A 111,328-nucleotide genomic window follows, 5' to 3' on the forward strand; every position below is an offset into this window, starting at 1 on the left:
ATGTCGGTGGCCTGTCCACCCTTGCCAGTTCATCCTGCAAGGCCTCAGACAATCCATCTTGGAACATGTCCGTCAGAGCTGGTTCATTCCATGTTGAATCCTGGCTATGCAGCCTGAATTCACTAACATAGTCTTGCAATGAACCATTCCCCTGCTGCAGTGACTTCAGATGTCTTGTTGATATTTCCCCCTTAATAGAATCTTCAAACATCTGTTTAAAGTATTGACAAAAACCCTGGAAGTCATCCAACAAAGGGCTCAGCTGAGTTAACAAGGGGGTAGCCCAACGGGCAGCTGTGCCTGAGAGCAAACTGATAATAAATCCCACCTTTGTCCGATCAGTGGGAAAGTTCGCCACTCTCAAACAGCTGGCATTGTCCCAGAAATGTGGCAAACATGGCCTGACTCCCATCATATTTATCTGGCATGGCTACTGGACACTTCCTCCTTGGCTGGGTTTTTTTTGCAGCTCTCTGCAGCTGAGCAATTTGGTCCGCCAATATCGCTATCTGTTGGGCCAGTTGCCTATTTTCAGCCTGTAATTGCTCCATAAGGAAAATAAATGTAGGTTTGTTGTGGCAGAAGTCAATCTGTTCTGACCCCCCTCTTCACTCGTTCACAAATGACAGTGAGACAGAACTTCAAAGGAAATATCTTTATCAGTCCTGGCTCAAGCTGGCTGCGAGCCCAAAAATAAACGTAGATAAAATCTCTGGCAAAAAGTTACACAGCAAAAGCAAAAACAAAAAGCTCTTATAGCAAACCAGGTTTACAGAAAGCAAATCACTTATCCAAATGCCTCTTTGAATCAGGTTTACAGAAAGCAAATCACTTATCCAAGTGCCTCTTTGAATCTCGAAACGATGAACCACACACGACGAACCATGAACGTTGACTTCTGCAACTAAGGCATGGCACCATCAGTCTTTTATCTGCAGAAGACGACCCTAACGAGCAACAGCTGCTCATTATTCCTGCATCCCGAGGCAACTCGCAGCAAGCTTCTGCTGATTCACAACAACTTCTATACAAGCTAGCATCTCTATCTAAAGAGAGCTTTGGAAGTCAACTTGTTGTCTACATCTCATCATCTAGAAGATATATGCAATGGACTGACAGATAATTATAATGTAGTACCAGAACAATTCTGAATGGTCACATATCTTTTCACATGAAAATCTACTCTTGGGAGATATTGACAATGGCTAATAACTTGTCCTCTTTGTGACTGAAAGAATATTTTGAGGATTCTAATGGGCAAGTAATATGTCTCTTTTCTAAATTGCTTAGCAACTCTGCCAGAAATCTAAATATGACTGATCAAGGCTGGGTTGGTCACATGAACATATCAAAAGGTGGGAGGACAAACTTCAGTTTAAATATTTTGGTTCTTGAGGAATTAAGTAGGAAAAACTTGAAGTATTTTTTAATATGTTGATGAACAGGCAAAACAGCATCATTTGACCAAGGAGTTACTAGGTATTCTAGTGTCAATATAAAGACTAAATGAATAAAGGGCTCAAAATTACATGCTCCATCTTTCTTAGTTTTAAACTGATAATGTGATATTGTGTGTTTTTTAAAGAGTTCCTTTCCTCTTCTTTCTCCAATGTGATTTTGCTTTGTTTCATAACTATTACCCCTGTGGAATAGATGCTATTAGTTTCATCTCATGTGGAGTTAATAACTTCAGGAAAGGGACATTTTACAGTATATTGAGAAAAGGATAAAATCCTCTCTCAAAAACGTATAACATAAGCTTGGAAGAATCCTAGAGATTGGTTTCCTAACCAGGTATCTCTTGGCATGAAAGGACAACTTCCAATATTCCCAGCAAGGATGGTTTTCTATTGACTATAGATGGCTGTTAATTCTTATAGAATGGCATTTGAATTTCCATTGAAGGGAAAAGCTTCTAATTTTCAGTGAAAGGAAAACCTCGCAAGGCAATTTGTTCTACTGAACTGATGAAAACAGCTCTTTATGCTAAGAGAGTTTTTCTCCTAATGCTCACTTCATTGATTCTGCCTTCTGGCTCAACAAAGATAAGTCTTATGGTGTTTTCCAGATAATATATACAAATTATAAATCTCCTTCCATCTAAAAACACCTAGTTATTTCCCATCTTCATAGATTGGAATTTGGCCACAAGTATAGTTATCTCATTCCAAATATTGCAAGTATTTCAATACTTAGAACTGGATGCAATTCTAAGATGCAATGTACAAATGATGTAATGTGGACCAGAACAATTTGTTTTGATTCTATCTATGCTTTAGCTTATTGTTTTAGCTTATATTTTATAAGTTGTCTATTGCTTTAGCTAACATTTTTAAAAAGTGGCCTAGTATATTAGGTTGTCCTCTCATCCCTATGTCATACTTATAGCTTTTCATTTTTTGAACTGAAATGGTGAAATTTTACATCTGTTGAATTTCATCCTACTGGCTTAGATGCAGTATTCCATTTTGATCTTTATTCTGTATTTTTTTACTATCTGTTGGAAATAATGCGACAATGTAATAATAGTAGGAACCCACTGCACTTCAGTAGTGGGTTCCTACCGGTTCGGACCAGTTTGGCTGAACCGGTAGTGGTTTGGCGGTCTGGGTCACTGGAACCAACAGCGACCCAGGGCTGCCACACCCCCAAACTGGTTCCCCAGTAGGTGCCATTTGTGCCGCCATCTTGTTTTTCAGTTCTGCGCATGCACACAACAATTTTAATTGTATTGTACATGCATGCGCAGCACGTATCAAGCACACACACATGCAAACCGGAAGTAGTGCCGGGCAGAACTCACCCCTGATCCACATCCAGCATGTCAGATTTGGGTTTAACTGCCTAAAAGAAACAATCTATGGCTGAAGAACAAAGGTTTCTGGGTCCAGACTCAACACTGGCTTAGACATCAGTAGCATCTACTCATCTCACAAACAAATATGGACACAAGATAAATGAACAATGTAGTTATTTTTAGTTCTCATCAGGCTGTTGCAAATTGGGCATAGAAAGGTGGTACACAGATAGCTAAACAAAGAAATAAGGCTGCCATGTTAGAAAAAATGGCAGCCTGGGAGTTGATGGTCTGTGCATGCACAAATGCCTTGATTTCATGAATATGTAATGTTATGCCTTGATTAAATCTTATTTCAAGCTATTTCTATACTTTTTTCAAAGTTCAGTCAATCCTGTTTCTATAAACTTGTTCCACATCTCAGCAAACGATAAATGTATAACGCTGGAAATCACAGATTGGAAATCCCTCCATGTTAATTTTTACTCAGGAATTCATCACAAATTTCCTATTAATTTAATTAAGTTTGACATTGCCATTCAAATGTAGCCTGTATCTGAAACAGTTTTAACATATCTGTTTAGCATTGAGGTAACTTGAAAAAAGATGTGGAAAAAAGTGCAATTAACTACAAAGTGAAAGATTGTTATTGTTATAACAAGAAAATTGATGGACTATATATCCTCAGAATATTAAGTGATTTAAAATAATAAATTACTGAGTTTATTTCCATTTATGTAAATTTAAATTGTATTTGTGCTGGATCGACTTAATTGTCTTGACAGGGATACTAAACATAATGTTTCTGAGAAAGGGAATGAGAATATTTTATTATTCCATGGCAATAGTTTGAGATAGTAATTCATAAGATCATAGAAAATATATTGAGCAACACACATAAAAATAATGGTCCCATTAGTTTGAAAGCACATTTTGCATTATCTCTCTATTATACTGCTCATAAAAGCATTGATTTGTTTGGGAACATAATATAAAGAGTGCAGATTTTATAGGTAATTATTATTGAGGTGGGAAAAGTCAAAAATATTGAAATCAAAGAAAAACATTATAATTGCTCCCCAGCATTTCCTGTGTGTGTGTGTGTGTGTGTGTGTGTGTGTGTGTGTGTGTGTGTGTGTGTGTAACCTTAATAACAGAACATATGGAGATTAATTTTCACGTGGGAGCCAGTGTATATATCTCTTAACAACTCTATAAAATCACCAAAGTTTCTGTCTTACTTATACAGATCACTTAGCTTAACAGCTTTTCTATGTTATGGATGAAAATATTATAGAGCAGAAAAAGTATCTATTAACAACTATGTCTTTAAATTGTTTTCAGATTTGTTCCTCTTTGGCTGCATTGAATTGGTCAATTACCAAGCAATTGGGATCAAGTATGAAACAGTCCTGTTATATGACTGCCTATACATTTTCTTTTTTCCTGGCAACATCCTGCATTTATAACAGCTGCCTGATATGTAGAATTTCAGTAGTGAAGTTCACAAAAATGAAATCCTGCTGAGAGAACTCTGCCAATCAGTAATGAGCTCTGCAGCTATCTGTGAAAATGCAGCTTGTCAAATATAGTAAATGTTGCTAATATCAACTATTCATTGCACCGCTTCAGACAACTCTGTTCTATTGAATTCCAGTCGTTTTATTCACAGGTTTATTTGATGAGTTCTATAACTAGCAGGTCTCTGCTGAGTTCAACTGACATTCAAATGAACACTATTCTAAATCAGCCGTAGATTTTCTTTTTTGGGTCACATAAAGATTCTTCAGTTCACTTTCTTCTGACAAAAGATACTTCAAGCCCATTACTTCATTCCAAGATCTACTGGTATATAGATAAACCAATGCAACAGCATAGGAAGTATTTTTGCATGTACATCAGTGTTGGATATAGAAAGACTAGCATTCCCTCTCCATGATCATAAGTCCTTTGAAAAATTCTTTCTCTTATGGTGTTTGAAATAAAGACCATTTTAAAAATTCATTGCCATGTGCATATATAAGACAAAAAATCTTTAAAAAGAAAGCATATCTATAAATAAAACTGCGTAGAATATCTGATTTTGTTCTAAAACAGTTAACTGAAATCCATAGTTTTCATACTTTATTTTTATTTTATTTCAGGATCTTTTACAAGAAAGATATTTAAATGTAATGTTTTTTTAACTACTAAGACTTTCTAATGTCTTATCAAATCTTCAATTCTGTTTAGTGTTAATTTCCATTCCCATGCCCCATTCCTTAATACAGGGCGGGGCATAACCTTTTCCTAGGGGGTCACAGCAAGATCGACAGCAGTTTACAACTTCTGCGACACCTCATTTTAAAGCCCATAAAAAACTGAATTGAATGAGCTATTAAATGTTAAATTTGCTTTAAGAATGGCTGGAAAATTCGATTCGGAAGAACAAAGGATCATTGACAGAATAAAATGCATTGCCTTTCGAGAGGCTCGCGATGCTGGAGCAACGTTTATCAATCGAAAATGGATTGCAAACAAATTGAAACGTCATCCGGATTGGGTTACTGATAATTGGAACAAAACAGCCCAAGAATGTTTCACAAAATTTGGAGAAGGGCGTCCTCTGCAACTGTCCCAAGAAAGCAAAGCCATCATTGCAACTGGCAGTCGCAAACAACGAAAAGGAAACCGAAAAGTGGCCCAAGAAATCCTTCAAATTCGTGGAAAACGAGTTGATCAAAGGACAATCGGTCGATATCGAGAACGAGAAGGTTTGAAGCCATTCCACGTCATTTGCAAACCATTGAAAACTCAAACACACGTTCAAGATCGGCTTTGGTTGTGCGATTGGTTGTCTGAATGGACCGAGGAAGATTTTCTTCATTTGGCGCCATCTGACGAATTCTTCGTTTATGCCATTCGAAAACCGAATTTCCAGAACGATCGAATTTGGGCTAAAGACGTCGACGACATCGCCAAACATGAACGATATCGACAAATCGTTCGCAATCCGACTTGCATCGGGATTTTCGTCATTTTCACAGCCAAGAAACTGCATTGGGTTTTGAAGGATAAAGGGGAATCCTGGGATGGCAGTTATTTCCGTGAGAAAATTTTATTGGAGAATGTCATTCCATTTCTCAGTGATCCAGACAATGTCTTGGTGGTTGGTGAGGCTGTCTTTCTTCATGACAAAGCTCCTTGCATGCGTGCAAATGCGACTCAGCAATTGTTAAAGGAAAACAATGTCGAATTTTGGGGCAATGACGTCTGGCCGGGAAATTCGCCAGATCTCAATCCGGCAGAGAACATTGGGGCCATAATTAAGGATGAAGTGGAAGCTCTGATGATTCAGGAGCAAGGTCAAAATCGATATTCGGTTGAAACTTTGAGAATGAATTTGGAAACTGTGTTGAAAAATCTGGAAAATCGAACGGAACTGTTTGAAGATTTGTTGTGTTCTTATCCACCTCGTTTGAATGCTGTTCGAAGGGCTAATGGTGGTCATACTGACTATTAAATCGTTTCAATAAACTCAGTTTTTGATGGGCTTTCGAATGGTGTATGAATTATTTGTGTTGTTATTACAAGTGTTGCTGTGACCCCCTAGGAAAAGGTTATGCCCCGCCCTGTATTTGTCTATGCCTAGAATCAGGCTATTAGTTAAGAATACAGTGTTCAATATGGGAGCTAAACCTAAATAATAGAATCACTTAGGTAATAATGAAAATAGCAGTCCTGTGGTAACATACCATAGATTAGTGGAACGTGCTCTACATGGCGCTGTCCACTTCAGCTTGTGCAAAATGCAACTCCACAGGTAATTAATGATGCTGGTTACACAGCATATCTAACACCACTACTCTGTAAGCTGCACTGGTTATGGTGTGTTTTCAGGTACAATTCAAAGTGCTGATTCAGTTTTAAAACTATATGATCTGGGACTGGGTTACCTTAAGGACCATCTTTTTCCAAGAGTTCTACCTGATCCAACAAATTGGGCATGCTGCAGATCCCATCAGCCAGAGGGTCAAATGGTGAAAACTAGAAGACTTTTTCTGATGTAGCCCCTGCATTATGGAATATTCTCCCCTTGGAGATTAGAATGGTCCCAACCCTGTTGGCTTTTTGCAAAGCTTTTAAAACTTGGCTGAGGCACGGAATATGTAAAGGGCCCATTACTTGGTTTTACTATTAATTGATTAATCATCATGGCTGTTGTTTCAATAATAGAATAACAGAGTTGTTAATAACATGAAGGTCTTCTAGTCCATCCACTGCTCAAGCATTACAGACAAATGACTGCTAAATCTCTTCTTTAAAATCTCAATTGATGGAACACCCACAACTTCTGGAGGCAAGCCTGATTATATTGATGCAAATTAGGACTGCATTGGTTTTTCTGGCAGCTGCAGCACACTGCTGGCTCATACTCAAGTGATTGTCTACTAGAATTCCTAGACCTCTGTCATAGTTATTTCTGTTGAGCCAGGTACCACCTATTATATATCTGTGCATTTGTTTGTCTTGCGCAAGTGTGAAATCTTACTTTTCTCACCACTGGCCCAGTGTTTAGCTTATCTTCTAAAGGGTTGGCTATTCTCACCAGCTTGGTGTTGTTTGCAAATTTGATGAGTTTACCTTCTATCCCTTCATCTAAATAATTAATGAAGATGTTGAAGATAACTTGATCTAAGACAGAGCCTTGAGGTGCCCTACTGCATGCTTCCTTCCATTGAGGACTACACAATGAATGTGGTTGGTCAGTCAGTTATGAATCCATCTGCTAGTGATGCTGTCTATTCCACATTTTTCTATCTTACCAAGAAGTAGGCTGTGTTTTACTTTGTGAAGTGCCTTACTGAAGTCCAAGTATACTATGTCCATAGCATTTCACTGGTCCACTAATTTAGTCACTTTGTCAAATAATACAATAGGTTTTGTCTGGCATGATTTGTTTTTGACTAATCCATGTTGGCTTTAGTAACTGCTTTGCTTGTTTTTAGTTGTTATCCGTTTCTTCTTTTCTCAGGTTTTCCCAGGTATTGATGCCAGGCTGATTGGTCTGTCCTTTCCTGGGTCCATTTCCCCCCCATTTTTGAAGAGTGGAATCACATCAGCTCTTTTCCAGTCCTCTGATAGTTCCCCAGGGCTCCAGCAGTTTTGAAAGATATGATTCAGTGGTTCCAAGATCACATCTGCCAGATCCTTCAGAATCCTGAGATGTAATCTACTTGCGACTGATGTTTTAAACCTAACAAGAGTGAATAGTGTGGTCTTACCATTTCCTTGCCTATTTTGATTTGTATTCCTAATCCGTCTTTTACAATATTGCTTTTGTTAGGTTGAAATTTTTGTGTGTGCATGTAAAGATATATGCAAAGAATTAATTAAGCAGTTCTGCTTTCTCTCTGCAGAAATCTTGCCATCTCTGCAGAAGATATCCTTGACATCTTCCCCCATTAGTGCATCAATCATTTCCTTGACTTTTTCTTGTTTTTTACATGTTAAAAAAAACTATATTATTAAATTATTTTTAACATTTATTGCACAGGTTTATTGATTGTCAGCCTTAGCTTTCATGATTTTATCTTTGTAGATTCAGGCTATTTGCTGATATTCTCCTTTAGTTATATGTCCCCCTTTCTACTTTTTATATTTGTCCTTTTTTGCTTTCAGCTTATTAGACAGTTCCTATATGCAACTATGCTGATTACTGATAAGGAATTGAGCAATACATACTCTCTAATCCAGTGCTAGGATTCTGTGGGTGTGGCTTGGTGGGCGCGGCATGGCTTGGTGGGCGTAGCTTGGTGAGTGTGGCAGGGGAAGGATACTGTAAAATCTCCATTCCTCCCCACTCCAGGGAAGGATTCTGTAAAATCTCCATTCCCAGCCCTTTCCAGAGGAAGGTTACTGCAAAATCCCCATTCCCTCCTGACCAGCTGGGACTTGGGAAGTAGAGAATAGATGGGGGCAGGGGCAGTCAGAGGTGGTGTTTACCAGTTCTCCAAACTACTCAAAATTTCTGCTACTGGTTCCCCAGAACTGGTCAAAACCTGCTGAATACCACCTCTGCTCTAATCCCAGCACTGCCTCTGCCTGCTTCATTAAAACCCCACTTTTTAAAATATAAATTTTGTATGCACGTACAAAGACATACTATCATGTACTCTGACTTTCTTAAAAAGAAAGCAGTGCATTATATTCTTTTTTTACATACAATCTATAAAGAATTAAAGGCTGAGGTAATTATACCTTGATTATAAACTTTCCAGGTTTTTAATATTAAAAAAAAATCTTAGCAAATCAGCCAACTATTTAAAATGTTAGATTATTTTTTAAAAATGTAAATGATTTGCACCATGTTTGGGTGTCTCTGATTACTCATTGTAAAAATGCATCTTTCACAGACTACCTTAACTGTAGAGAAACATAAGGGGTTTTTTCTATTTTTTTTTCTATTTATAATGCCCTATTATTATAAACAAGTAAGTTTGAGAATGGTTATGAATATCCTGTATAGAAGAGCAGTGTGAGGCTTTTATATTATATTGGTCTGCTATGTAACCTAAAATGACCCTACAGAACCTGCATGAATGATATAGAACAGCGATGGCGAACCTTTTTTGGCTCACGTGCCATAAGGGGGGGAGCACAGGGGGGCGTGCGGGGCATGCTGCACCCATAATGCCATGTGTGACCCCCCAGTGCGCATGCGCACGAGAGGTACAACCCAATTTTTGCATGCTTTTTTTACACTCACCAGGCTCCAGAGGCTTTATAGGAGCATGGGGAGGGCGAAAACAGCATCCTCTGCCCCCCTAAAGGCCCTCCAGAGGCTTCAGGGCCCTTCAGGAGGCTTCCCTGAAGCCTTCTGAAGGGCAGAAAATGACCTTACGAGCAAACCGAAAGTCACTTTCGCTGTGCTCGTAGGGTCGGTTTAAGCCCTCTGGAGGCTTCAGGGAAGGGAAGCTTCCTGAAGGGCCCTGAAGCCTCCGGAGGGCTTAAACCGACCCTACGGGCAAACCGGATGTCCGGTCCCGAACTTCCTGTTTGCCCATAGGGCCACTTTTTTGCGCTCTGGAGGCTTCAGGGAAGCTCCTGAAGCCTCCGGAGGGCCTCCGGGGTAGGCAGGGGAGACTCTTTTCGCCCTCCCCAGGCTCCTCCAAAGCCCCTGGAGCCTGGGGAGGGTGAAAAATGGCTTTAAAAAAGGCTGAACTGGCCAGAGCGCAGATGCGCACTGGCCAGCTGACAGGGCAATGCCTCGCACGCCCTGATAAATGGCTCCACGTGCCACCTGTGGCATGTGTGCCATAGGTTTGGATATAGAACAACACAGAAATAAAAACTGCATTGACTCTACAGGTCAAAATTGTTTCTTTCATATACATGTGATCTATTTTCTTTACCCTTTCTATAAGATAAATCAAATATGTTTATTTCAACTGGAGCAGTAAAAATGAAACATAAAATGTATTATTTATAACAAATCTAGATAATTTGATCCAGTAGTTTAAGAACACATTTAATTCACTTTTGATAGGTTCTGTTTAGGAGTTATAACAATAAATGATTGGAATTCTGCAGCCTTCAGACAACTGTGTTCACAAAGGAAGTTCCAAAAGTCTGGAGAAGTCTGCTTAAGCTACAATGATCAGGATACATGGGGATTCTGGGCTGCAGATAGAATGAGATAGAATTCTATATAATCTGTGATGTACTTTTATATTCTCTTACCATGAAGACATGAAAGAGAATCACATAAATAAATCTGCAGGATGTGCTGTTTCATTATTTAATCTAAATATATATCTCATAAGATAAAACCTAGCTGTAATTCAGAAAGGAAACAAATACTGTAGTGGTTTCTTCATTCTTTAAAGCACTTTTCAAAAGTAGCAAACTTGGGTCAAAAAATAATAATAGAGAATGTGATGGAGTCAAAAATGAAATAAAATAATTGTAATAATGGTTGTGAAAGAATTCTTTATACCTATTTATACTTTGTTCTATAATATACCTTATCTTATGTCTGCTTCCCATGCATGGAGTTATGCATCTCAGTTCTCGTTATTGCTTGACTTATGCAAAAATCTGCATTTGTTTTACAGGCATATTAGAATTCACAAGTTAAAATTAATTCCATGTTCAATAGATAGTCCCTTGTATTAATATAGTGACATAATTAAATAATGGCATGTATACTATCAGCATATGTAAATACATATTCAAAACTTTTTAAATTTGACTTCCCCAGTAGGCAAAGACTCCAGGGAGGGTAGGATGTAGAGCATGAGGAATGAAATCTGAGAATGGAAATGACATGTTTATATATCACTGGGTATATTAATAGTAATAATGAATCTTGGGTCTAAGTTCTTTGGAACATCTGCAAATGATAACTTCTTGTTTTCTAATATGATCTATTCCAATTACAGTCCATAATATACTTAAACATGAAATATACATATAGAAATAATTCATAAGTTTATCATACAATTTAAAAAAACAAAACAAAATCAGAATGATCAAAGAGTCAAGTCTGATGGTCTTATAATTTATTTATTTCTATTGATTTATATAGTTATCCATATAATCATGATTCTTGGTAGTAAACAAAAATAATGATTATCATTGTAAATATTGACGCAATATTGTAATAACACAACATTGATTTAGGGCAATCAACTGAAGCACATAATCACATAATGCTAAAAACACACAATGATGAGTCTACCCAACTCACAGGCTCCATATCTGGGAAAGCATCTGGGTCTTCAAGAATTACAAAATGCAAGAGATTAAAGGCCAAACAAATCTCAGTAATGTATTCTAAAATGATTATCACAGAGCAAGTCCATACTTCTTGGATCCTGCCAGTTAGCATTGCTTAATAGATGGGAACTTAAAGCAGGTCTTCTGTGCTGGATCTTGTAGGCTGGACAAAAAAACCCAGAAAGGCTGTCCTGCAAATAACTTGGCCTATGGTGTATTTCTACAAACTACTGCACAAAATTTAGCTACTCTTATAAATACATTAGCTCAGTCAGATAAGTAAAAAGGAAATGGTAGATTTAGGTCAGAGTCATCTAAATAAGAGATGTACAGAAATTAGATACTGGTGATTATCTTGATATCTTAAGAGCACATGGTCTACTGATTCTGCTACAAAGGCTTGCTTTCATATTTTTTCCATTTTACTCTGCAAAGGGAAAGAAGTGCACCCTTCTATTTGTAAAACGTTTTTAGCAATTAATATATCTACTTGGCTTGAGCAAGCCATTTATTCTACTCAAAGTATAATAGCTTGAAACCCAAGTCACATTTATCTGGTATTCTGTAGTAAAAATGCTTGCTTTCATGTTCACTTTGATATGCAATTCTTAAAGACAAGAGTATCTTGGTAAAAAGACTTATGAACAGTTTAGCCTCTACTTGATGGCACCATGAAAACTAATAAAAGGAGCAAACTGAGAAGGGCAAACCAAAAATTAATTGTGCCAGCCAAATCTTCACCTCAATCTTCAGTAATCTGGCCTTTAATCTTAAAATAGTATTTTATATGCATTTGAGGAGACTGTGCCTTTAGATTTTTAAATACCAGCAAATTTATTTATTCATTACACTGGGCAACAAATTTTCTGAAATGTTTTGCTTCCTGAAAAACTGCTAGCGAATATGATAGACCCCTTCAAACCGAACACAAATATAATTTCAGAATGACTGTATCATGTAGGAATCTTGAGAAATGTGAAGTTAACTTTTAATGACTATAATGTATTTAATTGCATGTTACCAACATGCTGTATGAGTTCATCATACCTAAATATATTTTGCTGATGATTTTTATTTGCATTCAATGTCTGATGCACTTTTCTGTAATGTCCAACAATAGTCAGTCAGCATTAATGAATTCGTTGCCCTGATACCGCTTTTCAGTTGTGGCAATATCTCAGTGAAAATTTTCATGTTGCCGAGAAACAAGTCCAGGTTGGAATGCAAAAAATGAATCTTCAATGACATGCTGCACTTCATGGTCTTGTATGTTTTTCCAACCAGCTGAATGTAGTTTGGTGCTCTGTAGTTGCCAAGAAAATTTGCAACAAGCTTGCCATTGTGTAAAACATTTTTTTAATAAAATGGTACATAATAGGTTAAATTACAGGTTACTTTAATGATTAGTAGCCAAACATACACTCAAGATATACCCAAGTGTTCAGGAAGCAAAATTGTTATTGTCCATTGTTATAATAAGTTACATGCCACATTTTGACTGATTTACAGTGTTAATTGATTTCATTTTTAATGAAATCAATGCAATTACCAGGAAGATACCTTAAGTAATTTTTGATAGATGCCCATTAAATATCTAGTGAATTTGTTATTTGGAGCAGTTTTGACTCTCCTATGCTATCTGCAAGATGGGAAAAAAATCATGGTTTTTCTTGTTTAGGAAAACTTATGTTCTCTCATCTTTCACTTTTACCAAGCACCACAATCTACTCATTCCATCTCTTTAATTAAAAAAAATGTATTTCGAAATAATGTATTTATTTACTTCACCTTGTGACTTTCAACTGTGGAATTCATAGATCAAATTTAATACTAGTAGTTGAAATCCAACATATATTGTTGATGTGGAGAAAATAGGAAGGAATATTAGGTATGTTTGCTGCAATTTATTTATAAAAGTAATAAAGGCAGGATATAAATAAATAAACTCTGCTTATGCACAAAGACAAATTCCTTGTGTGTCCAATCACACTTTGCCAATAATTTTATTCTTTCTATTCTAACCCCAGGGAGGTAAATCAGCAGCCCTAATCTTAAATCAGCAGCCTTAAATCAGAAAGTCAAATCAGCAGCCCTGGGGAGGTACTAACAGAAGATGTGCCAAGACATGTAATTTTTAATGTTAGCATTAGTTCCATGTTATATGTAAATAAGGGCTCCATAGTGAACCATGAATCCTATCTACTGTGGCGTCAGATCGAGATAAAGTGTCTAAAAATGGTTTTCAGTAGCATTTACATAAAACCGAAAGCTTAAAGAATAGGAACTTTAATAGGCTTTTCTTCTTTTTGCTTCATCTGTCATGTGGAAGCAGTCCATACAAGTGACCAGACAACATGGAAGCAACCGATGCTTCTATCCGCGGACCACGCTGCATTTCAAATGATTGCCCTGGTTTAGGACCAGCGTCCGACTTTCCAGTCACGCTGATGGGAAATAAAACTGATTGAAATATTAGGGACCCCGCTGCTTTCTTAATGGCAGCCTCGCTGTTTTCTTATGCCTCTCCCGCTTTCGTTCTTTTTTCTCTCTCTCTCGCGTACAAACACAATCGCAAACCTCCTCGGATATTAACTATTTGGGCAAGAGGAGAGGAAGTGACTAAACATGAAACAGTCAAACGTCGTCATCTGGGTTCTGACAGGGATGACATAACAAGCAGCCCCCGAACATTAAATCCGTCCTCCTCCTCCTCCATCACCCCACCAAGAGCCTGTGAACGAAAGCGGTCCGCAGCTTTCCCTCCTACGTTCCGAGTTAAATGCCGGCCCCGCTGGGTGGCCTGAGACAACGTAGCTTCACCTCAGCCCCACCTCCTCTCATATCTACTGCCCTTCGTTCACAGGCGTTGGAAAGTTGCTTCCTTTGCGTTGTCGGTGCTACCGGAGCAGTCGCTCCTACTCGCTCCGGCGTTCTTTGCACCAAGAGCTTAAGCACCACAGTCCACTAGCCGCCGCCACCTCAGCCTCTAGTAGGTGGGTGATCTGACTCACCACCCCCACCCTCTTTCAGGCGCTTACCATCCATTCTCCCCCCGCCCCGACGTTTTTTGCGGGCTGAAATAAAGCAACAGCATAATTGCCGGCGCGGGCGCTGAGCGCCCCGGCGGGTACCTTTTCGGAGGAGGATTAATGCTGGAAAAGAGGCGGGACGAGGGAGCGGGGAGGAAGGGCAAAACAGCTACGACCCACCACCCCGCTTCGCCTCACAAACCCCCCCCCTCCCCAAGGGAAACGCTCGTGGCAAAGTCAACGACCCGGAGCCCGCCGGGCCTCATCAAACGCCACGGCCCGACCCACATACGTCATGGAAACAAGCACGTCAACCCATCCAATCCAATAGGAAGGCGACAGGAAGGCGGGGGAAAAAAAGGTACTCACCGCCTTTTCGGGCACACTTCCCAGTCCCCGCCCCATCTCTTATGCTCCCCCCCTCCCTTTCTCCCCCATACCCATGAAGGCGCCGCGTCTTCGAACCCCCCTCCTCTTCCTCTAAACTGAGCGAGACCCTGTCACGTGACGGGGACCGGGCCGGTTCGGAGCCTGGCAGCTCCTGGCGTGCTCGAGGCTGGGGAGGTCGGCTGGCCACGGCGCGAGCGAGTAAGTGGGCAGCCCTTGGGCGGAGGGCGAAGGGTGGACGGGAGAGCGGCGTTGTGTCTTTCAGGGGTCTTGGGGCGGGACCCGACCTAGCCGCCGGCTCCTTTCCCTGCCAGGGTGGCCTGAAGAGGAGGGCAAGCGCAGCTGCTGGGCTTGCACGCGTGCTCGCCTACCGCCGACTAACGAGGGCGAGGTGCTGCCAGGGTGTTAGTGCCGAAGGCGGGGCGGGGAACCCAGCTCCCTCCTCTTCCACTGCTGCTGCTGCTACTGCTGCTGCCTCCGCCGCTGCCGCCTCCTTCCCCCTCCCCTCCCTGCTCGCGGGCTGGCTCGGCGGCGGCGGCGGCAGCTTAAGCGTTCCGGGCTAGATTGTGGGGACCTTGCGCGGCAGGCGAGCAGCAGGCGCTGGTGCCGATGGCGGCAGCCGCTGTTCTTCTAACGGGTGAACCTGGGCGGCGGTAAAGGAGCTTTGAGGTAAGAGGCGGACAACGCGAGGGGGAGACACGGGTGCCGCGACCGAGGGAACCTCCAGCTGGAGAGAGGCAGGTGTCGGGGTTCCGCTGAGCAGGCCGGCAGGCGAGAGAGGATCGGCGAGCCGGAAGGTGGAGGGGGCGATGAGACCTGGGTCGGGGCGGTGGGCCCACTTGTGCCCTCGCCTCCGCCTTCCTCCCCTCGGTGGGCGATGGGGGGGACGACCACGCCGGCCGCCTCGGAGCGGAGTGCCGTGTGACCTTGAGGGCACCCCCGTGGAAGGCGGGCGGCCAGTGGCGGCTGCCCGGCCCCGAATCTCCGCGCCACCTGGTTAGACCGAGAGCGAACTGCTGCTGCTCTTCTCCCCACCTTAAAAGACATCCGAGAGCGCGCAGCTCGCTCAGCCGCTGCCTTGCGCTCTTGGAATGACCCCCCGGACCCTTCAGCAGGGTGTCCGCGCCGCCGGCTCAAGAAGCCCGATGCCTCCCTTGCCCGTCTCCGATAGCTTCGGTCCGTGTGATCCCCTTTTGGCGGGCAGTCAGCTGTTTAGACTTGTCTCGCAGAGGATCGTTGTGCTAGTTGTGAACTTGAGGCTGGCTTTCCCTGCTTTCCTACCTGTAAGATCGTTGACTTTTGACAGTGAGCGTATATTGCTGAGAATGAAACGATTGATTGTATTCCTCTTTCTCCCGGAGGACACCCCGACTATCAACGTTACTTATTAATGGCAAAGGATATTTTTTTAAAAATAAAATAAAATTGAAGCACATAGAAACATTTCAGAAGCATCTCTCTGAATTGTACCTTGAGCCAGCGAACCTGGTCAAAACAGCCTTGGATACTGTAGATCTTTTGTGGGTTTTATGGCATGCTTGCAAGACCCTTTCTGGGGATTGCAGCCAGCACTGAGCTTATAAATTCACCCTCACTTGAGGAGGGGGGGGGGAGTGGAAAGGGGAAATAGCTTCCAAGCAATTATAGCAATCCAAGCAGTAAAGGCACTTGGAAGATTGGTGGCTGAGACTACTACCTCATGTATTCATCAACTGATACCTACTTTTAAGCCATTGGTATAAAATAAGCCATTGGTATAAAAAAACCCAAATAGAGGAGAAACTTAAGATACTGAAGAGCATCGCATATGAAAGCTAACCGATAAAAGTTGGCTTATGTGATATATTGCTGCTATATATTGTAACCACATCTATTGTAGAAAAATTTCAGTAAAGTAGTATAGGGCTTACCTTAAATGCCTATTCTTTTGGCCTATGTATTTACCGTAGGTGCAATTCTAATGCTGTGATAGCCACTTTAGTTTTGCTGGTCTCCGTGTCCCACCCCCCACCCCAGTAGATAGTGAAGCTACTGTGTTTGTTCTATAAATTTAAATGTATGAAAATCATGAAGGTGTTTGGTGATACACAGACTATTAAATTGCACTGATTTCAATGCAAATAGATACTGTAAACAATTCAAGCTTGAGATATTCATGTAGAAAAGGTACCAAATAACAAGAATTGGAAGCTTGAAATTTCACCTTTTCCATGAGCTTGCTTCATAGTCTTAGGAAACTATGTTTAGTCTCAGCCTACGCTCATCACCTTCAGCCTTGAATATAGGAAAAATAATTATTCGTAAATATTTTTCTGTAAGATAAATATAAGTATTGCTGTCAATAGAAAAGTATGTATCTATTAAAGGATAGAGTTTGATGTCAAACAACCAGAATCAGACTCATGATAGTGAATTCCCAGTTCACGTATACTATTTGTATATTTAAACATGCAAATCATACAAGCAAAGGAATATGTCTTGGGACTTCTATAATCAAAATGATAATTGTGTCTTTCTGCTTTAGAAGAGCAATTATTTTTTTAAAAGATTGAAAATAGTTTCTTTAATAAAGTTTCTAATAAATCATGCATAATAATGACAGGAAAATAACAATATATATATATATATATATATATATATATATATATATATATATATGTATGTATGTATGTATGTATGTATGTATGTATGTATGTAACTTACCGTTGATATATATTGTGACTTATGTGCATATATTTTTGATTCCAGAAGCTTGTATTGCTATCAAATCAATGATTGTTGCAGAGAATAGAAAAAAAATAATGTTCACTAATTTGATTTATAGTGTAGCAAATGAAAGGTGTATAAATGTGTCTTAATTAGGAATTTATCTGAAACTGCTGTCTTAATGCAGTGGTAAAATGTTTTAAATACTATAAGATTGGAAACCTATTTTACAGTATTTGTCATCCCTTTCCTGATTATACAAGAGACTTCTAAAAGCAGGATGGATGGAGAATAGTACTATGAAACAGATGAAAGGGATCTCAATTGGTATAAGGTGATTGAAATATTTCATGAATCCTGATGATATTCTCTGATTAGCGTGGAACAATATTGAAATATCAACACTTAAAATTCAGTTTGCAGATATGGCCTTATGTTTATACACCTCCATCCATAAGGCTGATTCATATTTTTACTTATTAAAATGTATCTGTATATAATGCTATATATTAAAATGTGCTAAGCATATATTTTCTGGGTTGTCGTCTTGCTTTTGGTAATGATACAGAGTAATTGCATATTTATGTAGTGCTTTGTTTGCTGGGACCCATAATTCTATAGGATTTCTATAAGTTATTATATATTTAAGATATAAAACTTTCAGGTGTTCACATGCGAATATTACAGTTTTTCTGAAAGACTTCAGTTCGGATCCTAAAGATAGTCCTGTTTTGTTGTTGTTGTTGTCTGTAGGTGGTAAAATAGTCAAATTGGTAAAATATTGGTTTAACTGGTTGCAAATGGATTTACAGGTTCAACTCAAATGCTGTATTAAGTTTTTAAAACCTTCAAATAGTTTTGATCAAGAATATTTGAAGAATTGCCAACAAATGTATGAAATCATTATTTTGAAGGATTGCTTGTTGGTCTGCCATTAAAGGTTAAAAAGGTTCTTGGGGACCCGATATAGAATCGTTTACATGGAAGACCCTTCCTATTCCAAAATATCAGTGTTTCACTTTATCTGGGGCTTAAGAAGCTGTTTCCACTATGTCCATTATGTCTATCATGTTTATAGCAACACATACATTAAATCTTGACAGTTTATCTGATTTACTTTAAAAAAATAATAATATATGCATGGACTTTATTTTCTGTAGGGTTCCATGTTTTATGTTAAAACTAATTGGAATTTTTTTTAAAGTGCCTAAACGGTACATTAAATAACCAAAATATGAAGTTAGAATAGCATAAATCATTGGATAATTAATTCACAGATGACTCCAGCAGTTTGATCTACACATTTTTGTGTTTGAGCATGACCATTTTGAACTATTGAATTATACTGTATTGATGCAAAAAAAAGAACAATATAAATTAACTGAATTTTATTAAAAAATTTATTATTTTAAATCATGCATATCTATTGTCTGAAATATATATTTCCCTTCACAAGTTTTCACTTGATAAATTTTGGTGCGATAATGGAACTTGATATATGCAATATTTCATTTGAAGATTGTGTGAAGGACTATACCTGGAGACTTCCATATCTTAGGAAACAAAATCAGGATGATGGAAATTGCAAAATGAATCTTGAAATATTGTATTAATTAAGGTATATATCATAGGCCCATTGCGTATATTATGATATGGGGGGTATATTTTCATTTTATTTTTCACTACTACTTACAATTTTTTGCTTTAAATAAAATTTATCTGTCTCTGCTATGTGAATATAAAACAAATTATCCTGTATTGTGTTGTGTAGGTTGTGGACCAGATCCTTTTCAAAAATATTTATTTGGTATTCATTTGGTGAACTGTTATATATTTTGTGCTTTAGGATTAATCAAATTATATAGTTGATGTTAAAAAAAATACTGTTGAGTTTTTCTGCAGGGCTAACAACTGCCTTAGTTCTTATTTGTCATGTGATAATGTTGGAATTTTGGGAGCAAATATTGGGTGAACAATGGCTTCTAAAGGGAGGCATTTTTCACAAAGTAATTGTCTTAGGGGTTGAGTCACAAAACAAAAACTGAAACTGAATGAGTTGGTTGGGAGTCAAAGGAAGTTTCTTCAGGAATATTGGTGTCCACAGGAGCCCTTGCCTTTGTTCAGTGACAAAGACCTTTGCTGTATAGTTGTGCACAAAATGAGGAAATAATTGTTTCAGATCCAGAGAAAGATATCACTTGGAGATTCTGCTGAAGTGTTTTGTTTCAGGAACTGAAACCCAGAATTTCTTTTGTTCCTTGTTTTCTACCAAAAAAAGGGGGGGCGGGGGGGAGGCTTGGATAAAGAGGCTAAGGTTAGTGATTATTCTTCTGTCCCTTAGTAATTCTCAGGACAGAATATCCCACTGGCCTGAACACCCTCTGCCACCCACTGATAATGTTTCAAAACAGCATAACCCATTGATGCTTTCCTCCAGTATTCCCAGTTTGTCCCCTAAGCTGCCATTATCATGGGTCATTTTTCCACACCTTGCTTGGAGCCATATCTTCCTAGAACAAAATAATTTTGTTCCATTCTGTGCTTGGATTGAAATCCTAAAGCATGAGTGTTTAAGCTTGGGCACAGTCCTATCCCAAACCAGCTGTTCCCTGCAGCTGACATTTCATCTATAGTTATTTATATGACTTATGATTTATATGGCATGTTAGAGAAATTTCATTTTTTGTGTGTTAATTGCACACAGATAGTTGTGGTTTCCTGGGAACCATGAGCTTACAAGTTTTTTTATTCAAGATTTCATTGTCAGACATCTGATTGTTATCTTTTGTATTGCTCTCTGGCCTAGTCTTCCATGATGCTATGCAATATAATATGTAGTGCATCAGAGAAACATGAACACTGAGAAGAAATACAGAAGGTTAGAGTTGTGACAGTCATGTACATATGTGGGTAATATTTTCCCACTTTTTCCTGCACTTGCCTGTTACCTTTAGCCTTAACTCTTTTTCCTTTCTTTGGGAATCCTCCCTTCTTTTTGTTGTTGTTCATGCTATAGTTGTAGTTTTGATTATGCACACGTTAATGGCACTTCTTTTTAAATTCAAGAGTACACAGAATATTTTTATAATGAAATCAATTGTCATTCAGCACTTCCTGCTTAAGTTTTTTTAATAAGTAGGTAAATGGCAAATTATAGGGCTATAGTAGTTGATTAGATGTCAGGTTAGGGGTTAATTTGTATTGAATTGTTTCTGTCTTAGTTATTTAAGGAAGTAAAGTAGTCACAGTAGCAAAATACCCCTTCTTGGGAAGCATATGTATTCTTATTCTCCACTTTTTAAAAATTATTTCTTGTTTTTTGTTGTTTTTGTGTCATATGATTATGTGAGGACTGACGTGCTTGTTATTGTCATTGTTAAAATAGTTTTGATGGGTTTAAAATATTACTTTTAATTTTTATTTATATAGCCTTTAAGCCACAAAACCTTTTTGATTGAATAATACAGAATTATAATAAATAAACAATGTCATATGTCTCTAGTTATAAAATACTTGGTGCATCAGTCAGTTAGAGAAATGACATCATTAAACCAATAATTTTAGTTTTAACCGTTAATATGAATCCATTCTAATAAACTTTCTTACACATATAACATTTCTTCCTTTGTTGAATGCCTATCAAGTGTACACCTCATTTACCTTTTTTGTATTTCCTGTTTATATTTAAATTTCATACCAAACCTTAATTTCTTTAAACATGTTAAATTAAATTGACTGCAACAGGTTGAATTCACAGAATGTACTAAATCTAAATCAAAAGAGGACCCTGCAACTTTGAGTAGAAGAAGACTAAGTCTAAATCAGAGAAGACATTCTTTACTATAGTGTGTGAATGCAACTATTGCATTAGGGATTTTATTTAATTGCCCAGTAAAGGTTCCCATTTCCATGGGGATTTCTGTCTACCATCTATTCTTACTTTTCTTTGTATTCTGTATTACATTGTTTTTGCTTCTGAATAAGATTGCCTATGCCATTTTCCCCTCTGGTTCTTTTTCATAGGTGGTTCTTTGTGCTTGCATCCGTTAATCTGCTGTTTCTTTCAACTCAGTATGTATTCTCATTTCAGAATCCCAAATGATCCCTCTTACTGACATATGTCTTAATCTTTGTATATTTCTGAGAGCCAAGGTGGTGCAGTGGTTAAATGCAGCACTGCAGGCTACTGCTAGATCAGCAGTTCAGCGGTTCAAATCCCACCGGCTCAGGGTTGACTCAGCCTTCCATCCTTCCGAGGTGGGTAAAATGAGGACCCAGATTGTTGGGGGCAATATGCTGACTCTCTGTAAACCGCTTAGAGAGGGCTGAAAGCCCTATGAAGCGGTATATAAGTCCACTGCTATTGCTATTGCTATTGCTCTTTCATTCTGTTCTTATTTCTGAGGTTCATTTATGAACATACAGATGCACATTGCCATGTACAGTACTGGTATTTATATCTTAAGTCACAGTTGATAGGTTACAAGATAGGAACTCCCAGTTTATTTTCATATACTGCTTAGCTTATTGTTTTGTAGGAATGATGTCTTTTTCATTATCGCTCAACTTCCAGAGCTCGTAAGAAATCTTTTTCTATTCCAGTGGTTTAGTCAATGAGGGAATTCCCAACAGGGCTATCTCTGGGAAATGGAGACTTAGAATAAAGTAAATGGGTCTAGGCTACTTGAGGAACCCTCTCATCCTACTGGGATTAGCCTGCCCCTCCCATGCCAGCAGAGGAGGTATGCTGCAGATCCTGTCTGAAATAATAATCCCGATTATTCCAACTGGTGGAATGCAGGAGCAGGGCCTTCTCTTCCATTGCGTCTGGCCTGTGGAACATTTTGCTCCTCTCCAGTGTGAAGTCAGCTCCGACCCTTCTGACCTTATGGAAGAGCCTAAGGACCTGGCTCTGTCCATTAGTTTGGTGTCCCAATGAGGAGTATCACAGTGAAGGTGGTTGTTTGAATAACAATGGATCCCCCCCCGGGCAATCTTTTAACTGGGCTGTGGTGTTCTGGATTTTATATTACTTTATATTTCTAGTTTGTACAATTTTTATGTTTTATGATTGTAACTCACCCAAAATTACCTTGAGGAATTTTGGGTGGGCAATAAAGTTTATAAATAAAAAGAGATTGGTAGTAGTAGTAGTACCTAACACAACTGGATTGTTTTAAAAGGGCTGTGCAGTCTGGTTTACAGATAAAAGTAAAAACAATAGTCTTGGAATCACCTGGGGTCAAAATTTGCTTTAACACCTATTTTTGTGTGTGCCTTCAATTTAGTCTCAATTTCTGATGACTACTTACATAAGCCCTTGTAGTTTTTTTGACATGATTTTTGGAGGACTTTCACCACTATTTTTTTTACTAGGACTGAGAGAAAGTGGTGAGTCCAAAGTTAGCTACCTGGCTTTGTGGTTAGAATTTAATCTCCCCATTTCTAGTCCATTGCTTTTACCTTTATACCAAGCTGATTGGCTCAGATATCTTATTGATTATTAATTTAAAATATTTATATCCTGGTTTTGAATATGAAATATAAAGATCCCTGGAATAATGAAAGTAGGCTTATCAAATAATAAAAATAAGACAATGCTTTCATTTAAGATTACACAGGATGCAAAAGTGAAAGGAGAAGGAAAGAAAAATCATTAGCTCTTAAAGTTTCATGGTTCTTGCAATTGTCAATTGTGATGCAGATTGGCTGCTTAGAATGTCCCTAACCATACTGGCTGGCAATTTCAGTGCACATGGCCCTTTGGTTTCTCTTCCTAGTACAATTATTTCCAGTTTCCCCAGTGAGTTGAAGCTTAGGTAATAACAGCACCAAATTGCCTAGTGCCTGAACATGCCTATATAGACATGCATGCATGTTTTGTTTTGAAATACCAGTTATATGTGAAAAACAAGAATGAGTGGAATGGTAGACTTCATTGTTTCTTATGTGCCACATTTTATATGAGACCATTTAAATATGATACTTGCTTACTTAAAATAAAATGAACTTTATTACAAGCTTACCTGATGTTAAATGTTTTCATTTAGAATTAAATAATTTTTGATATTTATATGTAATTGAGACATAGAGGTTGAACTGTTTTTCTAAGATAGTTGAAGCATGACATACACGAGAGTGCATGACTTGCAAAGTGAGTTCAAAAACTGGTGTTGACTCAAAATACAGGAATAAAGATTAATGTAAGTGCATTCTATAAGTATATAGAATATACTTGTAAGAATTATTATGACTATATTTGCATTTACAATCACAATTGGGCCCAAAATGTTGGTTGTTAAGCAAAGTGGATATTTACAACTACAATACTGACTCTCCCAGTTGTGATCATTAAGTGGAATGTCAGGCAAAGGACACAGGCCTCCCAGTCATGGTGGGAGGCCTAGACCCTCTCCCCTTCCATCTGAGAGAATGATTATGAGAGCAGTTGATAGCATTCACTATTTTTTTTGCCAAATTTGAGGTCCAAATCCCTGCAGGATTGTCCCTCCTTCAGGGAGGGGAAGGGAAATCCCTCAGTACATTGGGAGAACAGGTCTCAAATCCAACATGTTCTTTGCTTGCAACCTTCCCTGTCAGCTTCTCCATGGACTTTCTAGGAAAGCTGCAAGAGAAGATTGCAAATGGCAATCAGTCATAAATCACTTGATTGTGAGATTTGCAGCATATATATTTAATAAATAAATACATTTTTTTTAAATATGAACAAATTACCAAACACCTGAAATGTAGTTATGCAACCTGGGGAGGTTGGCTTAACATTTTACAATTGCTGGAAGTGCCTTATGGCCCTTGGAGCATTCTTTCCTTGGCCATTAGTGCTGCGAATGATCATTAAATGACCTATTATAACTTGAGGACTACCTATATGTCCTCTTTTTTTAAAATTCTCCTTTCCAAGGACTCAGCTGATTGAGATTTCTACTTTAATGCAGCCTAGTAATTCAGCCAAATATTTTTTAAACAAGGATTTCTAACCAGATAGGCTGTGGCAGTCGTTGGGAAATTCATGGCTTTAAAAAGTAGAACTGATTTATGAGAGTCCTAGATCTAAGATAATAGGAAGAACTTTAAGCATTAAGAGAAACATTTTTGTGACCTTGGCAGATAAGTTGATCTTTCTCCCTGTTCTGATAGCTTTTCAAATAAACAATGAAGCTAGAAAACTGACAGTATCTGCACTCTACCCATTGTTCGACTCAGTAGGTTTTTGAGTCTAAGGGAACAAGCTGATTCATTTGAATCTAAGACTGATATCCTGAAGAAGCAAAGAGACTGGAAAGTAAGGTCTTCAAAAATAGATGACAATGGGAAAAATAAAATAATTTCTTAGAATGAATTCCTTATTTTGGAACTGTTAATATCTTGTGTCAATAATATAGGCAGAACAGTAGCTTCAGTCTTTAGGCAATATGTTGAATTTTGGATTGGGCATATGGACCACTTGATTAATTGCCTGTTCAGTATGAACATTGCAAATGTCAAATATCACTTACAAAATTTGGTAGATAGTGTTATAATGATGCACATTAACAGTGATGTGGGGAAATGAATTCATTCAAATCAAATTCAGGTTTGTCAAAAGTGAGGTCAGCTTTTTAAAAAACAATTCTACTATTTGTGCACAAGCAGCTAGATCAGGGCTGTAAAACTCGTGGCCCGCAGGGGGAAATGTCACATGCTGGCCACACCCACACCCGGTTTAGTGAATGGGGAAAAGTCGCAATACGTCACGTGACGCCATCGTCACGACACGAGTTTGACATCCCTTAGCTAGATGAATAAAACCTAAGGCTTCATTGTATGATTGTTACAATTATACAGGAAGGAATTAAATATTGTAGGTGTTAGAACATTATTTTAGAACAAACTGGGCTTGTGCAAAGGACCATCTGTCATAAATAAAAATAAAACCATGCAACTACTTTTTCTTAAGAACAGGAAAGTAATTGGGCATTTTTTCAATTACATTCTGAAGGATAGAGATGATTTTGATTTGGGTTGAATCATCTCTGCATGGGAGTAAAAGTGTTTTCATCCTCATCTAAAAATCTTCTAAATAGGGACAAAGTCAAAGGTGGGTTCCTACCAGTTTGGACTGGTTCGGCTGAGTAGGTAGTAACTCTTCTGCCACGCCCCCGAACTAGTTCTCTCATAAATTGCATGCCACTTAATGGATTTGCTTTGATAGTATGTGAGTTGAATTGCTTTCACTTAGGGTTAGGGGAATTGTGTAGAATTTGAAATACTCTCTTTACTCCATGAGAAGTATAAGTAAATTGTTATGATGACTTTGTATTTGAGAATGAAATTATATCATCCAGAGGAAAAAGGGACATTATTTCTAGCTATTCTAAATTCATGGTTCCCTGCTTTCAAATCCCAACAAACTATTTGTATCTCATGCTTATTGATCTTATTTTACTGAGACAAATATATGAAGTTTTTCCTTTGCTTAGAAGAATTCTGTTATTTATCAGTTAAGGCAAGATAACAATCAAAATGCTGTTATTTAAAATAAATTCTATTGCTATGATTTTAAAACATAATTTCATTAGTAGTTGAAAGAAAATGCCAAAAAGTAAAGCTGAGAAGTTGTTGACTGATACATAATACAATTGTTTTTTTATTTCCTGCTTTGCAAGAAATAGATAAAGAGGAGAAGCAGTTAGAGAAACTGAGGAGGAAAGCTTTCCTTGTTTTTTTCAGTTGCTGGCAAAGAGCAAAGGAGTGAAAAGATAAATGGGACCTCCGCTGTTGTAGTCAGAAAAGAATTGAGTGCAGAGACAAGCTACTGCTTGTCTGGGTCACCCATTGCCTCTTTATTTAGTACTACTGTGCATCAAGAAGCAAGTAAAATCAGATAAGAAACTATGCAGGAAAAGCTTTCTTTGCATCTTGCAGCTGCTTGCAAAATAGTTTTTGAAGCAACTCAAACAAAAGGGTACACAGAAGCAATGGCAACTCTGACATCTCAGTAGGGGATAGTTTTAAGTTTGTGCCATATTGCTGACTACATGTGTATACCGTTACTGGCTGGCTAAAAAACTGGAAGACTTTGCTTTAGAATTGTGCCCATAATGCTAACTACAAGAGCAGTGTACCTGAAGACCTGATTCTCAGTCCTGCCTTGGATTTACTGCCAAATATAAGTGCTTTCGAATAGGTGGGAGTGGTGTTCACATTGCTATGGAATATTAAATATCTTCCAAATGCTGCAGAAATAAGCTTCTCAATATTGTTCATGGTTCTTTCTGTTTAGTAAAAGAAGCTGAAAGGAATGATTATATATGCTTCATGTTTGGAAAGAATATCACCAATGCCAAAGATTAGCAGCCTTTGGGCATCACTGCACTATTTTTCAGTATACTTCAGCAAAGTATATTGAAGTAGATTATTGTTCTCTGCATTTTTTGTACACTTATTATTTTCATATTCTTCATCTTATTTGTTAGTTTATATTTCATATTTATTACATCTGCAGCGGTGCATGAATTGGTATATGAACATGATGGTTTGCAAGGATACAAAAGGTAGATATAATGAATAGTATTCTGATGAACGATTTTGAGTTCATTTTTTTCCCCTTATTTCCTATCCTTATTTCCTCTCTCCTGCATAAATTATTATTTTTGTCACTATTTTTTTAATGTACATTGCAAAATGCTATTGTGGCTAAAATCATGTTCATACCCCCCCCCCCAAAAAAAAACCATAACATAATTGGTATGTGTGTATATTTGTCGTACAGATTGTTCTTAACCTATAACCATTTGGTCAGTGAGCATTCCAAATTACGACGTTGAATGTATGGTGGTTATAACCAATCCTGGGAGTACTGGTTGTGCCACTACCCCCCCTGGTCACGTGATTTGATCTGGGTGCTTGATAACCAATTTGCACTTACACCCAGTTGCCAAGCATGCCACAGCTATGTGCTTGTCATTTGCAAACTTCCCTGCTGTCTTCCCCAGAAAGTTACTGTGGAAGCTGACAGGGAAGTTCTCAATCACCTGTGATCCTTCCTCAGCACTTTTGCTTATGTCACATCCACCACTTGTTCATCTCCATGCATAGTCTCTGACCACACTGCACTTCTGTGCACCCTCTGTCATCTCCCTGTGGTGCCTCTCACACACCTTTCCCAATCCTTACTGCGGTTCTTGTGTATCCTTCCCTTGACCCACACCCCTTTGATCCACAATGTGCCTTTGATGCAGCTTCCTCAATCCTCATCACACGTTCCCTTTCACTTTTGCCTTCCAAACCTGTACTGTGTCTTTTGCACATCCTGACCATCCCCACATCCTCTTGCTCCCTCCCTACATGGGGTACTTAACCTTCATGTACACCTGGAAACTTCCTGCTAGTTTCCTCACTAACTTTATGGTTGTGGTAAGCCGGCAGAAAGTTGCTTTGCCTAATGACTAGGATTTGGTTAACAATGTCAACCAGGACCACAGGGATTGCCATCACTAAGCAGTGTGGCCATGCTTTACAACCGCATCATTTAATGATGGAAATTGTGTTCTCAATTGTTGTGGTAAATTGAAGGATACCTGTATTATTTTAAAAAAAACCTTGTGGTTTCATATTTTCCATTTCTCACGACTTGAGATGATGATGTTATCTATTCAGTCATGTCCGACTCTTGGTAATTCTATGGGTCAGGTCTCTCCACATCTTCCAGTCTTGCACTGTTTCTTTAAGTTGTTCTGTCCTCTGGCTGATGTCAGCTTTGAGGTGTCCAGTCACCATGTTCTTTAATGGCCTGGTTTCTGACTTGTATATTATAAGACCCAGATTTTGCTTTAAGCAAAGGATAATAAAAGATGTTTAAAGTTATTTCAGGTAGTAAGCACTGCATTCACATTAGCTTCCATCAGCATTGGTTTTTCTAATGTGGCAAACCTTTGCCTTGATGTATTTGATAATGAATTTTCTTTTTCCCTAAGATAATACACATACAATAATGTAGAAATGGCCTAATGTCAAATAAGTTGGTTTTGAAAATCTCAAATGTGTGATTAAAAACATCTTACTCAACTGCATTTTTTTCAGATTAAATCTGCATAAATTTGGATGTGAAGAAAAATAAGTTTATTTTTAGATGACATGTGTGAATGTTGCAGTTATCCTATTAAGAAATGTTTTCTAATTTGTCTTGCAAATGAACAAATGACTGCTGCTTTTTTATTTGTAATTTTTATAAATGATAATTTTGCAATGATTATGCTTGAATAAACAATGCATATTTAATCCATTTTATTAATTGGAATATGCTATCTCTAACTGGACAAATAAATTATTATGTTGGTTATAATATACATATCTTCTTAGATTTAATATTTGCTTCAGACATTAGGGACAGTAGGACAATTGGTAAAATTTACCAAAATATTTCATTTGAAATTCAGTATTGACCTTTCATTAATTACCTCCCCTGTGATCAGCCTCAAAGCACCATTTTAAACCTTGCTTCATTGGTTGCTCATAATACTTGTTAATCAGATCATAAAGTAGTATTCGGGTCATGTTTAGTCCTGTTAATTGTTGATGTTTATTTTTGATCTTCCAAGGTGTATCTAAAGTTGTGGCCTTTCCCACCAATATTTGTTCATATAAATAAATTTTGCCATGAGTGGCCAAAACAGGTAATCTTTATCCAGATTTATACTCCCATTACAAAATTGGCATCAATTTGATAGCCTTCTTCCAGAATATTTCCTGTGGCCTTATATATGATATCATTATGTGCTGAGTCCCCCACCTTCATCCATATATATAACTTTGCTTCCTAGACATGGTAATCTTTGGAAAGACTTCCATTCTTTGGTCAGTTTCTGATAATTATACAGAATTCATTTCCATTTAAAAAGTTATTTATCCATATGTGTGACTCACAGAAAGGAGAAAAAATCACACATTGATCTTTAAGCAGCTTTGGTATAGAGAACCCATCACCGCAGAAAAAAACGTCATAAAAGAAGATAAAAAGAATATGCCAAAGCCTTGTGTAGTGTTCTGACTTGGTAAAGATATTTTGAAACCTTAGATGTAAATGAAGAGTTAACACCCATAAAAATAATGGCCAGATTGAGGGTCATTTATCTATATGACTCTGAAATTTGGAAATAGTTGGTGAGTGTAAAGTGTCTTGTATCAACAGATCATAGAAAGGAAATCATAGGAAGACATGGGCAGGAGTTTCTATCTCCCTAAAGCCACAATTCTTTGAAGGGTAAGGAATATCATGAAATCTACATACCAACAGTGCAGAAGGAATAAAATGAGCTCTACAGAAGCCCTGCTAGGTGCTTACTCAGGATTAGTCTGTATAAATATGCAGGAGAGAGCTTGTGGCAATCTAACATTTGGAAATAAAATTCAGAAACACTGACAAAATCATTCTGCTGTTCAATGTGCCTAATTTGTCCCTTAGATGCCTAATTGCCCTATATATTCAGGAGAAATCTTGAGACTACATAATTCCTCTATACAATGAGATTGGTAGCTGTGAACAGCAGGTGATTTGAGCCAGTTACTCTCCACTCAGCTTGCCGACAGAATTATTGTTTTGAGGGGAAATTGGAGAAAGTGGTACTAGATAATCTGACTTGACCTCCTGGAGGAAAGGAAATTATTATTTTTAATAAGTTAGCCTATAGGCAAACATTTTACCCAGTATCTTAAAAAATTGAAACATTTTATGCTAGTATTATGCTAAACAGTTGATAACAGCCTCTGAGCAAAAATATGATTAATGAACATTTGGTAGAATATTTTTTCCCTATTTTTAGTGATCAAAATAACATGAAAGTGTACTAGAAATTAAAGATACTATTAGAAATTGTTTATTCAGTTTGTGTACTTTTCTCATAAACAGGGACTCCACATTGTTAATCAGAATTATATACATAATATAATTAAAGCAATGCACAAAAAACTAAAAAAATAGATTATATTCTAATCTCCAACATTCTCCAAAAGAGCTCTGCTTTTAAAGAAAACTATTAGTGAGGACGTTTAAATTAACTTATGTTGATATCTGCCTTGGAAATACCTAAACTATGAAACAAGCAACTTTTCAGTTTTTAAGTTTTATTTGGACATAACTAAAACACAAGAGTCTGTGCATGTTGGTTACCTTTTAAGTGCCATTTAAAAAATGGAAAATGCAAATCTTCCACTCACTTTTCCTAAGATGGGGAACATATGCTGTTATAATTTTCTGCTTAAAAGTCGTATGGAAACATCTAGGCAGCAATGTCTTGTTCTTCATATCTTCCTAGTGTTTTACCACAGACTAAGTCCACTTTTCTGATCAATAAATACCATTTTATGCAATCAAATGTAGCAATTGAGTCCAAATGGATTATTTTTATGGCTGTGTTGATTATGCCCTGCCATCTTTGCTTTAGTCTTATGCATGAGCATTTGCCATCAATGTTAAAGTGGTAGGTGGTGCAGGCAATGGTGTAAGGCAGAGGTTGTATTCAGCAGATTTTGACCAGTTCTGGAGAACCGGTAGTGAAAATTTTGAGTAGTTCAGAGAACCAGTAAATACCACCTCTGACTGGCCCCCGCCCCCATCTGTTATTTGCCTCCTGAGTCCCAGCTGATCGGGAGGGAATGGGGATTTTGCAGTAACCTTCCCCTGGAGTGGAATGGGAATGAAGATTTTGCAGTATCCTTCCCTGGAGTGAGGTTAGGGTATGGAGATTTTACCTTCCCCTGCCACGTCCACCAAGCCATGCCACACCACCAAGCCAAGCCCATAGAATCGGTAGTAATTTTTTTAAATCCCACCACTGGTGTATGCCGCTGCTCATAGAATGTGTTCGTAATACTATAGGTGTTTTTCCTGCAGTTTCTTTCTCTACAATAGAACAGAACAGAACATTTTATTTGGCCAAGTGTGATTAGACATATAAGGAATTTTATTGCTGTAATGCACATCTACTGCCAGAGTGTATTGTTGATATTGTCAAGAAGGGAAATGCTTAATGAAGCATGCAAATCTTCATGGTTGTAAAAAATGCACAGGATTTTGGGTAGTTTGTCAGCACTTAGTGCCATACAGGTGCTTCTGGATAAACTATTATACACTTTTGATTTTAAGTGAATTCGCATATGCCTGTCACAGAGCAGTCAGTGATCTCCTTCCACCACAGTGTTGTTACAGTTGCATGTACAATGGTATTCTAAGTAATGGAAATAGCTTTTTCGCTAGATCTTTACCCTTCACCTGGATGTGGAGGAGCCCAAACTAAGTAGATACTTAGTCTTCTTGATATTGAGGCACAAACCAAATAAACACAAACTTGTTGCACCTTTGCTTCCCTGTTGGTAGCTGCAAGCAGGACATTGTCAGTGTACAGCAAAGCCCAGAGGGCACTATGATGCAAATCTCACATTATAGTATCCTTGATGAGAATCAACAGCAATGGTAATAGTACATGCCAACTTTCACAGGAAAGCTGTCAGAAAGACCTGTGATACATAATCCTTGGTGCTGACATTAACATAAAGCATCTGGATTGCTTTTATGAGTAGCTCAGGTACACTATGGTCACGTAGAGTGTATCATATCAACTAAGGTTGCTCACAATCAAAAGCTTTTTCTAGGTGAGGAAAACCATATGTAATGACTTCTTTTCTTCATGCTATTTCATGAGCATGCAAGTTTCACAAAACTGTACTGGTTGATACTGATTTCAAAAATGTCATAGAAATGCTGATTGAGGAACTACTCAAAATTTTGTGCAGTGGGATGATTTGTTGGTTGTGGGAATGGTGTGTTGGGAAATTATGGTTCTTGTGTCCCATTTAGGAGGCACATGGCCAGAGAGTTGAAGAGTTTTACTGTGCCACAAAGTTCTCCAAACTTGTGGATGTCTGCTGGTAAATTGTCCAGTTACTTTTGAAGTTTTTTTTGCTTCTGATAGCTTTGATAATCTCTTGTAATGTGCAGGACTGGAACAGATTTTAGCTGAACCATAAAGACTTGGCAAGAATGGAAATTTGACATTAAAGATTTTGGTGAAGTGCTGTTGCCAGTGTTTCAGGATTTCCTGAAGTTGCTGTCCATTTTTTCCTTAGCACATATGTAGTGTTCAATGCCTTTACTGCCTTAGTGTACATTTTCACTAGTTGATATATGTTTTTCTCGTGTTCATTTAGGTCCTAGTAGTGATTGGCTTTGATCTTTGCAACAGCTTTCTTTGCCACTTTTCTTGCAGTGACGTTCACAGATGCCAATTTTTGTTTGTATCCTGCAAATATCAATTCTTCGTAAACCACTTTTTTCCTGTATTTTCTGCTGCATGATAGTGGGGAAGTCACATTAGACAGGACAGAACTAATCTGGCTATTGTAGTTGCCACTGTCATAGATAGCCAGGTGGCTGATGTACTTTTTGAAAAACATATTGGTGATGATGAGGTAATTTACTTTGGAAAGGTCCAGGATTTGCTGTCCATTAAGCAGTAAGTCTTGTTGCTATACATATAGCTATAAAATCTTGTAGCCTCATTTAAAACTGTTCTTTCTCTTCTTCATCACATCCAATTTGAGATATGAAGGCCAAGAAAACGTGTAATTGAAGGGCCAAAATTCCATTTAAATTGGGATGAAAACTGTTCACCCAACATATGTAATATTACCTATATATGTAATATAAATTGATGTATTGACCTCAGTTTAAGCATATTAATTTGGGAAGCTTCAGAGAATACTCATAGGATCATGAAGCAGAGAAAAATTTGGTAGTTTGAGCCGTATAAAAATCTGAGTGAGATTTATAGTGTATTAAGTATAATTCACGCACAAACGTTCTTTGATATCTGCAAATGAAAAATCATCTTCTAAATGCTTGTCATCACTCTAATTTTAATGATGAGATAAGTGTGTAAGAAAAATCATTCTGTTGATGACAGGCACATGTAAGAATATAGTGGAAAAAGGGTCCCATTAACACATGTCAGTCAGTGTTTCTTTGTAGAAGTAGCTGTTCTTTAAGCATAAAGAGAAATGGGACTTCATTCTGTTCTACCATCTATATATTTTAGATTCCTGGTCAAATAGTATAGCATATCTGTGACATTCTTACGAAATCAAACTTGTTATACATGACTATCTTCATCTAGAAGTCTGTAGTTAAAATAACATTACAAAAGTTTAGTATATTTTGTCTGGTAAATTATTTTATGAGCATTTTACGGACTCGGTGCTTGCTGCTTTGTCCTGAGCAATAACCTGAAGTTACAAGCTGGTTCATAGGAAAGCATGAAAATTAAGTTGACTAAAATTGTATATGGTATTCCAACATAATTGTGCCATAAACAAGGATTTTGTCAGTGTTTTATTTGTTTTATTTTTTACTTTCAGACCCTTTCCTAATGATTCCTAGCATAGGATATACTTTTTTCACAGCTGCTCCATATTGAGGTGGAGGTTAATTGAACATCCACTATGACTCCCACATCTCTTTCCTGGTTAATTGCAGGTAGCCCAACCCCCATCAGTGTTCATACCAAGGTAAAAATTGCTTCTTCTTTTTCTGCTAGTAAGCATTCTCTAAACATATTTGCATTGTATGCTGTCAGAGTGATCATCAATTTTAGACAAATTGTCCTGGAGCTTTTCACAATCATTTTATTTTTATGATCCTGAAAAGTTCAGTATCCACAAATTTGGCCAGCTTACTGCTCCCCCTTCATGTTAAGATCATACATAAGTAGACTAATAGATTTTTGAGGGATTCCACCTCCTTCTCAACTCTAATTTTCTGTGTTTTTTTTTAATAAATTAGCAATTCAGGCTTCTTATCCCATGACTACTAAGCTAACTTAATATGTGGTAAGGAACTTTATCAAAGTTTTTTTTTAAAAAATAATAATATAAGTTTCAACAGAATTACCTCCATATATGTGCTTATTGATAACTCTAAAAACTAGAAAGGTTAATAAGGCAAGATATATGATTTCCCTTCAGCAAGTCTTGTTCTTCTATGTACTCATATTTTCATTCATTCATTCATTCATTCATTCATTCATTCATTCATTCATTCATTCATTCATTCATTCATTCACTGTTTCTACCAATCAGATGTTAGACTGACTAGCCTATAATTTCTTATATGTACTCAAGTCATTTTTAGAAGTGTCATATTGACTATCTTCTAGTATCTTTGTGACTTGAATGAAAGTTACTTTAAATTCTAGATAGTATTTTATGTTGCAAGAAAATATATTATCGCTCTTTTCCAGTAGAACCGAGGGAGGGGTTACGTGTGGGTTATTGTCACAGCCTGATTGGTCCATAGACTGAGGGAAATTTCTTTAATATTCCTCCTTTCCCATTGGCTCCCAGTTTCCTTTCAGTCTTTTGGTCCAAGCACTGTTATTTTGGCTCTTAGGTATGAAAAATTTATAAATTCATTATAATTGATTATTTGATTCGATGGATTGGTTTCTCTAAATTCCAAATTATATCAGCTGTGGCCCCAGGGGCAGTCTTTTCTGCTTTGTACGGCTTGGGAGAGCCCTTCGGGGCATTGCCCTCCCACTCTGCAGGCCAGGAGCCTTGCTTGATCTCCGGGCCAGCGGGAGTGACGGGCTTCGAAGCGCAGCTCCTGGGAGCTTGCTGCGAGCTGCAAAATTTAAAAAGAGACTCCACGACTTTTTTCCCAGTGTTGAGAGCTTCGTGAGAGCACACGGAGATTCCCCAGCACGCTGTTCTTCTTAACTCAATTGCTGTCTTCTGCCGCACTGCCCCAGATCAGCAGGGGGCCACGGTGATTAAAGAATGAGCTACGGATCTTAAAAGGCAAGCTATGGTCATTCCAAGACTTCCCGGAAATGCTTTTGGAGGCTCCGGCGGCCATTTAAGCTGCGCCACGTGTGGAAGGCCGCCCGAGGAACCGCATCACCGGCCCCAAGTTCCTGCATTGCGGCCACTAATTGGGGCCGGCAGGACATTGTCCTAAATACAGATTTGCAGCTCCCACAGGCCCAGGCACCGGTAGAACCTACAGTGGCCTTTGAATCTGAACATGTGAGTGTTGCAATGGCAGAAAGATCTAAGCCCCTGCAGCCCAAATTAGAGGCCTCCAATGAAGGCAGAGAAGACCAAACAGATAGGCCCAGAACCAGGACTGCGGCCTCCAAACCTATGGCGGCTCAGCGCCCTTCCAGAGCAGCAAGGGATGAACTTAGGAGACAGAGAGCTTTGGAGAAGACCATAGCCAGAGCAGAAAAGCAGGCCCAGACCACCAGGCCCTATTCGGCCAGCAGATCCAGGTCCCCCATCAGGCCTTCATCCACCCATTTGGGCTCTCCCCCTAGAAAGTTTAGTCCTTCTTCCCCTTCAGTTTCCCCATCTAGATCCAGGCAAGGAGTTTCCCCTTCTCCTTCTATCTCTCCCAGAGCTGTTGGGGATAGGGCCCTCCTAGGTCACCTCTGCAGGGTTGGCCCCCCCAGGATCCATCTTTACCAGGCCTGTCGCAGGAGGATCTCGAAGACCTAGATCTCCTGCCTGAAAGTATTAAACGACTCATTTCATCTCAGGAGGCATCGCCAGCATGTCCCAGAGAGACAGGGCCCCGTGGGTTCATAGGCAGCAGCATCTCAGGCCCCCATTCCCCTCCATGGTCAGCGAAGGTTCCATTTTGAGGGAGGACAATCACTACGACATGGGCTTCTCAGAGGATGAGAATTCATTTCCTCCAGATCCCACCGCCTTTCCGTGTCTCTTTCCACCAGCCATGTTCAAAACTCTGTTATGCTAGGCCAGGAAAACCACTAAGATTGGAACTGGGGGTCCGACGGTCCCTCAGCCTAGGGACTCCAATCTGTCTATGTTTTCTAACACCGCCACAAGCAAGGAGGAGATTCCTTCCCCCCCCCCCCCCCCCGTTCCTTGAGGTAGTAAAGAACCAGTGGGCCCATCCTTCCACCTTTTCCAATCCGGGCAGCAACAGTCGCCGTTTATACAATGTGAAGCAGGCTTTTGCCCAGGCCCTGCAATTGCCAGCAATCGATACACCAGTAGCAGCTCTGTTTGCCTCCTCTCCTATACTCTCTGGGGATGTGTCTGATAAGATGAAGCCGGAGGACAAGCGTGCAGAACTTACCTTGTGTAAGAACTTTAACACTTCTGCCTGGGCAATCAAATCGGCAGTGGCAGCCTCTTACTTTAACCCCACGACCGTTATGTGGCTCCGTCAACTCCAGGGCCATATTCCGATCCAGGATGAGCAGTTGCATCAGGACATAACTAAAATTATATCCACCTCTCAATTCTCAGCTGAGGCAACCCTGGACACTGTTAAATTTGCTTCCAGGGCTCTAGCCACATCAGTAACCTCCCGACGCTTGTTGTGGTTGCGCAGTTGGCAGATGGATAACAAGGCCAAATGGAATTTGGCGGCGGCTCCCTACACAGGCGCTAATCTTTTTGGGGAATCTCTAGATCCTATCTTAATAGAAAATAAGGATAAGTAGAAGGTCCTGTCTAATGCCAAAAAGGCAGACTCTTGTCCTGCCCCCTATCAGTGACCCTCTTATAGAGCACCCGAGCACGATCACCAACAAAGTTACAACTCCTTTAGATCAGACAGACAGTTCCAACGCCAGTCTTACCATGACCGTAGTAGGTACCAAGGTCAGTCCAGGCAACCATTTCACGGGTGGCAGGACATCCCTTCCGTAGGTGAAATGACTCCAACCCGAATCTTCCCATAGGTGGCTGCCTGGCTCACTTTGTGGACCAGTGGGACTGGATCGCCACGGACGCCTGGGTCAGATCCGGCCTGCGGCTGGAGTTCCTCTCCACCACCACCATCCTGCAGCTCTTCACAACGTTCCCTCTTTCCCGGGACCCAGAATGCCACCGCCTAATGGATCTGGCTATAAAGGATCTTCTCGACATTCAGGGGGTGGAATTGGTTCCACCTGCGGAACATGGGTTGGGCCGTTACTCCAGCCTGTTTGTAGTTCTGAAGAGCTCGGGGGGCTGGAGAGCAATTCTGGATCTCAAGTGCCTGAACCAATATCTAGTTTACAGGCACTTCAAAATGTCATCCCTCAGATCCATCCTCCATGGAATCCGTCAGGGGGATTACTTGGCCTCGATAGACCTAACAGAGGCCTACCTTCACATTCCAATTTTGCCAGCCCACCGCAGGTATCTGAAGTTCTCACACGGGGACCTCCACTATCAATACCGTGCCCTTCCCTTCGGACTGGCCTCGGCTCCTCGTACTTTCACAAACTCGCAACACTGGCAGCTCACCTCTGCTCCATCCTGGTGAGACTTCAATGTTATCTGGATGATGTGTTAGTTCAGGCAAGGTCACACTCTCAGGCACTCAGTGACCTTCACCTTACCATCCAGTGTCTCCAGTCCCTGGGGTTCTCCGTCGACTTCTCCAAAAGCCACCTCTCTCCATCCATACGGATATTACAGCTAGGGACAGTGATAGATTCAGTGACAGGGATAGTCCAGCTCTCTCCGGACCGTCTAGTCAGTCTCCGCCAGCTGGCAATCAAGGTTCGCAGAAGTTGGTCAGTTTCCATCCTGACCTTGTCTCAGTTAATTGGCAAGATGGTCTCATGCATAGGGATAGTTCCCTGGGCCCGCCTGCACTTACATGCCCTCCAGTGGACTCTAATCCCATTCCAGAAAAGGAAGATGAGCAACTCCCTCCGAATTATCCATCTCCCAGCAGACGTCCGGCTGTCCCACCAGTGGTGGCTATCCCCAGCCCTTCAGCGGGGTTGCAACTTCTGGGAGTCGGACAGAGTTATAGTGACAACAGAAGCGAGTTTGTTCGGTTGAGGGGCCTTGATGGACTCCAGGCTGGCGCAGGTGGCAGCTTTGTCCTCCATTCTTGGGGGTGAGGGCCCCTCTGCCCTATCTCACCTCCCTCTGATTAAATGGTTCCTGAGGGGGGCAGTGAACCTCAGATCTCCCGGTATACATAGATTCCCAACCTGAGACCTGCCCATTGTCCTCCAGGCTCTGACGGGAGCCCCATTTGAACCCCTTTGAACGGTCCACCTTTGATTACTTTCCCTCAAGTATATTTCCCTCGAGTATAAATACCCTGACAGTTGCAGGGACATTTTGAATCGCTTGTCACAGTCACATCAGCCAGACATATTTTGGAACTGGGCGCCCTGTCCTCCAAGGGTGATCTCTGCCAATTCCATCAAGATAGGGTGGTCCTTCATCTGGACTCCACCTTCCTCCTGAAAGTGAACACTCCATTCCACAGGGCACAGGAGATCATTTTGCCTAACTTTTGTCCGGCCCCTTCCCACGAAAGGGAGCGTCTCTGGCACTGACTGGATGTCCACCACGCTTTGCAACATGCTTTGTAACCCACCCTACCTATACTAGCTAGGGTGGGTTACGACCCACCCTAGCTAGTATAGAGAGAGGCCAGGGGGAGGGCCGGGAGGAAACTGGTAGCCAATAGGAAAGGAGGAATATTAAAGAAATTTCCCTCAGTCTATGGACCAATCAGGATGTGACAATAACCCACGCGTAATCCCTCCCTCTATTCTACTGAAAAGACACGTTCAGGTAAGACCAACGTTCTTTCTATTTAAAAACAAGCAAAAATGCTTAATGTTAGATCCAGTTGTTTACTGATAGAACTGATGTGAAGCAACAATTCTTGCTTCCTTATGTTTGCCATGAATAAAACCTCGTTTAAAGGGCTGGAAGATTGTCTAAGGTGCATTTTAATAATGTAAGTGGACACCATAAAAACTGATAAATATTTAATTGATATATAACAAAAATCTATCAGGATACATTGCAATTTAATTAATTGTTCCTAAAATTGACACAACTTTGCTGTTAAGAGCGTTTATTTAAAAAACTAAAGTGTCAAGCTCTAGTGATAAGATGAATTATTAAATTGCTTTCTTTTACCAAGTGTAGTATGAGAGGAGATTTATGCTTTGTATTAACATATGTGAAATTCAATGTCTTAAAATTGTATTGAGGTATATTTGTCAACTTGCCAATAAAAATTAGCTGGTATAGTGTAGAGGAATACAGAGATGATTTCGAAGAACATAGGTAACCCTGCTTGAACTCTTTGGTCTAGGAGGGAAGGGAAAATGCTGTAATGCTTTCTAGATTCCACATTATAGCTTATATAAATCATATAGAATTCTAGTATGTATGCATGTACATATGAATTTAATATTTATAGCCACCTATGTCAATCAGTAACTCGCAGCAGCTTACAATTAAATATCTGAGGTTGCCTGTTTTGGATTGGCAACTATGTAGGCCATATCAGTTCAGTGGTCTCCTCTGGGCTTATTTCCCTGTAACTTTGATCCTATCTTTCAGGATTACACAAAGCCTCATTTGGCAACTATTTAGAGTGAATAGCATCTGACACTATCCTGTGTTCTTTCACTCAGTTTAAAATATTTATTTTAAGGTGTTTCTCCATGATGTTGCTCAGTCTTCTATATAATTCTGTAAATAGCTATGTTAAGCATTGAGACCAGATGAATAGGATATATTGATTAAACCAGTTAATATACAGTAACAACTTCCATCAATTATTCACTGAAGAAGAAACTGGGAGGTGATCTGAGTTACAGGTTTGAGAGCCAGAATAATTCTGGGATAGCAGGGACTTTCTCGGGCTCCCATTCCCACCATTTCTGAATTTTTTCTTGGGGATATGACCTTGCCTGTCATGCTATTTGATCTTTGAGGCACCACTGAGTAAGAGCAGTTCTGCTTCCTTTTTCTCCTGCCACTATCTTGGTGTCATCACTGCTCAGCTGTTATTTGAAGTGTGAATTGGAAATTAAATGGGTTTGGAGGGGAACAAAGATCATTCTAGCCAATCATCTTTAACTAGGTCAGTATAAATTATTTATCTGTCACTTGCATCTTGCAAATACCCATCTCCTGGTGAACTATGTCATTAATGTAGTGACTAAGGTCAAAACGTTGTCACTAATTATGTAACTAATATTTTTTTCTGGCTCCTAAGATCTGAGGACTTAATATTCTTTAATGGTATTTTCCTGTCTTACTTGATATTTACATTGGTTCCATACACTGTAATTCCAAATACTGTACTAGTTCAGAAATCATATTTCAATAAATGAATGAGATGACTAGAATTATAGACGTAATAGATCTGCCACTTTGCACTAGTAAGCCTTAAGCTTAGTAAAAATATGTATTATAAAATGGTATATATACTTAATCATTTCTGTTTTATAAATTTTCATATTTCCCAGGATGTCATTTTCTGATCTGTTTAAAGGATAACGTTTTCTTGATACTGTGAAAAGTATGTTTTTATATGTTCATTACTCTGAACGTAGCATACATTATGTGATATCATCATCATTTTAACCATTATCTGCCCAATAATGACAGTTGGAATTTATCCTTTCTTAAGTGTTTAAAATTTTATTTCATATCTTAACATGGCTATTTTAATTTTAAAATAAGATACAATTCATGTTTGTCACATAGATACCCAGAATGAACATTGGTAAAGTGCTACATTTGCCAATGCCATACTTACGGAGATATAGTCATTTGCTTGACCCTATACCACAGCCTTCTACAGTATGACTCTGAGGTTCCAGCAACTTTGAGACATAATATCTCTAACAATATTTTGTTGAGAGAAACAAAACTTGGCCATCTTGTACAACTTTTTGTGATCTATTAAACAAAATAAACACATTTTCATGAGTGTTCTCCATCTAGATAATTTGGAGCAAACTGTCTGAAAAATATTGTGGCTCAAAAAAAAGTTAAAGTTTGGCTTTTCATATCTCTGGAAGGAAAGGTATGATAAACGTGAAACTTTGTGTGTAATAACATAGCAACACAAGGTTTTTGAATATAAAATTTCATTCTTCTACTGCTTTCCAATAGTTTACAAATTGAGTGTAAAGTTGACATTTTTTGTAAAAATGCAAAAATAGAGTATTTTCAGCCCACTTTTACAAAAAAAACCCTCTGGAAACTCTGTTAAATCATTCACATTAGAAAGAGCATGTTTCAAACGCCCTAAAAAAGTAGGGTTGGTTTTTCATTGCTGACATATAAAGCCTTAAAAATAGGGACAGAGTTGAAGATGTTGCTGTAGCAACGTCACATGCATTGTATTATTTTTCATCTTCTTTGTTTCATATAGGCATGATTACTACTGTTATATTGCATTGGTCCATGGTGACATTGTCACTACCAGTTCAGGCATTTGAACCAGCAATCCCATCGCCATATTTATTTCCAGCATTTTGCGGTCAGTATGAACCCATTGTTTGAATTCTATTGATTCTTCCGAATCTCTTCACCAGGGCAGTTTTGACATCGCTGCAACATACAATCTTTGGTGTTCAGATTGCAAACTGCCTTTCTCAAGAGCAGCTTGTAGTCCTCTTTAATGTTGGCATCTTGTAGCATAAGCTTAACATTTTGATGAACGGTGAAGAGGCAGACGGAATGTATGCCTGAGGCACAGACAGTGACACACCACTTTGATCTGAGTTCACAGAATTTGGAGAAACCAATTTCAGCACCATATTTGTTTCCATATGCCACATACATTTCTTTCAGATTGCACAGCAGTAACCACTTTTGTTTGTGAACCTTGTCGCCATCAAGTCGAATGGAAACACAATCCTTTCTGCCAGGGCACATCCTGCTAAATTCGTCATCCTCATAGAAATTTCGAACATGGTTGGCGATTTCCTTTGGCAGCAGTTTGCCAACTTTTACATCTGGTAGTGCACAAATGTTTCTCTCTTTCGTTATTTTTATCACTGTTTTAACCATACGTTCTGAAACGACAAATGTTTTTGCTGTCACTGGTATCGACCAACTCTTTGGGGCCAAAGTCAATAATTGAACTTTTGTCGATCTATCGGATATTTTAATTTCCATTTTCATGTCTTCAATTAGGTCAGCGTAATCCTGGCATGACTGGCATTTTTTATCAGCAGACTCACTAGTTTGCCTAATATCTTCAGCTGCTACTCCAGCGGCTAACATTATTTTGTCTGCTACCACTTTCTGCACGCATTCAGTTTCTCATTTCACATAGCCAGCTTTATCCCTACTGCTCAACTTCTCAATTTCTAATGGAGAAGTCCCTAAATCAGCCAGGCTTCGAGTAACAGTGTCTGAAATGTCCATATTGTAATTAACTGATGACTCTGCCATGCTTTGGACCATGGAAACGTATTTGGCTTTACAGTTGGAACAAATCTTTTGACCCGCCTTCACATTTGTTTTCACCACTTTTGTTAAATCATTGGACATGGCTAGATCGACTTTCAGCAGCCCATGTTTAGCTACATGGTTTTGTTTGCCAAATGGGTTGCAGCATGACTTTTGCTTTATGTAGGGTAGAAACAATGGGTGGAAACTAATCAAGGAGAGAAGCAACTTAGAACTGAGGAGAAATTTCCTGACAATTAGAACAATTAATCAGTGGAACAACTTGCCTCCAGAAGTTGTGAATGACCCAACAATGGAAGACTTTAAGAAGATGTTGGATAACCATTTGTCTAGAACGGTATAGGGTTTCCTGACTAGGCAGGGGGTTGGACTAAAAGACCTCCAACATCCCTTCCAACTCTGCTATTGTATTGTATGTCATACTTTTTCAGATACATTGCTTTGTGATGCAAGCATATTTGGTCATCATCTGTGGGTTCAACCTCTGATCACCGAGTAATGAGTATCTTTTCTTCAGCGGACAAACTCTGCATATAATGCGGCCCAATTTTGTTAGCATAAAATGAACCATGGTGGCAAGTTGACGGCAATTTTTATCCAACAACGCATTTGGGCAAAGTAGGATTGCCAGTTGACTCGTCAACATCCATTTTGCATATTATCAAAATTCACAATAATATAAAGTGTATTACTGCAAAATCTGAAACCCAAAATAAGGTTATAATGTTATGACAAAAATATGACAACTATACCTGTACAGTTCAGAATCCTATAGCAGCAACATATTAATGTTTGGCGTTACTAAAGTACTTACAGCACATTTAACCACTGTCATTAGTGTAGAAGCACCACTAGTAGACTAACAGATTCGTATGGCATGCACGAAATGAATTACACACTTGAAACTCCAGGATAAATGAAATGACAATGGCACAATATAAAAGAATGCATGTTGACATACAATCTCAACTTTGTCCCTATTTTAGGGCTTTATACGTCAGCGATGAAAACCCTACTTTTTTAGGGTGTTTGAAACATGCTCTTTCTAATGGGAATGATTTAACAGAGTTTGCAGAAGGTTTTTTTTTTTTTTGTAAAAATGAGCTGAAAACACCCTATTTTTGCCATTTTTCAGAAGGAAAATGAAATTTTATATTCAAAAACTTGTGTTGCTAAGTTATTGCGCACAAGGTTTCACGTTTATCATACCTTTCCTTCCAGAGATATAAAAAGCCAAACTTTAACCTTTTTTCAAGCCACAATATTTTCGGCCAACTTATGCTCCAAATTATCTAGATGGATATCGCTCATGAGAATGTGTTTATTATTTTGTTTAGTAGAGCACAAAAAATTGTACAAGATGGCCAAGTTTTGTTTCTCTCAACAAAATATTCGTAGTGTTGATTAGGAAGCCTTTGGGTTTTTTTTTCTTTTTTTCGCAGCAGTGCAAAAATTTCCTTCCTCAGCTTCCCTGATGCACGGAACAGGCTGCTTGGAGTAAGGCTGCCTTCCATGATCGTGCGGTTGAGGCACCACCGGGAGACTCGTTCAGCGGCCGCTGACAAGCTCGGGGCAGGTAGGAAGATCAGGGGCCCCCTAAAACTGTTGCAGGACTGTTTCTTAGCCCTGGAGGCTCTACTGAGCTCTTCGGACTGTTGACAGTTCCCTAGTGCTTCTCCGAAACTTGCGGTGGCCATTTTGGAAGTAAATTGGTAACACAGGCAGGAGCCAGGTCCTTGCTGCTACAGCCAGCAGCCCCACCGGAGGCACAGAGGAGCCCTCAACCAGGTCAGAATCTCCCCCTGAGGCATCTTACAAGGGTGGGGGGGGCAAGGCAAAGAGCAAGAAGAAACACATCTCCTCTAAGGTGGCCAAAGAGGCGAGCTCTGGCTCCAAGCCTCCCAAACCTCTCTCTAAATACGAGCGACAATGGTACCAGGCTTTAGAGCGCATCTGCCACAGGGCCAACAACAAGAAGGCTTCCACTGGCCTGGGGCCTGATGAGAGGTACCCCAGCAGGACTACAGTGGAGGATCCCTCCCTACAAGTAGAGAGCCGAGGTGGCGCAGTGGTTAGAGTGCAGTACTGCAGGCCACTTCAGCTGACTGTTATCGGCAGTTCAGCGGTTCAAATCTCACCAGCTCAAGGTTGACTCAGCCTTCCATCCTTCCGAGGTGGGTGAAATGAGGACCCAGACTGTGGGGGCAATATGCTGACTCTGTAAACTGCTTAGAGAGGACTGAAAACCCTATGAAGCGGTATATAAGTCTAACTGCTATTGCTGTTGCTAAGTAAGGATTCCCATTGACACCTCAGGCATCTGGGGCTCTACCCAGGGATGGCACTCACCCCCGTATGCTGCAACATCTGGGCCATGGGGCCCATCATGGGGCCTCAACCACAAGCCTTCGCTGCTACCCCTGCAGATATTGGGGCCGGTCAATTACCCCACTCAGGGGCCAAATTTTCAGGAATGATGATGCGGGCCTTTCAACAGTGCATGGCAGCTGCCTTTCAACAGCCCCAGATGCAGCCCCAAGTGGCACCTCTGCCTATGGCCCCTGAGGGGCTGGAGGCACAGGGGGGAGACCTCCCAGGTTCCCCCGTCTCGTCCCAGGAGGACAGCGAGTCTGAATTCGAAGAAGGCGAAATCAGAGATGAAAGACTTTCTGAGGATGAGGGCATGCCTCTATCTAAGCCTACCTTTTACAGGTTGTTCCAGCCTTCCTTGTATAAACCCTTACTTTTCAAGGCTAAGACATCTGCCAAGATTGGCAACAAATCGTCAGAAACTCCGGTGCACCCTCAAGGCTTCTCGGCTGAGACCATCTTTGAGGAGCAGGCCATTGAGGGCGACACGGTGCCCACACCCAAGTCCTTCCTTGACCTGGTCAAATGACAATGGGCATCTCCCACTTCAGGGCCCATGCCTACGTCTACAGACAAAACATTCTGTAATGTGGACAAGGTCATGGCTCAGGTGCTGCTGCAACCCACTATTGATGCACCTATCACGGCCCTGCCTCCTTCTTTAACCGGTCTTCACTACTATGGCTACAAGATCTCCAACAGCGAATCACGATAGCAGGTCACACCGGGACATCAACAAGTTGGTGACAGCCCCTCAATTTTCTTTGGATGCCACCTTAGCCACAGCCAGACCCCTTCTTAATAGAGAACAAAGACAAGTGGAAGGTGCTTCCCACCATTCCGAGAAGACCAGCTTCAGAGCGGCACCTTACCCCAGACACTCCAACTTTCATGGTCAAGACTACGGGTCCTCCTTCCGGGGTCAGGATTCTTTCAGGGGGTCTGGATTCATTTCGGGTATTCAGGATTCAGGCAGTACCAGGGAGGATACCCCTCCAGGCAAAGATACCAACCAGAGAGACAGCAAAGGGGCAGGCAGCAGAAGCGGCCCTTTTGAGGGGGTGGAGAAAGTGGAGGCAGGCGCTCCTTCTGCAAGAACTAACCCTAGGCCTAGCTGACCTCCCAGCCGTGAACGCTTGGCATATTTTGGCAACCGTTGGGACGTATCTTCCTCTGATGGGTGGGTTCAGACCACCATCCGATCTGGCCTTTCAATCGAGTTTCTCTCCAGCACTCCAAGCTTCTTCCGGATCTGTCCTGTTTCAAATAACACAACCCAGAGGCAGCTTATGCAGGAAGCCATTCAACATCTATTGGACATCAGGACTATCCAACCGGTGCCTCTAGAGCAACAGGGTCAGGTTACTATTCCATTCTCTTTGTGATCCCCAAGGCCTCAGGCAGCTCGAGAGTGATTCTTGACCTGAAACAGTTAAATATGTAGGCCTACCTACATATACCCATAGCCCCTGAACACTGTCAGTATCTCAGGTTCTGTTTCCTAGGGCACCATTTCCAGTATCGAACCTTACCCTTCGGGTTGTCTTCTGCGCCCCGAGTTTTCACGAAGGTAATGGCGGCATTCGCAGCGTACCTGAGGCTAGTGCCTATATGAATCCAATGCTATTTAGATGACCTGCTTTTGCAGTCATCCTCCCTTTAAGGTGCCCTACAGGACTTAGACATTACCATGTCGGCATTGAGAGATCACAGATTCTCGGTTAATCTGGCCAAAAGCCATCTACACCTCATTATATGGTTTACTCCAGGTACCCAGCTCAGAAAGCGGAGAGGGGGCTCTTTTATGCCTTTCCACCCTTGCCATTGATTCCCAGAGTCATCCAAAAGGTCTTGTGGGAAGGGGTGGAGGTGGTGTTGATTGCCCCACATTGGCCCCGGCAGCCTTGGTTTGCCGACCTCAGATCCCTCTCGGTGGACAGGCCCTGGAGGATCCCCCAGGAAAGGATCTCCCTCAGGCAGGGGTCGCTGGTGCACCCGGACCCTCAGTGGCTCCAGTTGACAGCTTGGCGCTTGAGCGGACAATTTCTCATCCAGGATCATACAGACTATTCAGGCGGCTCGCAGGCCTTCCACGGAGCACATCTACAGTGTTACATGGCGTGCCTTTTGCACGTGGTGTGCCACCAGGAACCATGACCCAGTTCGGGCCACAGTTTCACAGGTTCTTGACTTCCTTCAGGCGGGCCTGGACAAAGGGTTGACTACGAATACTATTAGAAGACAGGTCTCTGCAATTTCCTCGGTACTCCTGTGCAGTAGACACTGACTCACTACCCCATGGTCAGGCGGTTTCTCAAAGGCCCCTCTAATCTTAAACCGCCCATGGTACACAGGTACCCTTTGGGCGTGAGGAGGGCTCTGAGGAACTACCTCAAAAGAACTCTGCCGACCAGAAGATCAGAAGTCCTGTTCATCTCTTTCCAGCTGGGGTCCCTCAGAAACAAGGTGACATCTACCACTATAGGCAGGTGGATATGAACCTGTATTGCTACTGCTTACCAAGCACGGGGGCGGCAAACACCGAGGTCTATTACAGCACATTTTACACAAAGCGCGGCCACTTCAGCTGGGCCATGCAGGCCTCCTTGATGGAGATCTGTAGGGAAGCTATGTGGTCTTCCCCCTCACCATTTGTGAGGAACTACAAATTGGACTCCTTTGCTTTTGCGAAAGCGTCATTCAGACATAGGGTGTTGTACGCTGTTCACAGGGTGATGAACACATCTTACCAGGCATAAGATTGTGCATATATATATCCTGCCCCTGCCTGAGTTTGTAATGTTATTGGGACCGTTCTGAAGGTTATAAACCTGTTCTGTTAAAGAAATCAATAAAGTTTTTGGAACTACAACAAGGTCTAGAGTGGATGAGACATCGAGTCTGATAGAGTTCTTCATCGAAACTGGGCATTACCTGGTGACTAGGGTGTGGCCTAAAGCTTTTTGGACTCAGTCCAATCAATGAGAGGACGAAGTTAACCCATTCTGGATACTCCTCCCCCACTGTGAGAATAGGCATCTCAGGTAAGTACCAACGCCCTTTCCCATCAAAGGTGGTTCCTATTTTTCTACTTGCATTTTTATATGCTTTCGAACTGTTAGGTTGGCAGAAGCTGGGACAAGTAACGGGAGCTCACTGTTATACGGTGCTAGGGATTCAAACTGCTGAACTTACAACCTTCTGATTGACAAGCTCAGCATTCTTAGCCACTGATCCACCACGTCCCTCCTTTCTAATACTTTTGCCTAAATTATTTTTAAAAAAATATTTTAATTTCTTTTAACAAATGTCCATACTGTGTTTGGTCTTCATCTAAGTGTTAGATTTTCTTTTATAAACCAAACTCAAAGAATTTTGGTAATTTCTGTACTTTAGAAATTTTAGTATCAAAGTTCGTTGAAGTCCAAATCTTATCTATTTTTGAAAAGTATATATGTCTTTTAGAAAAGTAAGCATAGTCTCTTGAATTTCTACTTTTTTCTCTTCATATATTAACCATCCTTAAATAACCATCAACTCAAAGATGGTTATTTCTTATAAATTCACACAGTAGTAAGTTGGGCAAACAAGTTCCCCACTTTTCTTTTTCTTAAATTCCCGACCCATGGGCTATTATTCTATCATATAAATAACAGTAATCACCTTTACAGTTTATACCACCTCATAGCACCTTATAGCTCTCTCTCTCACTTTATATGCCCAAAAACCTTTGGTCTCCCTCCTCTAACACCTGGTTCACCCTATGAGACTATTGGAGCCAGAAAGGAGGCATATGGTCAGTAAGAAATCAATACTTATGTGTGGGCTTAAATGTGTGATTCTCATTTAGATGGACCCTATGTCTTCCCCCCCCCCCCCTTTGCTTGGGAATGGCGCCACACAGCCATTTATGTGTCCTTTTTTTCATTGGGGGGAAATATTTTTTTACCAAGTCAGCTGGGCAATTTAGAATATTTTAAATGACCTCTCTCCTCTATGATTTTTGATGGTTAAAATTGATGTCATGGGCTACATCTATTCTTGCTACATGTTCCCAAGCTAATTCTGTGATTAGCACATAATGCAGCTTCCTTGGACTTTATAACTAACTTGCTGATGGGATTATGGTGGCATGTAATCTATTATAGTTTATTTCAAGCCTTGCTGAGGTCTTTCCTCTGGTCCTAGGAAGTCTCATATATTCTGTCAACATGCTTTCTGGAATTATACTTTGCTTAATCGCTTGATTTTTTACAGACAAACAATTCATGATATATTCCTTGAAAAAATTTTCAGTGGATGTAAGACTTCAGCTGTTTTCTGCCCATCAAGGAAACAGAGTAGGAAACAGTACAAGACTGAAGCAAGAGGCACAGGTCATAATAGAAAAAAAATAAATCTGCCATCATTAGGAAAAGCCAATGTGCTTGATGAGATTCTCAGAGGAACTATCTAAAGGAGATCTGAGGACTCTGAACTTATTGCTCCATTGTATGCACTTATGTTGAGGCTGGATGAACTCACTGTATGAATTCATAAACTATGATTTACAGAGACCAGAGTGATTAGATTCATGGCTAAACTACAGTTAAGCAATCACCTGAAGGCTTAACCTTATAATTGAAACTAGCAATAACTAACAAGCAGAGGAATAAGTTAATAATTCTTAATAATTATTATGTTAATTATCTTAATAAGAATTATTAAGTGAAAATTGTAAAAATAAGAAAATTAGCTAAAAATAAAATTAAAGATAAGGAAACAAATTGGGAAAGAAGGGACATTTCATGAAATGCAATAGAAATATCAGTATTCTTATTCCAATTATTATGTATCTAATCATATTTTATACTTTTATTCCACTTTCTGGGTAATTATTGTGATTCATGTGAATTTGAGGGAGATGGACCAGTCTATCAACCATTTATATTAAAAGGACAAGATATATTAGGAACGTAAGTGGAAGAAAAGAGAGATTAGTTCTTTAAAGTTCAAATAAAAGAGTAAGCCACAAACTAAACTTGAAATTTTACCTATTTGAGTGTTTTTAAGAATGATGTTATATAAATAAACTCTGTTGCTATAAATTAACATGAGTTAATTATTAGATAAGGAAGCATGCTTAGGCAGTAAGTATCAATGGGAAACTTAATTTATGCAGCTATCTTACAGCTTATTTAAATACCTGATGTAAGTTACCTTGATCTAAATTGCCACTTGGAGTTTGCAGCCCTTGTTGAATTTCCCTCCCTCTGCCACAAAAAATGTTTTCTTTTCTAGCATAATCATTAACTAGGAAATGGGTTTGTAAGCTGGTAATTTTCACAGGTGCAGATATGCTTGCACATTTGGAAAATTTCTCAAACATGAGCAGCTCTTCTCCACTTTATTTTGTTGCACATTTGTATAATTGAAGCAATTTATAATAAATTGTTATCTCTGTGTCTGTGTCAGAATGTGTCATGGATAAGTATAATGAAGTTTAATATTAGAAATGTATTTGTAGGAATATTTAACAAGAATTATGTTTGATTCTGACTTGCTTATCATAAAATTACAAATCTGCATTTAGTTTAAAACTTTATTAGATCCTTTTAAATTATTTTTTAAAAAAATATTGGTTATGTTCATCAAAAGCTAACAAGTCAATCAAAAACATACTTAGGAAGGTAGCTTGGAATAAATCATCATAATAATAAATTGACAAAATGTCCCATGTATCAGTTGCAAAAGGCCATATTGCTTGGATATGTACAGCTATACAATATGGCATTATAGATTCTTGGGAAGAATATGGTCCATATGAAGGCCCACACCAACTAAAAAACTGGCTGCTGAGATTTCATATTGTTGTGAACAGAGAATGATAATGTGTAAAATTTCTAAGATATTTGTAAAATCAGGTGCTTCTTGGCCAGACTGTAGTTCACAACTTACAACCACAGTTGAAACCTTAATCTTCGTCATTGTGTGAATCTTTAGGTAAGCCAGACGTCATAGCTTTACCCAACGCCCGCACACCCAGCTGAGATCGTTAAATGATCTTTTGGGTCATTAAGCAGAGTCACCGAAATCCTAGCAGAATTTTCAGCCCAAGAGAGACTAGTTTGCAGCACCTCCCACCTTTTATATGGCCTTTGCTGTCTGCTTGGATTTCAGCAGGGAGAATTTTCATCCCCTGCTTTGCTCTGGAGCTGAAAATCCTGCTTGGATTCTGCGATGCACCTTTTTTAGCCAGTCCCTGAAGACTAGACAGAATCCTCCGGATACTCTGCAGTGCTTGCAGTCTTCCCTGCGTCTTCCCTGTTGTCTTTCTGGGAAAACTGACAAGTAAAATTGCAAATGGTGCTGACATGATTGCAGGGAAGATTGCAAATCATAATTGTATGATCACAAAGCATTTGGCACCTGGCTAAGTGTGACTGGGTTGTTAATTACCCAGATAACAATCCTATGACTGGAGTGGGTGCAAACTTTGGGAACTTTGGGAACAGTTGTAAGTACCTGCAGCATCTGTCATGACTTTGAATGATCACTAAACAAATGGTTCTGATTTTGAATTGTTAAGGTCAGTCATTTTTGTAAGGAAATCTTTCATGAAATGCAAAAATTTGGCTGAAGGGAATTATATTATTAACGAAGCTCACTAAAGTCACTTTAAACTGAAAGGTGAAAGGGCAATTAGACAGCAATGAATTAAAGTAAGTTTAACAATATTGTACTATGGGGATACTATAGAATGGGTTCAATGCTGTAGAGGAGGTATTAGAAGCAAATGTTGGAAGAAGGGAGAGATCAAGGAAGATACAAGGACAGATTAAGGCAAGGACCACAATGTAGTTGATTCATTGTGAGAAAGGATAGAGGAGAGGAATAGCTGATATAAAGGGGACAGGAAAAAATGAGACTAGGTAGTGTGATATTAACATTATATAAAATATGAAGACTTAGGCACAGAGGAATGTGGGAAAGACAAGGACAAGCATATTTGCCTAACATCTATAATGGCAAAGAAGCATTGTGACTCACAAGCATAACAATACAGTTTACTGTTAGCAGTGAATGGACTGATTATGTGAAAATATTGCAACTTATTTCTGTGAACTCTCTTTTTTATTTGCAGATAGCATTAACCTTTCACTAGAAGTGGAATGAAGGAACAGACAATGGGAACACACTCAAGATTACACTCCTGGACAAGGTGTCTTATGGCTATTTCGAGTTGATTTATATCGGCATATTTGATGGTTTTTACATACAAAGGATTTATTTTTCTTTTGGATATACTCAAAATACAAAATTGTTTCTTGTTGGAAACTTTTTACTTTTGAAAACTATACACCATGGGAGACATGGCCAACAACTCAGTGGCATATGGTGGTGTAAAATACACTATAAAAGATTCTAGTCATGGAGATTTTGGTATTACACTTGAAGAGCTTCGTACACTTATGGAACTACGAGCTACTGATGCTTTGCATAAAATACAAGAATGCTATGGAGATGTATATGGAATCTGTACAAGATTGAAAACTTCTCCAAATGAAGGTAAGGGTGATTGTGCATGGATTTTAAGTAAGAGAATTCTGCCTTGTATAGATACTGTAGGCCTTGTTAATTGACAGTGTTTTTATTTGTCACTTGAAGAGCCACCTGGCTTTAGTTGTATCTTAAATAGAATTATTTGGTACTAAATTAAGATAATTAAAAGTAGAATTTAACAAAATAAATATTTAATTGAAACTGCAAATATTTCTTGTTAGGTATAAGTCCAGAAAATGTAAGTAAAATATACCACAGTTTTCTAAGATACATGCTGATACCGGCCAGGACATATTTAGTATAACAGTGAGAAAGAGAAACTGCCAGTGATGCAAGACCAGAAGACCAAAATTGGAGAATATGCAGCAGTGGCAAAATTGACAATATATGCCCATAATAGACATATTGCTAAATTTTAGCAGGAATGGTTCTCTTATGCATAGCACAGAGCAAGAGAAATCAAGACATTTGGAATATAGTTTCTAGATAAGATTATGAGACCATGAAAAACAACAGATAAAACAAGTTAAGCAGTCATTAGCAATAAACTCAGTGTTCAGTAACAAAAGTACAAATATTTAGGTTAACAAATTTGGAATAAATTGAAAGGGAGGAGAAAAAGCATTACTTTTTTGTCCTTGATTTTGGGTAATATTTCATATGATGCTGTAAATTCTGATGATTCCTCCCCCCCTTGTTTTTATTGAACTATAAATAACAAACAGTATATAAATCCAAGATGCATATATAAGGGAAAAAAGCATGTTGAAAATAGAAAAAAGTACCACAAAAAGTAATAGAATTATAGTTCATTATAGTTTACTGCTTTTGAGATAAATCATAAATCAACCAAATTTGTTTAAGTTGAGGTTCCTCCTTTATTTTGACTTCATCTATGATATTTTTCTAATGTGGCAATTGAAGAGATTTTGTTAATTCACATCTCTAACATGTTATCTAGTGTTTTTCAGTGTTGTGTAATTATTTTGGCTACTAAAATTAAATAGAATATATGTTCTTCATTTTTAAGCTTGAGATTTGATCCTGTAAATAAATGTGGTAAGCCCAGCTCTGGGAAAGATTTAATTCTTTGTTGATGTTATTTATCTCCCCAAATATTTTGCCAAAAGGATATAGCTTTATCACATGATCACCACAAATGAAAAATTTATCCTTTTTTAACAACCCCTCTAACATTTGAAAGAATTATTTATTTATTTGTATACCTTCAAATTGGATGGGAAAAGGCATTAGTAAATTTTTAAAAATTTACAGTAGTTTTTTACGCTTCCTTTGTGCTTTATATCTTTAACTTTTAAAAAGTTGGCTAAAAAAACTTTAAAAAATATTTTTTAACATCCTCTTATATTAGGATTAAAACAAATAGTTAAAACAAATTTGATTTACGGTTTGTTTCCCAGTGTTATAAGCTTCCAAAAAATAATTTAAGAAGCAACATACAGAACACACATTTATCAGGCCAATAAATATATGGTATTTCCCCCCCCAAAATATAACTTATTTTTATTTTTTAATAGTTTCTTGAGCTTTTGAAGTAAGGATAGATAAACCTGTTATTTTATGTATAACTTTTTTCAGAGACTTCAGTTAGGGAAAAAAATGAAGCATTCTATGCAAATTATTCATGCATTTTTTTCAAAATGTTTTCTCCTAAAACTATGCATTTTTATATGTAAGGCCCATTGCAGTATGCGTCTTTCAGATTTGGTTACTTACTAGTAAAACTCACAGGCTGCTTAAACTTGTTACAGCTAAATTATGACCACAATTGGGGTGGAAACTTCCATTGCTAAATTATGAATTTGTTGAGTCCTCACATGACTATGCCTAATTTTATGACCTTTTTGGCAGTCATTGAGTGAATCACCATCATCATTGAGTGAATCACCATCATCACTAAGTGAATCCAGTTTCCCCCATTAACTTTTTCTTGTTTGAAGCTGTCCAGAAAGGTTACAAATTGTGATCACGTGAACATGGGACACTGCAACTATTGTAAATTCATGCCAGTTGCCAAGTACCTAAATTATGATTATGTGATGGTGGGACACTGACAGTCATAAGTATGAGGACTTGTCAAAACTCTCTGTTTTCAGCACCATCATAACTTTGAACAATTGCTAAACAAATGGTTCAGGAGTACCTGTATTGTCATGTATTTAAGTATATTACTCTGTTTTTGGGAGGTGGGGGAGGAGAGGAAATAGAATGCTATTTACCCTGTGTGCACAATTGTTAGGCAAGTGAGTATTTTGACCATATCATTTTTATGTATATTTTCCACCTCCAAGCTATATGCCGAGGTGGCGCAGTGGTTAGGGTGCAGGCCACTTCAGCTGACTGTTATCTGCAGTTCAGCGGTTCAAATCACACCGGCTCAAGGTTGACTCAGCCTTCCATCCTTCCGAGGTGGGTGAAATGAGCACCCAGACTGTGGGGGCGATATGCTGACTCTGTAAACCGCTTAGAGAGAGCTGAAAGCCCTATGAAGCGGTATATAAGTCTAACTGCTATTGCTATTGCTATTGCTATATAAACTTGAATGCTTAGTGGATATAAGCATATAAGGTGATGTGTATTTGTGTAATGAGAGAGGGTGTAGCCTAAGGAGCGCAACACCCTATATCCATGATGGCAAACCTATGGCACGCGTGCCACAGGTGACACACGGAGCCATATCTGAGGGGACGTGAGCCATTGCCCTATGTCAACTCCAGCGTGCATGTGCGCGCTTGCCATCTGATTTTCAGCCTTCCAGAGGGCAGGGGAAGCCATTTTTGCCCTCCCCAGGCTTCAGGAAAGCCTCTGGAGCCTGTGGATGGTGAAAAACGGGCTCAACGGGCCTATCAGAAGTTTCAAATGAATTTTCAGTAGGCCTGTTGGGCCTGTTTTTCGCTATCTACAAGCTTCAGGAGGCTTTCCTGAAGCCTAGGGAGGGTGAAAAACAGCCCAACGGGCCTCCCGGATGTTCCTTTCCAAATTTCGGATAGGCCCATTGGGCCCATTTTCGCCATCCACAGAGGCTTTCCTGAAGCCTGGGGAGGGTGAAAAATGGCCCAACGGGCCAGACAAAAGTTCATTTCTGAACATTCGATAGGCTCGTTGGGCCTGTCTTTTGCCATCCACAGGTTTTGGAGTCTTTCCTAAAGCCAGGGGAGGCGAAAAATGACCCAATGAGCCTACCAGAAGTCCGGAGGCTTCAGTGAGGCCTGCGCACATGCACGGGGCATTGCATTATGTGTGTGGGCATGCACATGCCCTTTTGGAACCCAAGCAGAAAAACGTTCACCATCACTGCCCTATATCAAGGTGTGCATAATTATTATGCAGCTTCTTTTCCTCTGGCAAAATGGGCCGAAAAAAGAGAGATTTAACTGAGTCTGAAAAGTCAAAAATTGTAAAAACTCCTTCAGAGGGATTCAGCACTCTTGAAATTGCTAAGATATTGGGGTGTAATCACAGAACCATCAAACATTTTGTTGCAAATAGTCAACAAGGTCACAAGAAATGTGTTGAGAAAAAAAGACGCACATTAATTGCCAAAGATTTGAGAAGAATCAAACGTGAAGATAGCAGGAACCCATTATCCTCCAGTACTGTCATATTCTGGAACTGCAACCTACATGGAGTGTCCAGAAGTGAAGGTGTTCAGTGCTCAGAGACATGGCCAAGGTAAGGAAGGCTGAAACCTGACCACTACTGAACAAAACACATAAGTTGAAACTGCAAGACTGGGCCAAGAAATAACTGAAGACAGAGTTTTCAAAGATTTTATGGACTAATGAGAAGAGAGTGACTCTTAAAGGACCAGATGGATGGACCTGTGTCTGGATCAGTAACGAGAACATAGTTCCACTTCAAGTCAGACACCTGCAAGGTGGAGGTGGGGTACTGGTAAGGGCTGGTATTATTAAAGATGAGCCAGTTGGACCTTTTCGGGTTGAAGATGGACTCAAAATCAACTCCCAAACCTACTGCCAGTTTTTAGAAGACACTTTTTTAAAGCAGTGGTACAGGAAAAAGTCTGCATCTTTCAAGAAGACCATGATATTTATGCAGGACAATGCTCCATCTTATGTATCAAAGTGCTCCACTATGTGTCTTAAAGTAAAGGCCTTAAAGGTGAAAGCATAATGACATGGCCGTCTTCGTTACCTGACCTAAAGCCTATTAAGAACTTGTGGCCCTTTCTTAAATGGGAGATTTACAGTGAAGGAAAATAGCACACTTCTCTCAACAGTGTCTGGGAGGCTGTGGTTGCTGATGAAAAAAAGGTAATCGTCAACAGATCAAGAAACTGATAGACTCCATGAATGGAACTGTTACTGAAAAGAAGGATGGCTATATTGGTCACTGATATATATTTTTTTGAAATGTCAGAAATGTTCATTTATACATTTTAAGTTGTTCGTTTATTATACTCACTTTAACAAATGCAAATAAACAAGTGAGATGGGCAAATTTTTGTTTTTCATTTAGTTGCATAATAATTGTGCACATTAATGGTTGTCCACTAATTATGCACATACTTAATCTCCTAAGAAAGCCAAAACCTCACTTTCACTTTCTTAAATATTCAGGTTTGAGGTTTATTAACATTTTGGATTGACTGAGAGCGCTGTAGTTGTTCAATAATAAAATTAATCCTCCAAAATACAACTTGCCTAATAATTGTGCATAGTGTATATTTTTAAAAAGGGTTTATACTAAAACATACAGTCTTCTATCTAAAACAGGTGTGTCCAACATATGGCCCATAGGCTGCATGTGGTCCTCATCAGCTAGTAAAGTGGTTCCACAAGATCATAAACATTTTGTGATTTATGTACATATACATATGTACATACATATGTACATACATATACATATTATATATTTTACATGTGGCTCAAGACAGTACCTCTACATTCAGCCTATGGTAAGCAAAAGGTTCATGATTTAAAAGATTTATTAAGGGCTGTTTGTGTATATGAAGTTTCCAGCAACCATTGGGGAACATTTTTTGGACCACAACTCATAGCTATTCACATTTATTTGCTGCCTAATTAGAAAGGAACACACTTGGTCTCTATTTATCTGAGCCATTCATAATTTATGAGATTTGTAATGACTGTACAATGTTCTTTCAACACATGTTTAAAAGAGAAACACTCATTTTTAATAACCATTGGCCAATTTGTACATTAGGATTCTCCTACATATTTTATTGAGCTGAGTACAGGTGTTTACATATTGACTTCCAAGTGAGGCAGTCATTAACTGATTTCATTAACTGAAGTGTTCTTATGGTGTTACATAAATTGGGTTTTAATTCTGTTAAATAGTCAAGGTTTGAGTTGCCTAAATGGGTTTGGACTACAGTGCTGAGAATTCCCAGCCAATATCGGGCATGTAATTGGGAATTGTAATTTGGGAATCACTTCTACTGTCATTGTTTCTGTTGTGTTTAGTGTCGTTAGGCAACATTGTGAAATCCCCCCCTCCCCCATATTAATACAGGTAAAATTGAATGATTCCTTAATACTGACAGGGAAAATAAAACAGCAATACAATTCTGGGATATGTTTTTTTTTTTTTATTTGATATTTGCAATATCCAAGTGGCTTTGTAATATACAGTTATATAAACAAATATGATTAGTACTTAAAATGGTGGACAAACTTCTGTCTGCACAGCTTTTTTAGCACAGCTTTCGAGAACAGCTTTCGTTCTCAAACTGTTGAGAACACACATATTCTGTGCTATAATTATTTTGGGGGGAAAGGGCGGGGAGTACAATGTTAGAAGAGAATTTTCCCTTTTGAATTGTTTTTCCAGAAACGGTCAAAATCTGCCTTAAGCACACACAATATATATTTTATTTCTTTTAAAAACAAAAAATAGTTATAGTTTCAATTAGCATTGAAAAAATGATACATGAAATTTCCAAAAATCATTGGCAATTTTCCGAAGTAAAATCTTGCCAGCATGTGGGAATTTCCCTTTTTTGAAACATGGGAAATAAGGAAAATTAATTTGTTACTGGTATTCATTTATGCTTATAATTAATTTCTTTTAAAATTGGGGGTTGTTTAGCATATACTGAATTGGTAAAATAAATAAATGTTTTTAAAAACATATTTGGTTTTTATCTGGAATATATCTACATACATACATATATACATATGTATAACTATAGCTGGCATTAGGATTACATGAAGGGGTTGTTTTGTACAAGATTTTTCTAAACACATAAAGGTTTGAATACAAAAGTTTTGAGTTTCTGATCATTCATTGATTGCTACCATGCCAGTTTTACATGTATACATATATACATACACATGTATTCAGTGATTTGTAGCCAGTTGCTGCTACTATTTTAGAAAAGCAATCAAGTGTCCCGATATTACCATAGTGGCTATTTTTCTTGCAAATATAGGAATAAATAGCATGATAATAAATAAGTACAAAATAACAGATTTGGAGTATTTAACATGTTAATAAATACAATATGAAAATGTTTCATTTTTGTTAGGAGGTGACGATAAACTACTCTAAAACCATTTTTTCTTTTTACTGTTTAGGCTTAAGTGGAAATCCAGCAGATATAGAGCGGAGAGCAGCTGTATTTGGGAAGAATTTTATACCTCCTAAAAAGCCAAAAACATTTCTTCAGTTAGTATGGGAAGCACTACAGGACGTTACGTTAATAATTTTAGAAATTGCAGCCATAATATCACTGGGCCTTTCTTTTTACCAACCTCCAGGAGGAAACGAAGCATGTAAGTAATCAAATAGGTTTTCTTTATTCTTGTTTATCATGAAGTATACCAGAATGAACGTGTTAGAATTCTGTTGTAAATCCAAAATGGGTTTTGTGTTCTTAGAATTGTGAGAACTTGACAGGTTAAAGTATATTCACATTAAATTCTAGGCATTTCTTCATTTGATCAAGATATAGATTTTAATATTCATCATATTTGCACATATCTTGAATGCCTGATGGAATGACAGTAGGTTTATATAATCTTTAGTATTGCTCTTCCTTTTTCTTCTGTTTTTAAATCTAGAAAACAAGGATAATTAGAGCAACTTCACTCTGTGTTCTCAACTTAATTTCCCCAGGGTTACATAGTGTAGACAATCAAAAGAGCTCAGTTAATCTATGTTTGGACTGGCATTCTGAGCTTTACTATAATCTAATTTCCTCAAGTATAGGATCTCTTCAGATGCTGTATTTTTCACTGGAGAGAGTTCAGGAGCAGGCCTGGATTCATGTACTCCATTCCTTACTGCTCCCGAGGACAGGTAAATATGAGTGTCTAAATAGAAGTATTAATGAAAGAAGTAGGAAACCAGATGGAGGCAGGACAAGGTTCTCTCCTTGTTAACTCTCATTCCTGACGATGTAAATGCAAAAACAGACACATTTAACAAATACCCTATGTTTATTCTTTAATTCAGGTCAACATTCAGTTATGTAGCAAACACCAGTGCAGATTGATATTCCTGGGTTATCATTTATTAGATGAATTTATTTTAAAAAATGCCATTCATCTATATTGAAATCTGTTAAATGGAGCAATCAAGATATCTAAAACATGTTCTGATTTCAGAACAGGTATTTTTCTAAACTCATATACTCATGTACTTGAGAGACCGCCTCCTGCCAATTACCTCCCTTCGACCTATTAGATCGCACAGATTAGGCCTCCTCCGAGTTCCATCCGCCAGTCAGTGCCAACTGGCGACTACGTGGAGGAGGGCCTTCTCTGTAGCAGCTCCGACCCTTTGGAACGATCTCCCCGTGGAGATTCGTACCCTCACCACCGTCCAGACCTTCCGCACAGCCCTTAAGATCTGGCTATCCCGTCAGGCCTGGGGATAAGGATTACGCCGCCCCACCCGAATGTTGAATGACTGTTATGTTTTATTGTTATTATTTTGTTTATTCACGTATTGTGTTATATTGTCTTGCACTCCCCTTCCCATGAATTGTAAGCCGCCCTGAGTCCCCTCAGGGAAAAGGGCGGCCTATAAATAATAAACAATTCAATTCAATTCAATATAGTATAAATGTTTATTTACCATACTATTATTAATTGTAATAACTAAATATGGTGCTACAAAATATCAGAATTATCAGATAAAATCAGAATCTTAAAATCAACACACTATCTGAAATGGTCTAAGACAAAAATTGCATATTGTTTCAAAATCTGTCCAATTTTGACTTTAGGTAGTAAAGCGAGAGTGTGTTTTTCTGCAGAATTCTTTCTCTGACATGTTCACTGAGATGACTTCTGAAATACTGTCCCAAAGGTGTTTTTTCAAGAGGCAACTGGTCTTTCTTTGCCTCTCTTAAAAAGCATCTTTGGGACAATCGTGACCTGGATGACTGAGACTCTGCATAGACATTCTGAAATATGGAAATCTATTGGAAACCTATTTCTTAATTGTTGGCTTACTTTTAAAGTAGCCTGGGAGCAAAGCCTCCTTTAAATATTTCAGTGTTGGGGATATACATATTCTTTATTCAGAATAGGATAAGGAAGTTTTCAGGCTAGTGGAACACGTTTCAGTTTTTATAACAAGTCTGTATAGAAAAGAGAAAGTAGTGTGTACTTAATCCCAAATTACTGAACTGCCAGCATGCTGTTTTACAATATCACTACTTTAAGAACTACTTCAGTTACCACACTGTCTTCCAGGGTAGTTATAGTTTCAACAAAAGACAACAAAACTGTATATGACTATATCAACCCATTTTGATTGAGTTACATAGCTTTATATATTCCTTCTTTAAATCTGAATCTCCTACTATGCTTCTACATACAGTTCTTTTCAAAATTATTTTTACCTATATGAGATACAAGTGTTATATTACTTTTGATGTTTGAATGTTCATATAACCACCAGAGACTGCACTCAATTCAGTGGCACTTATTTTTTTTTATCATGAATTATAAAATGAACAAATACTTCTTCCAGGAGCTCTTATGAAAGATAGTCTATGAAGGCTGCTGCAAAGCAATTTCAGTTTCCTCTTAATTCAAAATTTGACAAGGTATATTAATATTATTTGCACAACTATCAAATATAACATTTTTCTAAGCAGTACTATTTTATTGGGAGCAAAAGTCTCTGTTCAAAAGGATCATGATTGGGAAAAAACTAGTATATTAATTTCTAAAGCATTGCTTGCCTTCCAATGGTTTCTGGCAGACTTATTTATATATCAGCCGTCTACATTCTGTATACCTTCAAGTATAATTGAATAAGATACCTTTGAGGAGCATTTCCTTTTCCTTGGTTTCTCCATTGGTTTATCTTAGTCCTGAATGGACTTAGGAAAATATATGTTTATGTAAAGGAAATATGAACTAGGCAATAATGAGCATCCTCCATAAATCAAGCTCTTGTTTATAAGAAACCATATGGCTACCATGCATGTCTGTGAAAAAGTTGACTCCTTTTAGGAATTAGCTGACAGGTATAGCACATCTCTGCTTTGAGTATACTTGCCATCCCTATCCAATAAAGTCCTTGGCCTTGCTGGCTGCAAGTACTGATTAAAGTCAGCCAACATCTAGAACAGGGGTGTCAAACTTGCATCATCACGAGTTTTTTCCCCTTCACTAGACCGGGGTGGGCGTGGCCAGCACATGACACATCTGGCCCGCAGGCCGTGAGTTTGACACCCCTGATCTAGAACTAAGTACTGTAGATTGGGAAGGGTACTTTAATTGGTAGTGTATGTGTTATAATATTAATAGATTCCATTTGTAAAACACTGAACAAATAATGAGTTCTTTCTGCCAGCCCAAGGGCAGCCTTTAACATTTAATTAAAAATGTAATTGGGTAAAATTTTGCTAACTAGCCAGGAAACAAGACATTGTTTCTTTTCACTTTCATTGTTTCCTTTTTATTTTCTTTCTTTTTTTTGTTTTGTTTGCATTTATTCCTTAGAAGTTAGGAGAAAGAAGCATTGTTAATATTTCTCAGTGATTGCAAGGTCTGGTCCCAGGCCAAGAGAGGATTAAGCTCCAACTTCACTTCCCCCATCCTTGGTCTTAAATTAGAATCTATGTTTGTCCTGATTGACATAAACCATATAGCTTAACTAGTATTTTATGACAGTGTGACTGGCTCTACTTGTTATTTTTTTAATCAGTTTTTTCTTTCTATCAGTTGATGATAGTGTTTCTCCTTACATTGCAATGTGTTGTCCACCCCCAAACCTGCTTCTTCTTCATATTTCTGAAGCAGGAGAATTCTAAAGAGTAATGAAGAAAAAGGCCTTTTGCATTAGCAGAAATTTGTTGATAGAATTTTGAATGTAGCTTGTAGCTCTTCGGATTTTAATTCAATATCTACTGGTCCTCACAATTAATAAAGAATAAAGACCTGTAAAACTTATTGAATCACTAAAGAAACAACTTTCTTTCATTGTAATTATACTGAAAAAGACTATATATGGTACCCAAGAAGGATTATCATCTCTGGTGGAGATGCTTGCCATGCCCTTTTTAGTTCTGCTAGTTCACCTTTTATAATAAGCTTGCTTTATTGTTCTGTACCCTTGTTCTGGAGCCTTTCCAACTAAAGAATTGGAGTTTATTATCCTTATGAGAACTTAGCCAAATGATTACTAGCATTGAAAACTGGATAGGATATATCTTTTGAGTAAGTAAATTGAGTAATAACTAGCTATGTGTGTTTGTTTATGAGAAATTGTTTAATCCAAGAGTATCTTTGAGTAGTCATTTTAAAATTATCTGTTTATTTGGGTTTTAATCTATTTAAGAACAGGTGTTCTGCAATTTGTGAGGACAAATTAAGTACTTTCCTATCAATTACTTTGCAAGGCTCATACAATTGCTTTGGGAGTTGCTCCCAGCTTTCTGCAGTGTAGATATGTCTGTATACACACATAAAACCTTTTGAAGCAGACACATCACACTAGCAAAGTGTAGTGCTGTAACCTGGATTTGAGGTACATCAATTAGAAATAGAAGAAAAATAAAAGGTATCATGAAACATATTGATTGGTTAGTTTTATTTATTTGTACATTTATTTTTATGAGACCTTGCACATACGAAGCTTTGAAGTTTACTTTAATGCCAAGGGAACAGGGTTTTAGTCCTCCAGAGTGTTAAAGACTCCTGAACGCTCCAGAGGGCAAAAAACGACCCTACGAGCAAACTGGAAGTCCATTCCTGAACTTCCTGTTTACTCATAAGGTCGGCTTTTTTGCCCTCTAGAGCCTTCAGGGAAGCCTCTAAAACCGGTCCTACGAGCAAATCGGAAGTCCATTCCCGAACTTCCGGTTTGCTCGTGGGGCCAGTTTTTTGCGCTCCGGAGGCTTCAGGGAAGCTCCTGAAGCCTCCAAGGGGGTGGTGTGGGAGTCTGTTTTCGCCCTCCCCAGGCTCCTATAAAGCCTCTAGAGCCTGGGGATGGTGGAAAAAGCACAGCAAAAATGGGGGAGTGCTGGTTGTGCGCACATGCATGCTCGGGTTGTGTGCATAGCATTATGGGTGTGGCACACCTGCACATGACCCCCACTACGGTTCTACCACTTTTGGCACGCGAGCCAAAAAAGGTTCACCATCACTGGCCTAGGGTGAACAACTAGGGTCCTAACAGCAGAGGCGAAATTGTAGAGGTGAATGACTGGGGGAAAAACCCTGGGGGCAAATAAGGGGCGGAGAAGGGTACAAGGAGAACAGTCCTATACCCAAGCTAAAGTGCTTTAGTTAGACCAAATTAGAATTAATGAGTTAATAAATTAAAGTATTATGGGGTTGTTTTTATTGTTTGTATATTGGGTTTTTATTTTCATAAGCCACCCAAATTCACTGAGAGTGAGTGGGTGGCCATATAAAATTTCTTAAATAAATAAATAAAACTAAAACAACAATAAAAAATTATTGAGATTAAATAAGCAGGACATTCTGAAAGTCTATGGAAACATATTTTAAGTCATGGGAGAACAGGGCTGATGCCCACTTTAAAAAGCCTTACAATGGTTGTAATACCATAGTAGCTTAACATGCTCGTACTACCTGATAAAGTGTATGTAATATGGAAACAGCTGAGGTAATTAAATTTAAATATTGAATAAGCAGATGTGTTACTGTTATTAGAACAAACTCTATATAATGAAGTAATGATTGTATGGATTAAATCATTGCAATTTTGGAATAAACCAGATCAATATAAAAACTGAATATGAAATTTGGATTATTTGTTTACTTTCTGCAGTATGTGGAACAGTATCAGTTGGAGAAGAAGAAGAAGAAGGTGAAACAGGATGGATTGAAGGAGCTGCAATTCTCCTGTCTGTCGTTTGTGTGGTATTAGTGACAGCTTTTAATGACTGGAGTAAAGAGAAGCAGTTTAGGGGATTGCAAAGCCGTATTGAACAAGAACAGAAGTTTACTGTCATCAGGGGTGGCCAGGTCATCCAGATACCTGTAGCTGACATAGTTGTTGGTGACATTGCACAAGTAAAATACGGTAAATATACCCATTTATTTTATTGTCATCTCCGTAACTTATTATTTGTTTGTTAAATATAGTTTTGGCTTCTATTTTAGGTGACCTTTTACCAGCTGATGGTGTACTTATACAAGGCAATGACCTCAAAATTGACGAAAGCTCGCTCACTGGAGAATCTGATCTTGTTAAGAAAGTGTTGGATCGAGATCTTATGATGCTCTCAGGTGAGTGATCAAATGATAGCTAGGATCTAAGCATGAGATATTATGGAAACTGAACAAAGTTTCCTACTTCTAGAACTAGGTTATGTGACACATTGTCTTCCTAGGTGACAGTATGGTAAGAACTAGTTCTCTTATATATTATGTATTACTTTTTTAAGTTCCTCAGGACCAAAATGATAGGTCCTAACAACAGGTAGGATTTCAGACATACAAGCATCCTTTAATGTGATTACTTTAATTAAGCATATGTTATTGTAGTATCTTCTTTTCCCATGAGATTAAATAATTTCTAGAATGCTGGTATATTAGAATAGATCACTATTGCAATTATTGATGCTGTGGCCCTCAGTATGTTATTTTTTCTGGCCAATCTGCAATACTTAATTGTTTAATACTTCAGTAATGAAATAAATTTTCAAAGTAAAGAGTTATACATAGTTAATATTTCAAAAAATGCAGTAGAATGGTGCAGTCCTCAAAATTTGATACAAAAATAATTCATTTCTTGATTTACATTTCATTTAGTATTATGATTCAATACTTAGATTTCTTTCACAATACAAATAAGATGTGTATGGAATGACTTTTTTTTATAATGTAAGAATCATGACCTGTCATAAATATATTCTCACTCCCTATAAGTTGTTCCTATAAAAGTTTATACTCAGGATTATTTTATTTATAAATCCAATGAAAATATAAGCCACTTAGTAGAACTGAAAATTTTGGAGGTTAAATTTACATAAAACCCCCATTCTTTGTGTTAAAGTCTACATTAGGAAAAAAAAAATGACTATCCCATAAAATATCTTGAATAATTTCTCTCTTGATATAAAACATCTAAAGGAACTAATAAATTCATCTTGAAGTGTAAATCAGTGTAGAAGAAATAAAATCATTTTGACCATGTTTATTTCCCCCCATAGATTCATAAGAATATTCAATGTAATTTAACATTTAAATATATTAACAATTGTTCAAGGGAGTACAGGTAGTCTTTGATTTAATCATTTGTTTAACACTCATTCAAAGTTACAATGACGCTGAAAAAGTGACCTACGACTGGTTATCACGAAACTGTTCAGCATCCCAATTATCACGTGATGCACCCAGCAACCAGCATTCTCCAGGATTCATGTGATCACTATTTATAATCTTCCCAGGGGATTGTAAAGTCCCCTTTACCAATAAGTAAAGCCAGTGGGGGAAGCAAAGTTTGCTTAATGACCACTGTAAAAAAATGTTGTAAAATTAGGCACAACTCACTTAAGGACTGCATTGTTTAGCAGTGGAAATTCCAATCCCAGTTTTGGACATATGTCGAGGACTACATGTTCTAAGACAGTGGTTCTCAACCTGTGGGTCGGGACCCCTTTGGGGGTCAAATGACCTTTTCACAGAGGTCGCCTAAGACCATTGGAAAACACATATTTTCAAAAAAAATACGGAAAACATAAAATAATTTTATGGTTGGGGGTCATCACAACATGAGGAACTGTATTAAAGGGTTGTGGCATTAGGAAGGTTGAGACCCACTGTTCTAAGATATTACTTTGGAGAATAGGCAAATACCAATAATTCACAAATTGCCATTAATATCTGTAATGTAAGCAGAAATATATTAGACTTATTCCATGATTTAACGTGTTACTTTAGATTATTTACAAATTGAGGTAAAGAGATTGGAAGTTTAACAGAAATAAGAAAATATCATCTGAATAAATAATAGTCTCTACTAAGCTACTTTGATCCCCATAATTTAATGTAATTGCCTAAAAGAAGACACCTAATAGTTCTAATTCTAAACTTTATAAAAGAGAAGATACAGATTATCCTTAGGAAATTTCAACATAGCTTAGTATAGCATAGCATAACATAAATATAGCAAAATATAGTATAATAAATATAATATAATGTTATAGGCAAATGTATATTCCTTCACTCATTAAGGTTTATATGCCATTGCTATAAAAAATAACTGTTTAATACCATTCATAATCATTCTAGCTGATGGATTTAAATATTATTTTTAATTCACCAACTCCCAAATCATGGCACATTGAAGCATTTTTCTGCATCTAAAGAAGCTTTCAGATACAAATTCGGTTTCTCGGATTCTCACCTTACTCATGGTAACTTGTTCCTTAGTCGTCTTAGGTTTGAATTCCTATAATGCAGTGCACATAGGGCTTCCCTTGAAGAACTGTTGAAAGCTGCAGCTGGTCCTGCATGCCGCAGTATTGACAGTTTTTAGCATTTCTCGTTAGGCTCATGTACCACCACTGTTCTATAAGATGTTCAGGCTTACAATAAGCTTCTGGCTGCAATTCAAGATGCTGTTTATAATCTAAAAAGATGCTGTTTATAATCTAAAAAATCCTCTGTGGCATAGGGCCAGATTATTCCCAGGACTGCCTTTCTCCTCTTGTTTTACTCCTATTGTTCCGGATCCCTGCTGTAAAACAGGGTCATCTTCTCGGACCCCAAAGTCATGCTTTCTCAGTGGCAGCACCTACCCTCTGAAATAAGCCTCCTACCCCAACCCTCTGGAATATGGATAGTTCTAACGTTGTAGATTTTTGCAAGATATTGAAGACCTAGCTGTTTCCCATGCATTTGGGGTGAGGGTAAATGTGCTCTACTATTTTGATGGTGTATGGAATTATTTGGGTGTCAGTGTGGATGTGGGATTGGTTGGCTTTAATTTGTAAGCTGCCTAGAATCACTTGTGTGAGATAGGTGGCTATATATAAATCATATTAACTGCATTACGGAGCCCTGCTTGGGCCAAGAGGGGGGTGTTCCCCTTAGTGAATTATGCCCACCAGGCTTCACCAGCCAAGAGCCCAGGGCAGGGGTGGCGGTGGTTATTAGGAAAAGTCTCAGACCTCAGGAGGTCACTGTGCCTCAGATAGGCAGATGTGAGTCCCTTTTTGTGAAATGGGGCTTTGGAGTTCAGGTGGGCCTTTTTGTTACATACCTGTCTCCCTGCTACGTTTCATCGGCCCTGCCGGAGCTGCTGGATGTGTTAGCTGGATTGGTGGTTGATTTCCCCAGGCTTATCCTGGGGGATTTCAATCTGCCTTCCATTGGCGAGACATCTGAGTCAGCTCAGGAGTTCAGGCTTCCATGATGGCTATGGACCTAACTCAGTTAAGACCCCACCCATAATGGGGGACATACACTTGACCTGATTTTTGTCTCTGGGCAGTGGATGAATGATCTAGATTTAGGGGATATTTCTATCCAACCCTTGTCATGGTCGGATCATTTCCTCATCAGGCTTGACTTCCATACTGCTACCCCTCACCGCAGGGAGGTGGAACCGACTAGATGGTTCTGCCCCAGGTGCCTGATGGAGCCTGAAAGGTTCCTGATGAAGCTTGGGACTTTTCCTGAATCTCTTGCTCACAACTCTACCGAAGCCCTAGTGGAAGCCTGGGACAGGGAGGCCACTGGGGCTTTGGATTGTTTTGTGCCTTTGCGGCCTCTGCCCCGGTGTCGATCCCGGGTAGCTCCCTAGTTTACCGAGGAGCTCCGGGAGATGAAATCCTGGAAAAGACGCCTAGAGTGTGGTTGGAGGGCCAGCCAGTCCGAATCTGATCGAACACTAGTAAGAATTCATATTAAATCCTACTTAGTGGTGATAAAAGCGGCAAAACGGCAACATTTTTCCGCTCTTATCATGTCCGCAGATAATTGCCCAGTCGCTCTGTTTAGGGTGACCCGCTCCTTACTTAACCAAGGAGCTGGGGAAGACCTCTTGCAGGGTAGGGCTGAAGAATTTGTTCAGTATCTGCAGGATAAAATCGCTCAGATCCGGACAGGCTTGGACTCTGACTGGGTAGATCCGGGTGAGTCGACGGGGATAAATCTTGTGGAGACCATCTGGGATAAGTTTGATCCTGTGACCCCCGAGGGCATGGACAGAATTATGGGGAGACTCAGTGCTGCCACTTGTGTGCTGGACCCTTGTCCCTCTTGGTTAGTCTCGGCTTACTGGGAGGTGACACGAGGCTGGCTCCAGGCGATTACCAACGCTTCGTTGAGAGAGGGGTTCTTTCCCACCGCCTTGAAGGAGGCGGTGGTGAGGCCCCTCCTTAAGAAGCCTTCCCTGGACCCACCTTCTTTAGCCAACTATCGTCCGGTTTCCAACCTTCACTTTGTAGCGAAGGTTGTTGAGAATGCGGTAGCACGTCAGCTTCCCCAGCCTGGATGAAGCTGTCTACCTGGATCCGTTCTATCGGGTTTCAGGCCCAGATATAGCACGGAGACTGCATTGGTTGCGTTGGTCGATGATCTCTGGCGGGCCCGGGACAGGGGCTGCTCCTCTGTTCTGGTCCTATTAGACCTCTCAGTGGCTTTCAATACCATCGTACCATGGTATCCTGCTGCGACGACTCAAGGGATTGGGAGTGGGGGGCACTCTTTTATGGTGGTTCTCCTCCTACCTGTCAGATAGGTCGCAGTTTGTGTTGACTGGAGGGCAGGGATCGACCCTGAGGCGTGTCATTTGTGGGGTGCCCCAGGGGTTGGTTCTCTCACCCCTCCTGTTCAACATATATATGAAACCACTGGGTGAGATCATCCGTGGTTTTGGGGTACGGAATCATCAATATGCTGATGATACCCAACTTTTCATCTCCACCCCAAACCATCCAAACGATGCTCTCGACGTGATGTCCCGATGCCTGGAGGCTATGCGGATCTGGATGAGGAGGAACAGGCTCAAGTTCAATCCCTCCAAGACGGAGTGGCTGTGGTTTCCGTCATCCCAATTTATGCATCTTGTTCCATCTTTGATGATAGGGGGAGAAATTTTAGCCCCCTCAGAGAGAGCCCACAATCTGGGCGTCCTCCTGGATACGTGGCTTAGTTTAGAAGAACACCTGATGGCCGTGACCAGAGGGGCCTGTTACCAGGTTCGCCTGGTTCGTCAGATGCTCTGTGCACAGTCACTCATGCCCTCGTCCTTTCTCGCCTGGACTACTGTAATGCTCTGCCCTTGAAGAGCACCTGGAAACTTCAACTGGTCCAGAATGCGGCTGCACGGGTTATCATGGAGGCACTTAGGTGCTCCCATGCTACACCCCTTTTAGGCAGCCTGCACTGGTTGCCGGTTGTTTTCCGGGTGCGATTCAAGGTACTAATTATGACCTTTAAAGCGCTCCATGGCTTAGGCCCAGGGTACCTGCGAGACCACCTACTGCCACCGGTAGTCTCTCACCGTCCAGTGCGATCCCACAGAGTTGGCCTCCTCAGGGTGCCGTCGGCCAGACAGTGTCGGCTAGTGACCCCCAGGGGGAGAGCCTTCTCTGTGGGAGCGCCTTCCCTCCGGAATGAGCTACCCTCGGAGCTTCGTATAATCCCCGACCTCCGGTCCTTCCGACGCGTGCTAAAAAGTTGGCTTTTCCAGCAAGCCAGCCTGGCCTGAACAAAACAAAATAAATTATTGATCACTGTTAATTTTAATTTGAATTTTTTTAAAAAAAAGTCACTGTCAATTTTAATTGGGTTTGGGATATTCTATTTAATTTTTTTTAACTTTTGTATTATGTGTTTCTTTTAATGTTGTATGCCGCCCTGAGTCCTTGGGAGAAGGCGGCATATATATCTAATAAACCTAAACCTAAACCATATAAATAAATCATAAATACATTTCTAAAATATCTTCTAATATCTAATTCCTTTTATAAACTGGAATTGTACCAATTGCACTATGAAACAAAAAATATGTCATAAGATCCCTGGATGCCTTTATTTAAACGTTTTTCAGAGGGCAACTTCCTTCCCATAAGTTCCAAATGAGTCAGGATAAAGTCGGATAAAGTTGTTCTTTGTATCTATGAGACATAATTCCTTCCCCTGAAGCTTCAAAATGTAATCCAAAACAATGAAGATAAGATCAGTCAAGATTACATCTTTATTTATTGATGCAGGAGACATGTGAGGACTGATTAGAAAAGTTTTCCACCACAAATGATAGGCTAATGGCTTGCTTGTTGATTGATTGAAGTTAAAATTCATGGTAATCTCTCTCTCTCCTCCATTCCTATACATGTATATTTAAAACATCCAATAATCATTGTCTAGAGGGATTTAAATATATAAAAAGTAGTAGTGAAAGGTATTGATCTAAATAAAATGTATGTTCCTTCTGTCTTATTTCCTGCCTTTATTTTGCTATTATTCATTTTTTTCTGCACTTTGCATTACATGCTTACCATGAAGGAGAATAATGTGATAGCTATGTCTAACCAATCAATTAGTATGCTGAAATTACAATAAAAATAGTTCAAAGCCAGAAGAGCATTTGACTCCCTTTTGTGTCTTCATCTTTGATAACTGGGTAGCTGGATTCCAACACTAAAGCAGCCAGGCTCCCACTGCAGTTTTTTTTCAGGCTGGTGAGGGAAGAGGCTCCTGTAGGAGAACGAGCTCCAGGGGGCCCGAAGAAGCAAACAGCTGGGTCGCCGTTTTGGGCGGCCCTTGTATGATGCCTTTGGGTGGCATTTCTCAGCTTTTTCGACATTTTCAACTGCGCCTTCCCGACCTTGAGGACTGTGAGGAGTCCTTAGAATTGCACTGGACTATCCATCTTTTTTGCCCCAGGGAGAAGGCAGTCAGCCTGGGACAGCACTAGGAGAGAATGGGAGGTCATTTCCATCTGCTATTATTGCACCCCTCCTTCCTCTCCCCTCGGCTTGGCCTCTCCTGTCAGTGCATTCTCTCCCCCACTGGGCCCCCGCCATTGCAGGGCCTTTTACTGCGTGAGACTTGACTCCTTCCTGAGAGTGGCTTTTGGACTTTTTGGATTGTAGTTTCATCTGCCCTCTTATCTGCACTGCCACCTGCATCTTCATCTACCATGCCCATCGCTGCCTGATGCCGCCTCGAACCTGCTGCCGCAAACAGCACCACTATTGGACGAGTGGAGGGCACTTACAGTTCGCAAGAAGGCCCTCTCCCTCCCTCAACCACTCTGGACTTTCTTTTGGACTTTCCCAGAATTTGCACTTTTTAAGTAACTGCGCAACTTCCTTCTTTCCTTTCTCTTCTTTTTCTTCTTTCTTTTTTCTTCCTTTGTATGGGATATGCATGGGATACGCATGTGATTGAGCGAATGGTTCCACTTTTATTGACTTATTTGCTGTATTTTGTGTTTTAATTATCGTGTGGGGACTGCTTGGGTGAGTGAATGAGTATGTGTGCTTCAGAGGACCTGCCGGGGAATGCGGGGGTCATCGGGGTGGCTGGGGGGACCACTGCCACGGGAGTGGGCCGGAGCATTACGGTCGTAACGGGGAGGGGCAGATATGGCGGGGACTTTAGGGCTGGCCATTACCGGGGAAGGAGGGTTCGCTACGTCACAGAGATCCCTCCTTCCGGCCCTATGAGTTCCACTCCGAGGCCAGATGGCGCGAGTAATCAGGACCCTGGTCTCAGGCTGTTGTCGCTAAATGCCAGATCTGTTGTTCACAAGGCTCCCCTCGTCCGGGACTTAATTTTAGACGAGAGGGCAGATCTGGCATGTATTACTGAAACCTGGCTGGGCACGGAGGGAGGAGTCCCCCTCATAGAGATGTGCCCAGACGGATTTCAGGTGCTTCACCAGCCGAGAGCCCAGGGAAGGGGTTTCGGTGTGGCTATCGTTATCCGGGAGTCTTTAGCACCTCGTAGGATCCCTGCTCCGGAGCTTGTCGGGTGTGAGTCCCTGCTGGTGAAGTTGGACCTCAAGGGTCAAGTGGGTCTGCTGCTAACGTACCTGCCTCCCAACAGCATTGCAGCAGCCCTCCCCTCGCTCCTCGAGTCAGTAGCCGAGCTGGCAATTGAGTTCCCCAGGCTTATGGTCCTGGGGGATTTCAATTTGCCTTCGCTTGGTGAACACTCTGATGGGGCGCAGGAGTTCATGGCTTCCATGACAGCCATGGGCTTGACCCAGGTAATTCGGGGCCCAACCCATTCAGCAGGTCACATGCTCAACCTCGTATTCCTCTCGGAGCAGTGGACTTGTGATCTTGGTCTGAGGGGTAACGAGATCATACCCCTGTCGTGGTCAGACCACTGCCTACTGAGGCTTGACTTCCGGAGGCCAAACCCCCACTGTAGGGAGGAGGAACCGACCAGGGGGTTCCGCCCCAGGCGACTGATGGACCCTCTGAGGTTCCAGACGGAGCTTGGGGTTATTCCTGATACTCTCGCCCACAGTTCGGCAGAGACTCTAGTTGCTGCCTGGCACTCGGCAGCATCAGAGTCCCTTGACCGGATTGCGCCACTACGGCCCCTCCGGGTCGGCGGATCCCGAAGGCCTCCTTGGTTCACCGAGGAGCTCCGGGAGAAGAAGCGCCGGAGGAGACGCCTAGAGCACCTGTGAGGTCCGATAAGTCCAAAACGAACCGAGCACTTTTAACAACTAGCACCAAGGAGTACATCAGGGCACTTAGGGCAGCAAAAAGATCTCATATTGCCACCTTGGTTGCGTCCGCTGAGTCTCGCCCAGCCGCCCTGTTTAGGATAACCCGTTCCCTCCTGAATAGGAGGGATACGGGGGAACCCTTGCAGGGTAGAGCTGAGGATTATGCCCAATTCTTAACGGACAAAGTTGCTCGGTTTCGGTCGGATTTGGACTCCACCTCTGCAGTTCCAGCCGAGGCACAAGAGGATGAATTGGTAGACCGTCCCTGGGTTGAGTTTCAGGATGTTGCCCCTGGGGACGTGGACAAGGCCATGAGGGCTGTGAGTGCCTCCACCTGTGTACTGGACCCGTGTCCCTCCTGGCTGGTTGCCAACAGCAGTGAGGTGACACGAGGCTGGATCCAGGCGGTTATTACCGCCTCTCTTTGGGAGGGGCACTTCCCCGCCGCACTTAAAGCGGCGGTGGTGAGACCCCTCCTGAAGAAGCCATCTTTGGATCCAGCTGTTCTCAACAACTATCGTCCAGTCTCCAACCTCCACTTTGTGGGGAAGGTTGTCGAGAAGGTGGTGGCCTTCCAGCTTCAACGGTCCTTGGAGGAAGCCAGTTATCTTGACCCCTTCCAGTCGGGCTTCAGACCTGGTTACAGCACAGAAACCGCTTTGGTCGCATTGACCAATGATCTCTGGAGAGTCAGAGATGGAGGCCATGCCTCCATCCTGGTTCTCCTTGACCTCTCGGCGGCTTTCGATACCATCGACCATGGTATCCTTCTGCGACGACTGCGAGAGGTGGGGGTGGGAGGCACTGTTTTGCAGTGGTTCTCCTCCTACCTCTCGGACAGGTCGCAGTCGGTGTTAGTTGGGGGGCAGAGATCGACCCCTAGGCCCCTAACATACGGGGTGCCGCAGGGTTCGGTCTTATCCCCCCTACTATTTAACATCTACATGAAACCGCTGGGCGAGATCATTCGGAGGCACGGGTTAAGATACCACCAATACGCGGACGATACTCAGTTGTATCTTTCCGCCCCGTGCCAACTCAATGAAGCGGTGGACGTGGTGAACTGGGGACTTGAAGCCGTTAGGGACTGGATGAGGGCTAACAAGCTTGTACTCAACCCGGAGAAGACCGAGTGGCTGTTGTGTTTCCCTCCCAAAGATTCGACCAGTGTTCCATCGCTCAGGCTGGGGGGTCAAATTTTATACCCCTCAGAGAGGGTTCGCAACTTGGGAGTCCTCCTGGATCCACAGCTGACTTTCGACCACCATCTGACGGCTGTGACCAGGGTGGCATTTGCCCAGGTTCGCCTGGTACGCCAGTTGCGACCCTACCTGAACCGGGAGGCTCTCACAACAGTCACTCGGGCCCTTGTGACCTCTAGGCTGGAATACTGCAATGTGCTCTACATGGGGCTGCCCTTGAAGAGCATCCGGCGACTTCAGCTAGTCCAGAACGCGGCCGCGCGAGTGATTGTGGGCGCACCTCGGTTCGCCCACATAACACCTATCCTCCGTGAGCTGCGCTGGCTACCTGTTGATCTCCGGGTGCGCTTCAAGGTGCTACTCACCACCTTTAAAGCCCTCCATGGTAGTGGATCTGCGTACTTGAGAGACCGCCTCCTGCCAATTACCTCCCTGCGACCTATAAGATCACATAGATTGGGCCTCCTCCGAATACCATCCGCCAGTCAGTGCCGACTGGCAACTACACGGAGGAGGGCCTTTTCAGTAGCAGCTCCGACTCTCTGGAACGATCTCCCCGTGGAGATTCGTACCCTCACCACCGTCCAGACCTTCCGCACAGCCCTCAAGACCTGGCTATCCCGTCAGGCCTGGGGATAAGATCACAATCTGTCCCCACCCGAATGAAGAATGAATGTTGAGTACTATTTTAAGTCTTATGTATTGTTTTATGTTTATTGTTTATACCCCCCTCCCTATTTTATGTAAACCGCCCTGAGTCCCCGCGGGGAAAAGGGCGGCCTATAAATATTAATAAAATACAAATACAAAATACAAATACAAAATAAGTATATCTTTTTATTTTTAGTGCTGCTTTTGTTAACCATAGCTTTGTATATTATTATTATGGATAAAGTTTTACTAGCAATTTTGCGTTGTGACTTTCTCTCAACCAACCTACATCACAGGTTTATTGAAAGATAACAGATATAATGAAAGATAACTCTATGTGAGCTACTTGAACTCTTTATATTACCAGATAAATAAGCATTAACATTTTGATAAAGCTACAAAATTCACATTGCTTATCCTTAATTCACACATGTTTTTTTCATCCTAGGTACACATGTTATGGAAGGTTCTGGAAGAATGGTAGTCACTGCTGTAGGGGTAAACTCACAAACTGGAATTATCTTTACTTTACTTGGTGCTGGAGGGGAAGATGAAGATGAAAAAAAGGAAAAAGAGAAAAAAGACAAGAAAAGTAGGCACTTTTTAAATCCTGTAAATTTATTTTAGAGATAATTACAGATAGTTTGTTGTTCATTTATCCTTTATGTACATTTTGAGGAATATAATTTTATAATTCACTGATACTCCAGTCATTCAAAATAAATTTAAAAACAAAATTAGAATCTTTTAAGTATCTGAATTATTTTAAAATAATGTTCCAAACTAGTTTTCAGTTTGTCAGCCTGTAGAATCAAGTTTCACTCTAGTGTTCTTTTCAATATCACTAAAGTAAGATGTGTTCAGTGAGACAAGTCAGATAATGATAAACATGACAGAATAATTATTTAAGAAGTCTAAATAATAAATCTTGAACCATACTTTAGCATGCTGTATTCATATTCACTGTGATCATACCAGGGATTTATTCTGCAGTAGTAATGGACAATGATCAATGTTATAGAACAACCCTTTGGAATAACATGAGATTATGAGAAGGCTACAAGAAAAGAACAAGGACAAAATTGAAGCAAGGACAAAATTAAAATTGCATACTGTTTTATTAAAGTTGATTGGATTAATCAGATGGAGAAGCAGAGAAATTATTGCATTACAATTAAACAATCAGAAATGAATAGCTACAATACCTTGTAATTGGGGTTTGATCAATATATTTTAGCAATATATCTGAAATCTTGTAAGTTTAAGAATGACTTTAATTGCCCTCCACTGAGTTTTCTTATCACTTCTTCAGAAATTCTGTCTCTGAATATTTTAGTAGGCTTACTACATTAGTTTATATCTATATTTATTTTAAACAGAATTAAACATTTTGTTTAGTATTGACTTCTATACATACAGCATTGTTCTTTATTCCTGAAAATCATTATATGGTCCAAAAAACATTCACATTAGATTGTTGCCAGTTATTCTGAAAGAAAATGGTTTTTAGCAAATTAATAGGAATAGATATCTCAGTCACATAAATCATATAAAGTATTTACCAATTTCTGAAAATGTTAACTTTTTTTGGTTTTAGGTAAAAAACAAGATGGTGCTATTGAAAATCGTAACAAAGGTAACAATATGACTTATATTTTAAAAATTCAAAAATATGTTAGAACAGCAACTTTATTAGAAACAATCAGAATGCCACAAAAATGTGTCTAAGGCTAAGCTTTCAATTTCTCCAGAATTCTTCATTAGGTTTTTAAAAAGGGTAAAGTAGCATTTTGAATGAATTCTGTGGAATTCAAAAGCTTGCACACTTTTTCAGGGTATTCCAGTTTGTTTCTAATGAACAGTTTCTATTACTGTATTAATTTTTTCCTAAAAATAACTTCTATGCAAAATGCATCTTAATTTTAAATGTCAAAGATATGATTTACGATAATCTTAAAATGACAATATGATATTATGATAGTATTAAAATTACAGTGTGAGTGAACAGAACTAGTAGAACAATATTTTAAGTTGATAAAAAATACTTGCCTAACTTGTTGGTTTACATGCTATTTAATAATGATGAGCAGAATATTTTATTTTTTTAGTGTTGTGCAGATAAAACTTTGTGAAACATACAGTAGCTCTTGAGACAGTATATTCAGTGCAAAATGGATTGCACTGAGTATTTATAATTTTAGACAGAGCTGTTTGGAGTTGGAATCATTCTGTTTTAAAAAGACTTCCAAGATATACAGATAGCTTGTTTTTAAACTCAAAATTCATCATATTTTGTGCTTAATATGATTTGAAATGAAATGTTATACACATGCCTACTGGAAACTCTGGAAATTTAAACATATATTTTTGATTGATTGAAGATTGAAGCTTATTTCTCTCAGTAAGTGTTAAAGTAGCTCCCCTTAAAACTGTACACAATTAATCTCATATCTTTTATATTTACTCTAGATTTTCTGGAGCTTATTTAATTGTATTTTTACATTCCCACCTGGTCCAATCATAAATAGGTGAACTGTCAGGCCATTCTGGCCAATGATGTTTAGAATTCTTCCTAAAAGATAGGTACCCTGAAATTACCTATACACCTGATCATTTCCATGCCCAAGCCATAAGATTTTGTTACATTCAGATTTCAGACCCAACAACAGAAGTAGATTATTCAGTCAGTTGATGAGATTTTGCTATATTCCGAGGTTGTATTTGGTTGTTTTGAAATTTATGATCTGTTCCTGAGCCATAATAAAATTTTCATTCAATTGTCTTTTTATGAATTTAGCAAAAGCTCAGGATGGTGCAGCCATGGAAATGCAACCTTTGAAGAGCGAAGATGGTATAGATGGAGATGACAAAAAAAGAAATAATATGCCTAAGAAAGAGAAATCAGTTCTACAGGGAAAACTTACAAAACTAGCAGTTCAGATTGGCAAAGCAGGTATGACTCTTTAATTGTTATGTTTCTGCAGAGAATAAAAACCATGGATTGGCATTATTGTGATATAGAGAATACAACAGACTAGTTAAAATAGATTACTTGGGCTTGTCAAACTAATGTTATTTAGTGTTTGCTGACATTTCAATTTGTGCTGGTGTTCGTGTAGTTGAACATCAGCTAAAGTTAACACCTTTGTTTAGGTTTGATTTACAGTCTTTTCACAAACTGAACTCTGGAAGTCCAATGTTGTCTTAATGATTCTCATTGCAATGTATTGAATTTGCCATCACCATCAATACTCTTCATAGGTACCATAATAGCTATTTTACTAATTTTTAATAAGAATTGTTTTAGGGCATCATAGAACATTTAGAAACCATGTTGAATTAATCAAAATATTTTGAAAACATATCCTTTTCTTACTTTTGATACTCAAAACAATGTTCATGGAAAGCATGTTGTTCCAAAACAGTAGCTATTCGAAAGCTTTTTATCTTTGTTTATTCTAGAGGTGGCAGAATTAGTAGCCATTGACAATGTTTACATTCCATAATTTTCTAAACAGTAGTTTAGAGCCATAAATAGTCCTGTATATCAATACTTTTGATGGCAGTATCAATAATATTAATTATGTACTGTGTACTTACTGTCTTACTGTCCTTTTCTCTAAATAAAACAATCTCAAATGTTGTAACCTATGGGAGTTACTCTAATCCTTTCATTATTTTACTTACCTTTTCTGCTTTTAGTTTCAGCTTTAAAATATACACTAAATTTGAATAGATGTAATATAACGGAAGAGTTTTATTTTCAGTGTTTTTTCTAATGAGCAATACAGAATTTTCCTTTTTCTTAACTGCAACATAATATTTTGACATTCTCATTGAGGTAAGACCTAAAATTCCAAAACACATTTCTGGATCAGTCATTACCAGTTCAGGTCTCATTAGTATATATGTGATTAAGATCTTTTTGTACTATAGATTTTGGCACTCTGAAATCATATGTGCCATTGTTCATAAAATTCTAGACTTCCAAGAGATTGTTTTAATATCTTCACAATTTTACATTACTAAGGCACAGATAGAGGATAGGTAAGGCTTGACAATAGTCTATGTGAAAAAGATCTGGGTATCACTAAATATCCTTAGTGATAACAAGTTAAAAATGAACCAGCAATGAGATATAGCTATTGAAAAGAAAATGTTATCTTGGAATTCAGTTTATAGGACCATAAAATCCTAATCACATGCAGCTATTGGTTCAGTTTGTCAGATACCACTTGAAATATTTTATCTAGTTCTGGCACTATAATTTTAAAAAGGCAATGATAAACTGGGGGAAATTCAAAGAAAGCTACCAGTGGTGAAACCTGCGCATAATTATTAAAGAAACTGGCTACATTTAGACTACAGAAGAGATGACTGAAAAGGATATATGACAGTAATTTTCAAATATCGGAATGGTTGTCACCTAGAAGAGGAAATAGACTTATTCTCTATTATTTATAAAGCCAGAACCATATTTGATGGGTTAAAACTACAAAGAATTGGTGCAGGTTATATGTCAGGAGAAGTTTCCTGACTGTACAAGTTTATCAGCAAGTAGAACAAGTAACCACGTGAAAAAAAGGTGAGTTCTTCACTGAATCTTTAAAAAGAGTCTAAATGGTAATCTGTTAGTACTTTACTAAATTTGGCATTAAGGGGTTATACTAGATTGCCATTAAGGTACCTTCCAATGCTATGAATTGGTGAGACTTATAAACTAAGTCTCTGAATGCTATTTGAGACTGTTATTTATATGACAAATAATTAACTAGGTCTCTTTTCTTCATGAAAGGGTTGCTGATGTCTGCTGTCACAGTCATCATTCTTGTATTATATTTTGTAATTGATACCTTCTGGATCCAGAAACGTCTTTGGCTTGCAGAATGTACACCAATATATATTCAGTATTTTGTGAAATTCTTTATCATTGGTGTTACTGTTTTGGTTGTGGCTGTTCCAGAGGGTCTTCCACTTGCAGTAACTATCTCGCTGGCTTACTCTGTAAAGGTATGAGCAAAGAATGTGATGTAGTGTTTGCACTGTGTATGCAATTACGCACAATTATGCAATAATTATGCCATAATTAAGTATAGGAATTTTCCCCCAAGGAACTACTTCAGCAATATTTGTTTGAAGTGGTTATTTAATAGCTTATTTCATTTATTTTCAAATTTTCTATGCCATTTGAATGAAAGATTACAAATGGCTTACAGCTTGGGCAGTACCACAAGCAAAACAAGATAGTAGTCAATCATTACCAAAAGCAACAGATCAGAATTTAAATGTGAAAAAACTACCACAAACTTTCTCATAGAATTTGTTAAATAATGTTTGCAATGTAATGTGATGAAATTCATTTTCCAGTAGAATCAAGGGAGGGGTTATGCGTGGGTATTGTCACTCTGCAAAAAAAGCAGCATTTGAACTGCCTTCCTGAATATTAACAGGAAGGATGTATCCTCCTTAATAGGGTGTAGGTGGAAGGAACAACAAGAGGATTTCATTCGGTAAAGACTATCTCAGAGAAATGTTATTTCTAAGTAAACATTGTATTCAACTCCCGAATGGACTGGATTTGCAACATAGCTTTCCTAGCAGTATATATTGGGTAGATTCTACATGGTGTAACTGGTGTCAAAAATATTTAAAATCAAAGCTGTTTAGAACTTTATACATAATAGCAAGCTTTTTGAATTGATAGGTAATGCAGGTCCTCCAGTAAAGATAATTAGTAGGCAGGCCAGGCAACTATAGTTTATATTAACTTTAAACATAGTTATAGTTACAAACGATATTAGCATAGTGGTGTCTAGGGCATCCACATGTAGACTGTATTTCAGTAATCCAAGTGAGAAGAGCATAAATAACCATTAGTAGTACTCTCTGCTGCAAGAATGGTCATAGCTGACACTTCAGCCAAAATTTAGCAAATACTTTCCTGGTCACAGCCTCCATCTGCTGCTGTACAAGTATTAGAGAACTCCCAAATGGGGAACTGGCTCTTTCTGAGGGAACAGAACTAAAGATGGAACAGTACAGTATGCTACACTTCAAAGAAAAATGTTCAGAAATGACTTTGAGAGTTCCCCCATCATATGGTTTTTTGCCTTGCTTAACCCCTAGTGCATGTAAGTCCATTTCAAAGTCTTATGTGCCTATCTAGTAATAGAATGTGATGAGGACTTCAGAGATAAAACGCCTAAGTGGAATTTGATGAAAAACATTTCATCTTAAGAATGAGCAACGAGACAAAGGAATGTTAAGTTGCAGAAAGTGCTATCAAAGCCAAAGGATACAGCCAAATATCAGAACACAGTGCATTACATGAACAGATGGCAGCTCCATGATGGAGGTGGGCATGAAGGAGAGCAACAAGCAGAAGCAGTCTGTATTATTCATCTGATCTAATGGCTGGCACTCTTGCAATCTAGAATTAAATATAAATTTTACCTGTTTATTTTTTTTTATAAAAGATATGTATGGCCATTTATCTTAGAGCACAACTCTTGGCAGCGCACCCTAATAATAAAATTACAACCTATTTTTTTTAAAAAAAACCTTTAAATGCCCCTGGTGTCCCATTCATCTCCTAGGATGATGCCCCCATAACTAACTTTAGACTCCCACCACTCTATCCCAGTGGCTTCTGGAAAACTAAAAGACTGGGAGCCTGCCAGATTCTTTCCAAATGTTACAAATATGCAGCCTACTCCTTTATTTTGTCTGGTATCTGCTGGAAAACCTCCACATTTGCGTTCATATAAGAAATTCAACTTGGGAAATATAGTAACAAATACTTTTTAAGAATGCCTTAATACTGTTCAGACATGATTTTGTCCTTTTTTGAAACAGAAAATGATGAAAGATAACAATTTGGTCAGACATCTGGATGCTTGTGAAACCATGGGAAATGCAACAGCCATTTGCTCAGATAAAACAGGAACCCTGACAATGAACAGAATGACAGTGGTCCAAGCATATATCAGTGAAAAGCATTATAAAAAAATTCCTGAAGTACAAGCTCTTCCCGATAAAACCTTATCATATCTTGTAACAGGCATCTCTGTTAATTCTGCTTATACTTCCAAAATCTTGGTAGGTATATATTGAAAAGACACATGCTTTAACATTGAACATATGTCAATCCAAGCTAAGTATTAGTATTTTGTTAATTAAGTATATTTTAATCAATGTTTGTGTAAAACTACTTAAATTTAACTTGTTAAAGATAAATCTAGTGAAATTCTTTTTAAATATTTGTCATATTACAATATCTGTATATTAACAAAACATAATTAAACTTACAAGACCTTTCTTGTAATTAATGCTAGTAGTTAAGTTCTCTTGACTTTAATGGTGTTGGAAATAATCATTAAATGTAAAATGCTATGTTTACATTTGCTCTTCAAAGGTTAATCTGTTTTAAATTTATAAAGCATAACCAAACTTTATTTTGGGTAATATAGAACTAATGATCATGTAAAGTGATCTTAGCTTTATTTACTTATTAGCCTGCCCTCATTGTTTTTGCAAATCAGTCTTTTGGTTTCTAGCCTGGTGCTTAACCACTAGACCGTCTATTAAAAGATGCAAACAAATGTATATAGCATATTCTTAGCATAGGTAGAGGGTTTTTTTTCAAAAACTGGGTTCTGCAAATCCCTAGATGTCTGTGGCCACTTAAATGGGTTCTGTGGAGCTAAAACAAGAAAACACGAAGTAAGGGTGAGTCCCTTCAGAGAGTTTATTTCCCAATAATCTGCACAGGACTAAGGGGAAAACAAACTTGAACATACATAGCCATCTGATCCCACCTCACTGCTGTTCTCAGAAATGTTTGAAGGCAATTTGTCAGATGATTTTAAGATGTTCTAGAACAGGGGTGTCAAACTTGCGTTGTAGCGTCATCACGTGACGTATTGCAACTTTTTTCTCCTTCACTAAAAGAGGGGTGGAGGTAGCTGGCATGTGACGTATCCAGCCTGCAGGCTGCAAGTTTGACACCCCTCCCTGTTCTAGAATGTAGAGAAAAAATGAAATCCCCTGTTATAGAGATAGATTAACAAGATTCATATTACAAGACCATATACAGAGAAATGCCTTAAATAACTCACCAAACCAGATATAATCCATGTTTGACAGTTGGCAAATTGCTGCAGCCCCCATCCTATTTTACATAGACAGCAAAAACAATTTTATTGAAAACCCATGAGCATGGTCAGTGAATTGAATCTTACTTGCTATATATGTCAATTCATGTACATTTCCACAACTACAAAAGAACATTTGTGGTAATATAGGATTATGTTTTTAGATCGCAATAGCTTCTAACAGTTATGTAATTTGATCTAATTAAAAAGATCTCATGAGGAAAACTGGGATATAAAAACCTAAAATAATAGTAGGTGTATGTGTATGGCTTATTGAAGGGTGTGTGGCTTATTGAGAAGTTATCTCTATCTGAGATTAAAATACACATTTAATATTGCACGTGGACAAAAATGTCAAAATAGTTTTTTTAAATTAATTTATCTGAGTCCCCAAAGGTAACTAAATCTTGAAGACAAATTACAATTATCCCACTGATCTTTTAATATTCTACAAAATATACTCCATTTTAGCTTCTGTAGTGTGTTTCTTGAGAAATGGGCTTTCATTGAAGCTACATGTAAGGCGTTTAATTTAATCACAGAATTCATAATTCATAAACTATTTCCAAAAGATTAAATCCTAAATTATTGTGGCTTATTTTTCTTGAAGCAAATTCCTAGTCAAAAAGATTGCATTTTCTTTCAGCCTCCTGAAAAGGAAGGTGGCCTTCCTCGCCATGTTGGTAATAAAACTGAATGTGCCTTGCTGGGATTCCTTCTGGATTTGAAACGAGATTACCAGGAAGTTAGAAATGAAATACCAGAAGAGGCACTCTATAAAGTCTACACCTTCAACTCTGTTAGAAAATCTATGAGTACTGTGTTAAAGAACTCAGATGGCAGTTTCCGGATCTTCAGCAAGGGTGCTTCAGAGATAGTACTTAAAAAGCAAGTTATATTTTCTATTTGGAAATTCTTTGTATTTTTAAATGGTATTCTCTGGCATTTAAATAACTCCATTATAGACATTTGATTAAATATGTGAAAGGGTATTTGCTGGTATTTGAACACTGTATTTGTAACTTCTCAGTAGCCTTTCAAACTAGAATATATTCTATTTAGAATATTTGCTTTGTTGATAATGTTGAACAAGCAATCTTCAAAGTGGATATAAGGGTGTTTTTAATCTGTATTAGCAATTGAACACTTTTGTTTGACATGATGTGGTATTAGATTAATTCATAAATGTATCTTTTAACAAAGTTCCTTAATTTTAGAAACAATTAAGCCTACCTTGGCCATTCCTGAAAGAGGGGATATTCCCAGGACCTTTTAAGAAGGCTCTGTTTGTTCTCTCCTTAAGAAACCATCAGTCAATCCCACCTGCCTGGACAATTTTTGTCCAGTTGTTCATCTTCTTTTTAGAGAAAGTAGTAGAAAAGGTGGATATTTGGCAGGTGAAATAGATTTCCTGGATTCCTTTCAGTCTGGATTCAGGCCTGAGTATAAGACAGAGACAGCCTTGGTCACACTTATAGACTATCTCTGGTAAAAGCGGCCTTCAATACCATCAGCCATGATGCCCTTTTGGGCCAGTTTCATAAGATAGGGCTTGCTGGCGCAGTTTTAAAGTGGTTCAGCTCCTTTCTCTAAGATTACTCAGTGTTGATAGGGATTAAAAAATTGGTGTTGATAAAAATTCCAACCCTGAACTACTCACTTGTGGCTTCCCACAAGGCTCGGTACTCTCTACTCTTGTATTTAACATCTACATGAAGCCACTGAGTGAGAGCATCCATCACCATGAGTTGAGAGACTATCAATATGCTAATTATACTTGATTCTACATTTCTACATGTGGTAACCCAACTGATGTTGTCTCTGTCCTCTCGTGATGCCTGGAGATTGTGGGATCCTTGATAGGAGACACTGGACTTCTGTACACTGGCAAGACTAAATGGGTTTAAGTGCACAGACCCTCAAGATACTGCACTTTGTCATCTCTGGTTCTTGATGGGGTTGTATTTCTCTGTTCAGAACCAGTTCACAATTTGGAGGATCTTCTGGACTCATGTCTCCTGCTGAAAGAGCAGGTAGCGAGGTGTGATTAGGAGAGCTTTTGCCCACTCTGGTTTGTGCACTAGTTGTAACCTTTCCTGGATCTTGACTCTGTACTCAGCTACTCAAGCCCTGGCTATCTCTCGTCTGGACTAATTCAATGCACACTACATGGGGCTATCCTTGAAATCCATTCAGAAGCTTCAGTTGGTGCAAAATGTGCCAGTGAGACCAGTTTTTGGAGCCCTAGTATGGCTTATATTATACTGCCCGGTGAACTACATTGGCTACCGGTCTGCTTCCAAGTGCAGTTGGTTATGACCTTTAAAGCCCTTAATGGCATTAAGTCCAGGCTACCTGATGAACCATATTGTCCCACTAAGTCTTTCCCATCCTACTCATGCTGGTAGAGAGGGCCTACTGCAGATTCTGTCGGTCAAAGAACTCTGCCTGCCAGGTTCCAGAAGAAGAGCCTTCTCTGCCGCAGCACCTGCCCTTTGGAACACCCTGACCTCCGGGATAAGATCTGTCCCCAGTCTCCTCTAATTCTGTAAGAGCCCAAAGATCTGACCCTGCAAGTTGACCTGGAGACTCAATGGGGGAGTTCACCTCTGGAAGTGGCTACTGGATTAATAGCAGACTCAACCACCACCCAGGCTGCCCACTCATCCATCTTTTTTTTTTTTTTTTTTGCTAATCATATTGATGTGTGTGCTTTGTTTTCTTTCTTTTTTTGATTGCTAGTACTATGAATTTTATTATTTACTGGAATTACTGTTAAAAAATAATGGCATTTCCTGGGAAGCTTTTATCAGTTTAGCTCTTGAACAGTTTCATTATTGTGCCTTATTTATAGAATCTTGTAGTTAGTAATAGCTGTGAATATACTGCACAGAGAGAAAAATACATTTTGAAGGCTTAATATTCTTTTATTAAAAAACATTTGTCAAATAGTGCAATAAATGTAGCTCCTCTTGTTTGAAAATGATGTTTTATACTTACAATTTTATACTATCTACCATAGTCAATTTTGACTCTTGGTGATCGCCTGGACCTTCTCTTGGCTAGATTGCCTCCTTCCTAAGGCTTAGTCACCCAGTTTGGCTTTGTGCTTCAGGTGGGACTAGAACTCACAGTCTCCCAGTTGCTATCTTGATGCCTTAACTGCTACAACAAACTGGCTCTTATGTCTTAATGTTTTTAACCTTTAGACTATGCATCAAAATATTCCTACTTAGAAATCTTCTAAGTTCATCCCAAACCATGTTAACTGCATTATGAATTCATAGTGTTTGCATTTTATCCTTTTCATATTTTTTTCTAACATTCTTCCAATTTCTCTTCATCACTAAACCCTGGTACACATTTTTCACACATTGTTCAGTGGAGTTAAACAAAATTTCCATAAATTAAAAGCATTTTTTTAAAAAAAAAAACTTATTAGGTATTGGGAGTGAACTTTTTGAGTTGGAAGAGATTTCATTGACATTCAGAGCCTTGAAATGGGTTGTATTTTTTGTAGGTGTTTCAAGATACTAAGCGCTAATGGTGAACCAAAAGTATTCAGACCAAGAGACCGTGATGATATTGTAAAAACTGTTATAGAACCTATGGCATCAGAGGGACTCAGAACAATATGTCTAGCATTCCGAGACTTCCCAGCTGGCGAACCTGAACCAGAATGGGATAATGAAAATGATATTGTCACTGGTCTTACATGCATTGCTGTTGTAGGCATTGAAGATCCTGTGAGACCTGAGGTAGGGCAAAATGTCTTTCATTGTGGTTTGAGGATTTAATAACCATTGATTTAAACTTGTCTTCCAAGCCTTTCTGGAAATGAGTAATAGATATTCTTAGTACTGTTTTTGGAAAGTAGATGAATTCCCACATTTCCTTTGTTCTTTATTTAAGAGTAGTGATTGAATAATATTCACTATAATAGGTGTATGTATATATATATATATATATATATATATATATATATATATATATATATATATATATATATATATATATATATATATATATATATATATATATATATATATATATATATTTGCTTAAAGTCACAGAAATAGGTTCTTACTCATTAGAATAATTCTGAAGCCATTTCTTCAAAATGCAGATGTTATAATATGTTTTGTGCTATATGATGTGATTGGTATAGTTTCATTTTTTACATCTGTTGCCTAAGAACTAGGTTTTGCCACAAATTCTTTGTGTATCAATTAAACAGTAACATGCTCCAGTATTTTTATTTTACTTGAACCTCTTAGTAAGTCAGCTTTAGAGTAAGCATAAAATCTTATACTGAGTAACCAGAGGTGGGTTCCTACCAGTTCGCACCTATTCGGTAGAACCGGTTCGTCAAATCTACGGAACCGGTTAGAAGAGGTTCCACCAGTGGACCTGGAAAGCAGGCCACACCTACAGAAGAGGTTCCAAGAATTTTTGAAACCCACCACTGTGAGTAACATAGTCAATGAGCTGACCGTCTCATATGTACCAGGAGTTGTATTAGTGCCCTTCTAAGATGTTAAGTTGCAATTTCCAGATTACTTACTTCAGGGATTGATGGGAGCTTAATTCCCAAACATTGGGAGGATATCAATTGCCTAACTGTGACCTTAGGAACATTATAGTCACACATCACAGTTAATGTATATCTTTAGGACTTGAAAGAAGAAGTTAGGGATACATGATCATAGACGAAACCTACGTGGTCACTAGGAACTGAAAATAATTTAATGGCACATGATGAAATATATGTAAAATATATCAGCATTGAAACTTAAATAACATAAAATTATTGACACATACATGGAATTAAACCTTAGTATTTTAGCCAAAAGCAGGTTAACTCTTTTTAAATTAATCATTGCTGAGAAATTACTACATAATTAGCTTTTCCCTCTCCTTAGGTACCAGATGCAATTAAAAAATGCCAGCGTGCTGGTATAACTGTCCGTATGGTTACTGGTGACAATATTAACACTGCTCGTGCTATTGCATTAAAATGTAGTATTTTGCATCCTGGCGAAGACTTCTTATGCCTGGAAGGCAAGGAATTCAATAGACGAATACGTAATGAAAAAGGAGAGGTGGGTATGGTTAATATTCTTTTTTTGACTTATGAAAACTTAGTTATGAAATTAATCTAAGCTATCTTTACAGATAGAACAGGAGCGAATAGACAAAATTTGGCCAAAACTTCGGGTACTTGCAAGGTCTTCTCCCACTGACAAACATACACTGGTGAAAGGTAAATACTTTTTCTAACAGATTTTACAGACAGCTTTTTGGTCAATCGGTTCTTCAATAGCTAGAAATGCTCTTGAGAAATAGAAGACTATATCTTACTATGCAGTATAAATATTGGATTTAGATAGACATTTATTCAGTTTCAGTAAATGAATGGATAAATTACTGAAATTTGTAACAGTATAAATATGTACTATTATAACAATATAAATATGTACTGTTGTAACAAATACTTGTTGTTTTTAGGAATAATCGATAGCACAGTGTCAGAACAAAGGCAAGTTGTAGCAGTGACTGGTGATGGAACCAATGATGGACCAGCGTTAAAAAAAGCAGATGTTGGCTTTGCTATGGTAAGGAGTTTAACAAATATTATAATTGTTACTAATAAGTGCTTTTATAAACTGAAATGTCTGTGATATAATGTTAACATTATATTGAAGATTGAACAAAATTAGCTTACATATAGCAGTGGGCAAAGCAGGATTGTAGCTTCCTGTGTTCATTATCCTTCTCTGCTAAGATTACCTTGGGATAATTGCACAATTAATGAGGAGGTCCAAATTTGATGTCAATATCCTTGTATGTAAATTTAAACAGCACTTGAGTTCCACAACTTAACTGTGTCTGTTCAGAGAGAGGCTAAAAATAACAAAATATGTTTTCAATTTTTCTTGAGAGTAAATCTGAAATTATATATAATTATTGATGTGAAGAATGTAGAAAAATGTTAGATGATATATGTATTCTGTTAAGTTATTAGTTGAAATAGGTACAATTTTTGGAATATTTCTGAGAATACTAAATGACTGGGGAGGGAATCACAGGATCAACTTAAAACTGGAAATACTTTCACAAAGATAACCATTTTAAAGTTTGGTGTAGGGTTGTAATGTGTTCCATCTTAACTTTAAACTCATTGAGTACATAATTCTAAGATCAATATTCTTCTATTTTCCTTTGCTTTTTGTAATAACGGGCATCTAAGATAAATGTGGTCCTTTATTTATTATAATTTGGTGTCAGTTATATTATTTAGCAGGATAATAAACAATCAAATGATTCTCAACACCTTTTTAATAATGTGGAATTGGGTAACTTTTTTTTCTAAGGAGTAGTCAGATAGTCTTTCTGATTCTAAGAAATCAGGTATACCTGTGAGCGCTTAAGTTGCAGGTACTTCCATTTCATTGTCATGCAAATTTTGTATAACATATTTTCATTTAATTGAGGCACTGAGGAAAACAGGCAAGCTTGTATTATTGCATATGATATTAGTAACAAATGTCTTGTTCTGAATAGTTAAATATCATCTGTTTCTCAAATGATTTGTCAAAGTTTTAAGGAACCACACCTTGAATCTAAAACATACTGCACACTGCCTCCTTGACCTAGACTATGAGGAATTTAATTAGTATAAATTAAATTCTCAGAAGCTGTTCTCCTGTGCCATCTACTGGCTTTGAGGGTTATCTTAAATTAGAAGTCAAAGCTACTTAACATAATGGCCATTTTTTACTTTTTCAATTAAGCATGAAATGTGCAAAATGTTAACGAAGACAGAGAAATCTTTATGTAATTCTCATTATACTATAAAATTATTATAGCTGAAAAATGGCACATCATTTTTAATTCCCTTCCATTTCAGGTAGTCCTTGACTTAATGACCAATTTAATTGCTTGGCATCTGGCATGTATTTTATGACAATTGCACTGTCCCAGAGTCATGTGATCATCATTTTAACCTTCCCAGCAGGCTTCCAACAAACAGAGTCATTGGGGGAAGCCAGGTTCACTTCATGACTACATAATTCACTTAACTGCAGAGATTCACTTGGCAAAACTCTGGCAAAAAAGGTCTTAAAATGAGGTGCAACTCATTTAACAACTGCCTTGCTTAGCAGTGGAAATTTTGGGTTCAATTGTGGTTGTAAGCCGAGAACTACCTGTAGAAAGAAATTCAATATTTTCAAAAACTCTACGATATTGTAGTATTGCAGTTATATACATAGATATATTTAGCTAAGCACCACTGAATTCAGTTTTTACGATAGAATCATCAATAAGATTTTTCATAATAGCTTCCACGGCAGTTAATCTTTTTGCATAAATATTGATATTATAATATCTACTTTAAAAAAGTGACTATGACAAAATAATTCTGAGCTTCCTTAAATTTCATGCTAATGGGTATTTTTCCACTATTCAAGATTTTAAAAGTATACTAAAGAAGAAACAAAATTATTAGCTCTAATCCAAAGTTTTCAAGAATTGTTTAATTACGCCATGTAATTACTTCCATGGCAATTTACAATTCACAAGGAATTGTATGATAGCAAATAAATGGATTGGAAGAACAAATAGGAAGGAACCTGCCCCTACTCTGTTCCTTTGGATAAATGGCCGCCCATAAAGAAAGTCTTCTCCTCCACGCTTGGCAGACAGCAGGAAGAATGACATACCTCTTTATTCTTCCTTATTTTTGTGACTAATAACAGATAGGGGGGTATAAAAGTAAGTAGTATATAATTTTGGCTGTCATAATATTCAAGGATCATATGTAATTTTGTTTTGTTTTGTTTTTTCTCTTTCAGGGTATTGCTGGAACTGATGTAGCTAAAGAAGCTTCTGATATTATTCTTACAGATGACAACTTCTCAAGCATTGTTAAAGCAGTTATGTGGGGGCGAAATGTGTATGATAGTATCTCCAAATTCCTTCAATTCCAGCTTACTGTTAATGTAGTAGCTGTAATTGTTGCTTTCACGGGAGCATGTATTACACAAGTAAGTATTATGTATTCATTTGCATGTATTGGGATTAAAACAGATTGAATCAATGCAGTTAATTTTGAAAGTGATTTCTTATTTGGTAGATTTATGTCTCACGTTTCTCCAGGAGTTCATCAGGCTCTCAAATCTCCTTATCCCATAACAATGTTCCTATAAGAGAGCTGGATTGAAAAAGAGTAACTGCCCAAAGTAACACAGTGATGATCCATGGCTAATATAGAACTAGAAACTGGATGGATTTTTCTAGTTTCAGCTTAACTTCTTAATCACTACATCACAGTTTAAAGTACAATAATAAAGCCTGATTGGTAATATTAAATGTTAGATAATTTAATTTCTTAGGATATTTGTGATTATATTAGAAAACATGTTAATTTTTCAGGACTCTCCACTTAAAGCTGTACAGATGTTATGGGTAAATCTCATAATGGATACCCTAGCTTCACTTGCTTTGGCAACAGAACCCCCCACAGAAGCACTTTTGCTGAGAAAACCTTATGGTAGAAACAAACCTCTCATCTCACGGACCATGATGAAGAATATTCTGGGTCATGCTTTCTATCAGCTTGTGGTTGTCTTCACACTGTTGTTTGCTGGTAAGAATATTATAATTTAAATCTCTGGTATACAGTACCTTCTGAACCCTGCTTGCTTTATTGTGAGCATTTCTTCAATATTTAAAGAAATGCTAAGGGACATTGATATGTTAATAGAATGTTAAAGGAGAAAGACATGTTAACAGAAGACTAAAGCAATGTTTACAAAAACATGAATTTGAGTGGCATTTTGAGAATATTTATCTCTTGTTTGCAGGTGAAAAAATATTTGATATTGATAGTGGAAGAAATGCACCTCTTCATGCTCCTCCTTCAGAGCACTACACAATTGTGTTTAATACATTTGTGATGATGCAGCTATTTAATGAAATAAATGCCCGAAAAATTCATGGTGAAAGGAATGTATTTGAAGGCATTTTCAATAATGCTATATTCTGTACTATAGTCCTTGGAACATTTATTGTACAGGTGGGTAGATTTTTTAAAATAATGTCATGCAGAATTTGGAGGGTTAAAGTTTTTAGAGGCCAATGATTGCTGTCTGTATAATTAATATTAGGATAGGACACCCCTTGATAAGTTCAGAATTTCTTTAAATGGAAAACATACCTGTGTGTATCTCATTAGAAGATTATTTGATCTGTGCAAATGAGGTTTTATCATTGATAGTATGCTTACAAAAATATGTTTGTGTTATTGTTAATTTTAATATTTCTGCTAAAGATGTATATGTTCATATCACACTCATGTTGGCTTATAGCAAGCTTGAGAATTAGAATGTGTTCACATAATAAAAGCCATCATGGTGCAGTGGTTTGAATGCAGTATTGCAGGCTAACTCTGTCCACTGCCAGGAGTTCAAATTTGATTGGCTCAAGGTTGACTTAGTCTTCCATCCTTCCAAGGTTGGTAAAATGAGGACCCAGATAGTTGGGGGCAATATGCTGACTTTGTAAACCACTTAGAGGGTGCCATAAAGCACTATGAAGAAGTATATAAGACTATTGCTATAATTTGGTATTATAAAAATCAAAAGTGTTAATAATTTATCTTGAAACACAAGATAGGGTTATTTATAACATAGCTATATATTATAATTATTTTTGAAAGACTTCCTTCAGGTTTTCCTTCAATCCAAGGAAATCATCTCCGTGATGGAGCCCACTTGTGAAACCTTTTGCCCCAGACATAAATAACCCTGGAAGTTCTGGTGTAGGACGATATATTCTTCTTAAGTAAAAACTAAAAAGTTTATATATTCTGAAGGGAAAGCAGATAATGTTTAGAAGTTGACGATCAGTTGTGTATGCTAGAAACATAAAATAATGGAAGGAACACAGCTTGTCTCATTTTGGCCTAATGTCTATACATTTGTTAATATGATTTGAGAAGAGTAATAAGTTTTTATAAAGTCAATGTTATCTGGAAGTACACAGTGAAAATTGGAAGCTATAGAAGATAACCTTGGATTTGTGAAGCTTAGGGTACAGTAGAAAACATCTTTTTACAATGGACAGCAAAATGGCAAGCCATTCCAATGACATATGTCCTCTGTCTACTTATGAATTGGTTCATGTAATGGCTAGAATTACAATCTTTTTAAATACTTACTGAAATTCTATCATAAAAGCCAATACCTTCATTGTTTAATCATTTCAAATAGCTAATGCAATCATTATTTTTCTTAACAGATAGTTATTGTACAGTTTGGTGGGAAGCCTTTCAGTTGCTCAGAGCTTACAGTAGAACACTGGTTGTGGTCAATTTTTCTAGGCATGGGAACACTTCTTTGGGGCCAGGTACGTAATACTACTTTTGTAGTTCAATTCCTCAAATACCAAAGCTTGTGTTTTAGAATGCATTTTACTCAGTATATGGCTTTTTTCACTGTCATTAATTTTCTCATTGCTGCTCTGCTATTGCTGTTTTAAACTTTGAAATTTCAGAATAGTATATAGAAAAGAAAGCAAGTAATACAATCTTATCATTATGCATCCAAATGCATAGAAGTATTATGCTGCAATATTGACTAGCTACGATTTGTTTAATCCCTCTCCCAAAAAACAGTGAAAAACTTTAAGCTAGCTGTTTTTTATTTGAACCCTTTAAAGGAAGGGCGACTGAATCTGTCACTAATTCTAAAAGGGAATTTGAACATAAGGGAAAGTTTTCATAAATGTGTGTGTTTTTTAATTTCCCATTGTTATAGTTGATATCAACAATTCCAACCAGTCATTTGAAATTCCTTAAAGAAGCTGGCCACGGAACACAAAAGGAAGAGATTCCTGAAGAAGAGTTAGCAGAAGATGTGGAAGAAATTGATCATGCTGAAAGAGAGCTAAGGCGTGGTCAGATCTTATGGTTTAGGGGTCTAAACAGGATACAAACTCAGGTATGGTCTTGTAAAGGTAGGAAATAGGGTTGAGGACTTGACATTTCCTCATTGTTCTTAGTATTGGTTTGAATTGTAGTCATAAAATGTGTGACTGAAATCTTTATATGGGAAAAGTATTAGCTGTTTAAACCTTCAAATTCCTTCTTTACTTCATCACCAAATGTGCTTCTCGCCTCTTTACCTGCTCTATAAAAGTGCCTTTTTTTCTTTGCTTTTTATGTGTTGTAGATGGGATGCTCCTTTCTCTTGTTCTCTCTCTCTCTTGCTGAGCAAGCTGTCACAATCTCTGATTCCTTGCAGATGGATGTAGTGAATGCTTTCCAGAGTGGAACTTCCATTCAGGGGGCCCTAAGGCGGCAACCTTCCATCGCCAGCCAGCATCATGATGTAACAAATATTTCTACCCCTACACATGTAGTGTTTTCCTCTACCACTACTACTACTACTACTACTTCTGATTCTACTACTGTGGGGTGTGAGTGTGTGTTCATAAGTGCATGAAATTAACGTTTCCTAATTCACGCATCTAACGTTTCATTCTTTCCTTCAGTCGTTAAATTCATCATTAACGTTTTTTCACATTTTTACCTTCAAAATACCCCCCCTACCTTTTTCAAGGGTCACAGTTCAAGTGGAACAATTGAAACAATTCTATACAGTAAAAACCTTTAACATGCACATAATACCTTCATACTTGCACAGAAGAGACATTTTTGAAAAATATTTATAGTAATAGCTACAAATATTTGAGTATATGTCTTGAAGTCTCTAAACAAAAAGGTCTACAAACTTGTTTAATGAAATGCTTAAAGCTGGCCCAAACCAAATATGTTTAATTCATGTTTATTTCTGTAACTTCAGAATAATTTGTAGATCATGTGGGAAAGGGCTTTAATTTGCAGCAGCAAAAGTAGCAGATAAATTTTTCACTATTTTATGTGCTAAGCTCTTTCCAGAATTAACAGTATTTAAAGTGAAAATACATAAATTGTATTTTATGCTATAAATACTAAAATGGCCTTTATGTTAAAAAAAATGTGTGATAATAAAAGCCTTGTTCAACTCTCCCAACAATGCCATTGAAATGACATTAGCCTTTTGGAGACATCCTCATAGTCAGTGGTAATGTTTACAGGTAAGAAAGTCTTCACTGACAGGCATGTTATTCAGAATGTCACATGATGACCATTCCATCATGTAATGCCTAAGTGGAATTGCAATATTTTGTTATGGAAATATATATATAATATGCCATTCTATAAAGAGGTTACGTTCATGGCACAAGTGAAAAAGAACTATAGAGACAGAAATAAGAAATAGATCTGTTCCATCTGGCTTCTAATGGGGGCTTTTGATAGACATTGCTTTCCAAAAGAGACTTTAATGTCTTTGGATTATAATTTAAAGTTCCATTTGAAATAGTAGACATACACAAAATATAGTGCATATAATATCAGACTTAAGTTAAATATTCTGAATGTAGGTTGATCATACACTGGGTTTCATACTATTGTTTACTATGTAAACATGAGGACTATTCTGGATTACTTATTATAGATAGTAAAAGCCTTTTTCCCTTTTATTTATAGTCTTTGTTTTCTTCATTATTAATTGTGGTGTTAGCTTCCTTTCCTTACATATTCCAACTTAAATATTAATGGAAATGTCCTGTGTTTATAGGATCTTTTCATTAATATTTGTAAAAAGCATCTTTCTTACTGTTCATCAATTTTTGAAAGCAATAATTTGAAATGCCTCACAATTTACTTCAATTACCTCACTACAACCACAGTTTGGGGCACAAAATGTTGGAGCTCTTTTGAACAGGGAGAAGCTATAGAGCAGAGGTGTCAAACTCAATTTCATTGAGGGCTGCATCAGGGTTGTTTTACCTGGGGGGAAGAGTGGGTGTGGCCAGAGCGAGTCACTCATGTAGGGGGCACCTGTGGTGGCTTCAGAGCTTTGCCAAAGAAAATGGGCTCCCAAGCTCCATTTTCAGCTGCGACGGCCTCCTGCAACCCTCTGCCGCCCTCTCAAGCTCCGTTTTTGCTGGCAGAGGCAACATGGGCCAGTCCTTTGCTGTTTTCAGAGCAGCCCCATGGACCAGATCAAAGCATGCTGTGGGTTGGATATAGCCCCTGGCCTTGAATTTGACACCCCCGCTATAGAGTGAAGTTGGGAAAAGAACTAGAGTTGTTTATATCTACAGCAGCTTCAGCATTGACTCTATTGGCATATGAAGGATATGGGAAGTCTTAATTGAGCAAATACCAGTTTCAGAAAAAATCTGTCTCTTTTTGTTTCATTACCAAAACTAGATGACACCATCAGTTACTTACTTTGGTAATGAAATGTCTGTAGGAAGAGAATCAACCTCACAAAACACCAAAAACCAAATAAATAAAAATGTTTAGCTAGGCTTGTGCATACCATTAATTTTAATTTGATGAGACATATTTATTTTCTAGTGATGATCTAGAACTTACTGTATATAAAAATGGCAACTGGGATATTTGAAGCAAAAAGCTTAAAATATATCCAAAGGTATTTAAAATATGTTTGCATAATTCTGAGTCGGCTCATATTTTTGTCATTTGAGCATATTTCTATGAAAGTATTTTATGTGACATATACTCAAATATTTAGATTAAATCCAGCATTTGCATAGCTCGAACCACAGTTCCCAGCATTTGTTTAAAAAACAAACTAACTTAAAATTCTTAAAGTCCAGCTAGTAGTCTATAATTCCATATTCTAAAAGTCTAATATTCATCTGTCTTTAAAAGAGTAGAATTTATCAACTGATTTAATATTTTTGACATTTCATATTAATTATAAAAGTAGATAGCTTCAATTTTGCAGCTTGACATTTTGAACCAATTTTTTTTTTTTTTACATTTATTTCTGTTATAGCCTGAAAGTGCTGTTCGGAAATGCTCTTCATTTTTATTTTTTTACAGTTTATTGCAAGTTCCACTGCATTGTATAAATTCAATTCATTCATCTTACCTATGTGGATTCAACCTCATAAACATTCCCCTAGGGATAATATTATTAAACAATAACATTTGTGCTTTTCATACTCACAGATTCGAGTGGTGAATGCATTTCGTAGTTCCTTATATGAAGGATTGGAAAAACCTGAGTCCCGAAGTTCAATCCACAATTTTATGACTCATCCGGAGTTTAGAATAGAAGATTCTGAAACTCATATTCCACTTATTGATGATACTGATGCTGAAGATGATGCTCCAACAAAGCGCAACTCAACTCCTCTTCCACCATCACCCAACAAAAATAACAATGCGGTTAATAGTGGAATTCATCTTACGACAGACTTCAGTAAGTCTGCTACCTCTTCATCCCCAGGGAGCCCACTGCATAGTTTGGAAACATCACTCTGATTGTATGCTGAATGTTAACACACTAGCTGCATTTAAAGAAACACACTGAAACTGGGCTTTCTCCCTCACTACGATGGACAAGATGGTATTCTTGTCTCGGACTTCAACAAGAAGATAAAATTGTACGAATGTAGATTTATTTTTTTAAAAAGAAGCTTTCTGCCAGACTTCAGGGTGCTTTTCTTGGGGAGGGGAAAGTGGGAGTAATAATGAACTCTGACAGATAAACAGTAACTTGCTTATGTGTCCTGTGGATCATTAGCTGTACTTAAGAATGGCCCATAAGAATGTCTTACCTGAACTTATGTTCTTAATTCCTTTGATGAGAGGGCTGGATTGGGCAGGAGAGCCCAGGATCACCAAATTTATAATTTTCATTTCTGCTCTTGGCTGTTAATAATTTGAATTATTTATGTTTATAAATAATGCAGATCTGTTTACAAGGTTTGTAGATACTTTTTTGTTCCTGTTCAGAGATGGGAAGTTTCCTTACAAATGATGTAGAAAAAAATAGTCCATCAAATACTGCTGTATTTTCAGGAAAGGGTGTTTCTATTGAAACTGTACTAAAATTTTTGTGTGCAACTTACCTTGTTAAATATTGTAGATAAAACTGCTACTACTAATAGCCAAATAGGTAACACTAATGCTTTGGGAAAAAAAGAGCAATGGTGTTCTAATGAAGTTATGGCCTCTGTCCTAATTAGTTTCTTAAACATTTACTACTTAATGGTTTTGAAACAATTGTAAAAAAAATTAAAATTCAGAACTCGCTGAACATGTTCAGAATTTAATAGAGGATTGTTTAATGCAGGACCTATGATGGAGCTTGCTTGAAATATTTTTGTTATCTCAGGCAAAGTGGATTAAATCAAAATACATCAGAACTTTGCTCCTTTTTGTTTTTGTCTAGAAACAGTAGCTTGGTGAACTGTGAGTGGAGCTGTTTATTTTTCTGACCTAAATATCTTTATAGCATGAAGGCTATTGGTATTTGGAAAGTTATGAATAGTTACCATACACTGTTTTGAAATTCATTTGAGTTAAAATAAATCACTCCTTTTGATAAAATAAATATGCGGCAATGGTTTTTATAGAATCCAGCATCTTTATAAATATTAGGTTTTGGTGGCTTCACTAGATGCTAAAGAACAAAGACTGTGGACTGTTTCTGATTTTATGCAGAAGAGGTGCTCTGGAATACATGGAAGTATGAATACAACATCTATCTGTAACACTTTAAAGCTGCCATGCAGTCCAAGGAAAAAAAAAGTTGTAGACAGGTTTTCTTTGCATTCCTGCATGTTCCAAAACCCCTGTTCCTGATCTGATCTGAAGCACTGCACAGTCCAATCCTCATTCACAAGAGTGAGAGATAGAAATAAATCACATTAGAAACTTTTTCCAGTCTAAAAGAAAATATGAATAAAAGTATGTTCTCCAATATGCCTATCTTTGATAATTTGTTTTTCTTAACCAATAATTGAACATGTCCATTTTTCTTTTTGTATTTATTATCAGTGTCTAGTTTTAATTTTTGCATTCTGATGATTTGGGTTGTATTCTTTCTTTTTGCCAGAACAGCCCAATAGAATAAGGATAAATACCTTACTGAAAATATAGGGCAGGTAAGGAGAAACATGTTCCTCTCTGATAATATTTTTTCTCAATCATGACAGAATAATTTTCTACTCTTCAGAATGATCTACTTATATATATATTTTTTCTGAAAGAGATGTATATTCCTCATAAGAAAACTTGGAATATGTCTGCTGCTAAATCAGACATTAACTTGTCTGGGAGCTGAGCTAACAAAGGAAGAAGGGAATGCATCTTAAATTTAGTATATAATATTTAAGCACCTCAAGAATATGATAGTTACATCTGTGAACATTAGCTTGTTTTCTCGGGAAGCAATTTCAGACATGTGTAATGTTACAGCTAGATTTTATCGTTCAGATTTCAAGTAAAATATACAGGGATTCAATAATGGTTAATTGTCCTTTCACTGGACACTGTATCCATCCATAAGGTTTTGCATTTTGTATCCAAATATCAACCATTCATTTTCTAGTTGTTTTGTCCTTTATCCTATTTAGAGAACTTACTATTTATGCCGATATAGTAATTATTTTCAGATTCTTATTTTGTAAGTGGATAAGAAGTATGGTTTGGAAAGGTAGTATTTATGTAACTGGGAGAATGATGTAATTGCAACGCATATTGAAGAATGAGATGTAATTGTTCAAACTTTCTCAGCTGTGTATGATTCATTATAGTTGTTATTTTTTAAACTTGCTATTTGGAAAGATTTTCTTTTAATGGTAATCATCATTATTTGAATATCCAAACTCTAGAGTGAATTCTACAGGTCATACCTCAAGGAGAAATTTAATTTACTCACAAATTAACTTTTTCAATCCTGTTGACTGCAGTATATTGAGTCTTAATAGTAAGTGTAATCTAATACCAAGGATATTTGTTCTATAATTTTACTACTATGAAAGCAACATAATTTCATTATTTATTAAAGTAGTTATTACTGCTTTTCAATTACTGACCCCACATTGCTTTTCCTGGTTGTAAGGCTTACTTTCATTTTGCTTGATGTAACTTAAATAAATAAATACGCTGTTTATCTGTCTCTGGATGGGGACTGAAATCTCTGAAAATATTTTACTTGAAATACATAATTTTATTCTGAATATGTAGCCTGTTCTGTATCTGACTTTTTACTTTGTGATATGTACCTCATTAGGATTTCAATTTGAAATACTATTTGAATTAATTTTAGCTAAATATGGATTCAAGTGAAATTAATATTCAGGACAAATTAACACTTGCAAAAATCAATAATAAAGAATAGACTCAATATTAGATAATAGTCTAAACTAATTGCATATATAGATACAGCAGCAATGTAAACTACTCCCAAAATGAAACAACAATCTGACAACTTTCCATTTCATTCTGTTTGAATGAAATAACATGAAGGATTTCTATGTTTTTATAGCATAAAATAGGGAATCAGAAATACAAAAGGCGAACTTGCACAACTACTTACAATTGGTTGTTTAATTTCCAACCCAGACTCTAACTGCTTTAGAATTTGACATAAAAATGATGGTCCACTTGTAGGCATTGTGCCACTTTAATAAAATGAGCAAGAACTTGATATTGGGTATATCCTTCTGAGCAGATTCAGTCTCAGGGATATCATTCAGGAATCCAAAGTCATTTTTGTGAAAAATGACTTTGTGGTTGAAAAGATATTCAAAAGTATATTTTAAACACTTACATTTTTTCTTTTCAGTTCAACTTGTGTTTTCATCTTGCTAAACAGATGAAATTCTGAAACATTTCTATTTTATCAACATATCACAGTTGCATACATGGTTAAGAACTTCCTCTGACAAAGAAGGATTCCAGTTTTATGGTATAAAAAACTAAATGACAGAATAAATCCTATTTGCTATAGCCTTCTATTCCAGAATCTCCTAGAACGTTTTGTCATGGCATGACACATTATAGTGCTAAAATAATTTCCACATAATGGTTGTAGCTATGGGTATGTTCTAGATCAGGGGTGTCAAACTCATGACCCACAGGCTGGATGCTTCACACGCTGCCCACCCCGATTTTAGCAAAGGGGGAAAAAGTTGTGATATGTCATGTGTCGTTGTGAGTTTGACATCCTTGCTCTAGATAATTTAAATGGAAACTGTCTTAAACCTGAAGGATTGTATACACTATTTCTTTTCCTATTGATTTCCTACTGCAATGAGGTAATGCGGTGTGATGAGATTGCACTGTTCATATTCTGCAGCCAGAATACTGGTTTGGAATTATGGAAATTGAAGTCCAGTACATGCAGAGAGCAGCAGTTAAGGGAAGACAGTAAAGCTTTTGTGTAAAGTATTTCCATTTATTTAAAATCTACTAGTGATCAGTTTAGTTTGGTATTCCTTATATTCTCATAGAAAATATCTAGTCATTCCAAATAATGTTAGAAATTATGTAGCTGGTTATGAAGGTCCATTCTACATGACATGGAAACTAGTGATAAGAAAGTTAGCTGCAAAGTTTTTTTTAGATGTTGGCTATAACTCATCCTTTGTGTTTTCATTTTTGATCCCATAGATGTACAATCTACTATTATGCATTTCAATGCCAATATAACGTGTAATTTAAGCTAAATGAAATTCAACATGACAATTTATCATCATCTTCATAACTTTCCTTTGGTAACTGTCTGAAGTTGCAAAAAGGAGAATATTGGATTAGATTTAAATCTTGGTAAAATGGAATTGATATTTAGGCCTGTAGAATTTAGCTGCCTTTGGAATTATTACAATTCTTACTTTGGACACTCCACATTTTATGAATAATCAATAATCTTATTCTTCCTTATACATTAATCTGATGCTTAAAGTACAGTTTCATTTTATGTCTGTTTGGTGTACACATTTTTGTGATGAAAATAGCATTCTGAAGGGGATTCAGATCTGTCTGATATAACTGTGTATTAATAATTTCATTAATTGATTTTTAATTATTTGGGTTTATGAATATTTTAGAGGTTTTTTTGTGTTATTATAAACCATATAGAACATTGACACTGGCATACAAACATTCACAAATTAAAATGTTCAGCCTATATATTTTCATATACAGATGTGATTACATGTATATTGAAATCATTATTTATAACCTAATGCTTTTTTCTAGCCTGAAATTTATCTGAAACCAAAGACCGTGAAACAAAGGATTATTTTATTTAAGTCTGAGGGAAAAAAATCAGCATTGACTTGGCTGAAAATGAAGTACCATTAGGCACAAGATTTCTCTGCTAAAAGTACAGCTACTTCAGAAAGTTCCAGATGTGTCCCATGCAGCAATGCCTGTGGGGCAGGGAGGATCATCAACAAAATTAGGATGTCATGGCAGTGCTATCAAAGCCCCTTTTCTTTCTGTATACAGTATGCACAATATCAACACCCAAAAGATGTGGAGTTTCAGTTATGCTGCTGTCATTGCCATTTTGACCACTAAGGATTTGTGGGCTCAAGCATTTTTTATTCCTGCTAATTGTAAGTGCTACACAGCTATTTGAAGAATTGATACTTGCCACAATAATGAGCATTAGTTTATTATTATTTAGAGTACTTGATTAAATGTGATGGGAGCTGTATAAATCAGCAACATCTGCAAGGCATGAACTAGTAAGACAATGGATGTGTCATGTTCTAAGATCTGATCTTATACATGTATTGTGTACACAGGAATGGGGCCTGGGTTATGATTCTGTGTGAAACATTTATGCTCTTTCTCTCACACTCATTCTTCTGGAAATAATGGTCTGTGTATCACAATGACTTAGAAATATTAAGCAAGTAATGAACAATAATGGTACCAAAATGAATTTTTCAACTTGTATCTAAATCTTCCGTGGGTATAAAAGTGAACATGAAAACTGTATGCCATTTTAAGGCAGTAAGATGCAGAGAAAAAGAAATAGCCCTAAAGAGTTTTATTTCTGTTTGATTTGGATGTTATATATGTGTCATATTTATGTACTGATGGAATTTTATCATTCATTTTAAGGTATGCATTTCACAAATATGTGTAGTTTTGTTTCTAAACAATACATTTTACTGAACTTTTCCATTGTGTGGTATGTTGGATTCATGTATTTGTACATCTAATTTTTGCTTTTGCTATTCAGTCATTCAGCTTCCATTTTTTGAAATGGGAGATAATTCTCAGAGCACAATTTTTAAAGCAGAAATGAAAGCCTCAGAATTAAGATACACATTTTTTTCAAAAACATGTTTCACGCCTATGTACCAATTAGGTCTCATTTCTGAATACTGCACAAATGGTACATTATCTTAACCTGTCTCCAATAATAAACCCTTATGTCTTGTGAGAATACACTTGAGAAAACATTCTTTGGTCTTATTCATGCAATATACTTTATCTGTTCCCTTTCTTGAGCTTTCTACTTTTTCAACCACAAGTGTAGCACAGCAAGTTTTTCTAATCCATCATTGACTTCTGTCATATGACCAAAATATGTTTTTGTTTTCTCAAGGAAGTTCTTATCCTTTTTTGATATAGGGTCAATAGACTAGTTCTTCAATGGGTTGTTGTATTCTTAGTACCCCACATCCACAGTTTGAGGTCATACTTTCTCAATGTGTATCTTAAACTGGCGCACATAGCTACTGAAAAAACTTTTCAATTCTTATTTATTGCCGAATAAATGCTTATCTTTCATTATTATTTTCTTTGCCATAAACTTTGTGTTCACTTGAGAATATTGGTTGGCTTTAGTATTTAATATTATAATAAATTTTACATTTTTTATTCTTACAATTTAATCCAAAATAATACCAGCTAATATAGTGGCATTGTCTACATATCTCAAACTATTACTTTTTTGCCTCCACTTTTTATTTCCACTGCTATCTTCCAATGTGGTCATTGTTAAAAAAGAGATAAATTGATATAAAGATAATAGGCATCTTCCTCTCATGTCCATCGCTATTCTTGAACAACTGAATTTCCCCAAAACCCAAATTTCACAGTTGTCATTTATTGTAATAGTCCCTCCAAAATTAACCATAATGTATTTCTGCACACACATTTGCCTTAATATATTTTGACAAGAACAACTACAAATAGATACAATAACTTTTCAATAAAGTATAGGTTTGTATTCTCTTGTTCTCTCGTGTTAACTATGTTAAGCTAACTATCTTATCCCATGTCCTCTACCGTTTCTGAAACATGCCTGTAATCTGACTTCTGTTGCTGTGAACTTTGGGATAAGTTTAGCAAATTCTGAGTAAATGTAACTTGCATAAAAACTAGCATCTACTTAACAGTATTACTCTCTTGTAGGGTCTCATTTTTCAAGTAATACAGTATAATACAGTTGATTTAAAGTGTGGTTACTTTTTGTCCACCTATGTTCATTTATTCCTAAAATGTAATGTCTAAATAACTTAATTAAGTTTTAGATCCTTAATTAAATCAATAGTAGCAGTTGATAAAAGTACCACAGTCTCATATGTCAAAATTTAATTTATTTAGAGACTCTTAATTATTTCAAAACTATTTTTTCCAAATTCTATATCAGAGTTGTTCTTGACTACATTATTTTCTTGTATCTCAATTTTTAGTTCAATGGATTAAAAAATGTAATACAAGTAATATCCCTATATAAAATCTTGCCCCGGTTCAGTTCCTACAAGAAAAATTGTCCCATTTTTTTTCCTAGGCATTTAACATATTTTTATTACAAGATTTGCTTTTTGAAAAATAGATACAAGAGTTTGAAGATTCTTTTATTGCAAATAGACTTTTGGATTTATTGTTTGTTTTGAATGTCTATAATGCATTCAAATATGGATGCATTGTTTAGACTTTATGAAAAAAGAAAATTCAAGTGAAGTAAGAAAACGAGAGTGGGAAGTTAATCTTTTAAGCCCATTGCAAGATGCCTTACATCTGAATTATATAATGTATTATGGGTACCACACAAGAACTTAATTATCTTTTTTTGCTCTTGAAACAGAATTGGACCATATAAAGCAAAGATAATGGAAGCAAGCGAAACAGCTAGTAGGTTATCAGACGTTTGACCGAAATGATGACAGCAATGTAATATTTCTGCTATTAAAGGATGCCAGTGTGAAATACTGACTCAATACTGACTGAAATGATTCTGACTCAATACAGTAACATTTTATGTTATATTGATATAATAGTAAAATGTAGCACTGAGAAACATGTTTTGCAGAATATATTTATCCCAAAGATTACAATGATCAAACTGCCTGTTCAGCTACACCTTTATGTATCCAAAAGTAATAACCATTAAAACTATGACAAGAGTAAACGTTTCCATCTGGATGGCTCTCTCATTGAATGGTGAAAGACATATATCAAGATTTTTGCATTAATAATATTAGAGAAAAATCATGATGGCTTTTAAAATAATGTTTCTCCTTTAGTGAGGTATATATAGCTGTAAATGATTAGTTTTGTCAAATTTATTTTCCTCATATTTTAATTGACAGCAAACCTGACACATAGTCTACAAAAATGTTGTTATCCATCCTGGATTTACAGTTGTTCAGGGGATTAATAACATTAGTAATTTACTGTTGCAAGAAAAAGTATGTGAACCCCTTGGGATTATGTGGAGTTTTGCATGAATTGGTAATAAAATGTGCTCTGAACTTCATCTAAGTCACAACAATAGAAAAACACAGTCTGCTGAAAATAATACTACACAAACATTAGATGTTGACATGGTTTAATTGCACATAACATGTAAACATTCACAGTGCAGGGAGGAAAAAGTATGTGAACCCTTGGACTTAATAACTGGTTGACCCTCCTTTGGCAGCAATAACCTCAACCAAACGTTTCTTGTAGTTGCAGATCAGACCTACACAACAATCTGGAGTAATTTTGGACCACTCCTCTTCACAAAACTGTTTCAGTGTAGCAATATTCTTGGGATGTCTGGTGTGAATCGCTCTCTTAAGGTCATGCCACAGCATTTCAATCGGATTGAGGTCAGGATTCTGACTGGGCCACTCCAGAGGGCGTATTCTGTGCTGTTGACTTACTTGTATGCTTTGGGTCATTGTCCTGTTGCATCACCCATCCTCTGCGGAGCTTCAGTTGGTGGACAGATGGTCATACGTTTTCCTGCAAAATGTCTTGATAATCTCTGGAATTCATTTTCCCATCAATGACAACAATCCGTCCAGGCCCCAAACCATGATGCTCCCTCCACCATGTTTTACAGTGGGGATGAGATTTTGATGTTGGTGTGCTGTGGCTTTTTTTCCTCCACATATAGTGTTGTGTGTTTTTCCCAAACAACTCAATTTTGGTTTCATCTGTCCACAGTATATTTTGCCAGTAGTGCTGTGGAGCATCCAGGTGCTCTTTTGCAAACTTCAAACGTGCTGCAATATTTTTTTTGGGACAGCAATGGCTTCCTCTGTGGTGTCCTCCCATGTACTCCATTCTTGTTTAATGTTTTCCTTATTGTAGATGTGTCAACAAAAATGTTAGCATGTGCCAGAGATTTCTGTAGGTCTTTAGCTGACCCTCTAGGATTCTTCTTTACCTCATGAAGCGTTCTGCGCTGTGTTCTTGCAGTCATTTTTACAGGACGACCACACCTAGGGAGACTAGCAAGAGTGCTAAACTTTCTCCATTTGTAGACAGTCTGTCTTACCGTGGACATATGAACATCAAGGCTTTTGGAGATACTTTTGTAACCCTTTTCAGCTTCATGCAAGTCAACAATTCTTGATCGTAGGTCTTCTGAGAGCTCTTTTCTGTGAGGCATGGTTCACATCAGACAGTGCTTCTTGAAACCAGTAAACCCGCAACAGGTGTGTGTTTTTAAAGGGCAGAACAGCTGTCAGCAACACATCCAATATTATCACACTGATTGGAGTCAAGGTTGGCTCACTCCTGGCTCCAATTAGCTCTTTGAGATGTCATTAGGCTAGGGGCTCACATACTTTTTCCTCCCTGCACTGTGAATGTTTACATGTCATGTGCAATTAAACCATGGCAACATCTAATGTTTGTGTAGTAGTATTTTCAGCAGACTGTGTTTGTCTATTGTTGTGACTTAGATGATGTTCAGAGCACATTTTATGACCAATTCATGCAAAACTCTGAAATCCCAAGGGGTTCACATACTTTTTCTTGCAACTGTATATCCTCATAAAATTTTAAATAAATCTCTAGTCTCAGGTCTCTGGTGGGATGATCAAGTAAACTTTTAAAACATTGCCTCAATATGGATTTTCTTTTTTTAAAAAAAATCAATTGATCAATATATGGTAATTTCACTTTTTTGCTAAGATTATTACACACAAAAATTATATAGGTACTCCCCATCCTATGACCAAAATTGAGCCCAGACTTTCTGTTGCTAAGCGAGGCAGTTGCCAAGTGAGTTTTGTGACCTTTTTTGCTATGGTTGTTAAGCAGATTATTGCAATTAAGTGAACCATGTGGTCATTGAGTGATTCTCGCTTCCCCCATTGCATTTGCTTGTCAGACGTCAGCTTGGAAAGTTACAAATGATCACGTGACCCCAGGACAACATGCTAGCTGCCAAGCACGCAAATTTTGATCATGTGACTGGGGATCATGCAACAGTTGTAAGTGTAAAAACCAGAAAGTCACTTTTCAGTACCATTGTAACTTTGAATGGTCACTAAACAAATGGCTGTAAATTGAGGACTACTTGTATCTTCATCCATGAAGACAGTGGTGGTTTCAAAAATTGTTCGAACCTACTCTGTGGGTGTGGCCTCCTTTGTGGGAGTGGCTTGCCACCCATGTGACCAGATGGGAGTGGCTTGCCACCCATGTGACCGGATATGAAGATGCCGACGACACCTGTCAGAACCACCTTAAATTATCTCACACACAGCACTGGCATGCATAAGAATTTGATGTAAACTTGTTTTTTAAGAGGCATCTTTGGTTTGCGTTAAAACAACTTCAACATACGCAATGTTCTGATTGCACCACAAACGCAGTAGTCATCCTTACTTTTCACAGAGGCACTGAGTTTTATAAATATGAGCGTGATAGTGTAGAATAATCATATCCAAGGACCAGTGGTGGGTTTCAAAAAAATTTGGAACCTCTGGGTGTGGCCGGCTTTCCGGGTCCACTGGTGGAACCTCTTCTAATCGGTTTGGTAGATTTGACGAACCGGTTCTACCGAATAGGTGCAAACTGGTAGGAACCCACCTCTGCCTGAAGATGACTTGTAGAACATATAAGGTTGCACTTTTCATTTTCTCTTATTTTTAATTTGATTTTGTAAACACTGATTTGTTTTTACTAAATATTTTCAGCATAACAATACCTGAATTCAGTAGAAACTCTTTTTATATACCTCATTAATATGTTTTATAGCAGAACTTACTGAAAATATACAAGAAATTTGTTTCTGTAGAAATATAAAATAAGTGAAGTTTTGGTGGGTTGCTGGAATTTTCTTAAATATCTGAAAATTGTTTTACCAAAGGGATTTTTTTCAACTTTATCAAACGTTATTTTTCCTCTCTCGGGTTATAAATGATAACCCAAGAGGTTATCATCTGGGTTTTTTTACAGATAGGTAAAAAAAATCCCACTGATTTTATTAGGTAAAATAAATGTAAAAATGACAATTACTCAAGGTTAATGTATTTATTTAAAGTTCTGCACTTTTGAATTATTTCAAATGAATGTATAAAATATTAAAGCAGTTTTAATGGAAAGTGAATTGAATTTATATTATGGTTATATAGAGGGGGAGGCATAATTTTGCAATTTTCAGCATTATTGTTTCTGATGTCTATGAAATGCAGGTAAACATTTGTCTTTTTAATTATCTGTATTGCTAGTTTTCTTTCTGTTTGTACTCAAATCAATAAAAACAAAAACAAAAGTGTTGTAATATGAAGTTAAGATGAAAGTAATTCAACAAAATTCTTTGTTACATTTCCTGGCCCTTTGAATCTTGTAAATGGATTGGCTTGGATTAACAATGCTATGCATTAAGTTTGTAAACTACTGCCCTAATTTTTATAAGTTAGTAATGATCAAAGATCAATCTTATTTGAAGATATAAATATACTTTTTAAATTTTATACAAAGACTTGGAATGTATAATTTTTTAAAAAATATGCCTTTAATTAAAAAGAATAGAAATTAAAAGAAATAATATAGTAAAAGGTTTAAAACAAGCAAAAAAATATATAAGGGCATCTCATTTATTTAAATACAGTTTTATATAATAGTTTTAATAAAAGATTACCATATTTAATACAGGATTAGTAAAACTACCATATTCTACAGCAGTACTCCTATAGTGACCACAACTAGGAGCAGCAACTTGATTGTTACGTGACCAGATGTTAAAAGTAAATCATTATTGTGCTTGTGAGCTTACATCAGCTTTCCTTTGCTTTACAGACCTGCAAAGGTGCTAAATATGAGGATTGTCACAATGTTACTTTCCCATCACTATTGTAACTCTGAATGGTTGTAAGAGGTAGATGCTAAACAAGGAATGCCTGTATTCCATTTCCATGGGGAAAAAAATCTATGTAAAGAAATTAACTCATGCAGGAAAATGTCCCTATGTGGTCACCAAGAGTTGACAATAATTTGATGACACACAATCATATTCCATTACAGTCCTCTGAGTAGTTTGTTCTTAAATTGGAATTTTTAATCCACTGAACAATTGGGACCATACATTTATTTTTCCAGTGAATTTCTTATTAATAAGGGTGCAGGGATCCATTTCCATTGTCTAATCATCAATTTCCATTACTAGGTATGTAATTCAACAGAATATGGACATCTAAAAATATTAAATCCTATCAAAATCAGATTGTTTACACTGACGTTTCCCAGAATATGGTTTTAGGACACCACCAACCAGTTTCCTAACAATTTATGAAAGATTACTTACATTGCGACTACAACAACATAGTGATTTACTCATGCCTGGATGTATCAATGCAATACTGTACTATTTTTGTTGACTAATCTATATAAGATCTACTGATGTTTTTGATACAGACATGCCAGTTCCTACTGTTTAGACAAAGTGGGGGTCGCCAATTCTTTGTTCTATTCATTCTTTAAAATGTGTGTATTAAATTGATTTTATCAATTATGTTGATTTATCACTAACAAGTATTTATAAATATTGTGTGTGGAGTGTGTGTTTTGTGTGTTTTAACTATTAATTCTAATAATATAGATTTATCTGAAACTGAAAATGGTCCAAATTAAGATATCAACAGATGTTGTCATAAATACTGCCAGCAAGAGTATTTATTCTTCTATAA

The 111,328-nt window shown here is 38.0% G+C and overlaps 1 protein-coding gene across 6 annotated transcripts; it reads left to right on the plus strand.

The window, feature by feature from the left end:
- The first annotated feature begins 14,850 nt into the window (after window positions 1–14,850).
- Window positions 14,851–101,125, plus strand: ATP2B1 (ATPase plasma membrane Ca2+ transporting 1). Of its 6 annotated transcripts, none has more exons than XM_087723361.1 (22): window positions 14,851–14,947; window positions 52,442–52,866; window positions 59,445–59,642; window positions 65,128–65,382; window positions 65,463–65,588; window positions 76,306–76,449; window positions 77,455–77,493; window positions 78,655–78,810; window positions 80,653–80,867; window positions 82,713–82,955; window positions 84,657–84,898; window positions 87,531–87,768; window positions 88,933–89,112; window positions 89,186–89,273; window positions 89,519–89,625; window positions 91,867–92,058; window positions 92,447–92,660; window positions 92,878–93,089; window positions 94,313–94,420; window positions 94,831–95,013; window positions 95,317–95,403; window positions 98,106–101,125. In XM_087723361.1, the coding sequence occupies exons 2-22, from the start codon at window positions 52,662–52,664 to the stop codon at window positions 98,418–98,420; spliced, it is 3,747 nt and encodes a 1,248-aa protein (XP_087579487.1). In that variant the 5' UTR covers window positions 14,851–14,947; window positions 52,442–52,661; the 3' UTR covers window positions 98,421–101,125. The 6 variants fall into 6 exon arrangements, with proteins under 6 accessions (XP_087579487.1, XP_013918624.1, XP_087579488.1 ...); XM_014063149.2 differs by lacking the exon at window positions 14,851–14,947 and adding an exon at window positions 15,027–15,174; XM_087723362.1 differs by lacking the exon at window positions 14,851–14,947 and adding an exon at window positions 15,439–15,642 and having other exon boundaries at window positions 95,245–95,403.
- Window positions 101,126–111,328: the final 10,203 nt, after the last annotated feature.

Source organism: Thamnophis sirtalis, unplaced genomic scaffold (genome assembly GCF_051295495.1).
Source record: "Thamnophis sirtalis isolate CommonGarterSnake01/CBP01778 unplaced genomic scaffold, rThaSir2_p1.2 scaffold_9, whole genome shotgun sequence".
Lineage (NCBI taxonomy): Eukaryota > Metazoa > Chordata > Lepidosauria > Squamata > Natricidae > Thamnophis > Thamnophis sirtalis.

What these genes read in the sequence shown, in the direction of transcription:
- ATP2B1 (XM_087723362.1), top strand. Translation starts at nt 52,662, where the DNA reads ATGGGAGACATGGCCAACAACTCAGTGGCATATGGTGGTGTAAAATAC. An exon ending in TCCAGGAGGAAACGAAGCAT is followed by an intron (nt 59,643 to 65,127) that starts GTAAGTAATCAA and finishes TACTTTCTGCAG; the next exon opens with TATGTGGAACAGTATCAGTT. An exon ending in TACGTAATGAAAAAGGAGAG is followed by an intron (nt 89,113 to 89,185) that starts GTGGGTATGGTT and finishes CTATCTTTACAG; the next exon opens with ATAGAACAGGAGCGAATAGA.